This window comes from Oncorhynchus gorbuscha, linkage group LG22 (genome assembly GCF_021184085.1).
Source record: "Oncorhynchus gorbuscha isolate QuinsamMale2020 ecotype Even-year linkage group LG22, OgorEven_v1.0, whole genome shotgun sequence".
Classification (NCBI taxonomy): Eukaryota; Metazoa; Chordata; class Actinopteri; order Salmoniformes; family Salmonidae; genus Oncorhynchus; species Oncorhynchus gorbuscha.
In genome coordinates this window covers 6852250-6996428 of record NC_060194.1, presented here as the reverse complement: position 1 = coordinate 6996428, position 144179 = coordinate 6852250, and the positions used below count along the sequence as shown (strand labels likewise).

The 144179-nt window shown below is 42.4% G+C and overlaps 5 protein-coding genes and 1 pseudogene across 8 annotated transcripts; 2 read left to right on the top strand and 4 right to left on the bottom strand.

The window, feature by feature from the left end:
• Nucleotides 1-28786: 28786 nt before the first annotated feature.
• mfsd8l2 (major facilitator superfamily domain containing 8-like 2) lies at nt 28787-52254 on the bottom strand. Its single transcript, XM_046321976.1, has 10 exons — nt 52075-52254; nt 51473-51535; nt 51115-51234; nt 37575-37654; nt 36720-37032; nt 31362-31435; nt 30851-31064; nt 30292-30414; nt 29699-29829; nt 28787-29497 (listed from the first exon to the last, which is right to left on the bottom strand). The coding sequence occupies exons 2-10, from the start codon at nt 51525-51527 to the stop codon at nt 29417-29419; spliced, it is 1191 nt and encodes a 396-aa protein (XP_046177932.1). The 5' UTR covers nt 51528-51535; nt 52075-52254; the 3' UTR covers nt 28787-29416.
• LOC124009799 lies at nt 45196-48263 on the top strand (annotated as a pseudogene).
• Nucleotides 52255-66651: 14397 nt separating the features above from the next.
• Nucleotides 66652-93961, bottom strand: LOC124010062 (NACHT, LRR and PYD domains-containing protein 3-like). 4 transcript variants are annotated; one of them, XM_046322398.1, is made up of 10 exons: nt 93890-93961; nt 93557-93672; nt 84834-85117; nt 84363-84551; nt 78277-80143; nt 74860-75030; nt 74381-74554; nt 71227-71391; nt 70992-71035; nt 66652-68456 (listed from the first exon to the last, which is right to left on the bottom strand). In XM_046322398.1, the coding sequence occupies exons 3-10, from the start codon at nt 85099-85101 to the stop codon at nt 67924-67926; spliced, it is 3411 nt and encodes a 1136-aa protein (XP_046178354.1). In that variant the 5' UTR covers nt 85102-85117; nt 93557-93672; nt 93890-93961; the 3' UTR covers nt 66652-67923. The 4 variants fall into 4 exon arrangements, with proteins under 4 accessions (XP_046178354.1, XP_046178353.1, XP_046178355.1 ...); XM_046322397.1 differs by lacking the exons at nt 93557-93672; nt 93890-93961 and adding exons at nt 90976-91020; nt 91115-91319; XM_046322399.1 differs by lacking the exon at nt 93890-93961 and having other exon boundaries at nt 93557-93783.
• On the top strand, nt 93647-109157 carry kcnmb3 (potassium calcium-activated channel subfamily M regulatory beta subunit 3). The gene is made up of 4 exons (XM_046322401.1): nt 93647-94105; nt 104669-104872; nt 106674-106848; nt 108200-109157. Exons 1-4 carry the CDS (start codon nt 94020-94022, stop codon nt 108593-108595), a joined length of 861 nt encoding a protein of 286 aa, XP_046178357.1. The 5' UTR covers nt 93647-94019; the 3' UTR covers nt 108596-109157.
• An 8-nt stretch (nt 109158-109165) lies between these two features.
• LOC124010063 (phosphatidylinositol 4,5-bisphosphate 3-kinase catalytic subunit alpha isoform-like) lies at nt 109166-130004 on the bottom strand. Its single transcript, XM_046322400.1, has 21 exons — nt 129612-130004; nt 128256-128666; nt 127871-128080; nt 127367-127617; nt 125016-125261; nt 124616-124701; nt 124375-124480; nt 123710-123862; nt 123161-123295; nt 121017-121141; nt 120704-120785; nt 115810-115974; nt 115409-115512; nt 114979-115150; nt 114644-114750; nt 114351-114472; nt 114097-114175; nt 113375-113545; nt 112728-112845; nt 112318-112469; nt 109166-112034 (listed from the first exon to the last, which is right to left on the bottom strand). The coding sequence occupies exons 2-21, from the start codon at nt 128605-128607 to the stop codon at nt 111764-111766; spliced, it is 3207 nt and encodes a 1068-aa protein (XP_046178356.1). The 5' UTR covers nt 128608-128666; nt 129612-130004; the 3' UTR covers nt 109166-111763.
• Nucleotides 130005-131126: 1122 nt separating this feature from the next.
• On the bottom strand, nt 131127-135059 carry LOC124010249 (calcium-activated potassium channel subunit beta-2-like). The gene is made up of 5 exons (XM_046322699.1): nt 134967-135059; nt 134196-134317; nt 133811-133978; nt 133217-133412; nt 131127-132772 (listed from the first exon to the last, which is right to left on the bottom strand). The coding sequence occupies exons 1-5, from the start codon at nt 135057-135059 to the stop codon at nt 132488-132490; spliced, it is 864 nt and encodes a 287-aa protein (XP_046178655.1). The 3' UTR covers nt 131127-132487.
• Between the last annotated feature and the right edge of the window lie 9120 nt (nt 135060-144179).

Genomic DNA, 144179 nt, shown 5'->3' with positions numbered 1-144179 from the left:
ATATTAAATATACATATTTCAATAGCATACTTAAGATAACTTTCATGTTTGCAAAAGGCCAAGATGATTAGATGCTTTGTATTACTAGCGGGTTGAACTTGAGGAAACTAAACTATGAATGATTCAGTGCATCGTTTTCAAAGGATCCATCTGCACAGCTTCTTAGGGCTGACTGAAGACAACATGAGTTTCTCCCAGACTTCACAGAAAACAGATTTAAAAACTGACATTTCCGCTGAACTAAACCCCAATGACTTAAATCAGTTGGCATTGGACTTCTTGGAAGATGAGATTTTCTTTGCAGCTCTTGTATCTTGGTCATCAAAGTGTTTGGCATGCCACCAAACTGTGAATTCTCACTAATCAGATTTTGTCGTTAGAGCCACAATGAAGCCTTTGCGGGAGCTAGTGCAAACAAAGCCCTCGAGAGTAAAGGAGAAGCTGAGGCTGCGTCACAAATGGCACTCTACTCCCTATACAGTGGTCAAAATGAGTGCACTATGTAGGAAATAGGGTGCCATTTGGCTCGTCAGCCCGAGAGTCAGGCCAGGGAGGGGTTTGAGGCTGAGTGGCAGGTGGAGATGGATTTTTACGAGGACCCTTTATCTTAAATTCATGAACAGCGAGTCATTTGATGAGATGGGCGCTGCAGAAAGTAATGATAGATGCACATATTGTAACGTTTTTCGTCGGTATATAGAGAGGAGGACCAAAGTGCAGCGTGGTAAGTGTTCATGATGATTTTAATTAAAGAAGGCACTGAACACTGAATCAAAACAATGAACGATGACGTGAATTTACAAAACCGAAAGAGTACCGTGTGGCCCAAACACTCACACGGAAACAAACACCCACAAACCAAAAGTGAAACCCAGGCTACCTAAGTATGATTCTCAATCAGAGACAACTAACGACACCTGCCTCTGATTGAGAACCATACTAGGCCGAACACACAGAAACCAACAGAGAAAAACAAACAGACTGCCCACCCCAACTCACGCCCTGACCATACTAACACAAAGAATAAAATAACAAAACTATGGTCAGAACGTGACACATATGGTTTAACTGTAAAAAAGAAGACTGACTGTGTTTACTATGGTAACTTAATCTTAACTTTGATGAATCTTTGATACTGGGCTCCCGAGTGGCACAGCGGTCTAAGGCATTGCATCTCAGTGATACAGACCCTGGTTCGATTCCTGTATCCCAAACGGCTGTGATTGAGAGTCCCGTAGGGCGGCGCACAATTTGCCCAGCGTCGTTAGGGTTTGGCCGAGGTAGGCTGTCATTGTAAATGAGGATTTCTTCTTTACTGACTTGCCTATTTAAATAAAGGTTCAATAAAAATGAATAAATAAAAGGTCTATTCACTGCTTTTAACCACGTAAGTTATCATTACTAGATGGAGCTAGATGAATGATTAACTGACACATTGAGGCCACTCAGAAAAGGTAGCAAAGAGAGTTTTACATTGCTTCCTCTTTTTTTCCCTCTCGTTCTCATTCATACTGGCAATACTGCTTTAGTAGGTGAATGAATACAATGGTATTAGTTTCTTGGTAATGCTGCACCTTTTTTAGTATTTTGATTTTAAATTGCATTGCTATTATGTAAAGTAGCACCCTCATAAGAAATACTCCTGCACATTTGTCTTCTTAAAAATCTAAAACCCTGACATTTTTAAGTGAAGAAATTGCTGACCTTTGCAGCCAGTATAACACATAACCACGTGATTTTTGCCCCAATTAATCTAATGTCAAGATTTTATCATCCTTTAAATGCATAAATAACTAGGACAGTGCAAAATAGTGTCATTGACTTCTTCTTCTAAGCCTTTTTTATAGTGTAGGTTAAGCTAAGTCAAGTACCCAGCAGCAGACAACTTCTATAACTTACATTATTGTAAATTAGCCTTCTGAGGGGAGGAGTCAATATGTTGTTCAAGGTTATAAACTCGGGACCGTCTGTGTTTACCCCCCCCCCCCCTGCAGAAACTGTTTTCAAAATAGGAGTAGTGTGCTTTCCAGTAGCCCTTTCCTGCAGTCAATGACCAAAAGTGCCTTGTTGGCCTCATAGGTGGAATGTTGTTAATATTTTGCATAATTTCATAATTTTTAAATTTATTTTAATAATAATAACCTGGCAAATCTGGCCTTTCTATGTCAAACAGTTTTGTTTTATTTCAGTCTTCTGTGATGTTTATAAGTGTAATATTGGAATATTAGGATGCAAACTCAAAATCGAATACATTTCAACTCTATATCTGACAAATCCCCTAACCATGTATGTGAGGTGTTTACTTTTGTTTCAAAGTCTATTTGTTTAAGACTACCAAGAAACACTCTGTGTAACCCTGATTTAGCCCACTGCAGTAAAAGGTTAAAGGGAAAATCCACTCAAAAACAACTGTATCCAAAATGTTTTGCATATCAGCAGTCAAGTTTTCAAGTGAATGGACTTTCATGATGATGTTCCTAGTGACACTTTGCTTCTTGAAATTGCAATATCTTGATAACATGACTGCTGTCATGTAAAACATTTTGGGACTGTATCAACAGTGGACTAAGGAAAACAAAATATACAGTGCCTTGCGAAAGTATTCGGCCCCCTTGAACTTTGCGACCTTTTGCCACATTTCAGGCTTCAAACATAAAGATATAAAACTGTATTTTTTTGTGAAGAATCAACAACAAGTGAGACACAATCATGAAATGGAACGACATTTATTGGATATTTCAAACTTTTTTAACAAATGAAAAACTGAAAAATTGGGCGTGCAAAATTATTCAGCCCCCTTAAGTTAATACTTTGTAGCGCCACCTTTTGCTGCGATTACAGCTGTAAGTCGCTTGGGGTATGTCTCTATCAGTTTTGCACATCGAGAGACTGAAATTTTTTCCCATTCCTCCTTGCAAAACAGCTCGAGCTCTGCTGACAGTGGGGATGGTGTGTTCAGGGTGATGAGCTGTGTTGCTTTTACGCCAAACATAACGTTTTGCATTGTTGCCAAAAAGTTGAATTTTGGTTTCATCTGACCAGAGCACCTTCTTACACATGTTTGGTGTGTCTCCCAGGTGGCTTGTGGCAAACTTTAAACGACACTTTTTATTGATGTCTTTAAGAAATGGCTTTCTTCTTGCCACTCTTCCATAAAGGCCAGATTTGTGCAATATACGACTGATTGTTATCCTATGGACAGAGTCTCCCACCTCAGCTGTAGATCTCTGCAGTTCATCCAGAGTGATCATGGGCCTCTTGGCTGCATCTCTGATCAGTCTTCTCCTTGTATGAGCTGAAAGTTTAGAGGGACAGCCAGGTCTTGGTAGATTTTCAGTGGTCTGATACTCCTTCCATTTCAATATTATCGCTTGCACAGTGCTCCTTGGGATGTTTAAAGCTTGGGAAATCTTTTTGTATCCAAATCTGGCTTTAAACTTCTTCACAACAGTATCTCGGACCTGCCTGGTGTGTTCCTTGTTCTTCATGATGCTCTCTGCGCTTTTAACGGACCTCTGAGACTATCACAGTGCAGGTGCATTTACACGGAGACTTGATTATACACAGGTGGATTGTATTTATCATCATTAGTCATTTAGGTCAACATTGGATCATTCAGAGATCCTCACTGAACTTCTGGAGAGAGTTTGCTGCACTGAAAGTAAAGGGGCTGAATAATTTAGCACGCCCAACTTTTCAGTTTTTTTTTGTTAAAAAAGTTTGAAATATCCAATAAATGTCGTTCCACTTCATGATTGTGTCCCACTTGTTGTTGATTCTTCACAAAACAATACAGTTTTATATCTTTATGTTTGAAGCCTGAAATGTGGCAAAAGGTCGCAAAGTTCAAGGGGGCCGAATACTTTCGCAAGGCACTGTATATAAAAAGTTTTTTAGTGGATTTTCCTTTAAGGCGGTTAACCAGCTGATGGATACTGTAAGGCCTGGGATTTAATTTCATTCCGGCATTCTCATTTCAGGGTTTATTTTTCAAACCTCAGCCAAGTCACAGCGCTGTGTCCATTAGCGGACAACGCTGAGCATTCAATGAGCAAACATGAAAATTGAGTTACTTCGGAATTGAGTTGCTTGGGAATTCAATATACATTCCTAATTTCAACATATTACAAAGCTACAGTCCTCAGTTATCAGAGGGATAACATGTTAATAAACTTCATGGAATATCATACGTGTAAACAGTTTTTCATTCATACAACAACATAGTGTATCAGCAAGGCCATCTTGAACACATTTGTAAATAGATGTTAAACATTGGAATTATGTTTGCAATGAATATACCATGAGCTATATGCCTCCAGCCCAAAAGGCAAAGAAACATAAAAGCATTTACTTTGGGCTGATAATATACTACCATTTCAACATCTCTGTCTCCAATTACCTGAGCTCACATGGCCCTCCTAGTAGGTCCACGATAGCAAACGCTGTTTATCTCAAAGTAATGAAAGAATTTATAATCAGGTACTACGGGTAGGAGTTAAAGTAAGGACAAGTTTAGTATGCTATTTTAAATATGTGCAACATACATGCTTTTGAAAACAATTGCTTCCAAGTTACAAGTTCATTAAGAGTTTAAACGAGATTACAATCAACGCACGTCTCAGAATTTCTTCTCTTTGAAGTGCTAGCCTAGCTAGGTACCACCCTGCTTTGACTTGTCCTTTTATGGCTTTGTTAAATGCAGACACAGTGAAGCACCAAATGGAACAGTTCCCCCTCTCTCTCTCTCTCTCTTCTCTCTCTTCTCTCTCTCTTCTCTCTCTCTTCTCTCTCTCTCTCTCTCTCTCTCACTTCTCTCTCTCTCTCTCACTTCTCTCTCTCTCTCTCTCTCTCTCTCTCTCTCTCTCTCTCTCTCTCTCTCTCTCTCTCTCTCTCTCTCTCTCTCTCTCTCTCTCTCTCTCTCTCTCTCTCTCTCTCTCTCTCTCTCTCTCTCTCTCTCTCTCTCTCACTTCTCTCTCTCTCTTTCTCTCTCTTTCTCTCTCTTCTCTCTCTCCCTTCTCTCTCACTTCTCTCTCACTTCTCTCTCACTTCTCTCTCACTTCTCTCTCTCACTTCTCTCTCTCTCTTTCTCTCTCTTTCTCTCTCTTCTCTCTCTCCCTTCTCTCTCACTTCTCTCTCACTTCTCTCTCTCTCTCTCTCTCTCTCTCTCTCTCTCTCTCTCTCTCTCTCTCTCTCTCTCTCTCTCTCTCTCTCTCTCTCTCTCTCTCTCTCTCTCTCTCTCTCTCTCTCTCTCTTCTCTCTCTCCATTGCCTAAACAAAAGTGAAATAAAAAGTGAACAGTAAATATGATACTCCCACAAGTTCCAAAATAATACATTTCTCTCGCTCTCTCTTAATTAAATTTCAATTTAAGGGGCTTTATTGGCATGGGAAACACATGTAAACATTGCCAAAGCAAGTGAAGTAGATAATAAACAAAAGTGAAATAAACAATAAAAATTAACAATTAAATGTTACATTCACAAAATTTCAAATAGTTAATGTACAAAAGGGAAAATAAATCAACCTAAATATGGGTTGTATTTACAATGGTGTTTGGGTCTTCACTGGTTGCCCTTTTTTTTTAATAGGTCACAAATCTTGCTGCTGTAATGGCACACTGTGGTATTTCACCCAGTAGATATGAGAGTTTATCAAAATTGTGTTTGTTTTCAAATTCTTTGTGGATCTGTGTAGTCTGAGGGAAATATGTGTCTCTAATATGGTCATACATTTAGCAGGAGGTTAGGAAGTCCAGCTCAGTTTCCCCTCACTTTGTGGGCAGTGTCTGCCTACTGCAGCCTTTCTCAATAGCAAGGCTATGCTCAGTCTGTACATAGTCAAAGTGTTCATTAAGTTTAGGTCAGTCATAGTGGTCAGGTATTCTGCCACTGTGCACTCTCTGTTTAGAGCCAAAAAGCATTCTAGTTTGCTCAGTTTCTTTGTTAATTATCTTTTGTTATCTCATGATTTGGTTGGGTCTAATTGTGTTGCTGTCCTGGGGCTCTGTGGCGTCTGTTTGTGTTTGTGAACAGAGCTCCAGGACCAGCTTGCTTAGGAGACTCTTCTCCAGGTTAATATCTCTGTAGGTTATGGCTTTGTTATAGAAGGTTTGGGAATCACTTCCTTTTATGTGGTTGTATAACAGTGGAGGAAGGAGAGGACCATCCTCCTCAGTGAATTTCATGAAAACAAAGATGGTAAAACATTGAAAAACATATCCTTTTTAGATAAAACTATTCTAAATATATTCACGTCACCAGATAATTGATTAAAACACACTGTTTAGCAATGAAGGTCTACAGTAGCCTCAACAGCACTCTGTAGGGTAGCATCATGGTGTAGCCGTAAAACAGCTAGCTTCCCCATCCTCCTCATGCTACATTGACTTCAACACAAAACCTAGGAGGCTCTCGGTTCTCACCCCCCTCCATAGACGTATATAGTAATTGGGACAACATCTGGAGGACGGCCTCCAACCTATCAGAGCTCTTGCAGCATGAACTGACATGTTGTCCACCTAATCAAAGGATCAGAGAATAAATCTAGTACTGAAAACATAAGCTAAAGCTAGCTAGCTAGCACTGCAGTGCATAAAATGTGGTGGGTAGTTGACTCAAAGAGAGAGAAAGACAACAAATTAATTTCTTCAAAAATGAAGGAGAAGCAAGAGAGAGGGAGATTATTATTATTATTTTTACTCCCAAATTTTGTGGTATCCAATTGTGAGTAGCTACTATCTTGTCTCATCGCTACAACTCCCGTACGGGCTCGGGAAAGACGAAGGTCAAAAGTCATGCGTCCTCTGATACACAACCCAGCACTGCTTCTTAACACAGAGCGCATCCAACCCGGAAGCCAGCCACACCAATGTGTCGGAGGAAACACCATGCACCTTAGCATGCACTGCACCCGGCCCACCACAGGAGTCGCAATGAGACAAGGATATCCCTACCAGCCAAGCCCTCCCTAATCCAGACGACGCTAGGCCAATTGTGCGTCGCCCCACAGACCTCCCGTCTGTGGGGCAACGGCCAGTTACAACAGAGCCTGGGCGCGAACCCAGAGTCTCTGGTGGCACAGCTGGCGCCCTTAACCACTGCGCCACACAGGAGGCCAAGAGAGGGAGATTTTGTCATTTCTTTTATCTTTCTGTTTCACATTTTCAGCTAGAAAATGCAGATGGCTAGTTTAGTTACTCAAACACCCTGCTCAAACATAGGGATGCTATGTTAGCTATCTGGCTATGACTATCAACATTGGAACTCTTCCAAGTCAAGTTAAGCTTTTGGTTTTATTAAGTTATTACCACCGTAGCCCGCCGGTGTAACTGCTTACTGACTATACACTGTAACGTTACTGCATGATTGTAGCGGGTTTACTAACACATTAGTTATATTAGCTATGTTGACTAGAACGTTACTTTACCTAATATGGAGACAACGATGTAGGCTGTGTGTCGCGGTTATGACATGGTTTGGCTTCGAAAGGTTTGTTCTTAATTGAAGTTCACAAACGAAGTGAAAAGGTGAGAAGAGGAGAGTGCATAGAGGCCAGAATGAAAACAACCTGGCTGCTATGATCAGGGGTGTATTCATTCCTACGATTCTGTTGAAAAAAAAAAACATTTCTTAAATGGAACCAAACGAAACAGGGATAAAAATGCCTGAATTTATAGAAACTCTTGTTTGCAGCTGTTGGACTAATGATTACACCTTAGATAAGCTAGATGCAGGCAAGAGTGTGAAAGGCGGTATTGAATCTGTCATCTCAAATTTTTCTCTCGATCTGTGTGCACCTATGTTGTAAACTTTAATCAATAGGCTAGGTTGTGGCAACCTCATGATGGGTATAGGGAAAATTTGAGTATCATAGTAGTAGCCTAAACCTATTGATGTTTCATTGAACTGGGTGAATGGAATGTGAATGACAGTCATCCAACATGCTGTAATAGAACTAAGGCCATGCTCAAGAAAAAAAAATGATCGTCCTCCCTCATCATAAACAGTGTTTTACGATGTACACAGAGGATATTTTTGCAGAGTTCTGCTTGCAGAGTCTCAATTTGGTGTTTGTCCCATTTTGTGAATTCTTGGTTGGTTGAACGTACCACTGAGCCCTCAAAACCATAAAGGGAAATGGGTTCTATAACTGATTCCCCCCCCAAAAAATCAGGTCCTAATTGGTATGTTGAATTTTATGTTCCTTTTGATGGCATAGAAGGCCCTTCTTGCCTTGTCTTTCAGCTAGTTCACAGCTTTGTGGAAGTTACCTGTGGCGCTGATGTTTAGGCCGAGGTATGTATCGTTTTCTCTCTCTCTCTTCATCCGACAACTCACCTCTAAAATGCAATGAGACATGACATCAGATCCGTGTGGGAGGGAATAAGTGTTGAAATAGTGTGGCAAAGAATGAGTGTTAAAACGGAATCCCTCCAACTGACTGGATTCATTCTTGACCGTTAAGCTCCCAGTCACCTAAAGTTAATGGCCCAGCCATTTACAGGCTGCCTCCCAGCCAAGACAAATCTTTTCACCTTCTGCCGGCATTTTAATATGCTTCAGATTCACCACAGACAGCAGTCGAGATGTGAACACTGCGATAACAGTACCAACTGAAACCAACAGTAACAATGGGATTACATGGAGCCTTCTCATGTATCCCCTGCAAAAAAAAAGTACAACCCGAATCTGAGATTTTGTGTGAGAAAAATTGAGTAGTTTTAGCGAAGTACGACTGCTATACAGTGTTTGACTCGGCGGCCTGCATAACATGATTTGTCTGGAATGTGAAGGTCCATCGGTCTGGTAATAGAGAGGTGTCTCCCTGGTACAATATCTGCACCCCAAATGGTACTTTATTCCCATATGGTTCTGCTCAAAAGTAGTGCACTACAGATGTAGGATCTTAATTTGATCACCATGTTGCAGGAGAACGCAGGAAATGCAGGAAATGTAACACTTGCAGTGTATTGAGGTTGAAAAAGGCTTCTGGAGTTTGTAATTTCCACTTTGGAATTCCAGACATTGTTTTCCGTTACTAAAAAAAAATGTATCAACCCCACATTAATTATAATCCACATAATAATTTAAATGTCCTGTTGCTGCAGCATTATTTTTCCACTGTAGCAAAATCGCTCAAATTAAGATCCTACGTCTGTGAATCGTGAGTAGGTTGCCTTTTGGGAAGCAGCCAATGTCTGCCTTGGTTGGTGAGAAACGGGAGACTAAATGCACAATGGACTAGGAGAAGAGAATGAGCTTGAGGATCTCATGATAAAGCCCACAGTCTCCATGGGGACAATAGAACCGTCATAGCATTTACTCACTTGTCATTAACAGTATTTTGAGAAGCTCTCATTAACAATGCAAAGACAATTACTGAATTACACTTTAATGTCAGATTGTATACTTAGAAAGGGCAGTATGTAAATTCAATGTAGCCCTATACTATTTAATAATGTTATAGACTGACTGGATTCTCATTGTTATTTTATGAGAGGAGGAATTCAGTGATGTGTGTGACTGTGACAAACAGGAGAGATTGAGTGCCAACATTTGCTTGTTGGGCGAACAAATGGTGACAAACGATGGCAAATTGGAGTGGAGCCCCCCCAACCCCCCGCTGAGATATAGTCTGCCAACTGGGATCACAATGGAAGAGGTACGAGGGGAACATAAACACAGGCACACACATGCACACACACATACACACAAAGCTATCCAAATGAAAGGGTGGAGTTGGGGGTGGGGGTGGGGAGGTGGGGGGGGTTCAATGCAGCATGGCATATATACAGACAGCCCTCACACACAATAGAGGATAAAGGGATAAGAGAGCATATTCATTTGAAGGGACAGAGACACACACAACACACACATCAATGCATAAACGCTCACACAGGGCCGTCTAATCCCATGTTTAAGATGACAGAGTGTGTGCTGAAGAGCATATGCCCTAAATCCTATAAATCTATAAAATAGCGACAGATGTAAACAGAGTTCCCTGTGTTTCTGCCTCTGATCTGGAATCCTGGGAAAAATCCCGTTCCCTACACCCTCTCATCCAATCCCAATCCCACCTCCCATACCATTCCACGTGGGCAAACTCAGTGAAGTTCAACAATGGGCATAGACTAGATCAGACCTCTCCAACTCTGTTCCTGGAGAGCTACCCAACTGTAGGTTTTCACGAGGTTTTCAACCCCAGTTGTAACTAACTTGATGAATTCATCTTATAAACCAGCTAATTATTACAATCAAGTGCACTAGAAAAGGGTTGGAATGAAAACCTACAGGATGGTAGCTCTCCATGAATAGGGTTTGGAGAGCCCTGGACTAGATAGATACGGTAGCCAGAACAAACCAATAAAAAACTAGATTCGGAGGAGCTGCAGCCCATTTCTGAAAAGGGGATTCAATGTCATTGTCCAGAAAAAAACAACGATTTTTAATTTCCCCAGAGATGCGCTTTGCCAACTTTGTTTGCCTGCAGAGACCCGTGTCACGGGAAGTGCCAAGTAGCTCTCCGCACATTGTTCCTCTCTATTGGCGATGCTGTATCTTCTCTCTTCAGACGCCATTAGCATTAATAATGTCTGGCTAATTAGCAAGACGTTTGGGTAACAGCCCCTAAGGAAGATTCTGAACCATTCTTTGTGTTCAAATAGTATTTTATGCCTATTTTTAATGTCTCGAAAATATGTGTGCTGCACTTGATTGAGCTCGCCTGGCAGCCTGGGACAATGGAACCAATGGAATAGTCCTAAAGGTGCAAACCCCAAACCTCACCCATCTTGCACTTAGGGCAGGCTCGTTCCAATGCTCAACACTTTCCAAAGAAAACAGATTCTATTTGAACCCAGGTCTGCTTTGTTTGTGTATCTATGCTTTATCTACAGGTAACTGCCAAAATAATTAAAACACTTTAGTAAAACATTTGGGATACAAAGTATATTGAAAGTGATTCCACACAGGTGTGGTTGCTGAGTTAATTAAGCCATTAACATCCCATCATGCTTAAGGTCAAGTATAAAAATGCTGGGCAGACCATTATTTTGGCTACCATGGCTATGCTCCCATAGGATGACAATGTCCCAATCCACAGGGCACGAAATGCTTTGATGAGCATAAAAATGATGTAAACCATACACCATGGCGGCCTCAGTCACCAGACCTCAACCCAATTATGGGAGCTTCTGGAGCGGCCCCTTTCCGCCACTATCAACAAAATCCCAAATGATGGAATTTATCGTGGAAGAATGATGTCGCATTCCTCCCATAGTGTTCCAGCCACTTGTAGAATCTATACCATGTTGCAAGACACTTTATGTTTGGTGTTCCCTTTGTTTTGGCAGTTACCTGTATATGACTATCAGGGTATCTCTGGCACACAGAGAACATCCACCAGGTGTACCTTGCTCTCCTCCCAGGCCACCAACACAGACAAGTCATTGTGTGTGGGCACAGATGAGATTTGCATGCACGTTAGACTGGATTACACACCCAGGCTCTGAGAACCGAGACCCCTGGGGTCCCGGTTCCCCTCTATTTCCCCTCGCTGGTGAGTTCAGGCCGGGCTAGAAAGACAGCCTCCCTCCCTTCAACGCAGAACTTCAAACGAACCTCAGCTTAATTGGCCCAGAAAACATATCAGATATAACATTCAATTCTCTGAGTTTGGGCTTTTTAGTTATTTTGAGCTGTCTCTGCACTTTATTGAAAGTAGCATTGAGACTTGCTCAAAATGATCATGCTATGCCAACCCTTACAGATCTATACTGATACCCATTAATTCAAGGTTTAGTGGGGAGAATGACAGTGTTGAAGGGGGTAATCCTTGAACTGATATGTATATTAACTACTTTCATCCTTGAACTGAGGATACTGTGTCTGAGAGGGTGGAGATAGGCAGGCCGACAGGGGCACGTAAAGCTCCTTAACTTAAGGGTGTCTGGGGCCTTACAGACAACATGGTGCCTGCTACTGAGTACTGTACGTAAAAAGTCCCCTATCTAGTGTAATTGAGACAGGAAATGTCAACCAGCATATCCAACTTGATTGACACATGCCACTTATGGGATAAAAAACCTGTAACATGGTTATACGGACGTTTTGGGACATCCTGCTTGAAGATTTGTGAGGAACATGTTTTTGGGTGGCTAAATTGTGCCTATTTTACAGTATGAAAAGCAAAATGTTGACTGTTGTCTCAAAGATTTAATGTAATGTGTGGGGTATTTTTGGGGACAAAAGTCGGTCTCGCTTTAAAGCCTTCATAAAGCCTTCATAAGCACTACATAAAAGTCTTATAAAGCATCTATAACCGTATGTCATGCTTTATAAAGGGTTCATAAATGTGGCATAACAGTGTGACATAATCACCAATGTCAATATTGAATATGATATAAACATGTGCTTTATAAAGGGTGACATGTTGTGCTGAAGGATGGCAAACGCTCTAAAGTGAAGTCATGTTAGTTAGTCACATTACACCTAATCTTGTTTCCAGACACGTCTACCCAAATGCGCGGAAGGTCTTATGGACCAATGCATCAAATGTGGCCTTCATTAGATAGGGTTAGGTTTAAAATTACATTTTAAGAAGATAAATGTTGGAAAGCGTTGGACTAGTAACCGAAAGGTTGCAAGTTCAAATCTCCGAGCTGACAAGGTACAAATCTGTCGTTCTGCCCCTGAACAGGCAGTTAACCCATTGTTCCTAGGACGTCATTGAAAATAAGAATTTGTTCTTAACTCACTTGCCTAGTTAAATAAAGGTCAAATTAAAATAAATAAAAAATTGCCATAATTATGACTTTGTGGCTGTGTTAAATAGTGACGACCAGGGGGGATGTTTTGGCTAACAAAGGACATAGCCTGCTGACAAATACTTACTCAGGAAGGCCTCTTCCGCTCGAGCCAACTTTGAATAGTTGATATACCAGGCTTATACAATGCATTCGGAAATGATTCAGACCCCTTCACTTTTTTCACATTTTGTTATGTCACAGCCTTATTCTAAAATGGATTAAATAAAAAATGTTCCTCAACAATCGACACACAATACCCAATAACGACAAAGTAAAAACAGGTTTTTTGACATTTTTGAAAATGTATTAAAAATAAAACAAAAAATACCTTATTTACATAAGTATTCAGATCCTTTGCTATGAGACTCGAAATTGAGGTCAGGTGCATTCAGTTTCCATTGATGATCCTTGAGATGTTTCTACAAATTGATTGGAGTCCAACTGTGGAAACTTCAATTAATTGGACATGATTTGGAAAGGCACACACCTGTTTATTGTCACAATAATGAGTGAAGAGGTGTGGAGTCAGGCGCAGAAAGCAAAGATGTGGGAAAAACAACACGCTTTAATGTCCCGAAACACAACATGTACAAAGTGAAAACACAAATGAACAGAAATATAAACGGACAGCGTGAAACCCAAAATGCAACAAAATACACTCAACCAACAAAACAGACGAACAAGCCCGCACGCAACAGAAGCGGGCTAAACAGACTATATATACCCTATCCTAACAACCAAAATAGAAACAGGTGCGACCAATTAGACAAAACTAAACGAACACAGAACAACGGATCGGCGATAGCTAGTAGACCGGCGACGACGACCGCCGAGCGCCACCCGAACAAGAAGGGGAGTCACCTTCGGTAATATTCGTGACAGTACCCCCCTCCTGACGCGCAGCTCCCGCAGCGTGCCGACGTCGGCCTCGAGGACGACCCGGAGGCCGAGGCGCTGGGCGATCCGGGCGGAGGTGATGGAATTCACTCAACATGGATGGGTTTAGAATATCCCTCGCCGGAACCCAGCACCTCTCCTCCGGACCGTACCCCTCCCAGTCGACGAGGTATTGCAAGCCTCTCACCCGGCGTCTCGAGTCCAGAATAGCTCGTATCTTGTACGCCGGGGACCCCTCGATGTCCAGAGGGGGTGGAGGAACCTCCGGTACCTCATTTTCCTGCATGGGACCAGCTACCACCGGCCTGAGAAGAGACACATGAAATGAGGGGTTAATACGATAATACGAAGGAAGTGATAATCGATAACAAACCTCATTTATTCTCCTCAGGACTTTAAATGGCCCTATACACTGCGGACCCAGCTTCCGGCAGGGCAAGCGGAGAGGCAGGTTACGGGTCGAGAGCCAGACCCAGTCCCCAGGTGCAAACACGGGGGCCTCACTGCGGTGACGGTCAGCGCTCTTCTTCTGCCTTATACTAGCTTGGCGTAATGACTCCTGGACTGCCCTCCAGGTCTCCTTAGAGCGCTGTACCCACTCCTCCACCGCAGGAGCCTCAGTCTGGCTCTGATGCCACGGTGCCAGGACCGGCTGGTACCCCAACACGCACTCAAATGGTGACATGTTGGTAGAAGAGTGGCTTAGTGAATTCTGGGCTATTTCTGCCCAGGGAATATATCTCGCCCACTCGCCTGGCCGGTCCTGGCAATACGACCGCAGAAACCTACCCACCTCCTGGTTAACTCTCTCCACCTGACCATTACTCTCTGGGTGATACCCTGAGGTAAGGCTGACCGAGACCCCCAGACGTTCCATAAATGCTCTCCAAACACGGGAGATAAATTGGGGGCCCCGATCAGAAACTATATCCTCGGGCACCCCGTAGTGCCGGAACACATGGGTGAAAAGAGCTTCCGCAGTCTGTAGGGCCATAGGGAGACCGGGCAATGGGATAAGACGGCAGGACTTAGAGAACCGATCCACAACGACCAGGATAGTAGTGTTACCCTGAGAGGGGGGAAGGTCAGTAAGAAAATCCACCGAAAGATGGGTCCACGGCCGTTGTGGAACGGGAAGAGGTTGTAATTTACCTCTTGGCAGGTGTCTAGGAGCCTTACTACTCTGGGCGCACACCGAACAGGAGGAAACATAGAATCGCACATCCCTCCTCAAAGTGGGCCACCAGTACTTCCTCTCAAGACCTCTCACTGTCCTATAAACACCTGGGTGACCCGACGAGGGTAGATAATGAGCCCATCGAATCAATTGATCACGAACAGCCAGCGGCACGTACCTACGACCCTCCGGACACTGTGGAGGCGTAGGTCCCCCCCTTAGTGCCCGCTCGATGTCCACGTCCACATCCCATACTACCGGTGCCACCAGCTTAGCTGCCGGAATGATGGGAGTAGGATCGATGGACCTGTCCTCAGTGTCATAGAGTCTTGACAGCGCGTCAGCCTTAGTGTTGAGGGAACCTGGTCTATATGAGACAGTGAAACGAAATCTGGTGAAAAACATGGCCCACCTTGCCTGACGAGGATTCAGTCTCCTAGCTGATCGGATATACTCCGGGTTACGATGGTCAGTCCAGATAAGGAAAGGGTGCTTAGCCCCCTCAAGCCAGTGTCTCCACACCTTCAGGGCCTTAACCATAGCCAACAACTCCCTATCCCCCACATCATAATTCCGCTCCGCTGGCCCGAGTTTCTTAGAAAAAAAGGCACAGGGGCGGAGCTTCAGTGGCACACCCGAACGCTGTGAGAGCACAGCTCCAACCCCAGCCTCGGATGCGTCCACCTCTACTATAAACGCCAAAGAAGGGTCCGGATGTGCCAACACCGGCGCCTTAGTAAACATCGCCTTCAACTTATGAAAAGCTCCGTTCGCCTCTGCTGACCACTGTAAACGCACCGGTCCCCCCTTCAGCAGTGAGGTAATAGGGGCAGCTACCTGACCAAAACCCCGGATAAATCTCCGGTAGTAATTGGCAAATCCCAAGAACCGCTGCACCTCCTTTACCGTGGTCGGAGTCGGCCAATTACGCACGGCCTTACCGTGGTCACCCTCCATTACCAAACCAGAGCTGGAAATACGATAACCCAGGAAGGAAACTGATTGTTTGAAAAACTCACATTTCTCCGCCTTCACATACAGGTCATGCTCCAGCAGTCGTCTAAGAACTTTACGCACAAGAGATACATGCGCAGTGCGTGTAGCGGAGTAGATCAAAATATCGTCAATATAAACCACTACACCCTGTCCGTGCAGGTCTTTGAGTATTTCATCCACGAAGGATTGAAATATAGCTGGAGCATTCTTTAAACCGTATGGCATGACGCGATACTCATAATGGCCCGACGTAGTGCTAAATGCAGTTTTCCACTCATCTCCCTTCCGAATACGCACCAAATTATAAGCACTCCTGAGATCCAGTTTAGTGAAGAACTGCGCTCCGTGAAATGATTCCACTACCGTAGCAATGAGAGGTAGTGGGTAACTAAAACCCACTGTGATGGAATTTAGACCTCTATAATCAATACACGGACACAAACCACCATCTTTTTTCTTCACAAAAAAGAAACTCGAAGAGACAGGTGACATGGAGGGCCGAATGTACCCCTGTCCCAGAGCCTCGGTGATATAATTTTCCATAGCCACCTTCGCCTCCTGAGACAAAGGATACACATGACTCCTGGGAAGTGCAGCGTTAACCTGGAGATTTATCACGCAATCCCCCTGCCTATGGGGTGGTAATTGGGTCGCTTTCTTTTTACTGAAAAACGATAGCCAAATCATCATACTCAGCTGGAATGCGCACGGTGGAAACCTGGTGTGGACTCTCCACCGTTGTAGCACCGATGGAAACCCCTACACACCTGCCTGAACACTCATTAGACCACCCCTGTAGAGTTCCCTGTTTCCACGAAATCGTAGGATTATGAATAGCCAGCCAGGGAATCCCCAGAACAACTGGAAACGCAGGTGAATCGATAAGGAACAAACTAATTCGCTCCTTGTGATTCCCCTGCGTAATCATCTCCAACGAAATTGTGGCTTTCTTCACCAGCCCTGACCCTAATGGTCGACTATCTAAAGAGTGCACAGGAAAAGGGGAGTTTACTTTTACTAACGGAATCCTCAACCTCTGAGCGAGTCCGCGATCTATAAAGTTTCCATCTGCGCCTGAATCTACCAGTGCCTTATGCTTGAGAGAAGGAGAATAATTTAGGAAACAAATTAATAGAAACATGTGACCAACAGGAAACTCTGGGAGAGTGTGGTGCTTACTCACCTGGGGTGACCGATGAGTTTTCTGCCTGCCCTCATGATTCCCAGATGAATTCCTCCAGCACCGACCAGACGTGTGCCCTCTCCGGCCACAACTGGTACAGGAGGAGCTTCCTCCTCCGATCTCCCTTGATGCGGTACCTCCTAACTCTATCGGAATAGGGGCTGGAGGATCAGGAGGTAGAACTGACAAGACCCTTTCAGAATGTCCACGAGCAGCTAGCAGATGGCCTGGATGGACTGATAGACCTGTCGATCCGGTTGGACCAAGTGTAGTATCCCAACAGGCCAGCTCCCTACGGACGTCCTCTCTCAGGCTACACCTGTAATGGTCTATCAGGGCCCTGTCCTTCCACCCTGCTCCCGCAGCCAAGGTCCGGAACTCCAGCGCGAAGTCCTGCGCGCTCCTCTTCCCCTGTCTCAGATGGAACAATCTCTCACCTGCCGCACGACCCTCTGGAGGGTGATCGAACACGGCCCTGAAACGGCGGATGAACTCTGAGTAGTTGTCTCTCGCCGAGTCGGGCCCGTTCCAGACCGCATTAGCCCACTCCAGGGCTCTACCAGACAGGCAGGTGATGAGGACCCCTACTCTCTCCTCCTCTGAGGGGGCCGGTCGAACGGTGGACAGGTAGAGGTCTAATTGCAGCAGGAATCCCTGGCACCCTGTCGCTGTTCCATCGTATTTCCTCGGAGGCGTCATGTGCAGAGCGCTGGAACCGGATCCAGATGGGGCAGATGGTAGAGTTGCTGGTGGGAGGGTCGGTGGAGTAGTAGGGAAACCATTCCTCTCCCAACGATCCATCCTCTCCATCATCCGTTCCATCGCTGATCCTAGGCGATGGAGGATGGATGTGTGATTTTGGACTCTCTCCTCCATAGTGGGAAGAGGAGTGGTCGCTGCTACTGCTGACTCCATATCGTGGTGCGGGCTTCTGTCACAATAATGAGTGAAGAGGTGTGGAGTCAGGCGCAGAGAGCAAAGATGTGGGAAAAACAACACGCTTTAATGTCCCGAAACACAACATGTACAAAGTGAAAACACAAATGAACAGAAATATAAACGGACAGCGTGAAACCCAAAATGCAACAAAATACACTCAACCAACAAAACAGACGAACAAGCCCGCACGAAACAGAAGCGGGCTAAACAGACTATATATACCCTATCCTAACAACCAAAATCGAAACAGGTACTACCAATTAGACAAAACTAAACGAACACAGAACAACGGATCGGCGATAGCTAGTAGACCGGCGACGACGACCGCCGAGCGCCACCCGAACAAGAAGGGGAGTCACCTTCGGTAATATTCGTGATATTTATATAAGATCCAACCATTGACAGTGCATGTCAGAGCAAAAACCAAGCCATGAGGTCGAAGGAATTGTCCATAGAGCTCCGAGATAGGATTGTGTCGAGGCACAAATCTGGGGAAGAGTACCAAAAAATGTCTGCATCATCGAAGGTCCCCTAGAACACAGTGGACTCCATCATTTTTAAATGGAAGAAGTTTGGAACCACCAAGACTCTTGGAGCTAGCCAAACAGGCCAAACTGAGCAATCGGGGGAGAAGGGTCTTGGTCAGGGAGGTGACCAAGAACTTGATGGTCACTCTGACAGAGCTCCAGAGTTCCTCTGTGGAGATGGGAGAACCTTCCAGAAGGACAACCATCTCTGCAGCACTCCACCAATCAGGCCTTTGTGGTAGAGTGGCCAGACGTAAGCCAGTCTTCAGTAAAAGGCACAGCAAAAGACACCTAAAGGACTCTCAGACCATGAGAAACAAGATTCTCTGGTCTGATGAAACCAAGTTTGAACTCTTTGACCTGAATGCCAAATGTCAGTTCTGGAGGAAACCTGGCACCATCCCTACAGTGAAGCATGGTGGTGGCAGCATCATGATGTGGGGATGTTATTCAGCGGAAGGGACTGGGAGACTAGTCAAGATTGAGCGAAAGATGAACAGAGAAAAGTACAGAGAGATCCTTGATGAAAACCTGCTCCAGAGCGCTCAAAACCTCAGACTCGGGCGAAGGTTCACCTTCCAACAGGACAACGACCCTAAGCACACAGCCAAGACAATGCAGGAGTGGCTTCAGGACAAGTCTCTGAATGTCCTTGAGTGGCCCAGCCAGAGCCCGGACTTGAACCCGATCGAACGTCTCTGGAGACCTGAGAATTGTTGTGCAGCAACGCTCCACATCCAACCTGACAGAGCTTGAGAGGGTCTGCAGAGAAGAATGGGAGAACCTACCCAAATACAAATGTGCCAAGCTTTTAGCATCATACCCAAGAAAACGCAAGTCTGTAGTCGCTGCCAAAGGTGCTTCAACAAAGTACTGAGTAAAGGGTCTGTATATTTATGTAAATGTGATATTTCAGTTTCTAAAATCCTGTTTTTGTTTTGTCATTATGGGGTATTGTGTGTAGATTGAAAAAAAAATCAATCCATTTTATAATAAGGCTGTGACATAACAAAATGTGAGAAAAGTCAAGGAGTCTGAATACTTTCTGAAAGCACTGTATGTAGCCTAAAGACGATGTTACACCATGAAATACTTGATAGCCCCTAACTGAAAGTGGCTTTCAGTACACAAACACACACTCAACAATATAACAAAGCCATATCGCGTGGTGCTGGGAACCAGTCAGGTCTTTGACACATTCACCCACTCCCCCGCTGAAAGACCATTGTAACAGGTTGCAATCAAATCCTGGTCTCCAGCATGGGAACAGAAGAGCGGTAGTCTCAGGTTGGACTACTCCAAATCATCTTGGCTCTGACACACACACACACACACAAGCTTTGCGGGTCCATCAACCCAATTGAAATACCTCTCACACCCTACAGTAACCTGTGGATCATGGGAGAACCTTTGTAAATCAGCAGAACGTTGATAACCGACTTATTGACGATTGATTTAGTGTCCTGTAATACTTTGTTTGAAGTGAGCAACCTGCAGCCATTGATAACACATACAGGCTTAATAATGTAAACACAAATGTGTTAACACTTTAATTATTTATTTATTTTACCTTTATTTGTATTTTTTTTAACCTTTTAAGTCAGTTAAAATCCAATTCTTATTTACCGTGACAGCCTAGGAACAGTGGGTTAACTTCCTTGTTCAGGGGCAGAACGATAGGTTTTTTACCTTGTCAGCTCAGACCTAGCAACCTTTCAGTTACTGGCCCAATGCTCTAACCACTAGGCTACCTGCTGCCACACTTCGGGAAATAGGGAACACTTAGTGAATTATCACAGCTAAATCAAATAAACATTACAGACGTGGGGGAATGGTTCTTGCCTCTCTGCCTGCTGGAGGTACTGCATGTTGGTCCCAACCTTAAAAGTATCAACTAAGAAAGTTAGCAGGTCTGGATAAAGGCATTTCCGTGCTGTGCCAAAAATACTCTAAATGCAATAGTCGTGTTATTATATTAATTTACAAATCTCAGGACGTGACGATGAAACTTGGCTGTATCTAGGGGGATTTTAATTTAGCTGAGCCTGCTAGCTAGCTAAATTTCGTTAGCTAGCTAGCAATTGCTGTGAAGTCAACATTTTTTTTTATGATTGAGGTAGCTATGTAAATCTAACTCAAAACTGAACTACTACAAATTAATATAAATGAAAATAAATAAAGATTCATTTAATAGTTTTTCGCTGTCCAGTGGCACCACAAGTGGGAACACGTGTGCTTACTGCGCTACAGAAATACTGCTAACCATACAACAGTGCAGGGCATGCTCACTGAACTAAAGGGAAACTACACACAAAAAAAGAAAACTGAATTAGGCAAAACATTTAAACAGATTTGAAAAGGTCCTAACAACATTTTTGCTGTGCATGACTACACTTTAGAGTGTGTGTCATCCAGAAGCACAGCATTTTGGGGAAAGTCAGGTCCAATATTGGCTAAGCACCCAAGAGGGTAAGAGGTTGGGCCATCCTAGACATGTTTTAGAGTAATATAATATATGCAATTTAGCAGACACTTTTATCCAAAGCAACTTACAGTCATGCGTGCACACATTTAAGTATCGGTGAGCCCGCTAATTGAACCCACTATCCTGGTGTTGCAATGCTCCACCAAGATACATGACAAGGTTATAAATGCTTTGTGAAGCTTCATTTTAATAGAATTCATAAAGCTTCTATTAAGCAGTGCTTATGCCACCCGTTATAAAGCACAGATTTATGCCATATTTGACAAAGTGGGTTATAGCACATTTGACTTAATGCACATTTGACATCGGTGGTTATGTCACACAGTTATGCCACGTTTATGAAGCCTCTATAGAGCATGACATACGGTTATAGATGTTTATGAAGCCTTTTTAAGCTGCATGTCATTTCAAACGGGACCCAAAAGTAATATCTCCGATGGGTGAACTATACACTGACTCACTGAGTGTAGTTTTGTGTAATAGCAGTCCATTCTAGCAGTCTCACACCGTACAGTACTTGCATGACTGTATACACTTCATACCTGTGTGTATTGCATGCAAGTGTAGCCTACAGTATGGGACCAGTGTCTGTTTATCGATGTGTCTGTTGTATGTCTGTGTGTTATTGCACACAAAATATCCCACAATAAAGCACCACATCAGTATAATATATTATATTATATGTTCAAATGTATTCGTCCCTCTGAGCATAACCGTGAATAGATAAACGCAGCCTTGTTTAAACGCCAAAAGCCCCGCAGTGCATTGCAGCCCTGAGGATTATAAATGAGAGCGGGCTTATTATTGATCCCTGGGTAACCTATGAAGCGCTAATCATTTGATAATATCCTTCCACACACACTGTTATTAATGATGTTAATGCTCTACTGCGGATAGCTCTACAGAAACATCCACGACCGTGCACTTACTGTAATATCCACTGGGAATTTTGAGGGGAGCTACATTCTCAGTAAGGACTCAATCAAATGCAACATGAGGAACACCGGTCATGCCCCTTTGGATGTTTCGGCTTAATTGATTCTATTCGTATGTCCTGGGGTAAGAGGCTATCAATTTCTGCCGCTTTTGTTTTGACTTTTTTTCCATGGTTGAAATGGTCTTTTGCAGGCAATGTGTCACCTTCTGACCATAGTTCTGTTATTGTATCTTTGTTTTAGTATGGTCAGGGCGTGAGTTGGGGTGGACACTCTGTTTGTTTTTCTATGTTGGTTTTTGAGTTCGGCCTAGTAATGGTTCTCAATCAGAGGCAGGTGTCAATTGTTGTCCCTGACTCAGAATCATACTTAGATAGCCTGGGTTTCACTTTTGGGTTGTGGGTGTTTGTCTTCCGTGTTAGTACCACACGGGACTGTTTCGTTCATTTCACGTTTATTGTTTTGTATTTCGGAGTGTTCAGTTTATGTCGTAAAATAAACATTATGGACACGTACCACGCTGCAAATTGGTCCTCCGATCCTTCTCGCTTCTGCTCCTCATGAGAGGAGGACGAGATTCGTTACACAATGTTGTGAGGTGAGATGGGAGTGCCTGTTACAGGTATGGTTGTTTTTCTTATTAGATACTGTATCTCATCATTGCTGAGCAGTGGGAGGGTTGAGGTGCTGCATCCATCCACAGCGCCTTTGGCTTTTGGAATGAGGTGCTAACATTTTCCTATTTCCTATAGTTGTTCCCTATTTCATACGGCCACGAGTTGTTCCAGAACATATGACCCGGGCTGGGAATATGTTATGGAGAGAATCTCTAACTAGCGCCCAGAATATTTCCTGGTCAAGTCACACGATCAGAAAAATAGGGTTTGATTCCTCTTCTGACATGTTGTGTTACTAGATACAGTACATGCATTAGGCAGAGAGACATGAGTAAAGTTCATATTTACTGGGTGTAACGTCTCTCTTCTATCTCCTCCTCTGACGAAGATGTGGAACAAGGATCGGACCAAAATGCAGCGTGATGATGATTCATGATATTTTAATGAAGGAAAAACTATACATACAGAAACTACAAAAATAATTAAATTAAATAATGAAAACCGAAACAGCCCTATCTGGTGCAAACACAAAGACAGGAACCTAACACTCAAAGAATATGGCTGCCTAAATATGCTTCACAATCAGAGACAACGAAAATCACCTGCCTCTGATTAAGAACCGACTCAAGGCAACTATAGACTTTCCTAGACAACCCTACTCAGCCACAATCCCAATACCTACTAAAACCCCAATACAAAAACACACCACAAAATAAACCCATGTCACACCCTGGCCTGACCAAATAAATGAAGACAAACATACATACTTCGACCAGGGCGTGACACTGGGTAGAACTTGAACACGACTAAAGGTTTAACCCTTCACAGGACATTGTCATACATAATATTCTGCATCAAAATACTAGACTACATTTACTTCAGAAAATGACATCCAATCACTGTATTTCACCTCAAAAAGCAACACGACACAGATGTCCAATTCAATCCGATTCTCAATAGGTATACCTGCTAATTGGCTGAGCAAAAGGCCTGAACGGATTTCAATTGGCAATGTACTACAAGTAGCAGTATCAATGAACCAGGCGTCCAACCAAACACAGGCTATGCCCCTGGGGTATTCATTTTCACAAAGGCACAGATATGAGTGTATGTGTGTGGAGAGCTGAGCCAGAGAGTGGGTGGAGGCGATTGATTCAATATCTGAGTATGTGCCGCAGAATACAGATTCAGATTCAGATTCACGCACGCACGCACACTCACACACACACATACACACACACACACTCAAGTGGCTTATGAGTTAAGGCAAATATACATTTGGTTTGTATTCGTTGATAGTGAGCCATGAACCCTCGCTGCCTCTCTTATTTCCACATTGTAATATAATCATCTGTAGCCTATACTGCAGGGCACTGGTCAATAGAAAATAGATTCATGTGTACAGTATTCCTTCCTTATCTAAGCCCTTTAAAAGGCACTCTTGTTGCGCTGAATATAGGCTCGTGTATATATCAAGGCATATACACTGACTGTACAAATCATTGCTCTTTCCGTGACAGACTGACCAGGTGAATCCAAGTGGAAGCTATGATCACTTATTGATGTCACTTGTTAAATCCACTTCAATAAGTGTAAATTAATGGGAGGCGACAGGTTAAAGAAGGACTTCTAAGCCTTGAGATAATTAAAACATGGATTGTGTATGTGTTTCATTCAGAGGGTGAATGGGCAAGACAAAATATTTAAATGCCTTTGAATGGGGTATGGTAGTAGGTGCTGGGTTTTTCATGTTCAACAGTTTCCCGTGTGTCAAGAATGGTCCACCAACCAAAGGACATCCAGCCAACTTGACACAACTGTGGGAAGCATTGGAGTCAACATGGGCCAGCATCCCTGTAGAACGCCTTCGACACTTTGTAGAGTCCATGCCCTGACGAATTGAGGCTTTTTTGTGGGCAATATTAGGAAGGTGTTCTTAATGTTTTGTACACTCAATGTAGACATCAATGAATGGAGTAACCATCCAGGCAAGACATTTCAAAGATGTTAAATAGATAATCCTGGCTGATCATAGGTCTGCCACATAATCTCATGTTGTGACCCAACAGTTGATACAGTCACAATATGGCGGCTGGCTGACCTGATCATTACATGCTACAAGGATCCTTCTAAGATCTTTGTAAGAACCTAATAAGCTATTGTGATCTTCGATCCTGGACTTCCAACCCGGGGATCCACAGGGTGTGTTATGCATTTGTTCCAGCCCTTTACTGACACAGATGAATCAACTAATGGACAGCTTGATGATTAGCTGATTTGGTTGAATCGAGTGTGTTAGTGTTGGGCTGGAACAAAAGCCTGCAAACCATATGAAAAAAATAGGACCAGGGTTCAAGAACACTGGTTTAAGCCAACAACACCACACCATATATTCAACCAAGAGTGACGGTATGTGACTGCGAGTACTGATGTCTATTTCAAAAGCATTTAATAGACAAACCGAATCCAACCAAATCGCATGAATTCACGACAATGTATTCCTAAAGACGCAATCTATTCATCAGTGTATCTTTAAAACACATAGTTCTGTTTCTCTATAGCCAAGACTAAAATGTGAGATGGAATGAATGAAATAGCCCTGGTCTGTTTTTGTCTCTTTCATATTTCTCTTCTGACTCGTTCATCAATCATCCACGGCCCATTAGCAATCATTCTCCAAGACAAATAATATAATCAGGGAAAGGGTCCTATAGCCTACCACTGTATTTCCAAAGAGACAATTGTAATACATCAGCTGATGTCAAATTATATGCTGTTATTCTTGCGGCTCACCTACCTTTATCTTTGTCAGGTGACTAAAAGCTCATTTACCCTCAGAGCGGATTCGCTCAAGGTAGAATATTCCCGACATGCTCGTTCTAGACACGCCAACATGACTGTAAATCAGTGCTTAGAGACTGGGATAACACTATGTATTAGAAGAGATGTATTCCTGAATGTCTATGAGGAATAAATTGTGTAATTATGGTGTACTAGGTAGTAAACTGCATTTGCATTTTGGTCATTTAGCAGAAGCTTTATCCGAAAGGACTTTACAATCAGTTCCTTCAACAAATGCAGGTAAAACAATCACATTCAACCATCATTGCTAAAATGGCTCCAGAAATGTACTTAGGCCTACTCCTCTGTTACACAGTAGTCACATGGTAGTTACTGGGTCATTCTAATTATGCTGATATTAGAGTAGGTTATGTCCTGTATGACTGCAATATATGCAGCGATTATGTCATACTCTTCTGTCTTCCCTTTGTCTAGTGCCTCAAATTTTCACTTCAGCATGTAGCAGCTTCATCTGCTGTAAAAACAAATCACTTTCGGTCTGAGCCTCAAATGGCTCTTCCGTGTAGGCCCTTTAATAATTCATAACTCAAGTAACGTTGAGTCCATCAGGGTATATGTAAGATACAGGCACAAGGGCATGGACTTTCCCTTTTCAGTCGTTGTGATTTTCGTCACCTGTAGACTGTTATAGAGTCCAGGTGGAAACAACAAGAAATATTTCATCAATCGGATCACAGGATTATAGCCTACACCTATGCATCACTAATTCTTCCAGGTATTATTCAAACTTGAGCGGATTTCCCTCACATTTTTGGGAGAGGAAAGTACAATCTATCTTTAAATTTTTACTGCAGTGGGCTAAATCAGGGTCACACAGAGTGTTTCTTGGTAGTCTTAAACAAATCTACTTTTGTTTCAAAGTATACACATCACACTCGTGGTTATGGGCTTAGAAAATAAGAAGATGCCTCTACCATGTCAGGTATAGAGTTGAAGTGTACTACATGTTGAGTTTACGTCCCAATATTACACTTTTATGTACATCACAGAAGACTGAAATATGAGAAAACCGTTTGATGTAAAAACACTGGACGTTCAGCTGTTTTGTTTAATAATGTTTATTAACTATGAAATTATGAAAAATATGAATAACATTCCACCCATCAGGCCACTAGAGGGCGATGTGGTCATTTGACCACAGGAAAGGGCTACAAAAGTTAAATATAGTACCATATCATCTGGGTTCCTGAATTATTTCTGGATTAACTGGATCTGTTTAAAACTAAGGCCCCAAATCTATAAAAAAAAGGAAACTACGCCGCAGGTTCACTCATAATGTTTATAATACATTTTAAAGGGATAGTTCATGTTTTGGTTTTAGCTTCGAAACAGTGAACTATCCCTTTAAGGGCAGGTATGGTTTCGCATCCATGTTCAATGATAATGTCTGAGAGTGGAACAGCTTGTTGGGTGTGTTTGTTTTTAATGCGGGTAATTACACCTCCAATCGATGATTACAGTGATTACATCCTGATGGAACCTGCAGTTTTTCCTCTACGTGCAATTGATCGAATACAGGCCTAAGTTCCACGGTAAATGCATTGATGTGACAATTACAAAACATGATGTTGTTGACAAGGCTAGCTTTTTCTAAAACCAAGAGTTTATCTTTATTCAAAGGTAAAAAAACATTGCATGTCCTGAGCAGGGCATAGATGTACTAGGCCTACAGTAAACACATGGTTGTATAATGCTTGCCTTTGTTTCCCCATTTCATGAATACCTCTCCTGACATATGCTAAACACGCCATGCTAGCAGTGTTAGAACATTGTAAAGGTTACCGAGCCTTATCTAATAGCATGGCCTAACACAGTGGAAATGGGAGAACATGGGCATTTGTGTACAGCAGGATCTACAGATTCTTGATGGTGCTCCAAGCGTTCTGCAGAGCACACAGTGCTCCCTAGTGGCACATTTTGAACAGCTTATGATTAAAGGGATATTTTTCGGGATTTTGGCAATAATCTATTTCTCCAGAGTCAGATGAACTCATGAATACCATTTTTATGTACCGTATCTGCATCCAGTATGAAGGAAGTTAGGAGTAGTTCAGCGAGACAATGCTAACTAGCATTAGCGCAACGACTGGAAGTCTATAGTATCTACTAGCTTGCTCGCAGTTACCATAGACGTCAAGTCATTGCGCTAACGCTAGTTAGCAATTGCGCTAACGCTAGTGAGCAACTTCCTTCACACTGCACTCGGAGACATAAAAATGGTATCCATAAGTTCATCTGACTCTGGGGAAGTAGATAAAGGGCTTCCTTGCCAAAATCCTGACGTATCCCTTTAAACAAACTAGGTATTAGACAGTATTTCACTGCAATAGCACCCCTAATTGATGATGCTTGTTTTTAAAGTTTTTTTATTACTAAACATTTTAGAGTAAATACCAATGTATATGTAAAATTATTTCGTTTGTTGACCATTGTAAAGGTTTACAAATGTCCTTTACGAAGCACGTGTTAAAGTATCCAAAATGCAGATAGAAATATGCACTTCCTCTCTACATAGGCAACACAAATGAGTGTCTTCTGTTATGTATTCTGATCTACGGTACATCTGGGTTGCCTGATTACTAATGCTACTTGCTATTCCATTCTCTTCCTTCCTCCCTATACCCTTGGCTATCTTGAATAGCTATCTACATAAGCACTGATATGAGAGAGGTAAAAACGAGAGGTGAAAGGCACTCCTCCTGGCACAACGGGATCTATTATAAGAAAGGAAAGGAAAGATTAAAGGAAGCTAGCATGGGTACATAGTTCAGATATGGAAACACAAATGTTCTTCACCAACAAGTGCACTATAAATAGCAGTTTTGAAAACTTGATTTATTCAACATCAATTACATCATTCCAAAATATTCAAACAGAGAGCAACGGTGCCCCCTTGTGTACATCCGTAATACCATGTTATATATTTATGTATATGTCTTTTGGTAGATATGAAATATTCTATCTACTACAGAAACAATACAAGCAACAATATTTCAAAGAAGTTTGCTCAAATGTGCAAAGATTCATGTTGGGATAGGAAAATGGGATAACACTTTATTTGAATAGTCCATCTGTAGATGCTCTACATACTCAGTAACGTTTCAACTAACTATATACTAACCCTGAACCTATTTCTAACCCTAATCTTAACCATAGCCCTAACCCTAACCTTAGCCCTTATTCTAAACCTAACCCTAACAACAACCCTAGCAAGCAGTATTTATTGCCTTACCTCTCTTATCCTACCTCATATGCAGATGCTGTATATAGATTTTTCTACTGTATTATTGATTGTGTGTTTGTTTATTCCATGTGTAACTCTGTGTTGTTGTATGTGTCGAACTGCTTTGCTTAATCTTGGCCAGGTCACAGTAGCCTACCTGGTTAAATAAAGGTGAAATAAAAACATTAAAAAAGTTGCTCATCAACAGATACTTTGTTGATAGTATGACTGGACTATCCAAATAAAAACGTAAAATAGACTCCACAGAGCTTTAAAGTGGGTTGGATAAGCCTATAGGTCATTGGTTGGATCTCTTCTGCATTGCAGAGTTTAGACACACACCAGCGTAGCCTAGTGGTTAGAGCGTTGGACTAGTAACCGGAAGGTTGCTAGTTCAAACCCCCGAGCTGACAAGGTACAAATCTGTCGTTCTGCCCCTGAACAGGCAGTTAACCCACTGTTCCCAGGCCGTCATTGAAAATAAGAATTTGTTCTTAACTGACATGCCTGGTTAAATAAAATTTAAAAAAATTATTGTAATGTGCATTCATTGACCTTCTCATAGTAGTTGGGAGACATACTATATGTATCACCTCACCTTTGACCTTTATTAGGGCTTCAGTTGTCATTCAAGTTGACAGCAGGGACGTGTTCAGTAGTGCATACCTCTTGCAATATGCGTTGCAACGGGAAGCTGTGCTCTTATTGGACAAGTTCAGGTCATGCCTCCCCATTTCAAAACATTTTCTCCTACTGAACATGACTCTTGTCTATTCTCCGTTGTCTGAGCTCTGGGCGTGCTGCACTACTTTGGGTTCGACTAGGCGATCATAGGATAGTATCAGCATCACCTGGAAATAACAATCAACAGCGTTACATTGTAAAAGTGTACATGCTAGCCACAAAAAGCCTCATCGAATGTGGCTGACATGCGCCACTTGAAAAAGTAGTGAGGTGCTAAATCCTCGTGAATAAAGTTCATAGATTTAAAGAAGTTACGATCTATCACTCTATCATGGGATTGAATAGGCACAGACACTGTGACTACTCACTGTGATCATGAGGAGAAGAGCCAGCATCACTCCAAGCATCAGGTACAAGTTACCGGTCAGTCCTCCAGCCCAGAGAGGCCCCAGGATAGTAGCCAGCCCCCCAACAGAGCGCCTCACGCCTTGACTGAACCCTAGACACCACCAGGAACACACACACAAACACAAAGACAATCCCATTAATTTGAGTGATTAAGGACCTCCCCTTCCTGTAAAACAAATGGCCATTTAGTGATAGTTAATGATCATTCCCCTCATCATTCTCAGCATTGCCATGAGTCAAAGAGCCTGATTGACTAAGATTAACTCAACCTTCACACAAGTGTATTATTGGAACATTTCATTTTCAGAGGATAATGAAACAAAACCAAAGCAACAATATTTCATTATTTTATTTAAAATCAGTCTTTAATATTAATATTTGTATTCCTTCTCGAAATAACATTTCTAAATAGCATCATAAATCAGCCCTATGGTGAGTCCAGCTCAATGAACCAATACATGCACTTATCACATTCGCTGACCCAAATGGAGTGATACGCCATCAAACTGCTATGCCATGAGTCAAACGGCGGTGATGTAAGTCAGACACCCACCTTGCGTTTTCTCTGCAGTGACTTTGGAGAAGAGGGACACCTGGGACACGGCCACGAAGGGAAGCCCGAGCAGCTGCAGGAACACTCCGATGATGAACGTTGCCAACTCCCAGGAGTACCCGCCTGGACACAGGAAGAGACACAACCTCAGTCAGATGGATGCTTGTTGGTGAAGTGGTTGTAATTCTACTACTACAACTCCCTCTAGGAAAAGAGGTGTGTGTGTGTGTGTGTGTGTGTGTGTGTGTGTGTGTGTGTGTGTGTGTGTGTGTGTGTGTGTGTGTGTGTGTGTGTGTGTGTGTGTGTGTGTGTGTGTGTGTGTGTGTGTGTGTGTGTGTGTGTGTGTGTGTGTGTGTGTGTGTGTGTGTGTGTGTGTGTGTGTGTGTGTCTGCTTGCTTATATGTGTGGTCTTCATGTACCTCCGAGTGGTGGGTTTTATAAGACTTACAGATCTAGGATCAGCTTCCCTTCCCCCAATCCTAACCTTAACTTTTAGTGGGGAAAATGCTCAACTGACCCAAGATCAGCCATTAGGTTCACCCTACTCCCACCCACTCACCCTGGGGGTTGGCCAGGAAGATGAGGCACCAGACGCAGGCAACACTGCAGATGACCAGCCCCACGGCCAGCACCACACGGTCCTCCACCTGGCGACTCAGCCCACGCACCAAGAAGAAGCCCAGGATCACCTCAACGCCACACAGGCTGTACATCAGGCTGTTGGCAAGCTCTCCGAAGCCAAAGGAGCGCTGGGTCAGAGGTGTCACCATGGTCTAGAGAGGAAGGGGGACATAAGAAATTACATTACTATGTCAGGGTAGTCGCTATAGGGAGAGAGAGGAAAACAGGATATTACATCAGTATTTGTTTACCTCTTTATGGGAAAGAGTTCCCAGTTTCCACTCAATGAACAAGGTGTAACGTCAAAATTATATTGTGAAAAGGTATGAACATGAATAAGAGCTTTCAGGTCTTGAAATACGGTTAGGGTTAGGCATATGATGTGGTTACGATGCAACAACAAAAAAGATGGCGTCCTTGTTTAGGCTGTTGCCGCAGAAGCTCTTTACCTCCAGTGCTGTCTGGTTGAAGAGGGTGATGAACTGTGCAGTGAGGAGCACCACCACCTCCTCCCTCAGAAACTCTACAGAAAACAGAGAGAGAGAGAGAGAGAGAGAGGTAAGAAAATCCATAAAAAATGTTCACCACATATGCAGGCATACTTCAAACTTCCTTGAAAACTTGACGAAGCTGGAAAACCCCTGAATTTTTGTTTAAAAAAATTCACCTTTATTTAACCAGGTAGGCCAGTTGAGAACAAGTTCTCATTTACAACTGAAACCTGGCCAAGATAAAGCAAAGCAGTACGACAAAAACAACAATACAGAGTTACACATGGGATAAACAAACATACATTTTTCTATTGTGTTATTGACTATGTAAAGTGTGTGCAAATGTAGTAAGATTAGAGAGGTAAGGCAATAAATAGGCCATAGTGGCAAAATTATTACAATTTAGCATTAACACTGGAGTGATAGATGTGCAGATGATGATGTGCAAGTAGAGATGATGGGTTGCAAAAGAACAAAACATTTATAAATAACAATATGGGGATGAGGTATGTTGGGTGTGCTATTTACAGATGGGTTGTGTACAGGTACAGTGATCGGTAAGCTGCTCTGACAGCTGATGCTTTTAAAGTTAGAGAGGGAGATAATAGTCTCTAGCTTTAGTGATTTTTGCAATTCGTTCCAGTCATTAGCAGCAGAGAACTGGAAGGAAAGGCGGCCAAAGGAGGTGTTGGCTTTGGGGATGACCAGTGAAATATACCTGCTGGAGTGCGTACTACGGGTGGGTGTTGCTATGGTGACCAGTGAGTTGAGATAAGGCGAGGCTTTACCTAGCAAAGACTTATAGATGACCTGGAGCCAGTGGGTTTGGCGACGAATATGTAGTGAGTGCCAGCCAACGAGAACATACAAGTCGCAGTGGGGGGTAGTATATGGATGGGGCTTTGGTGACAAAACGGATGGCACTGTGATAGACTACATCCAATTTGCTGAGTAGAGTGTTGGAGGTTATTTTGTAAATGACATCTCCGAAGTCAAGGACAGGTAGGATAGTCAGTTTTACGAGGGTATGTTTGGTAGCATGAGTGAAGGAGGTTTTGTTGCGAAATAGGAAGCCAATTCTAGATTTAATTTTGGATTGGAGATGCTAAATGTGAGTCTGGAAGGAGAGTTTACAGTCTAACCAGACACCTAGGTATTTGTAGTTGTCCACATATTCTAAGTCAGAACCATCCAGAGCAGTGATGCTAGTCGGGCGGGCAGGTGCGGGAAGCAATCGGTTGAAGAGCATGCATTTAGTTTTACTAGTATTTAAAAGCAGTTGGAGACCATGGAAGGAGTGTTGTATGGCATTGAAGCTTGTTTGGAGGTTTGTTAACACAGTGTCCAAAGAAGGGCCAGATGTATACAGAATGGTGTCGTCTACGTAGAGATGGATCAGATAAGCTGCTCTGACAGCTGATGCTTTTAAAGTTAGAGGGAGATAATAGTCTCCAGCTTTAGTGATTTTTGCAATTTGTTCCAGTCATTAGCAGCGATATCATTGATATATACAGAGAAGAGAGTCGGCCCGAGAATTGAACCCTGTGGCACCCCCATAGAGCCTGCTAGAGGTCTGGACAACAGGCCCTCCGATTTGACACACTGAACTCTATCAGAGAAGTAGTTGGTGAACCAGGCGAGGCAGAATGCGTCGAGTCCAAAGCCTTGGCCAGGTTGATGAAGACAGCTGCACAGTACTGTCTTTTATCGATGGCGGTTATGAAATCATTTAGGACCTTGAGCATGGCTGAGGTGCACCCACGACCAGCTCGGAAACCAGATTGCGTAGCGGGATTTGAAATTGCGTGGGATTTGAAATGGTCAATGATCTGTTTGTTAACTTGGCTTTCGAAGACTTTAGAAAGGCAGGAGAGTGAATAAAACAAACTTAGGGAGGAGGCTTCTGACATACATGAAACCAAAACTTTTACGGTTACAGAAGTCAACAAATGAGAGCGCCTGGGGAATAGGTGTAGTGCTGGGGGCTACAGGGCCTGGGTGAACCTCTACATCACCAGAGGAACAGAGGAGGAGTAGGATAAGGCTACGGCTAAAGGCTATAAGATCTGGTCATCTAGTGCGTTGGGAACAGAGAATAAAAGAAGCAGATTTCTGGGTGTGGTAGAATAGATTCAGGACATAATGTGCATGCAAGGGTATGGTAGGATGTGAGTACAGTGGAGGTAAACTGGAGGCACCAGTTAAGCCAGGTGAGGTCTCCACATGTGTGGGGGGAGTGCAACAAAAGAGCTGTCTAAGGCATGTTGAGCGGGACTGGGGTCTCACTCAACATAAAACAATAATAACTAACCGAAACAGCAGTAGACAAAACATATTGACATTAGGGAGAGGCATGTGTACCCGAGTGATCATAGGGTCCAATAAGCAGCAATCGGTGAGTCAGGGAGCTGTTCGGTAGTCGCTGCTACGCTAGGCGAGCAAGAGACATGGCGTTCAGAAAGCTAGCAGGCCGGGGCAAGCAGATGGGTCTTCAGCAACAATGCAACAGAAAATCCTGTTGAAATCACATTGGACAATTACGTCGGCAGACCAGTTGTGATGGATCGGCGTGGCTCCGTGTCGGCAATGAAGGGTCCAGGCCAATTGGCAAAGAGGTATTGTAGCCCAAGAATTAGCTGGTATACCTCTACGGCTAGCCGGGAGATGGGCCTAGCTCGAGGCTAGCTGGTGCTTGCTTCGGGACAGAGGCGTTAGCCAGCAATAGCCACTCGGTTGCAGCTAGCTAGCTGCGATGATCCGGTGTAATGGTCCAGAGCTTGCGGCAGGAATCCAGTGATGTGGTAGAGAAAAGCTGTCCAATATACTCTGGGTTGATATCGCGCTGTGCAGACTGGCAGGTATTGACCGAGCTAAAGCTGGCTGGTGTCTGAGTTAACGGTGAAAGCCACTGCTAGTGGACAACTGACTACTAGCTAGTAGCGAGTTAGCTGGCTAGCTTCTGATGGTGGTTCTAGTTATAAAGTGTAAAAATAGCAGATTTGTACCACATTGGGTGAGGCGGGTTGCAGAAAAGTATATTCAGTTCGTAGACGGAAAGTGAGATTAAAATATATACTAAAATTTAAGAAACCGACTATTTACGCGGGACAAGACAAACACACGTCTGACTGCTACGCCATCTTGGAAACTAACAAACTAATGAATGAGATTATTTACCACGTACAAAGTCGATACGCTTTACATTCACAACTCTTTTTCCATCGCCCTCAAACCCACTACAGAATGGGCTACAGACAGGCAAACATCAATGATAAAGAATGTTTGCAGCATTTACAATTTAGTCTCCCTTTCGCCCACAAAACTCAACAGAGGCATAGAGTCAATTAAAGAGGAAGTCCAACACGCATACCAGCTTCTCCTTCCAACAATCTACACATACACAGAGAGAGACTCAATACGAGTGATCTGACACACACACACACACACACACACACACACACACACACACACACACACACACACACACACACACACACACACACACACACACACACACACACACACACACACACACACACACACACACACACACACACACACACACACACACGAAAGATACTTGAGAGACTGAATCAATACAACTCAACAGACAAGATGGTGAGAAACTACCAATATACACGTCTAAAGAGTAGAGAGAGAGTAGAGTATTACTTTATTAATCCCAACTTGGGAAATTGTTTCGTCACAGCATGTTTAATCAATTACATACAATAACACCCCACACAACATTGACCAACACATGATGAAAACTTTTTCAACACATTAGGACATAGTGTCCTAATTTTCTCTCCAAAACTCTTGAACGTGCCGTCCTTGGCCAGCTCTCCCGCTATCTCTCTCTGAATGACCTTCTTGATCCAAATCAGTCAGGTTTCAAGACTAGTCATTCAACTGAGACTGCTCTCCTCTGTATCACGGAGGCGCTCCGCACTGCTAAAGCTAACTCTCTCTCCTCTGCTCTCATCCTTCTAGATCTATCGGCTGCCTTCGATACTGTGAACCATCAGATTCTCCTCTCCACCCTCTCCGAGTTGGGCATCTCCGGCGCGGCCCACGCTTGGATTGCGTCCTACCTGACAGGTCGCTCCTACCAGGTGGCGTGGCGAGAATCTGTCTCCTCACCACGCGCTCTCACCACTGGTGTCCCCCAGGGCTCTGTTCTAGGCCCTCTCCTATTCTCGCTATACACCAAGTCACTTGGCTCTGTCATAACCTCACATGGTCTCTCCTATCATTGCTACGCAGACGACACACAACTAATCTTCTCCTTTCCCCCTTCTGATGACCAGGTGGCGAATCGCATCTCTGCATGTCTGGCAGACATATCAGTGTGGATGACGGATCACCACCTCAAGCTGAACCTCGGCAAGACGGAGCTGCTCTTCCTCCCGGGGAAGGACTGCCCGTTCCATGATCTCGCCATCACGGTTGACAACTCCATTGTGTCCTCCTCCCAGAGCGCTAAGAACCTTGGTGTGATCCTGGACAACACCCTGTCGTTCTCAACCAACATCAAGGCGGTGGCCCGTTCCTGTAGGTTCATGCTCTACAACATCCGCAGAGTACGACCCTGCCTCACACAGGAAGCCTCGAAGGTCCTAATCCAGGCACTTGTCATCTCCCGTCTGGATTACTGCAACTCGCTGTTGGCTGGGCTCCCTGCCTGTGCCATTAAACCCCTTCAACTCATCCAGAACGCCGCAGCCCGTCTGGTGTTCAACCTTCCCAAGTTCTCTCACGTCACCCCGCTCCTCCGTTCTCTCCACTGGCTTCCAGTTGAAGCTCGCATCCGCTACAAGACCATGGTGCTTGCCTACGGAGCTGTGAGGGGAACGGCACCTCAGTACCTCCAGGCTCTGATCAGGCCCTACACCCAAACAAGGGCACTGCGTTCATCCACCTCTGGCCTGCTCGCCTCCCTACCACTGAGGATGTACAGCTCCCGCTCAGCCCAGTCAAAACTGTTCGCTGCTCTGGCCCCCCCAATGGTGGAACAAACTCCCTCACGACGCCAGGACAGCGGAGTCAATCACCACCTTCCGGAGACACCTGAAACCCCACCTCTTTAAGGAATACCTAGGATAGGATAAGTAATCCCTCTCACCCCCCCCCCTTTAAGATTTAGATGCACTATTGTAAAGTGACTGTTCCACTGGATGTCATAAGGTGAATGCACCAATTTGTAAGTCGCTCTGGATAAGAGCGTCTGCTAAATGACTTAAATGTAAATGTAAATGTAGTATCCCTGAAATAATAGTCTGATTCTGTAGAGCTGTTTTCTATCTCTCCACTCACCTTGACTAGCACTGAAAATGGTGAGGGGGTTTGAGATAGGCGAAGGAGGGGACGAGGAAGAGGTAGAGGAAGGCGGCGAGGGAGGGCACTGTGAAGGGTCCTGGAAATGTATCTCTGAGGAAAGGGTTGTCTCTATCTGGTCGTCCCAGACAGTGCCGTAGGTCTCCAGTGTCTCCTCTGCCCTTACCAGCGGCTCCTCCTCTTCGATCTCTCCCACAGCGATACCCCCCTCTTCGGAGCTGATAGGTGGTATGTCCCAGTACAGGGCCAGCACCACAAACTGGAGCAGGATCCACATAAGACACATGAAGATCTGGAAGAGGGGGAGGAGGGCAGGAGAGGGTGTAGGGGTGCAAGATGGTTGAGATGGTAGAGTAAAATATTTTTATGCCAGCATTTTAATGTGTGTGTGTTGAGGGTGCAGTGTTTAAGAAATGTTTTATACTGTTTTCAAATGTTTCTATTGGTTTGATTAAGTATTTATAAATACAGTGCATTCGGAAAGTATTCAGACCCTTTGACTTTTTCCACATTTTGTTACGTTACCAGCCGTATTCTAAAATTGATTAAATTAATCTTGTCCTCATCAATCTACACACAATACCTAATAACGACAATGTCAAAAGAGGTTTTTAAATAATAATAACACCTTGTTTATACTTTCCGAATGCCCTGTAAGTAAGCAAGGTCAATACAATCCTAGTGTACAGGCTATAGTGTTAATGTACCCGCTAACTCTGAACAGGAGATTGAAGGTACATGCTAAACGGATGTTTTGTGGTTTAGTATTCATGAAGCATAGAGCTGTAGTGGGAGAACCGGAGAGGATAGATTGCCTGGATGCTGGGTGTTTACCCCAGGAGAGGTGTAGTTGTTCACCACAAATGGCCCCAGCTGGAAGTCGCACAGTCTCAGGAACAAATTGAATGCTGGCCCTGCAAAATGGAGGGTCGTATTCATTAGGCATCAAACGGACGAAAACAGACAAAAACAAACAGGGAGGCACTACCTAAACTTAAGATAAGACACACATGTTTTTTGTTGTCGGAGCAGTTTGGGGGGGCGTTCTGGACCATAGCCGTGGGAAGTAGGGGGTGCTGAAACCCCCTGAAAAATCGGAATATATTTTTGAATGAATAATAATAAAATATATATTTTCACAACAGTAGTGCACTGGGCCTAGTATTAGCAGTATTTTCAGCATCTCCATTTTTGCAAAAAAGGTAGTTGTATAAATAAGAACAGTATCTCGCAGGATTCAATAGTTGGAATTGTCCTCTCTCTTTCTCTTCATTGTCATTCTAATGGAATGCAGAAAGGACAAAACCCTGTCCTCAAACATTTACATCAAAAGATGCAAAGTTATGGGCAAGACAGAAAACACCCACATCAAATTAAATATTTCTCTTGATCAAATAAAATGGAAAACAACCACATTTTGTGCAGTATTACAAACCACTTAATGTAAATGTACATGACTGTATTGTACATAGGCTGGTCATTTAGGTTTTTACCTAGACGTTCACAATTCAGTAATTGAGTACATTGAGAAATCAAGTGGTTTGTGATGATGCAGCTCAGTTAGTAGCGCATGGTGCTTGCAATGCTAGAGTTGTGGGTTTGATTCCCAAGGGGGACCAGTATGAAAATGTATGCACTCACAACCGTAAGTTGCTCTGGATAAGAGTGTCTACTAAAATGGAAAAGGAATGAATCGACCATTAAAGTTTTCAACATAGAAATACATTGCATTTGCAACGTATTTAAAAAAACTGGAAAGCATATATCAAGCAAGTGTTTATTTTCCACAAGTATTATCAGATTAACTGTTTTGTACAGATAATTAACAGACTCAAATAAAAAATGCTGGTAAACACTCAAATACATTTAGTTACAATTTTTCCCACAAAACTTGTGCACTGGGCCTTTACTAGTCCTGTATTAGCAGACCAATATAGACATATTCAGTGTTGGCAAAAAATACATTAAAAAAAATAAATAAATAAAAAACCTCAGCACCCCCACCCCTAAACTACTTCCTGCAGCTATGCATTGGAACAACGATTACAACACTAAATCATTTATAATTATTGTAACGCTTTAAAAAAAGCCTTTATTACAGCAAAGACTAAAACCAGTTGCATTCATTCGTGAATGCAATTTCCGAAATGGAATGATTTAGGTCTATTTATAGTTTACGGGAGTTATACAATGGTAGCTTAGATATTTTATTTAAAAACTAAAATGCTATGCTGTGTGATGACATCAACAAAAAATGATTGATTGATACAGTAACCAATATAAGTATTGAAATATAGGCCTAAGTAATGTTCCCTCAAATTTTTTGGTGCACTGAGCAAATTTCAGATCTGCTGAGTTCAAAGTTGAAGTTGTGAAAATTCTGTGAAACTTCCAGCGTGCTTTTACTGTGAAAACTGAGGCTGTACCCGCTTTAAGTTACAGTTTTAACAGTGGCCAAGTAGGCTACTGTGGCTATTTGATCATAATGTAGACCTACCAGAGTGACCTACCCTAAAAAACAAAATCCCATAACATTTTAACATGGAAATAGCTGTTCTTTCATTCAGCCTACAGCAGCAGCCAATGTGTGGTGTTCGACGTAGGCCTAAATTCCATGAGACTTTTGAAAAAACATGCAGGCTTGACATTAACCTGTTTACCCACTTGTCCTTCAGACAAGAAGGTGACTGAAATTGTTGTATCGTTTCATGCAAGAACCCACTAAACAAAATCAAATTCATTAATATTCCCATACCATTATTACACAGAATCAGACAAATTAAGTTACCCTCTGCCTATTGGCTACTTAGTTTATTAAGGCATGTCTCAAAATATAACACTGCCCCTTTAAGACAAAAAAGCTCTTTACCTTTTCAAAGATGACTAGAGATCTACTCACCTATTGCTGACTACAAATTATCTATAACTGGGCTAATAAATCAATTACTAGCAAAGGATATGAACAAAATGTGCACAGGCGGCAACATGCAGCTCTTGCTTTGATCTCCAAATAAGTGCATCTACTCAATACCACCAGCTATAAACACAGTCCAGTTCAAAGTAAATGTTAGAAATCCATATATGGCAATGGTCTGTGTAGAGTATGGACTGAGTCGTGCACAATAGAATCAATGGTGTAAAGTTAAGTGGTCCTTCTGTAGCTCAGTTGGTAGAGCATGGCGCTTGTAACGCCAGGGTAGTGGGTTCGATCCCCGGGACCACCCATACGTAGAATGTATGCACACATGACTGTAAGTCGCTTTGGATAAAAGCGTCTGCTAAATGGCATATATTTATTATTATTATTATTATTAAGTAAAAATACTTTAAAGTACTACATTCCTGAAGAAAAGAATGCACTTTTTACTCCACACATTTTCTCTGACACCCAAAAGTACTCGTTACATTTTGAATGCTTAGCAGGACAGGAAAATGGTCTAATTCACGCACTTAAAGAGAAAATCCCTGGTCATCCCGACTGCATCTGATCTGGCGGACTCATTAATCACAAATGCTTTCTTTGTCAATTATGTCTGAGTGTTGGAGAGTGCCCCTGGCTATTCGTAAATTCAAAAAACAAGAAAATCGTGCTGTCTGGTTTGCTTAATATAAGGAATTTGAAGTGATGTATATTTATTTGCACTTTTACTTTTGATACTTAAGTATATTTTAGCAATTACATTTAATTTTGATACTTAGGTATATTTAAAACTAAATACTTTTAAACTTTTACTCAAGTAAGATTTTACTAGGTGACTTTCACTTTTTCTTGAGTCATTTTCTATTAAGGTATCTTTACTTTTACTCAAGCATGACAATTGAGTACTTTTTCCACCGCTGAATAGAATCCTACTCCGATGCGTTCTGACTACAAAATAAATATCTTGCATAGTTCTTTTTGTTTCGGTATGTAGCATTGAAAGTGGGTAATAATTGCGTTGATTTGATCACGATTGTCACAGTAGAGGCAAACTTTGATAATGTTAACTAACAGGGAAAACTAGAAAGTTGACTGAAATTCAATCTCGTGCTTCTTTCTCTCTGTTGGCTGGTAATTCTTATGGGCTGTGCGCGGCAATCCAGTGGGAACTGTGCGGCAGTCTCTGGGTTTAGGGGCGGAGCCAGAGGGGTGTACGAGGTGGCACTGGACACCCCTGACATCTGATTGGACACCCCAAAATGGAATTCGCTACTGGCAGTTTGATGCTGATTGATTTCTCAATTCACCTCTTGTTGAAAGAAGCATTTATTTTGACATTCGGAGGCACATTTTTTCAAATCGAGGACAAAGAAAAAAGAGAAAGGTCAAAGGTTCGGCCAAGTTAAAATACAGCGATTTGAAATCCATTAACTCAGTTAGATTTTCGTACTTGAACTCAAAACGAACAATCGTTATTATCAACCCGTTAACGTTACTCAAAAGATGACCACACTTTGCAGATAGCCGGTTTGCTATCGTAAAGGTGTAAGAAATTATAGCTAGCTAAGTTACTTACCGCACAGTAGGGCGAGACATGATCTAAACTAGTAATTTAGGCTGGTAGTTGTTTTAAGGTACAGTTATGAGAATGGGGATTTGTAATTAAGTAATTAGGGTTGAGATTGGACTAAAACGTGGGTCATTGGATGCTTAGATGTACCATAGACTGTCCTTATTTACATTTACATTTAAGTCATTTATTTTTGCATAGGGTCAATTACACATGAAAAGAAAGGGAGCAATATTATCTTCTGCTCCAACAGGACCCAATGGTAGGGCAGGCCTATACTTTAATCTGCACATTTTTAGTTATCAGCTGTTAGTATCTAATCTTGTGAATCCCTTTATTATGCATTTACACAGGGATATGACAAAAAAATTATGTGTATTTCAGACATTACAAGATCCAGAGAGGAGGGTCCTGTACCAGCCGTGTTTGAAAACATTTCCCAGAACTCAGTATGATACTAGGAAAAGGGCTTTCAACAGCTCCTGGTATAAGGACAATTCATAGTTTGAATATTCTGTAAGTCAAGATTCAAACTTACTGTTTCACCAGTAGGCTTTTTTCTCTGCCCATTACACTTGAATCTGCCTTCACACACAGTCAGGGTTTTGTAACTGGGGAAAAGGCTCTGTTTAAAGATTCTGGGTTTAAGCTCCATTCGAAGGCAGAGCATCATATCAATGCTATGTATGCTTGGAATCATCATAAAAGGGCTATTGACAGCAACTCATCAATGTTAGATGTCATAAATGAGGACAGGAAAAAGAAAGTGGAGGAAAACTGCACTTACATTAAAACAATTGCAGATGTGCTCTTATTAACCTGCCACTCAAAATATAGCGCAGAGAGGTCATCGAGAGTCTGGCGACTCTCACGACAAGGGTAATTTTTTGACAATCTTAGAAGAAATAGCAAAGCAGGAACCTCTCATAGAGAAAAGGAGGAATGCAGGTGGCAACGCTAAGTACACAAGCCACCAAATCCAGAAGGAAGTTGTTAAGGGCTTAGCCGAGATGGTACAAAGTGAAATAACAAGATAAGTAAAAGAAAGTGAAGTTTTTTAGTGTAATTGCAGATGAAACCAACGATTTAAAGTAAAAATTAACAAATAAATGTCTTTAGTTGTGAGGTACTATTACAACGGGGCCATCCACAAAAGATTGTTACACTTTCAGTCAGCTGAAAGCTTAGATGCAGCAGGTCTCACAAAAATTATCATTGATTGCCTTGGAAAACATGTTCTGGACTCTTGAGGGACAGGCTTCCATCAGTTCTTAGAGTGCTACAGGATATCATACTTGATAATAGTGGTGGTAGATCAGTGGAGGCAAGGGGCCTTCTTTCTCAGATAGATTTACATTTCATAGGGCTTTTGGTTACCTTTTAAAAGTTTTGGTAATGCCAAATGTCTTTTTGATAAGCTCCAATCAAGCTCTCTTGACCTAGCAAGGGCTGTGGCCCGAGTAGGTGCCCTTAGACACCTTACAGGACTACAGAAGTGAGGGTTATTTTGGAGAACTATGGAAGGAGGTTGAAGAGATTGCAGAGCATGCAAAATAAGTGTACAAACTGTGTGTAAAAGACAGCCTTAAACAAGCTTAAGATTTAACGACTCATTGATGATGAGCACTGTAGGACAGAAAAATAGTGACCAAAGTGATGGTGAAAGTTATCTTTTAACAGGTGGTTGACAGTCTGAGCTACAGAGACGTTTTCAAAGAAGAATTGCAAGATAATGCAAGGGGTCCAGTCTCTCAACCCAAAGAGTACAACATTCTTGAATGATGAGCCTCTGTTTGTCTTTGCTCAGACCTTTGAGTCAGATTTAGAGGACCTCAAACATGAGGTTCATCAAACCAAGCTGCTTCTTGACAGGAGAGAGAAAAGTGGAAGGGACAGACGGTCTACTCTCCTTGACTTTGTTGTGTTTCTAAAACCTTATAAAGAGGTCTTGCATGATCTATTTCGACTTTGTAAGATTTCTGTTACACCAGTCAGCAGTGCTTCTTGCGAGAGAAGCTTCTCAGCTTTAAAACTGATTGAAGCCCACCTTAGGACAACAATGGTTAATAGGTTAAGTTAAGAATTCTCAGTGTTGAGTCAAGGAGGGTATGGATGGATGAGTTTGTGAAACGTTTTGCCAATTCTCACCAGAACCGCAGAATTATCCTGTTTTAAATCTACCTAGGATAATTTGGCACTTAGACGGTCCCTCTGGTCATGACTAAAACCTGCACTCTGTACTAACTAGTACACTGAGATTCTAAAATGATAAATCCAAAGGGTATCATGTCACACAGATTTAATTTGGACTTGATTAGGCCAATTCCAAAACGTTTCTTTGCTATTAGTTAACATAATATATATGAGCATAAATATGATACTGTAAATTTGTGATATTGATGGGCATTTTTGCTTGATACCTGTTATGTCAAATTGCAGTGTGTTTTTTTGTAAATTGACTTTTTTTCTGTAAATAAACTATGCAATTTATGTAACACACAAATGCTATCTTATCTCTTTGGTGCTTGAGCTTTATATTCTGAAAATATTTTGGGTCTTCAACACTTATAGACCCAGATTATATATTCATGAAAACAGAGGAACCCAAGTCTCTCCTGTGTGTGAGTGTGTGAAAGAGAGAGGCACTGACTATTCATAGTATGTTAAAGAATTCTAGTGAACAGACCCTTTTGGATCACACTATCTACCACAATGAAGAACTCCGGGTTAAGTGAATTATCACTTCTACCTCTAATCAGCAATTATCAGATTCATTCATCCTCCTTGGATGCCAGGTTAGGGTTACACACTCATTTTCTGTCATGGTCTATGGACCCCCTGAAGTAGCCTTGGCCACCCCATGTATAAAACTCTAGTTCCGCCACTGTCTGGACTACTGCATGGAACTCTCCAGGCTACTACACGTCTGTGCGCAGTTTAGAGGGAACGTTGCAGTTTAGAGGGAATGTTGGGCCTAAGTAAATGACGGTATTAAGACTAAACAGGATGCGCTCTTAAGGCCTACAGTATAACAGGTGGTTATACTGGGTTGAATTCAGTTGAAGTGAAACGTTCAGATATGGAATGCTGAAAATAGAAATGTAGCATAGAGTTGAACAGATTCCATATTCTACATGATAGACAATAATATATTCCCATCTGAGCGGTCTGTAATGTTTCACACTCCTGAACAGCCCGCTGATTCGTTGCTGGGAATTATATTGCGGCCGTACAGTAGGACGCAACGTTTTGGAATGTTCAGATATAAATAAGCTATGTAGAACACGGATCACGTCGGATGTATTCATGGCATTTCTATCTGCAACGTTTGACAACATTTGGCTAATTTACGTTACACTTTTATTACCAAGTGATACAGTAGCCTACTATCGTTCCATTTGGTTTTAGTGTATGATTTACCACCCATGCTTTTGAACAACATTTGGATCTGTCAATTTTTATACAAATACTTATCTACCTATTTTATTGCTGATAAAATAAAGCAAAGAGTGACAATGCTTGTTCTGTTCAATATAATGTGTGACTTACAGGATTGTAGGGGACAATGTGTCACGCCCTGACCTTAGTTATCTCTGTTTTCTTTATTATTTTGGTTAGGTCAGGGTGTGACAAGGGAGGGTGGGAATGTTTTTCTTGTCTAAGGTTTTTGTATATCTAGTTTTTTTTAAAGTCTAGGTATATGTATGTCTATGGTGGCCTGAATTGGTTCCCAATTAGAGGCAGCTGTTTATCGTTGTCTCTGATTGGGGATCCTATTTAGGTTGCCATTTTCCCTTTTGGTTTCGTCTATGTGTAGTTGCCTGTCAGCACTCGTTTTTGTATAGCGTCACGTTCGTGGTGTTATTTTGTTCAGTGTTCTTTCTTCATTAAAAGAAGAATGTATGCATATCGCGCTGCGTCTTGGTCTCCAAGACGTCAAATGACGTGTGTAAATAGTAGTACATTTAAAAATATATATTTTAAAAGTTACATTTGCCTATATAAAAAAAGAACAGTAAAATATATACTAATAATTAATTGTTTAAATAAATTCAAAATGAAATTAAAACACTTTTTGTCAAATGTAATGGGAATTGGGTTATTCTGTTTATGATGGAGTGTGTTGATGGACCTCCCCTTGGCCTATGACGTGATACGGTGCGATGAAGAGAAGATAGTCAGAGAAGAGAAAATAGGCAACATGTAATAAAATACACGTATCTTAATCTCACCAAACCAAGTGTAAATTGCCGTTTTGGCATAAAAAATGCCGAAAACCGTTGGCGATACATTAATTGGTGTCCTTAATGATTTGGGAATGACTAAACTGAAGTGGTTCAGACATAAACTCCGTGAACGCAAGCAGGGGCAATGTTGAAAAATTGGACCCAATAGACTTGGCAGACCTTCTGACCCGTACTTTCACTGAAGACGGGGCTTTGGATGTGGCTATAGAGGTATTGAGGGCAATTGACTGCCATGACGGCGCAAAGGAACTGACGGATTTCAAGAAAGGTAAATCAAACATAGTAGGAGGCACGTCCATTGGACATTTTAATATATATTTAAAAAATGTAATTTCGTATCTTTGAAGGGTTTAAAAAACACTTCAGTTAACCCAAAAGTATTCTAGAATAAAACTTTATTAAATAAATAATACACGTGTATTTAAATTGCATTAAAATGTCTGTATGTAAAACTAAGGAACTTGACCGTACTACTTTAACTTATGAGCACATTCTATTTGTTCATATTTGTATTCAATTGGTGGTGTCTCATGAAGCTTATTTTACAGCTCAAGAATCTTGGGTAATGTCGGGTGCTGCTAAGGGAAGTGCGCTTGGACCAAATAACATGATCAAAGGTAAGCACTAAAGCGGGTGTTATATAGCCTAATGTTTCAAATACGTTATTAAAATGTATGTTTTACTGTAATTGGTAAAGGTGTATGTAGGGACAAATTCAACTTGTAAAGTTTTCTACCTTGATGAACAATCACAAAAGTCCTTCCTTTTCATTTCTTAATTAAATTGGTCAGTGAAACTTGCTGCCCTCTTCTAAATCTTTAACAGCATTTTCACTCCTCATATTTAATGCTGTCTGAATTACAAAAAGTGCATCATCACGCCTATCCTCCAATTTGCGCACCCTACACGCACACGCAAACACGCACCATTAAAGGAGAAGTGTAGAGATATAGGCCCCTATCAAATACATTAGGTATGCTTTGCAGTCCATCACCTTTAATATTCCTAAACCATGTCCTATCTCTACCTCAGACAAACACTTTGTGGACCATCACCGGACGGCCCTGATCGACAGAGTGAGCCAGGTGGCACCCATCTTGGATAGGCTCCTGGAGAGGGGAGTCATCACCTCAAATGCCTACAGTGACGTGAGGGCTGAAAAAACCAAACAGAACAGGATGAGGGAGCTCATAGATGTCCCTCTGAAAGCATCTGGGACCAAAGGCAAAGATGTGTTCTTAGATATCCTTATGGAACTGGAGCCATACCTAATCAGTGAACTGAAGGGGGAGTAATGGGGATAGGGGCCACTTGATTTTTTTTTAGTGCAAGGGACAAACATTTGATGATAATAATGCACTCTGTTTTACAGTATCTTCTTAAATCGGGAAAATTAATTCTCTCCAAAGTCTGCAAAAAATGTAAAACAAATTATATTGACCGCTGTTTTTTTTAAATTTTCATGAGCAAATACTGTGTCGTGAATTCTAATCATCGAGCTGTTTGGAACTCAACAATAGAAAACATACATGTAGTAACATTGTGTTATGTAGCCTATACAAATGAGTGCTTTGGCTACGTTAGTTTCTTCATCCAAAACAAGCATACGACCATTTGAATGTAAATGTCTGCTTAACATAAGAGATCCATTGATAGCCTGGTCTCAGATCTGTTTGTCTTGTCAATCAATTAATAGTCATTGCCGGCATGACAAGGAGCGTCAAGGACTGGCTTGATGGCACAAACAGACTGATAACCAAGAGTGTATAGTTTAGTTGCATTAGAGTTTCCATTGGACACATTCAGGTATGTCCCACCATTTTGTTCCGTCTGCTTTTGTTTGCATCAGTTTCTTCTGTTTGGTTTCGTTTGGTTCCTAGTTAGTGAATACATGCGACCATCTATATATGGCTGTCTATAGAAGTAGGTGGGACAATCATCTATCTTGCAAATGCCGCGTTCACGTGCTGATCGGAACTAGGAAACTTGACATTTACGACTAGCTAACTGGTTGTAGTTATTCACATTCTGCATTCAACCAGTTCGTAAGTTGGAAATGTCAGTTTCCTAGTTTTGACTAGCATGTGAACGTGACATTAGCCTGTTTTTAAATGTTCCAAAGTATTCTTCCTTTCACAACATGCTATTTTAGTTTGCTTGGGTGCCAATGCTATGTTTGAACAAAACAAATTAACATAGAGTACCACAGTATGAGTCATAATACCCATAAAACCTAATGGTCAAACAGGGAAATGGTTCCAATTGTTTTTCCACTATTCACTTTTCCCATAGGGGATTTTAGTAGCACTTAAAATAAGGGGTGTATTTCATGTAGGCTTACTCTGGCGTGACGTTTTGATAACCGTGTAAATCTCTCTAGGACAAGATGACTTTAATCAATATAGTCTCCTGGATTTACCCCCACAAAATAAAATGCTAATTAGCTGCTAATATGGCTATCATAAAGAACTGCAAATGCCATGACGATCTGAACAAGACTGCTGAATCGAGGCAATGGGAAGAATGTTAGCTGAATGTAGTAATGAATAAATTGGCAAAAATTCTTTAAATTAACAATTCTGTGAACTGTCTTGTGCAAGTTTTAAATTGACACAGTACCTGTTAGCAATGGTGTCAGCTAGATTTGACGTGCAGGAGCTGGCAGGGATTTGTAGTCTTGCATTGTCACGCCCTGGTCGTAATATATTGTGTTTGTCTTCATTTATTTGGTCAGGCCAGGGTGTGACATGGGTTTATTGTGGTGTGTTTTGTCTTGGGGTTTTGTGGGGTGTTGGGTGTGTGGCTTAGTGGGGTTATCTAGCAAAGTCTATGTCTGTCTGGAGTGGTTCTCAATCAGAGGCAGGTGTGTATCGTTGTCTCTGATTGGGAACCATAGTTAGGCAGCCATATTCTTTGAGTGTTTTGTGGGTGATTGTTCCTGTCTTTGTGTTTGCACCAGATAGGGCTGTTTCGGTTTTTCGCATTTCATTATTTTGTAGTTTCTTCATGCATAGTTTTTTCCTTCATTAAAATATCACGAATCGTCATCATGCTGCATTTTGGTCCGACTCTCCTTCTCCACGAGAAAGCCGTTACATGCATGATGTCTACTTTGATGCGAATTAGCATTTCCAAAACTGAGAGTATATAGAGCCAAACATAGCCGTGGGCAGTAGTGGTCCTTAGGGTGCTCAAGCACCCCCTAGAAAATAAATAATGATAATAAGAAGAAATATATACAGTACCAGTCAAAAGTTTGGACACACCTTCTCATTCAAGGGTTTTTCTTTATTTTTTACTTTATTTCTACATTGCAGAATAATAGGAAAGACAAACTATGAAATAACACATATGGAATCATGTACAGCTTTGCACACTCTTGGCAGTCACCTGGAATGCATTTCAATTAAAAGGTGTGCCTTGTTAAAAGTTAATTTGTGGAATTTCTTTCCTTTTGAGCCAATCAGTTGTGGTGTGACAAGGGAGGAGTGGTATACAGAAGATACAGAAGATATCCCTATTTAGTAAAAGACCAAGTCCATATTATGGAAAGAACAGCTCAAATAAGCAAAGAGAAATGACAGTCTATCATTACTTTTAAGACATCAAGTGCTGTCGCAAAAACCATCAAGCGCTATGATGAAACTGGCTCTCATGAGGACCTCCACAGGAAAGAAGTTACCTCTGCTGCAGAGGATGAGTTCATTAGAGTTACCAGCCTCTAGAAATTGCAGCCCAAATAAATGCTTCACAGAATTCAAGTAACAGACACATCTCAACATCAACTGTTCAGAGGAGACTATGTGAATCAGGCCTTCATGGTAGAATTTCTGCAAAGAAACCACTACTAAAGGACATCAATAAGAAGAAGAGACTTGCTTGTGCCAAGAAACACGAGCGATGGACATTAGAGCAGTGGAAATTTGTCCTTTGGTTTGATGAGTCCAAATTTGAGATTTTTTGGTTTACAACCACTGTGTCTTTGTCAGAGTAGGTAGACGGAGGATCTCTGCTTGTGTGGTTCCGACCATGAAGCATAGAGGAGGAGGTGTTATGGTGTGGGGGTGCTTTTCTGGTGACACTGTCGTAATTTATTTACAATTCAAGCCACACTTAACCAGCATGGCTTCCACAGGATTCTGCAGCGATACGCCATACCATCTGGTTTGTGCTTAGTGGGATAATCATTTGTTTTTCAACAGGACAATGACCAAACACACCTCCAGGCTGTGTAAGGGCTATTTGACCAAGAAGGGGAGTGATGGAGTGCTGCATCCAATGACCTGGCCTCCACAATCACCCGACCTCAACCCAATTGTGATGGTTTGGGAGGAGTTGGACCGCAGAGTGAAGGAAAAGCAGCCAACAAGTGCTCAGCATATGTGGGAACTACTTCAAGACTGTTGGAAAAGCATTCCAGGTGAAGCTGGTTGAGAGAATGCCACGAGTATGCAAAGCTGTCATCAAGGCAAAGGGTGGCTACTTTGAAGAATATATAATATATTTGATTTGTTTAACACTTTTTTGGTTACGACATGATTCCATGTGTTATTTCATAGTTTGATGTCTTCACTATTATTCTACAATGTAGAAAATAGTTTAAAAAGAATGAGTAGGAGTGTCCAAACTTTTGACTGGTACTGTATATATTTTTGGAAAACATTTATTTTTTACAAAAGCAGTTCACTGGGCCTTTACTAATATTAGCGGACCGATATAGACTTCTGTAGTATAGAGAATGACCAAATAAATTCAGCATCTCAGCTTTGGCAGAACAGGTAGTTGTATAGTTTAGACCGCTCCTGAGTGGCGCAGCACTGCATCTCAGCGCTAGAGGCCATTACAGACCCTGGTTCAATTCCAGGCTGTATCCCAACTGGCTGTGATTGGGAGTCCCATAGGGTGGTGCATAATTGACCCAGTGTCGTCCGGGTTAGGGTTTGGCCTGGGTAGGCAGTCATTGTAAATAAGAATTTGTTCTTAACTGACTTTCCTAGTTATATAAAATACATCAATAGTAAGAGTTGTTGCCCTGTCCCTTTCTCTGCAATTGTCATTCTAATGGAACATTTACGTCGAAAGGTGCAAAGTTATGGGCAAAGACACAAAACATCCACATCAAATTAAACATTTTCCTTGATCAAATAACATGGAACCACAACCACTTTTTGTGCAGTTTGCATTTTCCATCGTTACAAATGACTTAATGTAAATGTACATTACTGTAGACTGGCCATCCAGGTTTGTACCTACAGACTTTCCAGCACCGTGAAGAAAAGCAATGCACAATACATTAATCATCAAGTGGTTGTGATGATGTGGCTCAGTTGGTAGTACAGAACCCCCAACCTCAAACTACTTCCTGTGGCTATGGGCTGGACAAATCTTTCTGCCTGCACTGGCACCGCAGACAGATATATCTGCTAATAAAGGACTATTAAAGGCACAGTGCATACTTATCATTTTTTTGTATTATTCTAAAAAAAAATATTCCCCATTTTTCTGAATCAGCACTCTTCCCACGGCTTAGTGTAGTACAGGAAGGTACTTTGACTGAGATTCACATCTGGTCAAAACAGCGGTGCGCCATAGTACTAATAAGATCATGATGACATATTAGGAAAAAAACTGACTGACCAATCAGGAGGCCAGCTTGGCGACATGCCATGATGGCAGCGAAAACACCAGCGCGTTCCTCTGGCCGGGTGCTCCGTGTGAGGAAGCCAAAGATGGAGGAGCCTGCTCCTGCACCAATACCTGGAAGGCATCAACACGTGTATTAAATAGGTCTAGATTGTGTGACCAAATCAAAGGCTGTATAATATCAGGACCGTAACATTGGGATGCCATTCATCTCTCTCTCTATCACTTTCTCACACACACAAACACACACAGACAATTGTAAATAATTCACTTAGCATTTAAATGAGTGGGTATAGGCCTACAGCACAACAACAGAAAACCATAAACACTCCAGAATTTGTATTTGTCTCACCTGCTACAAGTCGACTGCACAACAGCAGCCATTTTGAGTATCCCATAAAATACATGAAGCTACCTAGGGGATAAAATATGTCATTTCACCATTAGTTGTATCATCTGTGGCTTGCACTTAGGACTCTTTTAGTTGGTCTTAGGAATGAATTGCCTACTGATGTTGCCATGAGTGTAAGGTTTTGCACATTCATATTTACTTTATCACAACTTTGCTGCAGTAGGAGGTTGGATAGATTTTTTCATAAACACCACGAAATCTGGAAGCAAGTCTGCCCATATTACTGTAACATTTCCATTTCTAAGGACTGCCATTTCCCCACTCCCCCTGCAACATCACATCAGCAGGCTAGCTGGGAGGGTTGAATGGAATCTGTTTTTCTTTATGACTCAAGTCAATCATTCCTGTTTCAGTTAAATAAATCATGTGGTTCTTTGTTTGCATCCCAAATGGCCAGTATTCCCTATATGGTGCGCTACGTGCACTACTGGTCAAAGTAGTGCACTATGTAGGGAATAGGGTGCCACTTGGGATGCCGACTTCATGTGCCTTGCAACAGCCGGTTCCTGAGCCTGGAAACAATTTGAAGCTGTGAAGCTTACCAACAATCTCAAAAACGTTGGAGTATAGGATGATGGTCTTTGTAGTTCGGGTCCGGTCGGACCAGAGGCCGAACAGTGGGCCCGTCAGCAGCCCACTCAGACTGAACGCAGACAAGCCCAGACCCAGGAAGTATGGAGGTGCCTCCAAAATCTGGAGATACCTCCATATTGTAGGGAGGATGACAGAGAGAGAGAGAGAGAGAGAGAGAGAGAGAGAGAGAGAGAGAGAGAGAGAGAGAGAGAGAGAGAGAGAGATGCATTAGACATGTCTCATTTACCATACAAGCCCATTTGAAAAAGCAATATTTTAGTGTTTTTATTATGCATTTTTTAGATTTGAACGTGACAAAAACATACAAATCCTATGACAGTCAGTCAGACATGTTTCGTTTCATTGTCGAAATATGTGTACATTTAGGCAGCCGAAACCAACTCACCGTACTCAATGCCACTTAACAGAAATATCAATCCAATAGTGAAAAGAGTACAATTCTTCTTCTGACGATAATCCATCACATAAAATGACTTCTCTGGCTATCGCACATCAACGTTTGCCTCCTCATATCGTTCAGGGACAAATTTATCAAATTAGATTAAGCAAACAAGAGGATGATGACTCCAATCAAGCCTATTTCCCCTTGGTAAACATTGGAATGTGCTCCACTGTATTTTCGGGAATAAAGTTGCATTTGGTCGCTTCGAAACTCTCATTTGCCCCACAGGTAGTTGCCCCCACAGGTAGGTACTACAGCATCCTCGACAGCTGGTAAAAACCCGATAGGCCTTATCAGCATATCCCCCAGAGTCTTTCGTCCTCCATGAACCACTATAATCCCATTAGTAAATATCCCAGACGAGCGTCATTACTTCAAATGCCTGAAGGAGAATTCAGTTTGTTTCCAGTCATTGGCAGGAGGTTGACCAATAATATTGGAGACTGTAGATCACTGCCTAAAGCCTGAGCTCTGCATATGCCACTGCAGGTATAGCCAATGTTCTTCTTCTGCTGTTTTGTGTTACAAGGTGAGGTAAAGCACACAGGACATGATATCTATTATTCATTATAGACAGCTCTCATTTCATTGTGAACACTAGGATCGCGCGCCACTCCAGACCAAAATGCATATACACAAGCAATGCTTTAAAATAACCATCCAGGTTAAGTAAGTGCTACCCTAACCCTAGGCTACTAGCTACAGTATACATAGAAAACTGCCCTCTTAGTAATGGTTTATGGGTGTAGCGTACAGTATTAGCAGCGATGGCCCCTGCACTGCATGCAACCTCTCCACAAATATACCAGCACAGAAATATGGAATTTACGTTTTAGAATGTATACTAAAGTATCTGGGCCCTCATTTGTCAATGTTGCGTAGAAAAGCTTCTAAATTAAATTAAATTCTAAATTAAATTAAATTCTAAGAAAATGTAGAATGTTCGCAAGTACAAAAAGTTGGTATTTATCAAATGCTCGTATGCTTGGTTTACACACACCTGTAAGTATTTTGCCTTGATAAATCAGACACGTTCTTAAACACTGTGCTAGTGCACGTGGAGTCTCATTTACATAGAGAACCGCCCTAAATGACCATTTATGGTCACAAACCGTCCCTTTAAACCTGAAAGAAATGTCACTGATTTCTGTCCACCAACATGAAGGAATCAAAGAAGACAAAGAAAAACAACTTTTAGGATGCAGAAATATAACTTTTGATCACTGAAGTGGAAGCAAAATAAGCCATACTTTTTGGTGCCCTCAGCAATGGTTTGACAAATAAGGTAAAAATATTGCTTGGGAGCAGGTTAGAGCTGTGGTAAGTTCTGCCTCATCTGAGTGCAGAACATTTAATGAAATTAAAAATAAATGGTTTGACTTGAAAACATATACAAAAAAATAATCATTTGGATCCACAAAAGGGATAAGTGCAGGAGGGCAGAGAGACTCTTCACTGTCTGCTATGGACCAGCGCATTGGTAGCATAATTGTAGAGACCTCAGTGTCTGACATAATTTGTTATGTTGATACTGAGGACCGTCTCCTAGACCCTGAAGAAATACCAAGCACACCAACTGACGGTAAATCAAGCTTTATTTTTGCCACCCATATTCAGACATGGAACACATCTAAATATTTTTTTCCTAGACAATAGACATTATAACATGTAACATATATGTATACAGGTAACATATAACATTATAAATGTAACAAAAATTAATATTACAAAAATAACAAAACATGAAATCTTCACAGATGTGGGTGATTTGCCTGACCCCCCTCATCCCCAGGCCTACAAGAAGGGTGTCCTCTTTGGTGAGCGCTTCAGCTGTGCCACATGACACAATCCTGAAACAACATGAAGAGATCAACACATCAAGTCTTGGACTCAAACAGCAACTGGAGGATGTAAGGGAGAGCGAGGTATGTTGTTACACTTTTCAAGCTGTCTAACATTTACTGGGCACAATGCATCACAATGGTATAAATGTCATACCAAATGAAAGACGGAAGTCTTGGGCACATATTTTGTTTTCGTTACATCTTCATATCTCATTTCAGTATGGAGTTGTAGACCGTTAAAGAGTGTGCCCTTGTGACAAATTGCCCCATCAGCCGGTAAATTGTCATTACATTTACATTACATTTAAGTCATTTAGCAGACGCTCTTATCCAGAGCGACTTACAAATTGGTGCATTCACCTTATGACATCCATTGGAACAGTCACTTTACAATAGTGCATCTAAATCTTAAAGGGGGGGGGTGAGAGGGATTACTTATCCTATCCTAGATATTCCTTAAAGAGGTGGGGTTTCAGGTGTCTCCGGAAGGTGGTGATTGACTCCGCTGTCCTGGCGTCGTGAGGGAGTTTGTTCCACCATTGGGGGGCCAGAGCAGCGAACAGTTTTGACTGGGCTGAGCGGGAGCTGTACTTCCTCAGTGGTAGGGAGGCGAGCAGGTCAGAGGTGGATGAACGCAGTGCCCTTGTTTGGGTGTAGGGCCTGATCAGAGCCTGGAGGTACTGAGGTGCCGTTCCCCTCACAGCTCCGTAGGCAAGCACCATGGTCTTGTAACGGATGCGAGCTTCAACTGGAAGCCAGTGGAGAGAGTGGAGGAGAGGGGTGACGTGAGAGAACTTGGGAAGGTTGAACACCAGACGGGCTGCGGCGTTCTGGATGAGTTGTAGGGGTTTAATGGCACAGGCAGGGAGCCCAGCCATCAGCGAGTTGCAGTAATCCAGACGGGAGATGACAAGTGCCTGGATTAGGACCTGCGCCGCTTCCTGTGTGAGGCAGGGTCGTACTCTGCGGATGTTGTAGAGCATGAACCTACAGGAACGGGCCACCGCCTTGATGTTAGTTGAGAACGACAGGGTGTTGTCCAGGATCACACCAAGGTTCTTAGCGCTCTGGGAGGAGGACACAATGGAGTTGTCAACCGTGATGGCGAGATCATGGAACGGGCAGTCCTTCCCCGGGAGGAAGAGCAGCTCCGTCTTGCCGAGGTTCAGCTTGAGGTGGTGATCCGTCATCCACACTGATATGTCTGCCAGACATGCAGAGATGCGATTCGCCACCTGGTCATCAGAAGGGGGAAAGGAGAAGATTAATTGTGTGTCGTCTGCATAGCAATGATAGGAGAGACCATGTGAGGTTATGACAGAGCCAAGTGACTTGGTGTATAGCGAGAATAGGAAAGGGCCTAGAACAGAGCCCTGGGGGACACCAGTGGTGAGCGCGTGGTGAGGAGACAGATTCTCGCCACGCCACCTGGTAGGAGCGACCTGTCAGGTAGGACGCAATCCAAGCGTGGGCCGCGCCGGAGATGCCCAACTCGGAGAGGGTGGAGAGGAGGATCTGATGGTTCACAGTATCGAAGGCAGCCGATAGATCTAGAAGGATGAGAGCAGAGGAGAGAGAGTTAGCTTTAGCAGTGCGGAGCGCCTCCGTGATACAGAGGACAGCAGTCTCAGTTGAATGACTAGTCTTGAAACCTGACTGATTTGGATCAAGAAGGTCATTCAGAGAGAGATAGCGGGAGAGCTGGCCAAGGACGGCACGTTCAAGAGTTTTGGAGAGAAAAGAAAAAAGGGATACTGGTCTGTAGTTGTTGACATCGGAGGGATCGAGTGTAGGTTTTTTCAGAAGGGTGCAACTCTCGCTCTCTTGAAGACGGAAGGGACGTAGCCAGCGGTCAGGGATGAGTTGATGAGTGAGGTGAGGTAAGGGAGAAGGTCTCCGGAAATGGTCTGGAGAAGAGAGGATGGGATAGGGTCAAGCGGGCAGGTTGTTCGGCGGCCGGCCGTCACAAGACGCGAGATTTCATCTGGAGAGAGAGGGGAGAAAGAGGTCAGAGCACAGGGTAGGGCAGTGTGAGCAGAACCAGCGGTGTCGTTTGACTTAGCAAACAAGGATCGGATGTCGTCGACCTTCTTTTCAAAATGGTTGACGAAGTCATCTGCAGAGAGGGAGGAGGGGGGGGGGGGAGGAGGATTCAGGAGGGAGGAGAAGGTGACAAAGAGCTTCCTAGGGTTAGAGGCAGATGCTTGGAATTTAGAGTGGTAGAAAGTGGCTTTAGCAGCAGAGACAGAGGAGGAAAATGTAGAGAGGAGGGAGTGAAAGGATGCCAGGTCCGCAGGGAGGCGAGTTTTCCTCCATTTCCGCTCGGCTGCCCGGAGCCCTGTTCTGTGAGTTCGCAATGAGTCATCGAGCCACGGAACGGGAGGGGAGGACCGAGCCGGCCTGGAGGATAGGGGACATAGAGAGTCAAAGGATGCAGAGAGGGAGGAGAGGAGTGTTGAGGAGGCAGAATCAGGAGATAGGTTGGAGAAGGTTTGAGCAGAGGGAAGAGATGATAGGATGGAAGAGGAGAGAGTAGCGGGGGAGAGAGAGCGAAGGTTGGGACGGCGCGATACCATCCGAGTAGGGGCAGTGTGGGAGGTGTTGGATGAGAACGAGAGGGAAAAGGATACAAGGTAGTGGTCGGAGACTTGGAGGGGAGTTTCAATGAGGTTAGTGGAAGAACAGCATCTAGTAAAGATGAGGTCGAGCGTATTGCCTGCCTTGTGAGTAGGGGGGGAAGGTGAGAGGGTGAGGTCAAAAGAGGAGAGGAGTGGAAAGAAGGAGGCAGAGAGGAATGAGTCAAAGGTAGACGTGGGGAGGTTAAAGTCGCCCAGAACTGTGAGAGGTGAGCCGTCCTCAGGAAAGGAGCTTATCAAGGCATCAAGCTCATTGATGAACTCTCCGAGGGAACCTGGAGGGCGATAAATGATAAGGATGTTAAGCTTGAAAGGGCTGGTAACTGTGACAGCATGGAATTCAAATGAGGCGATAGACAGATGGGTAAGGGGAGAAAGAGAGAATGACCACTTGGGAGAGATGAGGATACCGGTGCCACCACCCCGCTGACCAGAAGCTCTCGGGTGTGCGAGAACACGTGGGCGGACGAAGAGAGAGCAGTAGGAGTAGCAGTGTTGTCTGTGGTGATCCATGTTTCCGTCAGTGCCAAGAAGTCGAGGGACTGGAGGGAGGCATAGGCTGAGATGAACTCTGCCTTGTTGGCCGCAGATCGGCAGTTCCAGAGGCTACCGGAGACCTGGAACTCCACGTGGGTCGTGCGCGCTGGGACCACCAGATTAGGGTGGCCGCGGCCACGCGGTGTGGAGCGTTTGTATGGTCTGTGCAGAGAGGAGAGAATAGGGATAGACAGACACATAGTTGACAGGCTACAGATGAGGCTACGCTAATGCAAAGGAGATTGGAATGACAAGTGGACTACACGTCTCGAATGTTCAGAAAGTTAAGCTTACGTAGCAAGAATCTTATTGACTAAAATGATTAAAATGATACAGTACTGCTGAAGTAGGCTAGCTGGCAGTGGGTGCGTTGTTGACACTACACTAATCAAGTCGTTCCGTTGAGTGTAATAGTTTCGACAGTGCTGCTATTCGGGGGCTAGCTTGCTAGCTAGCAGTGTTGATTACGTTACGTTGCGTTTAAAGAACGACAATAGCTGGCTAGCTAACCTAGAAAATCGCTCTAGACTACACAATTATCTTTGATACAAAGACGGCTATGTAGCTAGCTATGTAGCTAGCTACGATCAAACCGTTGTACTGTAATGAAATGAAATTAAATGAAAATGTGATACTACCTGTGAATGCGACCGGGTTGTTGAGTTCTATTCAGAAGACGTTGGCTAGCTGTTGGCTAGCTGTTGGCTAGCTAGCAGAGTCTCCTCCGTTAAGGACGACAAATAGCTGGCTAGCTAACCTCGGTAAATTAAGATAATCACTCTAAGACTACACACTCTAAACTACACAATTATCATGGAACGAAAACAGCAAAGACAGCTATGTAGCTAGCTAACACTACACTAATCAAGTCGTTCAGTTGAGTGTAATAGTTTCTACAGTGCAGCTAATCGGTGGACGTTAGCTAGCTGGCTAGCTGGCTAGCTGCTGGGCAGAGCAGTGAAGACTACGTTAGGACGGCGAAATACGATAATTACGCAATTATCTTTGATACAAAGACGGCTATGTAGCTAGCTAAGAAGAAATTGCTAAGATTAGACAAATCAAACCGTTGTGCTATAATGAAATGTAATGAAATGTAATGAAAAAGTTGTCACACTATGTCGGGTAAGTTGTCACATTGGATTATCAACAAATAAGAACACAACTTATTAATTGTGAATATTGAACCAAATTCAACTTAATTTAAAGAACTCAAAATAAAAACAATCATGCCTAGAGAATCTGGCAAGTCATGCCTTTCAATCATAGCAATAATGCTGGCAAAGCACACTAAGTGGCATGTCCACTTTACTTTGAAATCGAACGTTCTCTGGCGTGCACATACAGTGCATTGCAAAAGCATTCACCCCCCTTGGCATTTTCCTATTTTTTTCATTATAACCTGTAATTTAAATGGATTTTAATTTGGATTTCATGTAATGGACATACACAAAATAGTCCAAATTGGTGAAGTGAAGTAAAAAAAATCACTTGTTCCAAACAAAAAAAGAAGGAAAGTGTGGCATACATAATCCCCCCTTTGCTGTGAAGCCCAAAATAAGATCTGGTGCAACCAATTACCTTCAGAAGTCACATAATTAGTTCAAGTCCACCTGTATGCATAATACGTGTCACATGATCTCAGTATACCTGTTCTGAAAGGCCCCAGAGTCTGCAACACCTCTAAGCAAGGGGCACCATGAAGCAAGCGACACAATGAAGACCAAGGAGCTCTCCAAACAGGTCAGGGACAAAGTTGTGGAAAGGTACAGATCAGGGTTGGGTTATAAAAAAAATATCAGAACCTTTGAACATCCCACAGAGCACCATTTAAATCCATTATTAAAAATGGAAAGAATATGGTACCACAACAAACCTGCCAAGAGAGGACTGCCCACCAAAACTCACAGACCAGGCAAGGAGGGCATTAATCAGAGAGGCAACAAAGAGACCAAAGATAACTCTGAAGGAGCTGCAAAGCTCACAGCGGAGATTGGAGTATCTGTCCATAGGACCACTTTAAGCCATACACTTCACAGAGCTGGGCTTTACAGAAGAGTGGCCAGAAAAGCCATTGCTTAAAGAAAAAATAAGAAAACATGTTTGGTGTTCGCCAAAAGGCATGTGGAAGACTCTCCAAACATATGGAAGAAGGTACTCTGGTCAGATGAGACTAAAACTGAGCTTTTTGGCCATCAAGGAAAATGCTGTCTGGTGCAAACCCAACACCTCTCATCCCCCTGAGAACACCATCCCCACAGTGAAGCATGGTGGTGGCAGCATCATGCTGTGGGGATGTTTTTCATTGACAGGGAATGGGAAACTGGTCAGAATTGAAGGAATGATGGATGGCGCTAAATACAGGGAAATTCTTGAGGGAAACCTGTTTCAGTCTTCCAGAGATTTGAGACTGGGAAGGAGTTTCACCTTTCAGCAGTACAATGACCCTACGCATACTGCTAAAGCAACACTCGAGTGGTTTAAGGGGGAACATTTTAAATGACTTGGATTGGCCTACAGGAGTCACAGCCCAGACCTCAATTTAATTAACAATCTGTGGTATAACTCAAAGGTTGCTGTACACCAGCGAAACCCATCCAACTTGAAGGAGCTGGAGCAGTTTTGCCTTGAAGAATGGGCAAAAATCCCAATGGCTAGATGTGCCAAGCTTATAGAGACATACCCCAAGAGACTTGCAGCTGTAATTGCTGCAAAAGGTGGCTCTACAAAGTTTTTGACTTTGGGGGAGTGAATAGGTACGTACACAAGTTCTGTTTTTTTGTTGTCTTATTTCTTGTTTGTTTCACAGTAAATATTTTTCATTCTCTCAAAGTGGTAGGCATGTTGTGTAAATCAAATAATTACAAACCCTCAAACTCACATTTTAATTCCAGGTTGTAAGGCAACAAAATAGAAAAAAATGCCAAGGGAGTGAATACCTTCGCAAGCCACTGTAGATCCACGGTAATTGTTGGAATGGGATGTAACGCTGCAGACAACTTGCTTAAATGTTTAAAGTCCTAACAAAACAGATGTGTCAACACACTAATGCACAGTTTTGTAACAGCCTATACGACGTATCCATATCTGACTAATCAGACTCATCTTTGGAGTCACAGTTCTGGCACACATATTGCCTGGCCTGGGGCACACTTCACCTCGCACACTTCCCCTCGCACACTTCCCCCAAGTCTCCTTTGGACGGCTGTTTGAAAAATGGCTCCACACAGACAAGGCTGAAGCACTCCTCTTCGTCTGATGACTCTTATACGATTCATTTTTTTAACTACCGCCGTGTTCTTTGCAGATCCAGATTTAGCTTCCGTTCCCGTTTCTTCGGAAACACCCTTCTTCTACATCGTGCCTTGTTCTTTTCCATTTCTAGTGCCTGCTTCACTGGTGTGTTGGTTAGAATTCCTGTTTTGCGCCGTTTTCTTCCTTTGTCAGCTGGTTTTTCAGGGGCTAGCTTTTGGATATGGCCATTTGTCCTCTGGAGATGGTAGTCCAATGGCATGGTGCTAGCATAAGAACTGGGCAGGTCTGTGTCTGAGCTCATGCTAGGCAGGGCTGCTGGAATAGGGTTTGGGCCTGGCAGGTTGTTGCTGGGGCCTAGTAGGGTTGGGTTCTGAATAGGGCGATCTGTAACATAGGATGGGGAAAACTCGGTTTCCAGAAATACAACCCTGTTGTAATGCTGTACCCCAGCCACCCTGAATGTTCAAGGGGGTTGCAGCCAGACAATTGGCGATTGCCACAATAAATTGCCCTAACCCTAAATTGACATTGTCTTCCTGGGATTGTTCCTCATCCAGGCATCACACGAGGTGTTGATGTGCCTCTTTAGTGGCCCGTAGACAGACCTGTCTAAGGGTTGAAGCCAATGAGAATAATGGGGTGGGAATGACAGCATAATTATGCCATTTTCTTTGGTATAATTGAGTCCATCAACGGACAGATGAGACTTGTGGTTTTGTCCAAAAGGAGTAAACAGGGCTTCTCCTTTGAGCACTTCGTATCCTCAACTAAATGTTTCAGGAAGTCAACAAAGTGCACATCTTTCATCCACCCAGAGGGATTTGCCCCCCCATTGCTGCCAGGTGGCCCGTGGATCAGGAAATGATTGCGGAAGTTGATACGGGAATATAAAATATGGAGGTATACTATTCCCTGTGACTGAGACGGCACAGACCAGTGTGACAAGGGTTCCCCTTTCAGCGGAGGTCAGTGACCCTACTTGTTTGAATCCACGTCTGCCCACCACTTTGTCAGGTTTATGTACAGTGGTCACCCCAGTTTCATCAACATTCCTGGTCCAAATTAATATCTCTGTAGCATTTCTGCTACATTTTCAAAGAAAGCATTAACACTTTCTCTGAAGCTACTTGCCCTGGCAAGGCTAGTTGCCTCTGGCTTTCTCAGCGTCAGCGTAGGGTGCCACTTTTTTAAGAAGCCTGTCAACTACTCCGAGCTGGCCTTTTCTTATTCTGCCCATGTTGGCGCGAACTTCAGCTGGTGAGCCACAGCAAACCGGTAGGCAAGTCTTTTGACCTCACTTGGCGACAGACCAAAATTAATGTCAGCTGACCTTGTAATATACTGAACAAGCTGCATCTCCGAATCCGGTGAGAAAACCTGCCATGGCTTTGAATAGACAACCACTGTTGTTGGCATGACTGTCTGACTTCCAACTTCTTCTCTGGTAACCTTTTGACAATACCGAGGCAGAGTACGGTAATCTATGTCAAAATCCTTCGCCGTACTCCTGATTGATTTGTTCTGCAACTTCACCTGCCTCACTGCCTTTAACATTAATGCCAGGTGGTGTGCTGCCATTCTCTGTCTTTTTATCATTTCTAACCTTTCTTTCCTTCCTTCCTTCAAAAACACATTTCCTCATTGCAATTACATTCATTACAGGCTTATTACGCCCACCTCAATGACTACTATCCTTGTTGCCACAATGCAATTCAGAACAGCACACTAAATGAATGTGTGTGTGTGTGTGTGTGTGTGTGTGTGTGGTGTGTGTGTGTGTGTGTGTGTGTGTGTGTGTATATACTGTCTCATACAGTAGGCATGTAGTGTTAGTAGATACACACACACACACACCAGAGCCTGTCTTGTGTAGTCCAGGGATATGTCTGCTGCTCTAAACTATACGTGTATATATACTAATCCATTTACAGTAACATTTTAATACTATTATCAGAGCTGATTACACTTTCGCAATGTTTTTGAGCATGTTCTATGTGTCTATGTATAACATGGCAAGTTGTCACATGTGAAGACTTGCCCCAAGGACATTGAGACAACTTGCCCCAAACTCACATGTGTGCTAATGTTGGCTAAATCTCTCAAGGTTAGCTCAGCATAGGACTGCAGCTAAAGTATCAAAAGACACATTATTGTCTCAGTGCAAAATTATAATGTTGAACATTCATACAACGTTTTATTGCATAAAATGTAAAGGGACAATTGTTTTACTTTTGAAGGGGAAAAATTTGAAACTTGTGCTCACCTCAGATTAGAGTGACCTTGACCACAAGTGAACAGGAAGTTGAGCATAGAATGTGTAGTCATGCAAAGTAGCTATTTGATTTTGAGATAGCGCCTCTAGTGTTGGAGGTATGAACAGTTTGTATGAACAACTTACCTCGCTCTCCCATACGCAACGGCCTGAGACATAAATCAATCATTGAAAGAACTTGTTGATTGTGTCAAAAATGTGAAACAAATTCTGGTGCAATGTAAATGTGTTTTCCTTGTCAATTTGATTCCAATATTGGAAGAACAGATACACTGCCGATTTTGCAGGTTTTCCTACTTACAAAGCATGTAGAGGTCTGTAATTTGTTATCGTAGGTACACTTCAACTGTGAGACGGAATCTTTAAAAAAAATCCAGAAAATCACATTGTATGATTTTTAAGTAATTAATTTGCATTTTATTGCATAAGTATTTGATCACCTACCAACCAGTAAGAATTCCGGCTGTCACAGACCTGTTCGTTTTTCTTTAAGAAGCCCTCCTGTTCTCCACTCATTACCTGTATTAACTGCACCGGTTTGAACTCGTTACCGGTATAAAAGACATCTGTCCACACACTCAATCAAACAGACTCCAAACTCTCCACAATGGCCAAGACCAGAGAGGGTGTAAGGACATCAGGGATAAAATTGTAGACCTGCACAAGGCTGGGATGGGCTACAGGACAATAGGCAAGCAGCTTGGTGAGAAGGCAACAACTGTTGGCGCAATTATTAGAAAATGGAAGAAGTTCAAGATGACGGTCAATCACCCTCGGTCTGTGGCTCCATGCAAGATCTCACCTCGTGGGGCATCAATGATCATGAGGAAGGTTGGATCAGCCCAGAACTACACGGCAGGACCTGGTCAATGACCTGAAGAGAGCTGGGACCACAGTCTCAAAGAAAACCAGTAGTAACACACTATGCCGTCATGGATTAAAATCCTGCAGTGCACGCAAGGTCCCCCTGCTCAAGCCAGCGCATGTCCAGGCCCGTCTGAAGTTTGCCATTGACCATCTGAATGATCCAGAGGAGGAATGGGAGAAGGCCATGTGGTCTGATGAGACAAAAATAGAGCTTTTTTGTCTAAACTCCACTCGCTGTGTTTGGAGGATGAAGAAGGATGAGTATAACCCCAAGAACACCATCCCAACCGTGAAGCATGGAGGTGGAAACATCATTCTTTGGGGATGCTTTTCTGCAAAGGGGACAGGACGACTGCACCGTATTGAGGGGAGGATGGATGGGGCCATATATCACGAGATCTTGGCCAACAACCTCCTTCCCTCAGTAAGAGCATTGAAGATGGGTCGTGGCTGGGTCTTCCAGCATGACGACGACCCAAAACACACAGCCAGGGCAACTAAGGAGTCCGTAAGAAGCATCTTAAGGTCCTGGAGTGGGACAGGAGGCAGACCTTTCTCCAGACCTGAACCCAGTAGAAAATCTTTGGAGGGAGCTGAAAGTGCATATTGCCCAGCAACAGCCCCGAAACCTGAAGGATCTGGAGAAGGTCTGTATGGAGGAGTGGGCCAAAATCTCTGCTGCAGTGTGTGCAAACCTGGTCAAGAACTACAGGAAATGTATGATCTCTGTAATTGCAAACAAAGGTTTCTGTACCAAATATTAAGTTCTGCTTTTCTGATGTATAAAATACTTATGTCATGCATTAACATGCAAATTAATTACTTAAATCATACAATGTGATTTTCTGGATTTTTGTTTTAGATTCCGTCTCTCACAGTTGAAGTGTACCTATGATAAAAATGACAGACCTCTACATGCTTTGTAAGTAGGAAACACTACCAATTTTGCAGGTTATCAAATACTTGTTCTCCCCACTGTACCTATAATCTTTGTATGATATTGACTCTTGTCCTCAGTGCCAGAGCTATGGGCCGTGGGAAACACTCCCTGTCAGGCATGGGCTCATCAGGTCTGGGTGGATCATTCAGTGGAATGCCATTTTTGATTGCAATGTTGTGGAGCACACTGCAAGCCTGGACAATGTAGCAAACCTAAAAAGGAATTTGCACGCTGTATTTCATTCAAGTAATGGCATGTGAAGGAATGTCACTTCAGAGGCAAACCTTGCTAGGCTGGTATTGCAGTGTGCCTCCTGTCCCAGACAAGCACAGACAACATCCTTTCGGCAGACCTATGGTGCTCTCCACTGTTCTTGTACGTGGGCTTGCTTGTACCTTGCCTCTTGTTGGTTTGAGGGGTTTGTGTGGAGTCATCCGCCATGTTTTCAATGGGTAGCCCCGGTCTCCTGCAGTTATAAACACAACATTCCGATATTGTTTCCCAGTAGATGTCTAACATGGCAAATAAAACATGTCACTTACCAATAAGCTGTCTATCCTCAACAGCTCCTTCCTGGAGGTTAAGGCCGACTGAACTGTTCCGCACAATGAATGAATCATGTGTCCCACCTGGCCATTACCTTCAACAAAACCAATCACAGATGACCTGCACGTTGACGAAGTTGAATTTGTTCAATGATGGTGTTTTATTGTGACGTGGGTGCAGTCAATTGCTCCAATGACATTGGGAAATTCAGCTACAGTATGGAAATCCCTTTTCACTCTGGCCTGTTGCACAGCAGTATACGGAAACTGTATGTATTGTGGGGGTCAATGAAATAATGCCATGAAGGATTGCAGGCAATACTCGGCTCATGATTGGTTGTGAAATGACAGACCGATCCGCAATCTCCCGTTGGAATGTTCCTTGGAATGTTCGGTGGCCAGAAATCCCAGGGTGGAGAGGACTTGGCTATGCACTGGGGTGTCATTGATGCATTTCTTCTCCCTTTCTAATATTGGAGAGAGTTGGTTGCAGAGATACAATAAAATATGCCTTGGAAAACAAAAATCGACTAATACGCCAAGCATCGCTCTCAGCAAAAAACATCTGCATGTTCATTGAGAACCGGCTCCTTGCGTAATGCAGCTTGTGCCAGATCCTCCAGCAATGCAAGATTTGCCATTTTGGACAAGTCACAATGCATCAGTGTTGCCTTTTTTATATTTATGTATTATATAACTAAATTGCCTCCAACCTTACATTCCACACTCTTTCTAATTGACTTTATTATTCAATTAGCTTTAAATGGATTCCATGTTTATGAATTCAATAGCACCCCTGAGAACTATTAGTAGCTTAAGTGTCTATAAAATAAATACATTTATAAACTATTCATGTATTATATTCTTCCTTTCATAGTTGATGATTTGGTCCAGTATGCCAAGCCTTTCTCCATTTGGTGGATGCTAATTTCATTAGCAGTTTGACTTTTCTACCACAAGGTGCTGTGCGTACGCATGGCCAAGAGTGCGCGTCAACATTAAGCACACTTGAGAAGTGTAAGTACAACTTGATCAATCCCACACTTTGATTCGAAAAACGACCGCACGCGTGGTTTACCAACATTTCTGTTCGGACGCAACATTGATAAATGAAGGCCCAGGTACCTTCTCCAGGATATATAAATATAGTTAACATAAGAGTCAAAAACACTTCACATGGTGGTCAAACATGTCATAACATACATTTTTTAATTCACATGATGGTCAAACATTTTTTGTAATACAAATACTCCAATATCAAACTATAGGTTTTACTCTTCCATCATGCTCAGTTCACTATTGGACATAGGCCTACTGTAGGCTAATATGTTATTGGGTTGACGATGTGTTAAATATCACAAGTCATTTAGCAGAGGTTCTTCTCCAGAGCTACTTACAGTAGTGCGGTCACACATTTTTCATACTGGTCCCCTGTGGAAGTCAAACCCACAACCCTGGCATTGCCAGTGCCAGGCTGTACCAACTGAACCAACGCGGGATACTTTCACAAGCTAGCGTGGGCCGATGCCCTGGGGTTGTTGGATAAAACAAACATCATTTAAACAGATGTTCATATGTTTCCCTTTTCACATAATCAACATGGAATGAATAAGATACATTTTTTAGTATAGGAAAATCACAAAAAATGAATTGCTAAAAGGTATGCTTACGAAACTCCTGATGTTGCGGTCATATAAACTGTGGTGAGACAGTTGCCATTTTCATTTGAGACCGTTTGCTACAGCAGGAAAAGAATCCTGCAGCAACAGGAAATGTGAATTGGGAAAGGTGAATTGAACATTTTTGTAGGGGTTGATGAAATGTCCAATTCCAGACTTTAAGAAGCCTCTTTAAAACTCACTACAAGTTCGCATTTTCTGCTGGTGCAGTAAAATTCTCAGCAACAAGTGATCAAATTAAGATCCTACACCTGTACATCTTTTCAGTTTATTTCAAGTGTGACATCTTCAAATAACATAATAGTATAATCCCAGTGATCCCAGTGTATATACAGCGGCAACTGTTAGAATGACAGAATAAACAATACACTCTTACACAACAGTTAATATCAATAAATACTGAAATAATATCTCCAAGGGTCTCCAAAGTCTTTCAGATATAGTTTTTTGTTCGTCACTAGTGTTCTGAGTGTAACCAGTAGCACTACTTAAGAGTTGTAGCAGTCTGTCTGTGTATTTGTCTTACCAGTAACCGGTTGACTTTACTCTGTAGTTGGGTTGCAACCCTGGTGTCTGTAATATACTGTATCTCCAGTGTCATGTTGAATTTGTGATAATCGTTGACACAGATACCAAGTCCATGGCAAAATACGTACCATGAATATTCCATTCAGTGTAATTGAGTTCAAACAGAATCAGAGTTTCACAAAACACTCTACTAATAACATTATTTACAAACGCCAATAATAACAAGACTGCCGCTGTCCTAAAGCAAAGTTTTTACCTCAGAGTTACTGAGGAGCCACTCCCAACATAAAACCCTGGGTAGAGGGGCTCCGTGAATTTGGTGTGGAATGTGTGCAGGTGTGTCCGTATGTTAGAGGAGACTCTGCAGAAGGACAGAATGCCGGCCTGCCAGTCCAGATACACTCCTACTCTGTAGTAAGGGGAGGATTGGACAGGAAACTCAGTGCAGTTATTATTGTGCCAGGTGGTGTTGCTGTGATTAGAGGACTCCAAACTCCAAGACTTACGATTGTATCCAAGCACACAGTCTTTACGCCCTCCTGTCCTGCTGATTCCTTTATATGCCATTCCTATAACAGCCCATTCCCCATTCCAATCTGCCTCCCAGTAACAGGGCCCGGGCCCAGATAGACCCTCTCTACACAGCACCTGTTCGCAGTTCCCAAATCTCTCTGGGTGATCAGGATACCGCTGCTTCTCATCCACCCATGTCACCTTTCTGTTCCCCTCAGACAGAGAGAGGCGTCTGTGTGCTGTGTTTGGGTCCAGTGTGAGATCACGTGCATCTGAATGGGGAGATGAAGACATAACTGATCACATTTCAAATTATCCAACAATTGGGGGGGAGCAACTAAGAAAAAAACTCCACAAAGCTTAAATGTTGGCTGGACTTAAAATGTAGAAAAATATTGAGATGACATGAAATACTCCATTAACTCAATTTTTTTTTTTTTGCTAAATGTTGGTTGAATTAAACAATTGTTGTCTGAACTTAAATATCGAACATTTTCGTTCTAACAGTAATGGCGAGTTAAGTTTGCTGAGACCCCAACTTAAAATATTGTGTTGTCCTAAAATACATATTTCCTAGTGTGAATTTCAGCAAGTTACATTTTAATTTTATTACGTGTCAGGGACCGGTTTACAATTAAAGCATACATTTCAGAGGCTGAAATTATGCATTAAAACCAGATATAGCTAAAAAAAAAAATGGATTTTTTTATTTTTGTTTATACCTGTTTTATCTGGTCTGTGCTTCATATAAGCCAAATGAACTCACTGTCTGGTCCATCAACTGGATCATGACTGAAACTAGGAAGGAGTCCAAGTGGAACATTCCAACAGTCTCATGAGTAAATCAATTGAACTTTTCCCCAACTATCCACAATGTTTTGGTCAACCTAAAATATGAATTTCATAAAATACAAAAAAATTGGGTAAATCAAAAAGGTTGTGGTACTAGTTACAAAATCTTTTTGAGTTGGGCCAACTCAGTTATTTTTGTTTTTTTTACAGTGTATGATTATCTATCATGCCCAGTGGTGTAGTGGAGGTTGAAACGCACATAAACACCGCTAACCCACCTTTTTACTCACCCGAACGCCGATCATCGTTGACCTACTTATTGTTTTGCCACTACATCCCTGATCCTACCTCCATTATCAAAGTTTGAATTTGTGGGACATTTTTACGCTGGGAGAAATTTTACAGCATATCACGTCACAATCAGAACGATTGGGAACTATTCCACGCCGGGAAGATTTTTTACATGGGACAGGGTGTCATGTAAAAATCTTCCGTGCATGAAGTAGTTCCCAATTGTTCTGATTGTGACGTCATGCTGTAAGATTTTCTCCCAGCGTGAAAATGTTCCCAGTTCAATAGCTGCACGGTCACCTCTATGTGGATGGCTGAGCTCGTGAGGATATTTCCATCACACCCTCCCTCGATCTCGAAAAAGTGTTTTGCGGGCACGAAGCATTCGCTTCACACATCTGATTATTGACTCTACAGTTATTATGCAATTACTGATTGCCATTAGGCTACAATGGTTTGTTGAGCAATTACGAAAACCATTGCCATCAGAATCTATCCTATTTTTAAGTCACGTTGATATTTCCTATAGTAAAACATTCCATACAAAATAGCATAAGAAAACACTTGGAATACATAATACAAACACTTAAATCCATTAATGGGCTACAGAACACTTCTACTCTAGATGGGAAAACTGTATTGTGCAAAAAAAAGTAATATGACTTTGAATAGCCATTAAATAATTTAAGCACACCCTCTCCCTCCCCTACCAGAGGACCTGAGCCCTGGGACCATGCCTCAGGACTACCTGGCCTGATGACTCCTTGCTGTCCCCGGGCCAACTGGTCGTGCTGCTGCTCCAGTTTCAACGGTTCTGCCTGCGGCTATGAAATCCTGACCTGTTCACTGGATGTGCTATCTTGTCCCACCCAGACTTGCTGTTTTCGACTCTCTCTCTCTACCGCACCTGCTGTCTCTAACTCTGAACGCTCGGCTATGAAAAGCCAACTGACATTTACTCCTGAGGTGCTGACCTGTTGCACCCTCTACAACCACTGTGATTTATTATTATTTGACCATGCTGGTCATCTATGAACATCTTGGCCATGTACTGTTGTAATCTCAACCCGGCACAGCCAGAAGAGGACTGGCCACCCCTCAGAGCCTGGTTCCTCTCTAGGTTTCTTCCTAGGTTCCTGCCTTTCAAAGGAGATTTTCCTAGCCACTGTGCTTCTACATCTGCATTGCTTGCTGTTTTGGGTTTTAGGCTGAGTTTCTGTATGGCACTGACATTGGCTGATGTAAAAAGGGCTTTATAAATACATTTTATTGATACTGTGAGCTATTTAGCCTATATTCTGGAATAACTTTCAGCACTGGACAGCTCCTGTGATGACAGTTACGTTTCACTTTGTAGCGAGTGCACTGCATGGTGTTTTGGGAAACGGGTATGACATCGTCGGACGTTATTGTTTTTACAATGCATCGTTTAAAACACTCGTGAGACTAATTTCAATCTTTATCGGGAAACCAGCCCTGATCATTTGAACATGTCTTTTCATGGCTTTGAGGGGAAATGTATATATTTATATATCTCTTGTGTCCAGGAAAAAAAATTTAGTAGGTCTACAACATAGCTGGTTGTCTTTCACTTTGACCAGTTAAAATGTTTTATTCAGATGTGTCCATCAGCTCAGAAAACAAGTGTACAAAATAAAATTATACACTTCTGTTATGGACATGAATGGGATAAAAGTTTATTCATCCCAGCAATCAACACTCACATTTAATTTGACCTGGTTGGGTTTTGAAATCTCCAGATCCCATGCTGTAGGAAAAACAAAACAAATGAATAACATGCGCGCACACACACACACACACACACACACAAATTAATGCAAGCATGTGCATTATGGACAACACTGCAACAAAGAGCTTTAAACACAACTTTACTGGTCTGTTCCCACACTGGTTACTGGATGTTTGGCTAACAATAAATGAGAAAATGGTACAACATACTTGAGTTTCTCCAGTTTACAGCAGGGATCCTCTAATATAGCAGAGAGCAGATTCACTCCTGAGTGATTGTAGCTCAAGTCCAGCTCTCTCAGGTGTGAGGGGTTTGATCGCAGAGCTGAGGCCAGAGAAGCACAGCCTTTCTTTGCGACTCCACAGAATGACAACCTGCAAGAGTTTATCATGAGTTTACATCCTCTAGTGGAGAAAATGGTAGCTGTGTTTTGTCTTCCTCAATCACTTAAAATGTGACATTTAAAAAATAAATGGTCAAAAATATAACTAATAAATCCTTTTGTGACTCCCAAACCCGCATGGGGGAGCGTAATTTTTTATTTTACCTTTATTTTACTAGGCAAGTCAGTTAAGAACAAATTCTTATTTTCAATGACGGCCTAGGAACAGTGGGTTAACTGCCTGTTCAGGGGCAGAACGACAGATTTGTACTTTGTCAGCTCGGGGATTCAAACTTTTGTTAATCACCCTGTCATCTCAGATTTTCAAAATATGCTTTACAGCCAAAGCTAGACAAGCATTTGTGTAAGTTTATCGATAGCCTAGCATAGCATTATGCCTTGCTAGCAGCAGGCAACCTTGTCACGGAAATCAGAAAAGCTATCAAATTAAATCGTTTACCTTTGATGAACTTCGGATGTTTTCACTCACGAGACTCCCAAGTGGATAGCCAAAGTTCATTTTTTCCCAAAAGATTATTTTTGTAGGCGAAATAGCTCCATTTGTTCTTCACGTTTGGCTGAGAAATCGCCCGGAAATTGCGGTCACCACAACACCGAAAAATATTCCAAATTAGCTCCATAATATCGACAGAAACATGGCAAACGTTGTTTATAATCAATCCTCAAGGTGTTTTTCTAATATCTATTTGATAATATATCTGTCGGGACAATTCGTTTTTCAGTAGGACCGATTGGAGTAATGGCTACCTAATGGCTATTTTACACAAGAATCTCTCTCGGAGCCACCATGTGACCACTTACGCAATGTGGCCGCCTACGGCTATTCTTCAACAGAAATGCGTAAAACTACGTCACAATGCTGTAGACACCTTGGGGAATACGTAGAAAGCATAAGCTCGTTGATGGCACATTCGCAGCTGAATAGGGACTCATTGGAACGCAGCGCTTTCAAAACCTGGGGCACTTCCGGATTGGATTTTTCTCAGGCTTTCGCCTGCAACATCAGTTCTGTTATACTCACAGACAATATGTTTACAGTTTTGGAAACGTTAGTGTTTTCTATCCAAAGCTGTCAATTATATGCATATTCTAGCATCTTGTCCTGACAAAATATCCCGTTTAAAACGGGAACATTTTTTTCTTCCAAAAATGAAAATACTGCCCCCTAGTACCAACAGGTTTTAAATACATTAGAATTTAATAAATATTAAATATTCATTTATGACAATCTTCTTTATGCAATTCGGTACATGGCATTTGGAAAGTATTCAAACCCCTTCCCCTTTTCCACATTTTGTTACGTTACAGCCTTATTCTAAAATTGATTAAATAAGTTTCTCAATCTACATACAATACCCCATAAGTTTTTTCATGTGTGCAGGTTTACTACAAATAAAAAACAGATACCTTATTTACATAAGTATTCAGACCCTTTGCTATGAGACTTGAAATTGAGCTCCGGTGCATTCTGTTTCCATTGAGCATCCTTGATGTTTCTACAACTTGATTGGAGTCCACATGTGGTAAATTCAATTGTTTGAACATGATTTGGAAAGGCATACACCTGTCTATATAAGCTCCCACAGCTGATAGTGCATGTCAGAGCAAAAACCAAGCCATGAGGTCGAAGGAATTGTTTGTAGAGCTCTGAGCCAGGATTGTGTCGAGGGACAGATATGGGGACGGGTAACAGCATTTCTGCAGCATTAAAGGTCCCCAAGAACACTGTGGCCTCCATCACTCTTTAAATGGAAGAAGTTTGGAACCACCAAAACTCTTCCTAGAGCTGGCCGCTCGGCCAAACTGAGAAATTGGGGGAGAAGGGCCTTGGTTAGGGAGGTGATCAAGAACCCGATGATCCCTCTGACAAAGCTCCAGAGTTCCTCTGTGGAGATGGAAGAACCTTCCAGAAGTATAACCATCTCTGCAGCACTCCACCTATCAGGCCTTTTTTTATTTATTCATTTATTTATTTTATTTTACCTTTATTTAACCAGGCAAGTCAGTTAAGAACATATTCTTATTTTCAATGACGGCCTGGGAACAGTGGGTTAACTGCCTGTTCAGGGGCAAAACAACAGATTTGTACCTTGTCAGCTCGGGGGTTTGAACTCGCAACCTCAGTAAAAAGGCACATGACAGCCCGCTTGGAGTTCGCCAAAAGGCACCTAAAGAACTCTAAGACCATGAAAAACAAGATTATCTGGACTGATGATACCAAGATTGAACTCTTTGGCCTGAATGCTAAGCGCCATGTCTGGAAGAAACCTGGCACCATCCCTACTGTGAAACATGGTGGTGGAAACATCATGCTGTGGGGATGTTTTTCAGCGGCAGGGACTAAAAGACTAGTCAGGATCGAGGGAAAGATGAACGGAGCAAAGTACAGAGAGATCCTTGATGAAAACCTGCTCCAGAGCGCTCAGGACCTCAGACTCGGGCAAATGTTCACCTTCCAACAGGGCAACAACCCTAAGCACATGTCCAAGACAAAGCAGGAGTGACTTTGGGACAAGCTGTGCAGCGATGCCCCCCCCCCCCCCATCCATCCTGACTCAACCAGCTTGAGAGGATCTACAGAGAAAAATGGGAGAAACTCCCCAAATACAGGTGTGTCAAGATTGTAGCATCATACCAAAGAAGACTTGAGGCTGTAAATGCTGCCAAAAGTGCTTCAACAAAGTACTGAGTAAAGGGTCTGAATACTTATGTAAATGTGATATTTCCATTTTTTTTTAAACTACATTTGGTAACATTTCAAAACCTGTTTTTGCTTTGTTATTATGGGGTATTGTGTGTAGATTGATTAGGGAAAAATACTATATAATCAATTTTAGAATAAGGCTGATACGTAACAAAATGTAGAAAAAGATTAAATTCAGCTGACCTATTAGTCCGATATTGTCCTATACATATGGTTGATAATATAAGGACTAGTTAACTAATGCAGGAATACTGACCTCAGTGTCTCAAGTTTACAGTGTGGATTCTCCAGTCCAGCTGAGAGCAGTTCTGCTCCTGAATTCCGCAGGTCATTGTCACTCAGGTCCAGCTCTCTCAGGTTTGAAGAGTTTGACATTAGAACTGAGGCCAGATAAGCACAGCCTTTCGCTGTGACTCCACAAAATGACAACCTGCAGAGTGTATCATGAGTTTAAATTGTTTAGTAGTGAAAGTGGGAAATGGAAGCTTTGTATGTCTTCCTCAATCTCTTAAAATATGATAATTATTGATCACATTATTACATATAAGTATTGCATCTTGAAAGTACTTTTTTAAAAATACAATTGTATACAGTACAATAGATTTGAAATCAATCTTTCTCTTATGTAGTTAGGCTACTTAACTATGACATTTAAATTAGTCTGATATTGTTGAAAGGGGAATAAATGTGGATTTGATGAACTATCCAAATGTGAACTAATACAGGAAAACTAACCTCAGTGTTTCAAGTTTACAGTGCGAATTCTCCAGTCCAACAGCGAGCAGCTTCACTCCTGAATCTGTCAGCAGGTTGTTGTCACTCAGGTCCAGCTCTCTCAGGTGGGAGAAGTTGAGAGCTGAGGCTAAAGCTTCACAGCATCTCTCTGTGAGGTTACATCCATTCAGCCTATGAAAGGTAAAAATACTAATTTATCACAGTTACACAAATCTAGTGAACAAGTAGCTTATATTTTGATAAAATTGGGAAAATAGTGAACATTGGACAGTTTAATTCCAAAATGCTATATATCCATTTGATTTTTAGATTTGATTTTATTGTTTAAAGAAATTATGAGAGTGTTGTTTTTTTTCCCACTATCTAATCATGGCATGGTGTTGTTCAATGACAGACATGTATTTGTTTAAACTCTATCAGATAGACAAATCATGTTTTTTTTGGCAAAATGCAACAGAAATGGCTTCAGAAAGTATTCACACCCCTGGACTTTTTCCACATTTTGTTGTGTAGATTTTTTTTGGTCACTGGCCCACACACACACACACACACACACACACACACACACACACACACACACACACACACACACACACACACACACACACACACACACACACACACACACACACACACACACACACACACACACACACACACACACACACACACACACACACACACACACACTACCCCATGATGTCGAAGTGGAATTAGGTTTTTAGAAAGTTTAACAAATTAATAAATGAAAAGCTGAAATGTCTTGAGTCAATAAGTATTCAACCATTTGGTTATGGCAAACCTAAATAAGTTCAGGAGTAAAAAAAAAGAAGCTTAACAAGTCACAAGTTGCATGGACTCACTCTGTCTGCAATAATATTGTTTAGCATTATTTTTGAATGACTACCTCATCTCTGTACCCCACACATACAATTATCTGTAAGGTCCCTCAGTCGAGCACTGAATTTCAAACGGATTCAACCACAACAACCAGGGAGGTTTTCCAACGCCTTGCAAAAAACGGCACCAATTGGTTGATGAGTAAAAAGAAAACATTGGAGAGAAAAAAGCAGACATTGAATATCCCTTTGAGCATGGTGAAGTTATACATTACACTTTGGATGGTGTATCAATACACCCAGTCACTACAAAGATACATGCGTTCTTCCTAACTCAGTTGCCGGAGAGGGAGGAAACTGAGGCCAAAGGTGACTTTAAAACAGTTACAGAGTTTAATGGTTGTGATAGGAGAAAACTGAGGATGGATCAACAACATTGTAGTTACTCCACAATACTAACCTAATTGACAGTGAGAAGAAGGAAGCCTGTACAGAATAAAAAATATTACAAGCTTAGTGGTGGCAGCATTATGGTATGGGTTTTGCGGACAGGGAAGTTTTGCAGGATAAAACATAAACGGAATGAAGCTAAGCACAGGCTAAATCCGAGAGGAAAAGCTGGTTGTCTGCTTTCCACTAGACACTGAGATCAATTCACCTTTCAACAGGACAATAACCTAAAACATAAGGCCAAATCTATACGGGGGTTGCTTATCAAGAAAACCGTGAGTGTTCCTTGAGTGGCTGAGTATTTTTTAAACTTTTTTTTAACTTAAATCTACTTGAAAGAGCTTGAAGAATTTAGAAAATAATAAATGGGCAAATGTTGCACAATCCAGGTTTGGAAAAGTCTTACCCAGAAAGACTCACAAGCTGTAATTGCTGCCAAAGGTGCTTTTACAAACTATTGACTTAGGGGTGTGAATACTTATATAAATACTTAAATTCTTAATAAATGTGCACAGGCTAAATCTGCTAGGATTTAGCATGTGCTTAGCTCTATTCCGTTTCTTTCCGTTGTAGACCCCAGGAAGAGTAGCTGAGTAGAAAATGGGGATATTAATAAATACCAACAAAATAAATACCAACAAAATACCAACAAAATATTTCAAAAAGCATGTTTTCACTTTGTCATCATAGGGTATTGCATGTAGGTGGGTGACAAAAAAAAAGTTATTCATTGGTTAATTTCGAATTTAGGCTGTAACACAACAATATGTGGTCAAGGGGTATGAATACTTTCTGAAGGCACTGTATATATTCGCTTCAGGGAAATAATTAGTACTGCTAGATTTTGCAGAGCCAAATGTAACAAATAACTACATTTTTAATAAAGACATTTACAAACGATACATTTGTGAGATATACATACACACACACACGCTACCGTTCAAAAGTTTGGGGTCATTTAGAAATGTCCTTGTTTTTTAAAGAAAATTTTAAATATTGTCCATTAAAATAACATCAAATTGATCAGAAATACAGTGTAGACGTTTGTTGTAAATGACTATTGTAGCTGGAAACGGTAGATTAAAAAATAAGAAAAGAAAAAAAAAATAGCCAGAAACAAAGACCTTTCCCACTCCTTCTATTCTGGTTAGAGCCCATTTGCGCTGTTCTGTGAAGGGAGTAGTACACAGAGTTGTACGAGATTTTCAGTTTCTTGTCAATTTCTCGCATGGAATAGCCTTCATTACGCAGAACACGAATAGACTGACACGTTTCAGAAGAAAGGTATTTGTTTCTGGACATTTTGAGCCTGTAATCGAACCTACAAATGCTGATGCTCCAGATACTCAACTAGTCTCAAGAAGGCCAATTTTATTGCTTCTTTAATCAAAACAACAGTTTTCAGCTGTGCTAACATAATTACAAAAGGGTTTTCTCTTGATCAATTAGCCTATTTGAAAGGATAAACTTGGATTAGCTAACACAACGTGCCATTGGAGCACAGGAGTGATGGTTGCTGATAATGGGCCTCTACGCCTATACAGATATTCCATTTTAAAAAATCTGCTTTTTCCAGCTACAATAGTCATTTACAACATTAACAATGTCTACACTGTATTTCTGATCAATTTGATATTATTTTAAATGGACATTTTCTTTTATTTTCTTTTAAAAAACAAGGACATTTCTAAGTGACCCCAAACTTTTGAATGGTGGTGTGAGTTATAAAAAATCAATACAGTAATATAAGATCTGTAAAACATTTAAATTTGACATTTTAGTCATTTAGCAGATGCTCTTATTCAGGGTGACTTGCAATAAGTGCATTCATCTTAAGACCACATGGAATGGAATGTTTGTATCCTGTATGATTAACTATACAGTCAAACATACAGGTCACGAACATTCCATTCCATCTAAACAATGGATATCTAAAATCTACGAATGAAAAATGTGAGAACAGTAATATTTTCCACACACATTAAGGTACCCATAAGCAATCATTTCTGATGTCAAAAACACACGTGAAATTGGTGGATATAGCATTTTGGAAATAAACTCTTCACATGTATAATATAATTGCATTTTGACTGACCATTTATAATAATATAGTATGTTTTCAACTCACAGAGATGTTCTGGAGGCTTTGATGACTGGCAACAGTCTCAGAAGCCCCTTTTCTGATCTGGAGTATTTCTTCAGATCAAACACAACCAGCTCCTCTTCTGAAGTCAACAACACAAAGACCAGAGCTGACCACTGTGCAGGTGAGAGTTCTTCTCTGGAGACATTTCCTGAGCTCAGGTAGTTTTGGATCTCCTTCACCATTGAATGGTCATTTAGTTCATTTAGACAGTGGAACAGATTGATGCACTTCTCTGGAGAGTGATTTTTTCTGATCTTCCTCTTTATGTACTTGACTGTTTGCTCATGGCACTGAGAGCTGCTTCTCGTGCTCCTTGCCGGTGTCAGTAGGCCGTGTAAGTGAGACTGATTGGACTCTAGTGAGAGGCCCAGAAGGAAGCGGAGGAACAGGTCCAGGTGTCCATTCTTACCCCGTAAGGCGCTATCCACAGCACTCTTGTGAAAGGTGAAGGCAGATTTTAATGTAAACTTCCTAAGAATGTTTCTGATGGTGGAAAGTCTTTTGTTCATTAGGTTTACATTGTTGTTGTTGTATGATAAAAAGACATACAACGCAGCCAGAAACTCCTGGATGCTCAGATGCACAAAGCAGTACACCTTCTCCTGGAATGGCCCATAATCCTCTCTGAAGAGCTGTGTGAACACTCCCAAGCGTTCCGAAGATTCTCGGGCACTAATGCCACACTCTTGCAGATCTGACTCGTAGAAAATTAGGTTGCCATTTTTTAGCTGTTGAAAAGCCAGTTTTCCAAGTGCCATAATGCTCTCTTTATCCCAGTGTGGCTCTCCCTCGCCTTTCTCATTATATTTCTCGTTCATCTGTTTAGCATGAAACACCAGTAAACCAAGGAATAATTGAGTCAGAGTCTTTGGTATTTCTCCATTCGTATCTGTGCTCAATATGCGCTCCAGAACTGTAGCTGCGATCCAACAGAAGACTGGTATGTGGCACATGATGTGGAGACTCCTCGATGTCTTAATGTGTGAGATGATTCTGTTTGCCAGATTCTCATCACTGAACCTCTTCCTGAAGTACTCCTCCTTCTGTGGGTCATTGAACCCTCGTACTTCTGTCACCTGGTCAACACACCCAGAAGGAATCTGATTGGATGCTGCAGGTCTGGAGGTTATCCAGAGGCGAGCAGAGGGAAGCAGATTCCCATTGATGAGGGATTTCAGAAGCACATCCACTAAGGTTGGCTCTGTAGCTTTATCCCAGCTATCATTCTTCTTGTAGTCTAGAGGCAATCGACACTCATCTAGACCATCAAGGACAAATAGAACTTTGTACTTGCTCTCATTGTAGTTTGGGTTTCCTGAGTCTTGTAATTTTGTGAAAACCTGATAGAGAAATTCCTTCTCAATCACTTTTGCCTCTCTGATGCATTCATGAACAAGATCCACTAAACTCAGCATTTTCTTCCGCACCAAATTTAGCTCTCGAAAAGGCAGTGAAAATATGAACTGGATATCTTGATTTGCTTTTCCTTCAGCCCAGTCCAAAATGAACTTAAGTACAGAGAACGTTTTTCCAATGCCAGCGACTCCCTTCGTCAGCACAGTTCTGGTAGGTTTGTCTTGTCCAGTTACAAATGTAAAGATGTTATTGCATTCGATCAACCTTTCTTCTGTCGCTGCTGGTGTGATGGATGCGATCTCAATCTGTCTTACCTCGTGTTCATTATTGACCTCTTCACTTCCGCCCTCTGTGATGTAGAGTTCTGTGTAGATCTTATTGAGAAGTGTTTTCTTTCCCTGTTTTGGCACCCCCTCAAATACATGCTGAATCTTCTCCTTCAGTTTGTATTGGAATTTACGTCGGTACTTCTCAACGTCTTCATACGAAGGACCTGACAATGGATATACAATTACAGTTAAAGATGAGGTATAATCAAGGTTTGATTGTGATTAGCGATTCAAATATCAGTCCCTCCGCGATTTTGCAAAGCCAAAGAGGTGTTTTCATTTTAATAAAGTTATTGTTTAAGTGAATAATTGAACAGTGCACAACGGGTACTTGCGACTGTGATTCCTGAAATGCAGCGCTTGTTGGAGTATTTTTTTAAATGTATTCTAAAATTATACTTCTGTTGCATTGTTTGCTAGCTGGTTGGCCACAATTGGAAAATGTTACTAACGCTAGCTAGCAAGTTAATATAACTTATTCTCTCGATGTATGTTAGCCAGCTAAGTTTGTTGTATCTGAATATAACTCTCAACTGCTGTCAACATCAGAATAAGATTTGCAAGCACTAGTTAGGTCCAGAAGTGGTTAACAGCTTTGCTGATAGTGCATTCAGAGCCATCCAGTGGCTAGCCAAACTACAGAATTGTGTGTTGTAACGTAACTAAAGTTCGGGAGGAAAGACCACACATGAAACAATTTACATTTCCTCCCCTTTTGACAATCAAACAATTTAGAACTCCTTGTCAGGACTGGACTACCCCATTTGGGGCCCCGGGACACAGATCTCCAGGGGGCCCCCACTTTTTAGGAAAACATATACAGTGGGGCAAAAAAGTATTTAGTCAGCCACCAATTGTGAAAGTTCTCCCACTTAAAAAGATGAGAGAGGCCTGTAATTTTCATCATAGGTACACTTCAACTATGACAGACAAAATTTGAAAAAAATCCAGAAAATCACATTGTAGGATTTTTAAAGGAATTTATTTGCAAATTATGGTGGAAAACTTTTGTTATTGACCAAATACTTATTTATCTCAATACTTTGTTATATACCCTTTGTTGGCAATGACAGAAGTCAAACGTTTTCTGTAAGTCTTCACAAGCTTTTCACACACTGTTGCTGGTATTTTGGCCCATTCCTCCATGCAGTTCTCCTCTAGAGCAGTGATGTTTTGGGGCGGTTGCTGGGCAGCACGGACTTTCAACTCCCTCCAAAGATTTTCTATGGGGTTGAGATCTGGAGACTGGCTAGGCCACTCCAGGACCTTGAAATGCTTCTTATGAATCCACTCCTTCGTTGCCTGAGCGGTGTGTTTGGGATCATTGTCATGCTGAAAGACCGAGCCAGGTTCATCTTCAATGCCCTTGCTGATGGAAGGAGGTTTTCACTCAAAATCTCACGATACATGGCCCCATTCATTCTTTCCTTTACACGGATCAGTCGTCCTGGTCCCTTTGCAGAAAAACAGCCCCAAAGCATGATGTTTCCACCCCCATGCTTCACAGTAGGTATGGTGTTCTTTGGATGCAACTCAGGATTCTTTGTCCTCCAAACATGACGAGATTCGTTTTTCCCAAAAAGTTATATTTTGGTTTCATCTGACCATATGACATTCTCCCAATCTTCTTCTGTATCATCCAAATGCTCTCTAGCAAACTTCAGACGGGCCTGAACATGTACTGGCTTAAGCAGGGGGACACGTCTGGCACTGCAGGATTTGAGTCCCTGGCGGCGTAGTGTGTTACTGATGGTAGGCTTTGTTACTTTGGTCCCAGCTCTCTGCAGGTCATTCACTAGGTCCCCCCGTGTGGTTCTGGGATTTTTGCTCACCGTTCTTGTGATCATTTTGACCCCACTGGGTGAGATCCCCAGATCGAGGGAGATTATCAGTGGTCTTGTATGTCTTCCATTTCCTAATAATTGCTCCCACAGTTGATTTCTTCAAACCAAGCTGCTTACCTATTGCAGATTCAGTCTTCCCAGCCTGGTGCAGGTCTACAATTTTGTTTCTGGTGTCCTTTGACAGCTCTTTGGTCTTGGCCATAGTAGAGTTTGGAGTGTGACTGTTTGAAGTTGTGGACAGGTGTCTTTTATACTGATAACAAGTTCAAACAGGTGCCATTAATACAGGTAATGAGTGGAGGACAGAGAAGCCTCTTAAAGAAGTTGTTACAGGTCTGTGAGAGCCAGAAATCTTGCTTGTTTGTAGGTGACCACATACTTACTTTCCACCATAATTTGCAAATAAATTCATTAACAATCCTACAATGTGATTTTCTGGATTTTTTTCCCAAATGTTGTCTGTCATATTTGAAGTGTATCTATGATGAAAATTACAGGCCTCTCATCTTTTTAAGCAGGAGAACTTGCACAATTGGTGGCTGACTAAATACTTTTTTGCCCCACTGTATTTATTTGGAAAACAACTAACTTCCTTCATTTCAACATATTTTGCAAAAATGTGCAGTTTATAATAATAATAATAATAATAATATTTATAAAGTTATTCTACACATTTTGTAATGAGGCTAAGATTTTATTTGCAGTTTTAAAGCTATTGTGTTTTATAGCTCATCTCATTCTATTGTTCATGTTTTGCCAAAGGCCTGAGAGACATTTTTGCATCTGGCACGTCCGCGGCTCCTTTTCAAGAGTGCACCAGCATGCTCTCCCGAGCGCATTTCTCTACTATTCACGGCCCTTCCCCGAACGCACCAGCACATCTCCCGGGCACACGCAAGCCGCATGCCCTGCTCCTCGGTGGACCAGAGAGGCCAGGCCGCCTACCATTGCAGCGGAGTCTCGGCCATTCATCCATCGTTGGTCAAGTAAATCATCTTGATGCAGAATCTAATCTGTTCTAAGAATTTCTCTCCACAATCCCGTATTCTCTTTCATATTAAGAGTCATGTTTGATAAAAGCTCTGCTGTTTTGCACATTTCATTATGCCATTCATTTAAGTATTGTCCAGGGTCACATTTACAACAGCCCACATGAGGACAGCCACATATTGTTGGATTATGCTAATTTCAACCAACCATATATTGTCCACTATACTATTTAGACTCAGACTGGCATTCTGCCATCATTTTGTCCTGCCATTGTTTTTCTCTCTCTTGCTATCTTGCCCTCTCCCTCCATTTTCTTCCACTAAACTACTTCTCCCTCTTTCCCATTGGTTTACTACAGCTGCCCTTCCTCCCTGGTGCTACAACTACATCCACCTCCCTGCATGTTGCCCACCAACCTGGGAGACACCATGCTCCCGAGGTCCACAGTGATGTCATTCCCTGCCACCTCCACTGCCATAGTCATTCCACAACCACCAACACAGCCCAAACCAGCTCCGGACATGGTTTCTCACTCCACAGATTACAACCTGTCATCCAACACAGACTTCACGTCCCTGCAGCTTCCCGACGCCCCAGCAGTACGACTCTCCCTGAACCCAACCTCCCGCCAAGCCACCGTACAACACAGCAACTTCCTCTGCCCCACTGTCCCAACCATCTCCTTTCTTGGCTGCAGTCCACCAGCAAATCATGCAGCAAAACCTCCACGTCCCAAAGCTTCCCTGATCTTTCGGCCATTGTCGGGATTCCTACCGGGATTCCCTTGCATGACACAGTCACCATTCATACCCAAGCCCACGGTTCCGCCACAACCAGATGCTATCGCAGGCCGACAATCACACACGATCATACTGACGTCCTCCTTTGCTGAAGCCTGTTCATCTGGTTCACGTCGGATTAGCCATGACGCGTTTCTCCATTCAAATCGTTTGCTCAATCTACACGTCTCCAAACTCATTCCTCTGACAGTGCAAATTGGACACCAAAAATTGCAAATTGCCTTGCAAAATGTCAGAATTGTCGCAGCAGAGTAAATCATTTTTGCCCGCAAATGTATATAAAAAAATGCTGGGAAATCCTGGAGGGACTGATTTATTATTAGGGACAGAATACAAACTTCAAATGCGTGGGGCCAAAAGAAACTGTAATCCATGGTTTGGTTTTCTATAACAGCCACTACAAACTTCAGCTAACTTTAGCCACCGCTAGTTATACATCAATGGAAGTGATTTGGCCATGAAATTAATAACAGGCACTGCATACCCCTATCACTCCCATAGATATTGTCGTAGCAGTGGTGAAAGTTAGCTGAAGTTTGTAGTGGCTGTTTAAAGAGAATTGAACCATACATTTTTTTTTTAAATCCTAGCCCATAGTTCCTCACCCTGAAAGCAGTCTATCTAATATTAAGTTGTAAAATACAACCTTTTAATGCGACATTCTGGGAATACAATTTCTTTTTTTTAAATGAGAAGACATATAGTTGTATTGAATGCCTCTCTCCATAGTGAGATTTTATGTTATTTACCATCATCTGTAGAGTGAACAGAAGTGAGTTTATGTTCCTTAACATGGTCTCCAGGCTCAGTGTGGTTGGAGAGATCTGCAGAAGCATCCTGAACATCCTGAACTGGTACAGTGCTTGTGTTCAGGTTGGGCCTGGTTGGTATGGCTGATACTCCTGCTGTGGCTCGGTGTTCTGTCGCTGACATTGGAACTAGATAAAACAAAAAATGTATATACATTGATGTATTGATCAGTCAAGGAGGTCTGCATTTGTTTTATTTTGGAGGAACTAAATAATGTGTGATAAAGTGGTCCTCCAAAGAAAGGGGTAGTGGGGGTGCAATTAAAGAAAATATATTCCCCTCCTTAAATAACTCTTTCCCTCCTAGTCGGCAAACACGTCTGGTTTCAATCAAATGTGCATTTTAGAATGATTACAGTCTCAAGCATACAGTATGAATCCTGAGCTATTTTTAGTCTGTCTTTAACTTACCAGCTAAATCATTCCGTTTAATCTTTTGCAGAATATGGTGTGTCATCTCCAGAGCACCAGCTTCCCTATAGGTATGCACCATCTGATCCACTGTGTCCTCTCTTTTAGCATTTTCCAGCCTGCTAACTGGGATGGGAGATGAGCCACCCGAAACAGGCTGCTTCAGGTACCACTGAAACGACTTCAACTCCTCACTGGTCAGTTGTTGTAGAATAGCTAGCAACCGCTCTGGGACAGGTGTGGGTGGAGCAGGTGATGAGGTGTCCATTTTAGATCACTTGACACTATTAAACAACAGAACAAGTCAAATGTGTGTATAACTTTCACACGAACCTAGGCCCCTGTCAATTGTGTCAATCTGCTGTTGATATGGCATTATTGGAGGATTGAATAGTTTGGGGGAGCATGTCTTTGGCAATTGAATGAGGGGCGCTATTTAAAAATGGGGATGGATAGCCAACTTGAACAAGCTAAAATTAAGTATGCAGCGATGGCGGTTGGTGCCATTTTTTTTTTTTTGATCATGGCCTTATTTCTATTACAGCATATTGGATGACTATCATTTACTGTATATTCCATTCACCCAGCTCAATGTAACATTAATAGGTTTAGGCTAGCTACTACACGATGCTCATTTTCCCTATACCCATCATGAATGAGGTTGCTACAACCTACGAATGAAAGTTTACAATGTAGGTGCACAGGTCGAGTGCAAAATGCCAAACCTTCATACCATAACTGCTAACTGCTACACACAGCCTATATCGTTGTCACCATATTAACTAGCGTCATAGTCAACATAGCTACTAGAACTAACACATTAGTAAACCAGCTACAATCATGCAGTACAGTGTACAGCAAGCAGTTTAGCAGTTACACCGGTGGGCCCCGGTGGCAATACATTTTATAAAACCAAAAACTTACCTTGACTTGGAAGAGTTAGTGTTGGATAGCCATAGCCAGATAGCTAACATAGCATCTCCGCTTGAGCAGGGTGTTTGACTATGCTAAACTAGCTAGCTGCATTCCCTAGCTAAGAAAGTGAAAGTGAATAAATAATAGCTAGCTCTCTCGTCCTCTCAATTGCTTCTCCTTCATTTTTGAATAAATACATTTGTTCAAAACTGTTCAACTAGTCATTCTCTCTGTCAACTACTCACCATATTTTATGCACTGCAGTGCTATCTAGCTGTAGCTTGTGCTTTCAGTACTAGATTCTTTCTATGATCCTTTGATTGGGTGGTCAACATGTCAGTTCATGCACAAAGAGCTCTGATAGGTTGGAGAATGTCCTCCAGAAGTTGTCAAACTTACTGTGTAAGTCTATAGAATGGGGTGAAAACAATGAGCTTCCTAGGTTTCGTATTGAAGTCAATGTACAATGAAGTCAGTGCATTCGGAAAGTATTCAGACCCCTTCACTTTTTCCACATTTTGTTACGTTACAGCCTTATTCTAAAATTGATTACATAAAACAAAATCCTCAATCTACACACAATATAATGACAAAGTGTAAACATGTTTTTAGAAATGTTAGCAAATGTTTTTATTTTGTCACATATATTTACATAAATATTCAGACCCTTTGCTATGCGACTCAAAATTGAGCTCAGGTGCATCCTGTTTCCAATGATCATCCTTGAGACATTTCTACAACTTGGAGTCCACATGTGGTACATTCAATTGATTGGACATGCTTTGGAAAGGCGCACACCTTTCTATATAAGCTCCCACAGTGGACCGTGCATGTCAGAGCAAAAACCAAGCCATTAGGTTGAAGGAATTGTCGCGAGAGCTCTAAGACAGGATTGTGACAAGGCACAGATCTGGGGAAGGGTACCAAAATAATTATGTAGCATTGGTCCCCAAGAACACGGTGGCCTCCATCATTCTTAAATGGAAGAAGTTTGGAACCACCAAGACTCTTCCTAGAGCTGGCCGCCCGGCCAAACTGAGCAATCGGGGGAGAAGGGCGTTGGTCAGGGAGGTGACCAAGAACCCGATGGTCACTCTGACAGAGCTCTAGAGTTCCTCTGTGGAGATGGTTGTCCTTCAGGAAGATTCTCCCATCTCTGCAGCACTCCACCTATCAGGCCTTTATGGTAGAGTGGCCAGACGGAAGCCACTCTTCAGTAAAAGGCACATGACAGTCCGCTTGGAGTTTGCCAAAAGACACCTCAAGGACTCTCAGACCATGAGAAACAAGATTCTCTGGTCTGATGATACCAAGATTGAACTCATTAGCCTGAATGCCAAGCGTCACGTCTGGAGGAAACCTGGCACCATTCCTACTGTGAAGCATGGTGGTGGCAGCATCATGCTGTGGGAATGATTTTCAGCGGCAGGGACTGGGAGACTAGTCAGGATTGAGGGAAAGATGAACGGAGCAAAGTACAGAGAGATCCTTGATGAAAACCTGCTCCAGAGCAGTGTCACCTTCCACCTGGACAACGGCCCTAAGCACACAGCCAAGACAACACAGGAGTGGCTTTGGGACAAGCCTATGAATGTCCTTGAGTTGCCCAGCCAGAGCCCGGATTTGAACCCGATCTAACATCTCTGGAGAGACCTGAAAATAGCTGTGCAGCGACGCTCACCATCGAACCTGACAGAGCTTGAGAGGATCTGCAGAGATGCATCAGAGAAACTGCCCACATACAGGTGTGCCAAACTTGAAGCGTCATACCGAAGAAGACTCAAGGCTGTCATCTCTGCTAAAGATGCTTCAACAAAGTACTGAGTAAAGTGTCTGAATACTTTTTGTTTTACATTTGCAAGTGTTTAGATTTGATTAATAAATCTTCATCATCCCCTGGGAATGCACAGTACCCAGAGGATGACAGAAACTAGCTGTCCTCCGGCTACACCATGGTGCTACCCCAGAGAGTGCTGTTGGGACTACTGTAAACCTTCATTGCAAAACAGTATGTTTTAATCAATTATTTGAGGATGTGAATATATACTTAAAGTGTTATAATAACCATGTATATCTCTCTCGGACAAGGGGACTTTTATCAAAATATTTGGCTATATACACTAACGGTCAAAAGTTGACACCTACTCATTCAAAGGTTTTTCTTTATTTTGACTATTTTCTACATTGTAGAATAATAGTGAAGACATCACAACTATGAAATAACACATATGGAATCATGTAGTAACCAAAAAAGTGTTAGAACATTTGTTTATTTTAGATTCTTCAAAGTAGCCACCCTTTGCCTTGAAGACAGCTTTGCACACTCTTGGTATTCTCTCAACCAGCTTCACCTGGAATGCTTTTCCAACCGTCTTGAAGGAGTTCCCACATATGCTGAGCACTTGTTGGCTGCTTTTCCTTCACTCTGAGGTCAGACTCATCCCAAACCATCTCAACTTGGTTGAGATCGGGGGATTGTGGAGGCCAGGTCATCTGATACAGCACTCCATCACTCTCCTTCTTGGTAAAATAGCCCTTGCACAGCCTGGAGGTGTGTTGTGTCATTGTCCTGTTGGGAAAAAAAAGATAGTCCCACTAAGCGCAAACCAGGTGGGATGGTGTTTCGCTGCAGAATGCTGCGGTATCCATGCTGGTTAAGGGTGCCTTGAATTCTAAATAAATCACAAACAATGTCACCAGCAAAGTACCCACCATAACACCTCCTCCTCCATGCTTTACGGTGGAAAATACACATGCGGAGATCATCCGTTCACCCACACTGCGTCTCACAAAGACACGCCGGTTGGAACCAAAAATCTCCAATTTGGACTCCAGACCAGGACACATTTCCACCAGTCTAATGTCCATTGCTTGTGTTTCTTAGCCCAAGCAAGTCTCTTCTTCTTGTTGGTGTCCTTTAGTGGTGGTTTCTTTCAACCATGAAGCCTGATTCACAGTCTCTTCTGAACAGTTGACGTTGAGATGTGTTACTTGAACTCTGTGAAGCATTTATTTGGGCTGCAATTTGAGGCTGGTAACTCTAATGAACTTATCCTTTGCAGCAGAGGTAACTCTGGGTCTTCCATTCCTGTTGCAGTCCTCACGATAGCCAGTTTCATCATAGCGCTTGATGGGTTTTGCGACTGCACTTGCAGAAACGTTCAAAGTTCTTGAAATTTTCCGTATTGACTGACCTTCATGTCTTAAAAGTAATAATGGACTGTCGTTTCTCTTTGCTTATTTGAGCTGTTCTTGCCATAATATGGACCAGCCCTATTTTGGTAAAAGACCATCTTATAATATATATGCCATTTAGCGGACGCTTTTATCCAAAGCGACTTACAGTCATGTGTGCATACATTCTACGTATGGGTGGTCCCGGGAATCGAACCCACTACCCTGGCGTTACAAGCGCCATGCTCTACCAACTGAGCTATCTTCTGTATACCCCCCTACCTTGTCACAACACAAGTGATTGGCTCAAACACATTAAGAAGGAAAGAGTTTCCACAAATTAACTTAAGGCACACCTGTTCATTTCAATGCATTCCAGGTGACTACCTCATGAAAGCTGGTTGAGAAAATGCCAAGAGTATGCAAAGCTGTAATCAAGGCAAAGGGTGGCTATTGATTTGTTTAACACTTTTTTTGGTTACTACATGATTCCATATGTGTTATTTCATAGTTTGTCTTCACTATTATTCTCCAATGTAGAAAATAGTAAAAATAGAGAAAATCCTTGAAAGAGTAGGTGTTCTAAAACCTTTGACCGGTAGTTTATATAGCCGAATATATTGATAAAAGTCCCCTTGTCCGAGAGAGACTTACATGGTTATTAAAAAACACTAAGTATATATTCACGGCGCCAAATAATTGATTAAAACACACTGTTTTGCAATGAAGGTTTACAGTAGCCTCAACCGCACTCTCTTGGGTAGCACCATGGTATAGCCGGAGGACAGCTAGTTTCCGTCACCCTCTGGGTACCGTGCATTTGGAAGGTATTCAGACCCCTTGACTTTTTCCACATTTTGTTTTACGTTACAGCCTTATCCTAAAATGGACCAACAAAATGTTCATCAATCTACACACAATACACAATAAATTAAAAACATTTTTGCAAATGTAAAAAATAATATATTAACTTTACATAGGTATTCAGACACTTTACTCAGTACTTTGTTGAAGCATCTTTGGCAGAGATTACAGCCAAGAGTCTTCTTGGATATGACGCTACAAGCTTGGCACACCTGTATGTGGGGAGTTTCTCTGATGCAGATCCTCTCAAGTTCTGTCAGGTTGGATGGAGAGCGTCGCTGCACAGCTATTTTCAGGTCTCTCCAGAGAAGTTCTATCGAGTTCAAATGAGGGCTCTGTCTGGGCAACTCAAGGACATTCAGAGACTTGTCATAGTTTTTATGTTTTCACTATTATTCTACAGTGTAGAAAATAGTTACAAATAAAATTTAAAAAACCTTGAATGAGTGGTGTTCTAAAACTTTTGAAAGGTAGTGTAGGTCAGACACTTCAGAACAAACTTCCTTTAGAATTTTTTTTGTGGGGGGGGGGGGGGGGGGGGGACTATCTGTTGTTCCATGTAGTGAATCTGTTAAATGCGTTTGTATGGGCTAAAAGCATTAATGCCCCCCCCAATTATTTATTTTTTTATATATAAACAATGTATACCACCCCCACCCGGCTTAGACAAAGCTTGGACTGTAATGGTTAACAGTTTAAGGAACAAAGAGGAACAAAGAGTAAGATGGTAAAAACCAGCTCTCACTTTAATAAGCAGTACTACTCACCCTGAAATGGAACTCAACTACTGACAAACACTTGAATCGTATCATAGCGGAAACATACCAGTCTTAGCTTTCAGGAATGGGGTCATATAGCTAATAGCCCAAACCGTTCAAATGCTAAAACTGGCTGAGAGGAAATCAAGGGGGTTTGTGGGATTTGTCCGCAATTTCGGGGCCATGGGGTGACGAACAAATAACATATATGTAAAGCTCTGACTTTGACTTCTGATTGACTTACATGTAAAGTTAAAAATGTTCCATTCAGTAGTGGTTCACTTTCTTGTCAGGTAATATTGAGTAACCTTTTATTAAATCGGGGAAATGTGAGCAGGGTTCCACAATATTAATCAATAATATGTACAAATAAATATTTAAGTATTAGCTCTGTTTGCTCTGTTAAAATAGTCAAATTCAAGTTTACTTACTTCATTCTCTCTTCTCTTTAAAGCAGCATATTCTGCCTCGGTTCTCTAAAATAACCACACGGACAGGAAACTACTATAATCAGGAAGCTTTAAAGTTGCCTTGTCATGAGTTTTAGGGTGTTCTCACACTCACACTTACCTCTATTCATCCACTTTTTGTGAACGTTATTAAGAGTATTTCAAATTTTCTTGATTTCTTGTCAGCCCATATGTAGGAGAGTTACAAGGGTTATTCCATCAATCTTCAAATGATTAGAATAGTACACAACACAGAACAGAACGACCAGGTTGAGAGTCAGTGGCCCAAACCTGCGAACAGGAATATTCCAAGTTCAGACAGAAGGGTGGAGTCAGATCGCTATGATCACCAGGAACTTTACTTTTGGTTTCTCATTTCAATTGTTGCGCAACTAGTGCTGCCTGTTGATGTTAAATAGGCAGCTACAATAACTGGATGATATTAACATCTTCGGTTTTTATTTCATTAAATGTATGTTATTTCATCTGGGTGCTTACGTCACCTACTAACACTCTGGTACTACCCGTAGCTCCCGTTCTCATCAGAAAGGTGTGTTGCAGATTACTCCTGTGTAGAAGTCCATAGCGTGAAATAAATCAAGCATTCCAGGGTTAATGCTATAGGTACTGTTATAAGGGGGTGTGAGACTATTGAAACATGTAACTTTCATCGTTGTTATTGATATAGTTTTACAGTGCTAAAAAGTATTGTTATTGCTAGCTAGCACGCCTTTCTGTGTGTGGTGCAGATGGTTAGCAGAGCTGCCGAGTTATGCTAGCGTTGTATTGTGGGAGGTGCAGTTTTGCCCTCTAGGCCTAGGAACATGTGGGTTAACTGCCTTGTTCAGGGGCAGAACAACATATTTTTTTTACCTTGTCAGCTCTGGGATTCGATTTAGCGACCTTTCAGTTACTAACTCAACACTAACCACTAGGCTACCTGCCGCAACTTGCCAGATGGTGCATTGGAGACTGATGTGTTCCTGTCCTGTCTTTTCATAATACTATTGCAGGTATGGTTCTATTGTCTAAGAATTAATATTATACTTTCTTTGTATTAAGGATTGTTTATTTTATTCTATACGTTATGGCTTTATGTATGAATGTGATAGTTTTCTCGGACTTGCACACTGACAGAGAAAGAACAACTTGTCAGATTGTACATTGGAGACTGATGTGTTCCTGTCCTGTCTTTTCATAATACGACTGTAGAGAAAGATCTACATAAAAGCCCCCAAAAAGACAGCCGTGGTGTCGCTCTTCATTTCTTGGTTTTTCTGTGGTACATCTGAAGATCCCCGGGACCACCCATACGTAGAATGTATGCACACATGACTGTAAGTCGCTTTGGATAAAAGCGTCTGCTAAATGGCATATATCATTATATCATATCACATAAATACATATGGAATAAGTCACTGGTGAGTTGTTTTGTTTCCCATGGGTGAAAGAGTAGATCATATGAATATCCCCGGACGGAGCATACAAAACATTTTTTTTAAAACCTGGTCTTTCCATGACATGGGACTGACCAGGTGAAAGCTGGGATCCCTTTATAGATGTTAAACCCACTTCAATCAGTGTCGATGATGAAAGGGTGGTGACCGGTGAAAGAAGGATTTTTAAGCCTTGAGACAATTAAGACATGGATTGAATATGTGTGCCATTCAGAGGGTGAACGGGCAAAACTAAAAATGTAAGTGCCATTGAACGGGGTATAATAGTAGGTGCCAGGTGCACTGATTTGTGTCAAGAACTGCAACAATGCTGGGTATTTACGCTCAACAGCGTGAACAGAGTCCATGCCCCGACAAATCAACAAATCGAGGCTGTTCTGAGGGCAAGGGGGGTAGCAACACAATATTAGGAAGGTGTCCTAAAAATTGTCAAAGATCCCAGCCACCCCAGTCATAGACTGTTCTCTCTACTACCGCATGGCAAGCGGTTCCGGAGTGCCAAGTCTAGGACAAAAAGGCTTCTCAACAGTTTTTACCCCCAAGCCATAAGACTCCTGCACAGGTAATCAAATGGCTACCCGGACTATTTGCATTGTGTCACACACACCACCTGCCAACCCCTCTTTTACGCTACTGCTACTCTGTTCATCATATACTGTATGCATTGCCACTTTAACCGTATGTACATACTACCTCAATCAGCCTGACTAACCGGTGTCTCTATGTAGCCTCACTACTTTTATAGCCTCGCTACTGTATGTAGCCGGTCTTTTTACTGTTGTTTTATTTCTTTACCTACCTATTGTTCACCTAATACCTTTTTTGCACTATTGGTTAGCATTTCACTGTACGGTCTACACCTGTTGTATTCGGCGCACGTGACAAATAAACTTGGATTTGATTTGATTCCTAATGTTTGGTATACTCAGTGTATATATTTAGATTGTCATTGGATCAGGTTTTCTGTGACAAACACAATAGCACCAGCTACATGTAATACTGAACCAAATTAACGTATACCTCTTTCCATAACAATGAGCTTATCATGGACAACAAGGTGTGGTGCTGCTAGCTTTGGGTCCAATGGGAGATCATTAGCATCTTACCTGGCTGTTTCTATAGAAACTCCTGGGAGCAGGTGGAGAGGCGAGGGGAGGATGTTTTACGCTCACCTTCTAGCCTTGGCGAACGGCAAACACAGGGAATTCCCTCCCGTATATCTCTGTCAGTACATAGAGCCATCATCATACAGTCATCATGCTGCTTCATTAAAGAGTAGAGCTGAGGAGACGATATGAGGATACGCTGTAGGACCATTGGAAAAACTACTAGAGTGTTTTCTCAAACTTTTTTAGTGCCAAGTACCGGCAAGCTAGATTGTTTCCTCCTTTGGGGAAAACGTTCATTTAAACTAGCACAAAAAAAGAAGACAAAATCACCGTCAGCTAGCTGAACATCTCAGGGACTGCTGAGCATCATCCCAGGGACCGGAGCTGGTACTTGGGCAGAGGTTGACAAACACTGGGCAACCAGACTACAGGAAGTTGTCGGAGTGTTTGAAAAGCAGGAATGTTCTTGAACACAGCCTCACCTCGGAAGTCTTTTAGCGTCCCCATTAGCATCAACCTACAGGGTGCACGGAAGCGACAGACACGGTAAGCCACAGGTTAGGTTAGCTAGACTGATCCCAGATCTGTTGGTGCTGTCTTGCCAATGACCCTAAGAGTTTTCAAGACAGCACGAAGAGATATATAAGTAATCCCTAGCTTGGTCCCAGATAGGTTAGGGATGACCTAAATAATGTTTTTGAATTTAATTGAAGAATCAATGGGTGGGGATTTCTGAAACTGGAAGGTGGGTGAGCAAAACTGTACATCAAAGCTTCCTTTCTGCAAGTGAGACTTCCTATTACAGGGAAAACAAATCAAATTCCTAGAAAGTGTTTCGAGTGGTGGTTCTGTCTATCCTAATGTGCTCAAGCGATTATTTACACTCTACTTTACATCCCACAAGTTACAAGGTAATGTAAAGGAACACAGAGTACATCAAACATCTCTCGCAGTAGTTGATAAGATTAGAGCAGAGGTTCCCAAACTTTATTGCGTCGAGGACCCCCTTTGTGATTGCAAATTCATCAGGGACCCCCCTCATATGAGAACAATAGATAAAAGATAAAGATGAAAATACCATCCACAGTTTTACCATGACTTCTGCATTGCATGGCCGGACTAATCAAGTATTTTCTTGCAGTTTTAGTTCATTATGTTCCAAACATAATTATGGGGAATTTAGTGTGTGTCTATGGGTACAGAAGCTCTAGAAGCCCAAGGCAAAAAATATATAAAATAAAAGTAGACTCTTTGAGTCTATCCCAAACAATTCTGCCACTTTTCAACCTTTTCAACCTGATCGTCAGGTTGAAGCTGATCATCCTCGCAGTGGCAGACCACGTGTAACAACACCTGCACAGGATCGGTACATCCGAACATCACACCTGCTGGACAGGTACAGGATGGCAACAACAACTGCCTGAGTTACACCAGGAACGCACAATCCCTCCATCAGTGCTCAGACTGTTCGCAATAGGCTGAGAGAGGCTGGACTGAGGGCTTGTAGGCCTGTTGTAAGGCAGGTCCTCACCAGACATCACCAGCAACAAAGTCACCTATGGGCACAAACCCACCGTCACTGGACCAGACAGGACTGGCAAAAACTGCTCTTCACTGACAAGTTGTGGTTTTGTATCACCAGGGGTTATGGCGGATTCGCATTTATCGTCGAAGGAATGAGCATTACACCGAGGCCTGTACTCTGAGGCGGGATCGAGGTGGAGGGTCCGTCATGGTCTGGGGCGGTGTGTCACAGCATCATCGGACTGAGCTTGTTGTCATTGCCTGCAATCTCAACACTGCGTTACAGGGAAGACATCCTCCTCCCTCACGTAGTACCCTTCCTGCAGGCTCATCCTGACATGAACCTCCAGCATGACAATGCCACCAGCCATACTGCTCGTTCTGTGTGTGATTTCCTGCAAGACGGGAATGTCAGTGTTCTGCCATGGCCAGCGAAGAGCCCGGATCAAAAACCCATTGAGCACGTCTGGGACCTGTTGGATCAGAGGGTGAGGGCTAGGGCCATGCAGCTGGTGACCACACCATATACTGACTGTTACTTTTTATTTTGACCCCCCCATTTGTTCAGGGACACATTATTCCATTTCTGTTAGTCACATGTCTGTGGAACATGTTCAGTTTATGTCTCAGTTGTTGAATCTTGTTATGTTCACACAAATATTTACACATGTTACATTTGCTGAAAATAAACGCAGTTGACAGTGAGAGGACATTTATTTTTTTGCTGAGTTTATGTGAAAACGGTGCATTTCTACGTTTTGTAGTTCAAAAGTTCTACCCGATGACATCATCAAAAGTTATTTTTTTATTAAACAGTGATTTTTATACACTGAGAATCAAGGTGTTGTAGGGAGCAAGAAAATACTCTTCCTTTGGCTAGAAACGTGTACTTTTAATCCTACCCTGGGATGTCACAGAGAAGCATTTTTAAAAAATGTAAGCATTTTTATCTATTTAACCACAGATCATAAAAACACGCCCGTTCTCACATACAGTGCATTCGGAAAGTATTCAGACCCCTTGACCTTTTCCACACTTTTCCACGTTATAGAGTTATTCAAAATAAATTGCTCATCAATCAATTTTTTCTACCAGGTGAGTTGACTGAGAACACATTCTCATTTGCAGCAATGACCTGGGGAATAGTTACAGGGGAGAGGAATGAATGAGCCAATTGTAAACTGGGGATTATTAGTTGACTGTGATGGTTTGAGGGCCAGATTGGGAATTTAGCCAGGACACCAGGGTTAACACCCCTACTCTTACAATAAGTGCCATGGGATCTTTAATGACCTCAGAGAGTCAGGACACCCGTTTAACATCCCATCCAAGAGACAGCACCTTACACAGGGCACTGGGATATTTTTTTTAGACCAGAGGAAAGAGTGCCTCCTACTGGCCCTCCAACACCAATTCCAGCAGCATCTGGTCTCCCATTCAGGGACTGACCAGGGCCAACCCTGCTTAGCTTCAGAAGCAAACCAGCAGTGGAATGCAGGGTGGTATGCTGCTGGCAATATCTAGACACAATAACCCATTATTTTTAGACATGTTTGCAAATGTATACAAAATTTAAGACTGAAATATCACACTTACATAAGTATTCAGACCCTTTACTCTGTACTTTGTAGAAGCACCTTTGGCAGTGATTACAGCCTCGAGTCTTCTTGTGTACGACGCTACAAGCTTGGCACACCTGTATTTGGGGAGTTTCTTCTCTCCAGATCCTCTCAAGCTCTGTCAGGTTGGATGGGGAGCGACGCTGCACAGCTATTCTCAGGTCTCTCCGGAGATGTTTGATCGGGTTCAAGCCCGGGCTCTGGCTGAGCCACACTAGGACATTCAGAGACTTGTCCTGATGCCACTCCTGTGTTGTCTTGGCTGTGTGCTTAGGGTCGTTGTCCTGTTGGAAGGTGAACCTTTGCCCCAGTCTGAGGTCCTGAGCGCTCTGGAGCAGGTTTTCATCAAGGATCTCTCTGTACCTTTATCCATTCACCTTTCCCTCAACCCTGACTAGTCTCCCAGTTCCTTCCTCTGAAAAGCAATCACACCGCATGATGCTGCCAACATTATACTTCACCGTAGGGATGGTGGCAGGTTTCCTCCAGATGTGACGCTTGGCATTCAGGCCAAATAGTTCAATCTTGGTTTCAACCCAGGCCCTGCATGTCCCCAGGCACCCTCATTTGTTGACTTCTGTGATCGAAAAAGCCTTGGTTTCATGCATGTCAACATCAGAAGCCTCCTCCCTAAGTTTGTTTTACTCACTGCTTTAGCACACTCTGCCAACCCTGATGTCCTTGCCGTGTCTGAATCCTGGTTTAGGAAGGCCACCAAAAATTCTGAGATTTCCATTACCCAACTATAACATTTTCCGTCAAGATAGAACTGCCAAAGGGGGAGGAGTTGCAGTCTACTGCAGAGATAGCCTGCAAAGTAATGTCATACTTTCCAGGTCCATTCCCAAACAGTTCGAACTACTAATTTAAAAATTTCTCTCTCCAGAAATAAGTCTCTCACTGTTGCCGCCTGCTACCGACCCCCTCAGCTCCCAGCTGTGCCCTAGACACCATTTGTGAATTGATCGCCCCCCATCTAGCTTCAGAGTTTGTTCTGTTAGGTGACCTAAACTGGGATATGCTTAACACCCCGGCAGTCCTACAATCTAAGCTAGATGCCCTCAATCTCACACAAATCATCAAGGAACCCACCAGGTACAACCCTAAATCTGTAAACAAGGGCACCCTCATAGACGTTATCCTGACCAACTGGCCCTCCAAATACACCTCTGCTGTCTTCAACCAGGATCTCAGCGATCACTGCCTCATTGCCTGTATCTGCTACGGATCCGCAGTCAAACAACCACCCCTCATCACTGCCAAACGCTCCCTAAAACACTTCTGCGTGCAGGCCTTTCTAATCGACCTGGCCCGGGTATCCTGGAAGGATATTGACCTCATCCCATCAGTTGAGGATGCCTGGTCATTCTTTAAAAGTAACTTCCTCACCATCTTAGATAAGTATGCTCTGTTCAAAAAATGCAGAACTAAGAACAGATATAGCCCTTGGTTCACTTCAGACTTGACTGCCCTTGACCAGCACAAAAACATCCTGTGGCGGACTGCAATAGCATCGAAAAGTCCCCGCGATATGCAACTGTTCAGGGAAGTCAGTCAGTCAGGAAAGCAAAGGCCAGCTTCTTCAAGCAGAAATTTACATCCTGTAGCTCTAACTCCAAAATGTTCTGGGACAATGTAAAGTCCATGGAGAACAAGAGCACCTCCTCCCAGCTGCCCACTGCACTGAGGCTAGGTAACACGGTCACCACCGATAAAGCCATGATTATCGAAAATTTCAACAAGCATTTCTCAACGGCTGGCCATGCCTTCCTCCTGGCTACTCCAACCACGCCCCCCCCCCCCGCAGCTACTAGCCCAAGCCTCCCCAGCTTCTCCTTTACCCAAATCCAGCAAGCAGATGTTCTGAAAGAGCTGCAAAACCTGGACCCATACAAATCAGCTGGGCTTGACAATCTGGACCCTTTATTTCTGAAACTATCCGCCACCATTGTCGCAACTCCTATTACCAGCCTGTTCAACCTCTCTTTCATATCGTCTGAGATCCCCAAGGATTGGAAAGCTGCCACAGTCATCGGGTGCACCTCAGCCACGCTCAAGGTACTAAATAACCTCCATCGATAAAACACAGTACTGTGCAGCCATCTTCATCGACCTGGCCAAGGCTTTTGACTCTGTCAATCACCATATTCTTATCGGCAGACTCAGTAGCCTCGGTTTTTCTAATGACTGCCTTGCCTGGTTCACCAACCACTTTGCAGACAGAGTTCAGTGTGTCAAATCGGAGGGCATGTTGTCTGGTCCTCTGGCAGTCTCTATGGGGGTGCCACAGGGTTCAATTCTCGGGCCGACTCTTTTCTCTGTATATATCAATCAAATTTCAAATCAAATCAAATTGATTTATATAGCCCTTCGTACATCATCTGATATCTCAAAGTGCTGTACAGAAACCCAGCCTAAAACCCCAAACAGCAAGCAATGCAGGTGTAGAAGCATGGTGGCTAGGAAAAACTCCCTAGAAAGGCCAAAACCTAGGAGGAAACCTAGAGAGGAACCAGGCTATGTGGGGTGGCCAGTCCTCTTCTGGCTGTGCCGGGTGGAGATTATAACAGAACATGGCCAAGATGTTCAAATGTTCATAAATGACCAGCATGGTCGAATAATAATAAGGCAGAACAGTTGAAACTGGAGCAGCAGCACAGTCAGGTGGACTGGGGACAGCAAGGAGTCATCATGTCAGGTAGTCCTGGGGCATGGTCCTAGGGCTCAGGTCCTCCGAGAGAGAGAAAGAAAGAGAGAAGGAGAGAATTAGAGAACGCACACTTAGATTCACACAGGACACCGAATAGGACAGGAGAAGTACTCCAGATATAACAAACTGACCCTAGCCCCCCAACACATAAACTACTACTAGCATAAATACTGGAGGGGTCAGGAGACACTGTGGCCCCATCCGAGGACACCCCCGGACAGGGCCAAACAGGAAGGGTCAATGATGTTGCTCTTGCTGCGGGCGATTCCCTGATCCACCTCTACGCAGACAACACCATTCTGTATACTTCTGGCCCTTCCTTGGACACTGTGCTATCTAACCTCCAAACGAGCTTCAATGCCATACAACACTCCTTCCGTGGCCTCCAACTGCTCTTAAACGCTAGTGAAACCAAATGCATGCTTTTCAACCGTTCGCTGCCTGCACCTGAACACCCAACTAACATCACCACCCTGGATGGTTCCGACCTAGAATATGTGGACATCTATAAGTACCTAGGTGTCTGGCTAGACTGTAAACTCTCCTTCCAGACTCATATCAAACATCTCCAATCTAAAAATCAAATCTAGAGTCGGCTTTCTATTCCGCAACAAAGCATCCTTCACTCACGCCGCCAAACTTACCCTAGTAAAGCTGACTATCCTACCGATCCTCGACTTCGGCGATGTCATCTACAAAATAGCTTCCAATACTCTACTCAGCAAACTGGATGCAGTTTATCACAGTGCCATCCGTTTTGTTACTAAAGCACATTATACCACCCACCACTGCGACCTGTATCCTCTAGTCGGCTGGCCCTCGCTACATATTATTTGCCAGACCCACTGGCTCCAGGTCATCTACAAGTCCATGCTAGGTAAAGCTCCGCCTTATCTAAGTTCACTGGTCACGATGGCCACACCCACCCATAGCAAGCGCTCCAGCAGGTGTATCTCACTGATCATCTCTAAAGCCAACACCTCCTTTGGCCGCCTTTCCTTCCAGTTCTCTGCTGCCTGTGAATGGAACGACTTGCAAAAATTGCTGAAGTTGCAGACTTTTATCTCCCTCACCATACTTCAAACATCTGCTATCTGAGCAGCTAACCGATCGCTGCAGCGGTACATAGTCCATCGGTAAATAGCCCACCCAATTTACCTACCTCATCCCCATACTGTTTATATTAATTTACTTTTCTTCTCTTTTGCACACCAGTATCTCTACCTGCACATGACCATCTGATCATTTATCACTCCAGTGTTAATCTGCAAAATTGTAATTATCCGCCTACCTCCTCATACCTTTTGCACACAATGTATATAGACTCTTTTTTATTTTTCTACTTGTTTATTGTTAACTCCATGTGTAACTCTGTGTTGTTGTCTGTTCACACTGCTATGCTTTATCTTGGCCAGTTCGCAGCCTACCTGGTTAAATAAAGGTGAAATATTTTTTTTTTTAAATCAGACCAGAGAATCTTGTTTCTCATGGTCTGATAGTCCTTTAGGTGCCTTTTGGCAAGCGGGCTGTCATGTGCCTTTTTACTGAGGAGTGGCTTCCGTCTGGCCATTCCACCAGAAAGGCCTGATTGGTGGAGTGCTGCAGAGAAGGTTGTCCTTCTGGAAGGTTCTCCCATCTCCACAGAGGCACTATAGAGCTCTGTCAGAGTGACCATCGGGTTGTTGGTTACCTCTCTGACCAAGGCCCTTCTCCTCCGATTGCTCAGTTTGTTAAGGCAGGGCTCTAGGAAAAGTTTTGGTGGTTAGAAACTTCTTCCATTTAAGATTGATGGAGGCCACTGTGTTCTCGGGAACCTTCAATGCTGCAGAAATCCTTTGGTCTCCTTCTCCAGATCTGTTCCTTGACACGGAGCTCTATGGACAATTCCTTCAACGTCATGGCTTGGTTTTTGCTCTGACATGCACTGTCAACTGTGGGACCTTGTATAGACTGATGTGTGCCTTTCCAATCAATTGAATTTACCACAGGTGGACTCCAATCAACAAACATCTCAAGGATGATCAATGGAAACAGGATGCACCGGAGATCAATTTTAAGTCTCAGAGCAAAGGGTCTTAATACTTATGTAAATAAGGTATTTCTGTTATTTATTTTTTAATACATTTGCAAAGATTTGTAAAAACCTGTTTTCGCTTTGTCATTATGGGATATTGTGTGTAGATTGATGAGGGGAAAAAACATGTAATACATTTTAGCATAAGGCTGTAACTTAACAAAATGTGGAAAAAGTCAAGGGGTCTGAATACTTTCTGAATGCGCTGTATGTAGACACTTCGCGGAGTAGATCAAAATATCGTCAATATAAACCACTACACCCTGTCCGTGCAGGTCTCTGAGTATTTCATCCATGAAGGATTCTTTAAACCGTATGGCATGACGCGATACTCATAATGGCCCGACGTAGTGCTAAATGCAGTTTTCCACTCATCTCCCCTTCCTAATACGCACCAAATTATAAGCACTCCTGAGATCCAGTTTAGTGAAGAACTGCGCTCCGTGAAATGATTCCACTACCGTAGCAATGAGAGGTAGTGGGTAACTAAAACCCACTGTGATGGAATTTAGACCTCTATAATCAATACACGGACGCAAACCACCATCTTTTTTCTTCACAAAAAAAGAAACTCGAAGAGACAGGTGACATGGAGGGCCGAATGTACCCCTGTCCCAGAGCCTCGGTGATATAATTTTCCATAGCCACCTTCTCCTCCTGAGACAAAGGATACACATGACTCCTGGGAAGTGCAGCGTTAACCTGGAGATTTATCACGCAATCCCCCTGCCTATGGGGTGATAATTGGGTCGCTTTCTTTTTACTGAAAACGATAGCCAAATCATCATACTCAGCTGGAATGCACACGGTGGAAACCTGGTCTGGACTCTCCACCGTTGTAGCACCGATGGAAACCCCTACACACCTGCCTGAACACTCATCAGACCACCCCTGTAGAGTTCCCTGTTTCCACGAAATCGTAGGATTATGAATAGCCAACCAGGGAATCCCCAGAACAACTGGAAACGCAGGTGAATCGATAAGGAACAAACTAATTCGCTCCTTGTGATTCCCCTGCGTAATCATCTCCAATGAAATTGTGGCTTTCTTCACCAGCCCTGACCCTAATGGTCGACTATCTAAAGAGTGCACGGGAAAAGGGGGGTTTACTTTAACTAACGGAATCCTCAACCTCTGAGCGAGTCCGCGATCTATAAAGTTTCCAGCTGCGCCTGAATCTACCAGTGCCTTATGCTGGAGAGAAGGAGAATAATTAAGGAAACAAATTAATAGGAACATGTGACCAACAGGAAACTCTGGGAGAGTGTGGTGCTTACTCACCTGGGGTGACCGATGAGTATTCTGCATGCGTTCATGATTCCCAGATGAATTCCTCCAGCACCGACCAGACGTGTGCCCTCTCCGGCCACAACTGGTACAGGAGGAGCTTCCTCCTCCGATCTCCCTTGATGCGGTACCTCCTAACTCCATCGGAATAGGGGCAGGAGGATCAGGAGGTAGAACTGACAAGACCCTTTCAGAACGTCCACGAGCAGCTAGCAGATGGTCCAACCGGATCGACAGGTCTATCAGTCCATCCAGGCCAAGTGTAGTATCCCGACAGGCCAGCTCCCTACGGACGTCCTCTCTCAGGCTACACATGTAATGGTCTATCAGGGCCCTGTCGTTCCACCCTGCTCCTGTAGCCAAGGTCCGGAACTCCAGCGCGAAGTCCTGCGCGCTCCTCTTCCCCTGTCTCAGATGGAACAATCTCTCACCTGCCGCACGACCCTCTGGAGGGTGATCGAACACGGCCCTGAAACGGCGGATGAACTCTGAGTAGTTGTCTCTTGCCGAGTCGGGCCCGTTCCAGACCGCATTAGCCCACTCCAGGGCTCTACCAGACAGGCAGGTGATGAGGACCCCTACTCTCTCCTCCTCTGAGGGGGCCGGTCGAACAGTGGACAGGTAGAGGTCTAATTGCAGCAGGAATCCATGGCACCCTGTCGCTGTTCCATCGTATTTCCTCGGAGGCGTCATGTGCAGAGCGCTGGAACCGGATCCAGATGGGGCAGATGGTAGAGTTGCTGGTGGGAGGGTCGGTGGAGTAGTAGGGAAACCATTCCTCTCCCAACGATCCATCCTCTCCATCATCCGTTCCATCGCTGATCCTAGGCGATGGAGGATGGATGTGTGATGTTGGACTCTCCTCCATAGTGGGAAGAGGAGTGGTCGCTGCTCCTGCTGACTCCATATCGTGGTGCGGGCTTCTGTCACAATTATGAGTGAAGAGGTGTGGAGTCAGGCGCAGAGAGCAAAGATGTGGGAAAAACAACACGCTTTAATGTCCCGAAACACAACATGTACAAAGTGAAAACACAAATGAACAGAAATAAAACCGGACAGCGTGTAACCCAAAATACACTCAACCAACAAAACAGACGAACAAGCCCGCACGAAACAGAAGCGGGCTAAACAGACTATATATACCCTATCCTAACAACCAAACTAGAAACAGGTGCTACCAATTAGACAAAACTAAACGAACACAGAACAACGGATCGGCGATAGCTAGTAGACCGGCGACGACGACCGCCGAGCGCCACCCGAACAAGAAGGGGAGTCACCTTCGGTAATATTCGTGACAGACACGGGTTTGGTGCTGGAGATAATGAATATTTTATTTTACCTTTATTTAACTAGACAAGTCAGTTAAGAACAAATTCTTATTTTCAATGACGGCCTAGGAACAGTGGGTTAACTGCCTTGTTCAAATATGAAGTTGACAAGTGGCAGAATTGCCCTTTTAAGCCTTAAATCAAAGTGTATTGGTTGTGTATATAGATTTGTAGATATCCAATAGTTCAGTACCATCTAGCAATACAATAACAATACACGCATAATCCAAATAGTTGACCAATATTAGAACGAGCAATGTCAAAGTCCGGAATATATACACTGAGTGTACAAAACATTAAGAACACCTGCTTTTCCCATGACATAGACTGACCAGGTGAAAGCTATGATCCCTTATTGTTGCAAATGAATTCATAAAAAATCTTACAATGTGATTTTCTGGATTTTTTTCCCTTAATGATCTTTTTAAGTGGGAGAACTTGCACAATTGGTGGCTGACTAAATACTTTTTTGCCCCACTGTATGTGTGTTCATTCATGAGCGTGTGTGTTCATTTGCGTGTGTGCATTCATTCATGTGCATGTATGTGTGTGCCTATGACAAAGGGAGATCCTCCACCCTTTGGCGGCGAGGGAGCAGGTGTGGCGGACAGGAGGGTACGGGCGCGGAGGGGAGAGGGCCAAGGCTCAGGTGATGGCCTCCAGTGTGGGGGAGGACAGAGCCATGCTCATGGGCTTCAGCATGATGGCCTTCTCTGTGCTCATGTACTTTCTGATCGGGATCACTCTGGTTAAACCCCACCTAAACAGGTAAGGTAGGCCTCTGTCAATAAGACGTTTATATATGGAGCAGAATCACTATCTGGTGAGTGGACACAGGTGGTTTTGTACACTTTACAATAGGTTATATTTCTAAAGAATCAATCATATGATTCTAAGAATCAAAATCATCTGGGCTGAATTCGTAGGAGATGACTGTACTGTACCTTATGATCATCTTCAAAGTGAAGAATTTGAGTTAATACAAGATGACCAATAGTGTCAGACCTTTAGTAACACCACTGTAGCTGTCCTTGTGCATGCATTCATAACACCTTTGTAACAGCTATAGAAAACACAACATGTGTCATACGTTGTCAGGAATTGTTGTAACTAGTTATGAGAATCCCCACATGATGTTATAAAATAGTTATAATTGGTTTTATAGGTGATATTTCATACTGTTGTCATGCTCTAAGGGAAACTGTTAATAACAACTGCTATTACATAGTCTGCATGAAAACGTATGTCATATGTTATTACATGCTACTCATAGTCTACATACAAGGTATTATATCAGGTTATTAATTCATTTATAACCATGTCATATACCCTTGTAAAGTGTGCACAGACACTAAGTAAATTGACATTCATTTAAGGTGTTATAAAGCCGTTATGAATTTGCTTATACCATAGGATGAGTTGAGAGTATCACAAAACATAACCATTTAAAGAATCTCTAAGACATATGGGCAAAGGGGAGTATAGATGTACTTATGATTTGTATTTATTTTGACAACGAGACAACCACCAGTATGACAACAGTATGAACAGTCGCGAATAAACCAATTATAACTTGTTTTATAAAATAATGTGGAGTTCCTCATAACTAGTTATGACAACTTATAACAGCTTATGACAAATGTTGTGTTATATAGCTGTTATAAAGGTGTTGTGAATGCATGCATAAGGACAGCTACAGTGTTACCATAACTTCTCATCAGTGGTGGAAAAAGAACCCAATTGTCATACTTGAGTAAAAGTAAAGTTACCTTAACAGAAGATGACTCAAGTAAAAGTAAACACCACCCAGTAAAATACTACTTGAGTAAAAGTATTTGGTCTGAAATGTAATTAAGTGTCAAAAGTAAAAGTATAAATAATTTCAAATTCCTTATATTAAGCAAACCTGAAGGAACAATTTTGTTGTTTGTAAAATGTATGGATAGCTGGGGCGCACTCAGATGCCATTTACAAATAAAGCGTTTGTGTTTAGTGAGTCCTCCAGATCAGAGGCAGTAGGGATGACCAGGGATGTTCTCTGTTTAGTGTGTCCTCCAGATCAGAGGCAGTAGGGATGACCAGGGATGTTCTCTGTTTAGTGAGTCCTCCAGATCAGAGGCAGTAGGGATGACCAGGGATGTTCTCTGTTTAGTGAGTCCTCCAGATCAGAGGCAGTAGGGATGACCAGGGATGTTCTCTGTTTAGTGAGTCCTCCAGATCAGAGGCAGTAGGGATGACCAGGGATGTTCTCTGTTTAGTGAGTCATCCAGATCAGAGGCAGTAGGGATGACCAGGGATGTTCTTTTAATACTGTAAGTGTGTGAATTGGGCCATTTTCCTGTCCTGCTAAGCAGTCAAAATTGAACTAGTAGTTTTGGGTGTCAGGTAAAATTTATGGAGTAAAAAGTACATTTTCTTTCGGAATGTAGTGAAGTAAAATTAAAAGTAGTAAAAAATATAAATAGTAGAGTACATATACTTATAAAAAACTACTTAAGCAGTACTTTTTAAAGTATTTTTACTTAAGTACTTTACACAACTGCTTCTCATCAACTGCTGATGGTTTCAGTGACTGGCATGAGGAGGCCAGCTGCTTGCTGGTCCAGGTTGATGTTCTGGATGAGTGGGCCGACTGCAGAGGGGTCAGCACTGCCCCATGCCTGAGGGTTCTGGTCAACCTCAGTACCTCTGGACAGAAGGCTCGCCTACACTACGATGAAGAGTCTATACTCCTCAACCCTGAGGTACAGTTGAAGTCGGAAGTTTACATACACCAAATACATTTAAACTCAGTTTTTCACAAATCCTGACAGTTAATCCCAGTAAAAATTCCCTGTCGTAGGTCAGTTAGGATCACCACTTTATTTTAAGATTGTGAAATGTCAGAATAATATTAGAGAGAATGCTTTATTTCAGCTTTTATTTCTTTCATCACATTTCCAGTGGGTCAGAAGTTTACATACATTCAATTAGTATTTAGTAGCATTGCCTTTAAATGGTTTAACTTGGGTCAAACCTTCCACAAGCTTCCCACAATAAGTTGGGTGAATTTTGTACCATTCCTCCTGACATAGTCAGGTTTGTAGGCCTTCTTGCTCGCACACACTTTTTCAGTTCTGCCAACAAATGTTCTATGGGATTGAGGTCAGGGCTTTGTGATGGCCACTCCAATACATTGTTGTCCTTAAGCCATTTTGCCACAACTTTGGAAGTATGCTTGGGGTCATTGTCCATTTGGAAGACCCATTTGTGACCAAGCTTTAACTTCCTGACTGATGTCTTGAGATGTTGCTTCACTATATCCACATAATTTTCCATCTTCATGATGCCATCTATTTTGTGAAGTGCACCAGTCCCTTCTGCAGTAAAGCTCCCCCACAACATGATCCTGCCATCCCTGTGCTTCACGGTTGAGATGGTGTTCTTTGGCTTGCAAGCATCCCCCTTTTTCCTCCAAACATAATGATGGTCATTATGGCCAAAAAGTTATATTTCTGTTTCATCAGACCAGAGGACATGGCCCGATGTGCAGTTTTAAACCGTAGTCTGGCTTTTTTTATGGCGGTTTTGGAGCAGTGGCTTCTTCCCTGCTGAGCGGCATTTCAGATTATGTCGATATAGTACTAATTTTAATGTGGATATAGATACTTTTGTATCTGTTTCCATTACATCACTTTCTGGAATTTTACAAGCATTTTAAAGGCACAGACAACTTAGTGTATGTAAACTTCAGACCCACTGGAATTGTGATACAGTGAATTATAAGATAAATAATCTGGAAACAACAAGTAGATGACCTAACTGACTTGCCAAAACTATAGTTTGTCAACAAGAAATTTGTGGTGGTTGATAAATGAGTTTTAATGACTCCAACCTAAGTGTATGCAAACTTCCAACATCAACTGTAGAATAAAGGCCACCAGTGACTGAATGTTGCTAATATGAGAAATTTGCTTCAGTCATTAAGGAGAAGCTTCCATCCGGAGTGACTGGTGTCTAGCTTATGTGCATTAGTCATGCGTGCAAGTCATGATATATATCGGACTTAGATAAGATAAACAAAATATGTATACTATTTTTCCCTTATCATTGCAGTGTTTCTACATACCCAAATGTCAAGTAGACAGGAAAGTCCTTGTGGGCGAAGTGCAGAAAATCCAAAACACTTTGGAGGAGACACAAGGCAGGGAGTTGCGTTGTCTTTCCGACCCCAGAAAATACCCAGAGGACACCATTTTGAAGAGGAAGTACACGTTAGGCCTTGCCCTGTGGTCTCTGCTGTGGCCCAGCTTGATGCTGGGTGGGGGAGCTCTACTGGTGGGCCTGGTGAAGCTCAACCAGAGACTGGCACACCTCTGTACGGAGCTGGGTAATGAGGTAACAGGGAGTAGGTTGACAACGATGACAAATACCCAAGGCAAACTCTATCAGCTCCTTAGGTGGTCTGGCTCTGGACAGCACTCACCTATGCAGGATGACTCAGTGAAGTGATAGCTGACAGTGGCTGTGTTCCAATATGCAATAAGTGTACTACAATGTGTATTGAATATATCCAGTGAAAGGACATGGAGATAACATACTGTGTAGGTGATCCCCACTGTAAGGAAGGGAGTCTATGTATGGGTTGATGTAGTAGGAAATGGAAATAATTACGTTATCCATCTTGTCCTGGATTTTTTATTTATAGATATGTACAAGGGCTGCAGGGAATCCCACTGTATGACTGAATAGTAGTGGAGGCTGGCTCATAATAAATGGCTGGAACTGAGCGAATGGAATACCATTCTAGCCATTACCACTAGCCCCTTCTCCCCAATTAAGGTGGCACCAACCACCTGTGCTGAATAAGCTGACTTGAAGGTACTTTTTCCTGGTATGGTTAGTCAAAGCAGGTACTATAATCAACTAGCCGCATTTCTCTGTCAATATATGGGGACGAGGTTAGACATTACTGAAACTATGTAGGATTAACTGAGTTTTTATATTGTCCTTTTTAATTATCATGGCATGGAAAATTGATAAGAAATTAAATGCATTGGTTCTCAAGATATGAGACAGGGATACAGAGAATTTTTATTTTTATTAAACAGTACAATGAGTGAATGAATACAGGGTTCTTTCCAGACATGGTAAAATGAATGAGTATGAAAGATTAATTAGTGCATACTACAGGTCAAACAATATTTACAAAGATGAATAGCTAGATAAGAATATCAGCTTTAAAAACATGCAGGATAGCTTTTCACCATTGTGCTTTTACACTGTACTCATAGTCAGAGCAGCAGACCTTCAGTGAAACTCCACTAGATACATTTTCCTCCTTCATTCATTTGTCACTCGTTTCTCATTTCAACGACAAACAAGCTGTCTACTGGGGTGTAAAAGGATGCATTAGGCATAAGTCCAATGTTTTTGGGAGGGTTAGCGATTATATTTAGAGTTTGTCTACATTTAGAATACAAAAATATATTACCTCTAGAGTTATTCAACGAAAGTGATTTGCACAAAGTAGCAGTTCTCTTCATGGTGTGCCATTGTACCTCACCAGTAACAAAAAGGGTCATTAACATGAACTTCAAGTAAACACTAGTAAGAGAAAAGGATGACATTTCCTACAGCAAAAATGAAAAGAAACATGTATGATAGCTCTTGCATAGTGTATGGTACTATGGGTATTGTAGTTGTCTCGTTTTGACTGGGTCCTGCCCAACAGTCTGTAACCTGTACAGAAACACACACAGTAAATAATTTGGTGAAGCTAGCATACAACTGACTAATAACCTAGCTCTATGCAATGAGCAAACTGCAGGATCCACACTTACAAGGGAAGTTGTCAGGGAAGGGAAAACCACATTCACATCAGTGTAAAAAAAAAAAAAACTTTACTGTATAGGGAGTTCATATGAAAAGAGAATGCTGAGGAAGTCTGGAATAGTGTCTAATCTATACATACTTGAATTTTATAAAGACAGGGTGAAGCAAATTCCAATTCAGTTGGAGAAAATGGTTTCAAACGCTTCCTAAAATGTGTGTTTAGATGTTTCACTGATAGTTTTCCGACCTGTGGGTTAGTTCTTTTCATTAGTTTCCTAAAGTGAAAGGCAGGGTACAATAGCCTTTTTTTCAGTTCTTCCAGAGTCACCCTGTTAGGGAAGAGAAGTGATACTGTCACAGTGCATAATTGTACATTTGTCTTCTGTGTACTGTCTGTACATAGTTGAGACACCCTTAATGCCGTGTATATGCACAATTCAGAGATACTCCCATCTCTTGACCCTACTTTGCCTTGACACCAGTATTACAAGTCTATAGTACAGTACATAAATATCACAATTTGCATAGTGTAACAGCACAGCATTCTATAACATTGCACATCCTTTCCGCCCCCCCTTTCCCTTTAAAAACAAAGCAACCAATAAAAACAGAACGAGGATGAATTTGAATATCTATTTCATCTGGGCGTCGCAAAAGGACTTTACAGTTCTTTTCTGTCGGTCATCCAAAACGTCTGCGTTGCAGCCAACGGTGCTGGACGGCAGCCATTTTGCACCTGAAAGCTCCACACGCGTCGTAACACTGACAAACAAATACAAATGTTAGAGATCAGTGCTACACAGAAGATACACAGGGATTGGAATAGTAGTGACTCATTCCCACGGTAAGACCGATAACTAAGCTGTCGGGTGTGTGTGTGTGTGTGTGTGTGTGAGATATATATTTTAGTACTTTGGCTCAGTAGAATATAAAGACTCAGAATAATATGTGCACAGTATGGATACGAGACCATTGGGATACTTCTGTACAAAATGTCATACTTGAGGTCTGAGGGGGACACTGTAATCGTCACTTGAGATCAAACATGGGTCAGAAAGTTCTGCTTGCTAGCCTTAAAATTGACAGCAGACGATGAACGGACATCCTCGTGTCTGTTAACCATGCACCACTGGGATTTAACAATGCTGGTGGTATTCTGGGTAGTGTTCATTGGGCTCCAAGTGGAAGATTTGTCCAATAAGAAACAAATTGTTCACTTTCTGTTGCATGCCCTAATGAACATGACCCTGGGCAGGCCTTCATGGTGTCCTGGCGTGCTAGCAGAATGTAGGCTAGAGATCCACTCTGTCCATAGTAAACTAGTGGATGGGGTACGCTATTTAGGGATGCACAAAATCGGATGACAATCTTTTTTTCTTTTTTTATCGGCCCGCATATCAGTAGACGTGATATATTGGCCGATAAAGCAATAGATCACCCTTCAAATCACTATCGACTGATAATAAAATAGAGATCAGCCGTCATCAAATTGTTTGTATTCATGATTGGTCCCCGAAATTTACAAGGAGAAAACTTTATGGCCACATTGCAATACCAATACGGGAAAAATAATGGCCCAAAAATATGATTATCGTATCAGCCCATAATTTCCCCCATCGGTGCATCCCTAATATACAGTTGACACCCTTTAATGGATAAGTTAGCGGATGATTTAGAGACCCGTTCTAGCCTTTCACTTCATCCAACAGCTTGATCCATATTCATGGGCGCTAGCCCCGTCTGCTCTGCCATCTCTGCTCATGGTCGAGCTTAGCTAGCGGATGGTGTCGAGATCCGCCCTTGTCCTCTCTGCGTTGCTGCTGCTCTCCAGGCCTATGGAACCTCTCAGTTCATGGCGTGCTGGCGGATGGTGTGGAAGATCCAGTCCATTTTGGTGGTCCAGCCGCCGTGGTGGGCATCATTCATCTGCTTCATGAAGTAGTCCAGGGCCTCCTGCTCAGTCTTGTCCAGGGCAAGGGTCTTACGGATGTAGGCGATGTCGTCGAACGACTGCAACTCGGGCATGCCGGAGCCCAGCATCATGGAGAACAGGTTGATGAAGAGGTTGGCGTGCTGCCGGATGGCCAAGTAGGCCTTGTAGCACATCTCCTGAAACCTGGGGGAGTGGGAGGACATTTGTGAACCTAGCGGAGTTAGATGTGTTTTTGTGCTAATAACTGTGCTTCAAAATGGCTCCTGAGGGGATTAATAAAGTTGTAATGTATTACCAGTAGAGCAATGATATCATTCTATATCACAATTTCATGTTCAGATCAATTAAAAGAGTTCCCCCATGTAGCCTTTTTTAAAAGCACTGCCTTGCACTTCAGAGTAGTGAATCTAATCCCTAATATTCACTGATAGGAAAGTTAACATTAACAAAAATACGGATACGGTACCTCTCAAACTCCCTGGTTTTTGTGCACTCCTGGGTTCCTTTGCTGATAACGATTAAGAAGTCCTGTGTCAAGACAAAAGGCACCCGCTCTCGCTTGTAGCCAAACTTCTTCTTCTTGTGATCCAGGAAATGGCCAAAGTCGATGTGGAATAGCTGCAAGGAGAATAGACAAAACAAAGAGCATCACAAAAACTGCCGACAGGCCTCCTATAACCAGGGAACGTCAAGAGAGAGAGAAAGAAAAAAATGTCTTTGTAGGGTTGCAAAATTCCAGTAGCTTTCCCATAGATCCTGGTGGAGGATTCCCAGATTTCCTATGTAATTCCAGAAATCTTCACATCAGGATTTCTGGAAAACTAGGTAATTTTGGGAAACATATTAGAATTTTGCAACCCTGAGTCTGTGAAGTACCTGTCCATCATCTTTGACCATGATGTTGCTGTTGTGTCGGTCACCGATCCCCAGGATGAAGGTGGCTACGCAGTATCCCGCACACGACCGTGTGAACAAGTCAATGGCCTGGTCATACCTGGACACATGTCAATGGGTATATGTCATTAGACCAAAGACATGAAACTACAACAATCCTATTGCAGCTAAAGAAAGACATAAGGCATTTTATAAGAATACAGTACATTCCACTTACAGGCAATTCGTGGATACTTTTGCCCTTTCAAGGATTAACCCCCCCCCATGTGACACTATTCCTTAATATGGTCCTTCTGTAGCTCAGTTGGTAGAGCATGGCGCTTGTAACGCCAGGGTAGTGGGTTCGATCCCCGGGACCACCCATACGTAGAATGTATGCACACATGACTGTAAGTCGCTTTGGATAAAAGCGTCTGCTAAATGGCATATATTATTATTATTATATTATTATATTATTAATATACACCCAATATTTCTAACCACATAATCTAGCATGACAAAGCGTTTAGCACCTAGCATAGCTTAGAAGAACACCATGTAGAAGAAAGTAGGAATGAAGGCCTACTGGTCATGCATTCTAAGATGTATGCTATGCTGTTGTGGCTATTGGAACGTAGCCTAGTGCTCACATCTCTCCCCTGTTCTTGTCCTTGAGCCACTGGTGCAGCGTGTGGCTGTTGAACTGCAGCGCCCCCTTCAGGCCTCCTTTACACTGGATCTGCATGATGGTGTGAGAGTTCCTCACCACCTCGATCAGGCCCACGCAGTCGCCAATGGACAGGCAGCCGTACGGCAACATCCTGGGGACAAAAACAACCAAATAGGATGACCGGTAGGTCTACCATGGCTACAGTCTTTCATCGATACATCATTCATCTACCAGTCATTCCATCTAGATACACATGCATTGATTCCTTCAGGTTCAACCAGAAGTGCATCCTGACGGTCAATCCACCAACGGAAATTGGGATGTGATCAGTGCAATATGATACAGATCTAAGAAATATTACTCCTAATCTGGAAGTAACAATTCATTTCCCTGATTCATTTAACTAGGCAAGTCAGTTAAGAAAACATTCGTATTTACAATTGACGGCCTACCTATGGAAGCTATACATTCACTCCCTTCAAAAATCAACCTACTTTCTGCCGTTTCGTATCTCATTTAGGCTACACTAGCTTCCAGTTCAGAGTTTACATTATTAGCTCCTACGGAAAGTAATGGACTCAATGTTTAACGGATCGGACGAGTCGCTCCTAATTTTAGGCTCCTGCCATCAAGGAGAACATGAAGGGTGTAATGGACTATTCATTCGTGCTGCTGCGTTATTGCGGATACAGAGACTAGTACCTGAGATCGAGCCCCTGGTTCTGCCAGATGTTCTCCATTATCCTAATGATCTGCAGAGTCAGCATGTCCTGCCTCAGATCTGAAGGAGAGGTGAGAGTGAAATAGCAGGATGAGGAGTCTGAGCTTTGATCACACTAATGCAATATGAATCGGTGCCAGGGCAAAAATGGGATTCAGTAAGCATGTTTATCGTCTAGTGTGTCCATAGTGAGTCAAGGGGGTTGGACGATTCGTTTTGCATTAGAAAAATGTACCGTCTCCATTTTTGAAGATGATCTCGTTGCTCTGGAAGAGCAGCTCTGACATCATGTCGGGATTCTCCCAGTTGAGCCACAGAGGCCGTTTGGCCGATGACATCATCCGGCACTCTTCCAAGCTGAAAGAGATGGCAAACGTATCAGACTCAGAATAACGTTATGAAAACATTTTGAACACAGTACAGTCTGTCATGAAACCGGAATTTCACAGGACACATTTCTTGGTTTCTTTCTTTAAACATTCAGAAGAATATGTGGACGTTCGTGGTTAAGTCTACTGCGAGTAGTACCGGAGGTTTCCCAGCTGGTGAGCTGGGTTGAGCGGAGAGGTGAAGCTCTGTAGGGCATCCATGTAGTCAGGCCTTTTCATCTGCTCCACCAAGAACTTCATCTGGACCTGAGGGCAGAGAGAGTGAGAGTGCACGCTTCACTTTACTGCAAGTGTAGGGAGTCCATAGTCCTGAAGACCAAGGAGGCCTTCATAGCAGTTCCACACTCCTTTTTGCTCAGTATCTACCGGTAGTTTGTTGTAAGAAAAACATGATCACGAAAAAAGACTGATCAATTGAGGCTTCCGTATTAGGGTGGGAAGTGGAAAGGCCTTTGATCACATCGCAAACGTTACCTTCTGGGCCTCATCCTTCTTCTCCTGCTTGAGGAGGTCTGTGAGGTTGATGAGCTTCTCCATGGCCTCCACCTGTCTGCTCAGGTGCTTCAGGTACATGCCACAGGCCCGGCAGTAGGACTCCAGCAGCAGACCAAAACGTTGGCTCACTGTCTTGTTGTGCATCTCAGACCTGGAGGCAGAGAGAACAACTTATGCGATTGTGCACCCCTGTACAAATGTACTAGCAAGTCTTTTCTCAATCAATGTAACCTCTAAGCCTTTTCTTTACGTAAACCTTAAAATGCAGAAATTAAGCATGTTCTACAAGATTTTACACCAGCAGAATGGAATTAAGGCAAATTCAAGCAATCCACAACACACACATTTGGTTTCATAAACACCATAAGGCTAGTGGACTAGTAAGGAAACAAACAGATATCAAACTCACTTGAGATGCCAAAAGAAGAAATGTCCTATCCGCTGATTGGTCAAAGCCTTCTTCAGCAGAAAGCGGGCCAGTGGGTTATCGAGGTACTGCTCGTACTTCAGAACCTGGTGGCCAGAAATACAGTATGTTCAGAACACACACCCAAATAAAAGGCATCCGATAGGATTAGAAGCCACCATGTAAAAGAAAGCAGTTAATATGACCCCTCAGGCTGAGTTCTTTATGTAGTGTCAAATAATTAAAACACTGTCAAACGTAGGTGTCAAAGCCATTCAAAAACACATCAAGCTGACAGTCAGTGACAGACATGTTGAATACAAGAATAGTATGCGAATAGAATAGACAAGCCACACCCCATCTCTTGATTCATTACAGACGAAGAGTGGTTCTTATTATTGTACCTGGACCAGCTGAATGAGGTATTGAGAGAGTCTGTCGTCCGTTAAGTATTTTTCAAGGCACTTCACAGCAAAGTCTCGGATCATGGGATCGGGGAAGTTGCAGTCCAGCAACTCCATGGCTTGTTCTGGCTTTATGGCTGGCCAGTCCTTTAAAAGGCAATACATCTGGAACAAAGATATACAATTGGAAAAGTATATAAATTGAAATCAAAGTTAGAGGAACAAACTGGAAAACAAAACGGATGACATGAGTCTTAAAAATGGCATCCAATGGCTAAATGAGAACTGTGGGTGTGTTCGTAAATTCACTCTGGCTACGCTTGTAAATTCACTCCAGCTATCTACTCCAATTTCAGAGCACTCATCTGAGTGTGTCAGAGTACAGAATAACTGATGAATTTACAAATGTGCAACACGAGTTGAAGATGGCCAGTGTCAGTAAACGTCAGCATAAAAACACAAGTCAATTGTTGCCAGCAGCACAGTGACCGTAACCAACATTCTAGATAACATGAAAACAGCCTAACAGCCTAACCAGTGCTGCTAGGGCAAGTTAAATTGTCAGAGTGAGGTGTCCTCATTTGTGTCTGGAAGTAGCTAGCAAGCCAGTCAACATTAGTTTGGGGGCTAGACTGCCGTTGTAAGGTAAGAACGCTTGGATCAACCTTACTCCGTGCTCTGAACGCTCCGAGAGTGAAAAACTCAATTTACCGACAGACAATCTGACAACTCTGAAATTACAAATGCCCAGAGTGCAATCTAAATTTACCAACACACCCTGTATTATATGAATGTACACTGAACTAAAATATAAACGCAACATGTAAAGTGTTGGTCGCATGTTTCATGAGCTGAAATAAAACATCCCAGAGAGTTTATATATGCACATTTCTCTAAAATATCACCGTTGCCAAGATAATCCATTCATCTGGCAGGTGTGGCATATCAAGAAGCTGACTAATTAAACAGCATGATCATTACACTGCTCCAACTTGTGCTGGAGACAATTTTTTATTTTAATTTGACCTTTATTTAACTAGGCAAGTCAGTTAAGAACAAATTCTTATTTTCAATGACGGCCTAGGAACAGTGGGTTAACTGCCTGAAGCTTACAAGAAATCCTGCTATGCCCTGTGACGAACCATCAAACAGGCAAAGCGTCAATACAGGGCTAAGATTGAATCATACTACACTGGCTCTGACGATCGTCTTATGTGGCAGGGCTCGCAAACTATCACAGACTACAAAGGGAAGCACAGCCACGAGCTGCCCAGTGATATGAGCCTACCAGACGAGCTAAATCACTTCTATGCTCGCGTCGAGGCAAGCAACACGGAGGCATGCATGAGAGCGTCAGCTCTTCCAGACGACTGTGTGATCAAGCTCTCCGTAGCCAACGTGAGTAAGACCTTTAAAGAGGTCAGCATATACAAGGCTGCGGGGCCAGACTGATTACCAGGACTTGTGCTCTGGGCATGTGCTGACCAACTGGCAGGTGTCTTCACTGACATTTTCAACATGTCCCTGATTGAGTCTGTAATACCAACATGCTTCAAGCAAATCACCATAGTTCCTGTGACCAAGAACACAAAGGCAACCTGCCTAAATGACTACAGTGCTTTGAAAGGATGGTAATGGCTCACATCAACACAATTATCCCAGAAACCCAAGACCCACTCCAATTTGCATACTGCCCAAACAGATCCATGCAATCTCTATTGCACTCAACACCGCCCTTTCCCACCTGGACAAAAATAACAACTATGTGAGAATGCTATTCATTTACTACAGCTCAGCGTTCAACACCATAGTACCCTCAAAGCTCATCACTAAGCTAAGGATCCTGGGACTAAACACCTCCCTCTGCAACTGGATCCTGGACTTCATGACAGGCCACCCCCAGGTGGTGAGGGTAGGTAGCAACACATCTGCCACGCTGATCCTCAACACTGGAGCTCCCCAGGGGTGCGTGCCCAGTCCCCTCCTGTACTCCCTGTTCACCCATGACTGCATGGCCAGGCACGACTCCAACACCATCATTAAGGTTGCAGACGACACAACAGTGGTAGTCCTGATCAACAAAGAGAGCCTATAAGGAGGTCCGAGACCTGGCCGGATGGTGCCAGAATAACAACCTATCCCTCAATGCAACCAAGACTAAGGAGATGATTGTGGACTACAGGAAAAGGAGGACCGAGCATGTCCCCATTCTCATTGACGGGGCTGTAGTGGAGCAGGTTGAGAGCTTCAAGTTCCTTGGTGTCCACATCAACAACAAACTATAATGGTCCAAACACACCAAGACAGACGTGAAGAGGGCACGACAAAGCCTATTACCCCTAAGGAAACTAAAAAGATTTGGCATGGGTCCTGAGATCCTCAAAAGGTTCTACAGCTGCAACATCACTGCCTGGTACGGCAATTGCTCGGCCTCTGACCGCAAGGCACTACCGAAGGTAGTGCATACGGCCCAGTACGTCACTGGGGCGAAGCTGCCGGTCATCCAGGACCTCAACACGAGGCGGTGTCAGAGGAAGGACCTAAAAATTGTCAAAGACCCCAGCCACCTCAGTCATAGGTTGTTCTCTCTACTACCGCATGGAAAGACGTACCAGAGTGCCATGTCTAGAACATGTTTTCTCAACTGTTTTTACCCCCAAGCCATAAGACTCCTGAACAGGTAATCAAATGGCTACCCAGACTATTTGCATTGTGTGCCCCCAACCCCTCTTTTTACACTGCTGCTACTCTGTTTATCATATATGCAGTCACTAACTATACATTCATGTACAGTGAGGGAAAAAATTATTTGATCCCCTGCTGAATTTGTACATTTGCCCACGGACAAAGAAATGATCAGTGTAAAATTTTAATGGTAGGTTTATTTTAACAGTGAGAGACAGAATAACAACAAAAAAATCCAGAAAAGAGCATGTCAAAAATGTTATAAATTGATTTGCATTTTAATGAGGGAAATAAGTATTTGACCCCAAGCAAAACATGAGTTAGTACTTTGTGGCAAAACCCTTGTTGGCAATCAGAGGTCAGACGTTTCTTGTAGTTGGCCACCAGGTTGCACACATCTCAGGAGGGATTTTGTCCCACTCCTCTTTGCAGATCTTCTCCAAGTCATTAAGGTTGAGGCTGATGTTTGGCAACTCGAACCTTCAGCTCCCTCCACAGATTTTCTATGGAATTAAGGTCTGGAGACTGGCTAGGCCACTCCAGGACCTTGTGCTTCTTCTTGAGCCACTCCTTTGTTGCCATGGCCGTGTGTTTTGGGTCATTGTTATGCTGGAATACCCATCCATGACCCATTTTCAATGCCCTGGCTGAGGGAAGGAGGTTCTCACCCAAGATTTGACGGTACATGGCCCCGTCCATCGTCCCTTTGATGCGGTGAATTTGTCCTGTCCCCTTAGCAGAAAAACACCCCCAAAGCATAATGTTTCCACCGCCATGTTTGATGGTGTTCTTGGGGTCATAGCCAGCATTCCTCCCCCTCCAAACATGGCGAGTTGAGTTGATGCCAAAGAGCTCCATTTTGGTCTCATCTGACCACAACACTTTCACCCAGTTGTCTTCGGACTCATTCAGATGTTCATTGGCAAACTTCGACGGGCATGTATATGTGCCTTCTTGTGCAGGGGGACCTTGCGGGCGCTGCAGGATTTCAGATCTTCACAGCATAGTGTGTTACCAATTGTTTTCTTGGTGACTATGGTCCCAGCTGCCTTGAGATCATTGACAAGATCCTCCCGCATAGTTCTGGGCTGATTCCTCACCGTTCTCATGATCATTGCAACTCCACGAGGTGAGATCTTGCATGGAGCCCCAGGCCGAGGGAGATTGACAGTTCTTTTGTGTTTCTTTCATTTGCGAATAATTGCACCAACTGTCACCTTCTCACCAAGCTGCTTGGCGATGGTCTCGTAGCCCATTCCAGCTTTGTGTAGGTCTACAATCTTGTCCCTGACATCCTTGGAGAGCTCTTTGGTCTTGGCCATGGTGGAGAGTTTAGAATCTGATTGATTGATTCTGTGGACAGGTGTCTTTTACACAGATAAAGGGAGTGCTCCGAATCTCAGTTGAAGAGTGTGCTCTTAATCTCACCTCGTTACCTGTATAAAAAGACCCCTGGGAGCCAGAAATCCTTGATTCAAATACTTACTTCCCTCATTAAAATGCAAATCCATTTATAACATTTTTGACATGCTTTTATCTGGATTTTTGTTATTCTGTCGCTCACTGTTCAAATAAACCTACCGTTAAAATTCTGGACTGATCATTTCTTTGTCAGTGGGCAAACGTACAAAATCAGCAGGGGATCAAATACTTTTCCCCCCCTCACTGTACATACTACCTCAATTGGGCCGACCAACCAGTGCTACCGCACATTGGCTAACCGGGCTATCTGTATTGTGTCCCACCCACCACCCCTCTTTTACACTACTGCTACTCTCTGTTCATCATATATGCATAGTCACTTTAACCATACAGGTGTCTGTATGTTTGCCTCGCTACTTTTATAGCCTCGCTACTGTATATAGCCTGTCTTTTTGCTGTTTTATTTATTTACTTACCCATTGTTCACATAATACCTTTTTTGCACTGTTGGTTAGAGCCTGTAAGTAAGCATTTCCTTGTAAGGTTGTTGTATTCGGCGCACGTGACAAATAAACTTTGATTTGACTGGTTTTCCACACCCCTACTTAAAGGATAGCTGTATTCCCAGTCATGTGAAATCCATAGATTAGGGCCCAATTTATTTAAATGGACCGATTTCTTTATATGAACTGTAATTGTTGTGTTTATATTTTTGTTCAGTGTATATCAAATGTCTCCTTGCCATGGTAGGCTAGAAAGACAGCAATTGAAATGAGAGACTGTTTACCTGTGCAACCTCATCCCTGGAGTTCCATTTCACTGCCAGGAGAATCTTGGGCAGTATCTCCGGGATACTGACGCAGTAATGTCTACAGTGAGAGAAAAATAGCAAATATTTGAATGTAGAAAATTGCTTTCCTCCATTAAGATCACACACTTCTCAAATCATGAGCAGCACACATATTATAACCAGTACCTTGAGCAAGCAACCAAACTATTTCAGGTGTAAGAAATGTTGGATAAATCTTACATGGGTTTTGTTTATGCTTTTTTCCTAATATAAATATATGTATTTGTTGATAAAGCGCACAGAGTAATACCTGTGCCTCCAGAGGAAGTCCTTCTCCTGCTCAGTTATTTCAGACAGTGGGTCTCTGTTACACACCAGGCGCAGCTGTTCGTTGTCGCTGTCCGTCAGAGGGTTGTCCCTTGCCAGTCTGTTACTCTGCAATAGAGAACATTATGCTGCTTATTAAAACTACAGTACTGGTGGAAAGCAGGGTCACATTCAATAATCACTCAGTTGTAAAAGGTTTCGCAATAGAAAACGAAACCCGAGTTCATATTGGACACACCGGTTCACACCTGGTTCAAAGCATTTTGTTCATGTTTTATGCCTCATGAACATGTCACCAGTGTCTCCTGGGGCATCTCTAGTACACACACAACTTGTCAACAGCATTAACCCTTTGACATGTACAATCACATTTGTGATAATTGTTGAGTGGTCCCTGCAGCATACCGTTGCAAATATGTGATTGAAACAGTAGCAACCAAACACGTCTAAACAGCATTGTTGTCTGAAAAGCATCTAAACAATGTTTTGTACTGATGGGAAATAAAAGGTCTTTACAACTTTATCCCTACATTTCACCTTTTATTAAAAAAAAATATTTTATATTTTTAAAGTGAACTTCAGCCAAATCATACAGAACACATCCACATTCATGACATAACCAGTATAAATAACAGGTTTTGCTGATTTATTTATTTATTTAAAGCCACTAACTTAACAGCTAGACTTGTTTACAATGTACCACATCTCGGGTAAGCACAAGGGAGTAATATTGTTTAGAAAAGAGATGCGTGGGAGCTAAGCTAACAGCAGCTAAATTCTTTATGATGGCAGCCATGTTGGTTTATGTTTGACAAGCGAAAACTCCCTAATCACAGAATGCCTTTGACTACAAGATGCAACTAAACAAAGTCAAAGATGGCTGCTCCCATTGCATGAAAAAGATTAACTTATTTGTAATGTTCTGAAAAGTGGCCAAACTGTTTGATGTAAAAACATTATCACCTCACAGGTCATCACTACAAATACAAGCTAGCCTAACTGTAGCGCGAAAATTAAACATTTTAGAGGGGGGTTTATGATGCAGGAAATATTACTATGAGGGATTTATCAATCAGAGGGGGGCAAACACAGAAATTCATACACTAAATAAAAATCCTGAGGTACCATATATACAATTGGATGCCACGTTCATGGGAACTCTGAACATCCGACTTTAGTGCATTGAAGACAACTGTTAACTTAGGGGGGAGCTCAGGCTGGGAAAAATGCCAACTCTGAATTGCAACTCGGGAACTCAGGGCTCTTTCTAGAGCTCAGACTTTCCGACCTGAAGATCACTCACGTCACGATTTGACCGCATATTTTTCAGAGTTCCATCAGTCAAGTGAAATATCCCATCACCCCGTAAAAAAAAAAGAAGAAGTTTTATAACATCTTTGGTCTGACAACCAGAATGCATTGTATAATGTCAACGAATATGGTGCCACACATAGCTGGCAAATAGCTTAGCGCACGCATCATAATAAGAAGAACCTTTCAAAAAAAAAATATATATTTTACACACATCATGTGTCCATTACAATCTATGCAAGAATCAGAATGCATGATTTGTCACCAGTACCTGAAAACATACAGTACCAGTCAAAAGTTGACACACCTACTCATTCAAGGGTTTCTTTATTTTCTACATTGTAGAATAATAGTGAAGACATCAAAACTATGAAATAACACATTGAATCATGTATAAAAAAAATAATTTAAAAAAGTGTTAAACAAAGCTTCAAACATAAATTGTCCGCAACAGTGAAATGGGCTACTACTTTTGTGAATTAATAAAGAGGCGGAACACACCTCAACTGTTAGAAAATTAAACCTGTCCGAAAATAATTTTTAATTGACATAGCCTATAGATAATTAGTAGGCAGCGTGCCTTGGTTTGAGGGCAGCACGGGTTAACTGTCCTGCTGTGTAACAATCACATTTTGTAACAGTGAGTACATTCAGACATCACGAGCATAACATTTTTTTTATTTGATTTTTAAATACACTTGTGCGACTGTTACACAAGATATTTGGAACTCATACGTGAAAAGGTTAAATCATTACAACAGATTAACATGCAATGTCAATATTGACTTAGACCAAACAAAAACACTTGGGACTTACCAAACCGGTGTGGCAATAGTTGAAGCCCAGCTCCCGGGATATGTTCCAGTTGGCGTGCTCCTCAATGGCCGGCATGTCGGGAAACTTCACTGGGTTACTGAAGTGGTCAAACTCCAGCTCCAGGCAAGGGGTTTCCTGTGGGCCCAGAGCAATATAATGGAAAGGTCATTTGGGGTCATCCAAAAGGGCTTATGAGAACAACAGCACCCTATTATTGTGGGATTAACTTGTGTGTCAATGAATAATTAATAAAGATGGATAAGAGGCTTAGACAGTGAGAGGGGAGATGCAGATTATTTCTAACTGTAGCTTTGTGTGTGTGTGTGTGTGTGTGTGTGTGTGTGTGTGTGTGTGTGTGTGTGTGTGTGTGTGTGTGTGTGTGTGTGTGTGTGTGTGTGTGTGTGTGTGTGTGTGTGTGTGTGAGAGAGAGAAAAAGGGCGAGGAAGATGGAGAAACAGGGTAGCAAACAGTGTAGTCTTCAGGGTGTGTGTTAGATCCAATGCATGTCTTTCCATATGCGTGTGTAGCTAGCTAGCCTACACCTCAGACCTTGTTCGGATTGGAGCCGGTGACTCCGATAGCATTGAGCAGGTCTTCCAGGCCGTGGGGCACAGGCCATAGGTTGAGGGCCATCTTTCCAGCCACCAGCGTGTGGGTGTAATCAAACAGGTTGATGTTTCCCCAGGCTAGTGGACAGTGCTCCTGCAGCAACATTAGCACAATGATGGATTGTAGTCAATGTATGGAATTGCATTGAAATTGGAATCCATGTAAAATCGAGGTTAAAAATGTGTAAAGAGGATATAGAATCCCAAGCTATAAAAGTACGAGATTGAAAGCTATTGTTGTGCAAAGAAAAACCCATGTGACACACAAGTAGGATTTGTCAAAGCCAGGAAAGTGAGTGGTGTTGTTCAGATCAATTACACTACCTAAACACCAAATTAATTTACTTTTTCCACGTCTCCATGTATTCCCCAATCATTATTAATCCACACAAGGGATCTCAAACTGACTGGCGGCCCGGAGGCCACATCAGGCCCAAAAGCTGTTTCCCTCCAGCCTCCATGACAACAGTAACACCGACATTAACTCAAAATACCTGGGGGCCAAAGACCTGATTTACACTATTGATACTTTGGTCAAACCAAAGTAACTATTTTCTGTCAGAAACAACAAATTCCTGAAACCGGTGGGCAGGAGGGAGAGCTCACCTCTTTGGCCCCCTTCCTCCCTTTCACAGAACAGATTGACAGACAGAGTCGGGCAGCGCGGGGGATGTCTGGAATGTACATGTCGTAGTTCAGCCACTCGTTCCACCTTGGATGTACAACAAAAACATTCTCTCAAACAGACATCCCTATGAAGCTAACATTAAGTAGGCTACACTACAGTATGTGATTTAGCAAGTAGTTAATTAAGAAAGTAATTTATTATGGATGCAGGATGGCATACCTGGGGTTTGAGCATGGCACGCGCTGAGTGTTCACGTTGTCACACAGCTGCTCCCCACCGTGGTAAATCCCAGTCCGGACGTAGATCTAGATCAATAGCAGAGACACACATTAATAATTTACATAGATGTCTTTGACAGAAAACCTTTATTGCACTACTAAAAAACAACAATGACATCAAGAACATTTGGGCCCCAAACGTGATCTAAAATGTAGTTCCCCTTCTCCACGAGGACCTGCACTGAACAGAACTGACAACCGGGATCAGTGAGGATTTTTTTGAGGGAAACAGGGAGGTTCTACTTGAACTTGTTTAATAAGAACATGGGTTTTTGTTTTCCATTGCAAAACATTCTGATACGCCCTAGTGAACACCACCCAAAGGTCCTCAAGTACAGTACCTTGTCAATGTCCCTGATGTTGACATTGACGTAGGTGGCACACAGTATCCTTATCCTCAGAGTGCCGTTGATGGTCCACAGAGACTTGGTGGCCGTCTCGCCGTTCATGTAGGGAGTGGCCGTGGAGATGCGGCGGGCATACGAGGGCATGGTAAAGGTGTCGATGGGCAGCTGTGAGTACAGGCTGTCCTTGGCCATTAGCATGAGGTTGGGCATGCGCCCCAGCATGATGCAACTCCTTACGTACTGGGAAGGAAAGGCAATAGACATTAGAACATTAGACGCTACACCAAGCGAGAGGTATTAAACATTCAAGAATGGAAAACATTGTTTTGCACAGTTGCTATTACCTGTGTAACATTGCTTGCTAGTAGAGGTCGACCGATTAATCGGAATGGACGACTAATTAGGGTCGATTTCAAATTTTCCTAACAATTGGAAATCTGTATTTTTGGACACCGATTTGGCAGATTTTTTTTCTCTTTTTTTTACACAATTATTTAACTAGGCAAGTCAAAGAACACATTCTTATTTTCAATGACTGCCTAGGAACACTGGGTTAACTGCCTGTTCAGGGGCAGAACGACAGATTTTTACCTTGTCAGCTCCGGGATTCAATCTTGCAACCTTACAGTTAACTAGTCCAACGCTCTAACCACCTGCCTCACGAGGAGCCCGCCTGTTACGCGAATGCAGTAAGAAGCCAAGGTAAGTTGCTAGCAAGCATTAAACTTATCTTATAAAAACAATCAATCATAATCACTAGTTATAACTACACATGGTTGATATTACTAGTTTATCTAGCGTGTCCTGCGTTGCATATAGTCGATGGAACGCAGGGGGATGATTTAACAAAAGCGCATTTGCGAAAAAAGCAAAATCGTTGCCCTACTGTACCTAACCATAAACACCAATGCCTTTCTTAAAATCAATACACAGAAATATATATTTTTAAACCTGCATATTTAGCTAAATGAAATCCAGGTTAGTAGGCAATATTAACCAGGTGAAATTGTGTCACTTCTCTTGTGTTCATTACACGCAGAGTCATGGTATAGGCAACAGTTTGGGCAGCCTTGCTCGTTGCGAACTAATTTGCCAGAATTGTACGTAATTATGACATAACATTGAAGGTTGTGCAATGTAACAGGAATATTTAGACTTAGGGATGCCATCCGTTAGATAAAATACGGAACGGTTCCGTATTTCACTGAAATAATAAATGTTTTGTTATCGAAATGACAGTTTCAGAATTTGACCATATTAATGACCAAAGGCTCGCAAATTCTGTGTGTTACATTATAATTAAGTCTATGATTTGATAGAGCAGTCTGACTGAGCGATGGTAGGCACCAGCAGGCTTGTAAGCATTCATTCAAACAGCACTTTTGTGCGTTTTGCCAACAGCTCTTCCCTGTGCTTCAAGCATTGCGCTGTTTATGACTTCATGCCTATCAACTCCCAAAATTAGGCTGGTGTAACCGATGTGAAATGGCTAGCTAGTTAGTGGGGTGCGCGCTAATAGCGTTTCAAACGTTATTTGCTCTGAGACTTTGAGTAGTTGTTCCCCTTGCTCTGCATGGTTAACGCTGCTTCGAGGGTGGCTGTTGTCGAAGTGTTCCTGGTTCGAGCCCAGGTAGGGGCGAGGAGAGGGACAGAAGCTATACTGTTACACTGGCAATACTAAAGTGCCTATAAGAACATCCAATAGTCAAAGGTATATGAAATACAAATGGTATAGAGATAGTCTTATAAATACAACCTTAAACCTCTTACCTTGGAATATTGAAGTCTCATGTTAAAAGGAATCACCAGCTTTCATATGTTCTCATGTTCTGAGCAAGGAACTTAAACGTTAGCTTTTTTTTTTTTTTATGTTTTTTTTTAAATGGCACATATTGCACTTTTACATCTCCAACACTTTGTTTTTGCATTATTTAAAACCAAATTGAACATGTTTCATTATTTATTTGAGGCTAAATAGATTTTTATTGATGTATTATATTAAGTTAAAATAAGTGTTCATTCAGTATTGTTGTAATTGTATTGTTGTAAGGGTCCTCCAATAATCGGTACCGGTTATCCAATTATACTCTGTCGACCTCTACTAGTTAGTCATTGGACAGTCATTCAAACACGCTACAGACAGGATTCAAAGAAAGAATGTCCTCAACATTCTTTTTCAAAGACAAAGTCTCAAATCACAGACTGTCGTCAAAAAAAGCCTTTTGGGAATTTCTTCTTTCGATTCGCTTATATTCAAAAAACACACAGGCAAGAGACTAACTACAGATGTTTGAATGTATCCCTATTCAAGATATGGAGTAGGCATCAGAGCAGTGTGTGTTTACCTTGTATTGACTCAGGGGGTATTTCTCCAGCAGGTACTCGTCGCAGCCGCACACCTTGAGGATGTACTTGCCCTGATACTCCTGCACGCACATCTTGAGCTGCTCGTGGGACAGCAGCATGCTACGTGTCTTCTTGCGGATGGCCTCTGCGATCACGTGCTCCGGCACGCAGTCATGGTTGATCTTCAGCGTGTACTTCTGCTTGTCGTTGCTCGGTGACACGATGACCCATATGACCACTATGATTTGACCTGGAGGGAAAGTGGAATAAAAGTGTTATTAAAGTATCATAACGTGGTAATCCAAGTAAATGTAAGTTCAAGTCTTCCACCATCCAACCCAAGACATCACACGTCACCAAACCACCATATATTTAAAACAAGTGGATGGTGGTTCTGTCAATGCTTACAATAGGCTATTTTGATACAATTGTAGGCTGTACGTGGCTGTGCTATTTCCCTTTGCCACAGACCCCAAAACTTAATTGTGTCTCCCATGTCCTACCTTTGTCAAGCTTATTGAAGATGTGCTTGGGCAGTTCTACTGACGACTCTACATTGGGAGGGTAGACGTACAACGCTCTACTGATGGGTCCGTTAGTGTCTCGGAGGTCCACAGACTCCTTGCAGACATTTAATATGTTCCTTCTAAAGTCCTGGACCTCTGCGTCCTTGACCAGGTCAAACTCGCATATCGGCATTCCTATGGCAAAACCTGCACACACAAAAAAAAAAATTTCATGCACTTCTACAGCTACATTTTATCAAGCTTTATCCTCTCAGTATTCATGGAATTTGAGGGCTTGATTTGAAAACGGCCTGAGGTCACACCATTCTCTGTGTGCTTATGCGACGTCAGTGACTTTGTATAAAGAATACCAGAGACATACCAATTTCTCGGTTGAGTATTTTCTCCTCTCGGTTGCCTACTGGCTCTATGACTTTCAGGAAGGCCTGAAAAAGCCTTAGGTCGCACAGTCTCCTCGTCTCATCGTAGAACTCCTCTCTCTCAGCCTCTTGGGTAACGCTGACAAAGATGTAGGAGGTCTCCTCCTGTAGGAGGTGGTGGAGCGGATACTTCCTGGCCTCCTTGAAGAGTTCGTGTTTCACCGAAATGAGTGTGGCCTCACGTGTGCACTCCAATGTCAGAATCATCCCATTGGGGAGAAGGCAGTCCACCATGATGCTTGGGGGCATCAAGTGCATGCCCCATAGTTCCCCCGAAGATGGCCTGGGAGGCATGGTGGTCGGGTCGGCTGCTCCTCACTATGCTAATAATTACAATGAGTTGGGTCGACCAGCTGGAGAGAGAGAGGCAATTACATAAGATGCAGTGACCCATTTATAAAATTTCCATTCTGCATGAGATAGTTAGCTACTAAATATGTTTAATGAGAGCAGAGGCATTGAGTGCAAGTGCTCACTAATAACTATCATATTATAGCAGGCAGTTGCTTACACTAGATTATAAAATAAGTTAGATTGTTCATTGTCCAAAAAAAATGGAAATGCATGGGGACAGCTCAAGCAGGAAACTACAGTTCCTCTTGGACAGATGTTGCTCGAAGAAAATATTTTACATAACAATAGACAGTTTGATAGCTACGTGGAGAGGTTGACCGGTCACTCACTGTGTAATCTGACAAACTAACAGTGGTGAAGCAAAGTGTCACAAGTAATGGAACGGGAAGACTGTAGTTAGCTAGTTAAATGAAGTAACTACCTAGCATGCTAACTAACATTTAGCGGTTTAGAGAATTTTGTAACATCATTAATTATGTCCTATGGGTATATTAGGATGACACACGTTTGAGAACTAATCTGCAATTGTTATTTGCTCACTAGAATGCATCTATAGCTAGTGAGTGACAGGGTTAAACTTAGCTAACTAAAACACCGGTGCCGCTAGCTAGCTAACAAACCGCTACGTTAGCCATTAGCAAGCTAGTTGTTTGTGCAGACTTAGCTAGGCTAGCTGGCACAAGCTCAATGTCCAATGTCAATGCCTCATCATCTTTACAACTAGCCGTGTTGTCTCGTTAAATTATGTATTTATTAGTTGCGATTGTCTTTTGACACCATTTTCTATTTTATGACAAAATACCTGGCATTTGCAGGCAAACAGTTTGGTTATCGTCTCGCTCAAGTAACGCCCTGTTTTCAGTCATAACATGCAACTTTCTCCCGAGAACAGCTAGCAAATGAGGCAACTGTGAGCTAGCTAGCTAAACAAACCATATCCCTACCCGTTTTAGACCTCAGTCGTAGCGCTGGCTTGCTACTCCATCCAAATGTCGGGACAGTCCGGTTTCTCAACAAAGACGTCTTTCACTGTCAATATGAATGTTTTCCCAAATAATAAGTCCATTACATTCCATGTCGTGATGCCCAGCTAAATAGCGAGAAAACGGCATTTTGATTGCTCGCAAGCCGCTGGTCAGAGAGCTTAATGTTCGTTTGACAAAGCTGCCTGCCTGGCGGTTTCCACTAGCTTCTATAACCACAAAATCCAAATTGACAAAATAAAATATATACAGCTGTTTGGTCTTAATATAAGATTAGAGTTGAACATAAGGTTGGCAGTGTGGATTAGGTTTAAAATACAATTTTAAGAATATGCATTTAAGAAATGGGCGGGGTTTCGGCTATAGAAACTAGTGACGACCATGGCATCGGGCTTTTGACCTCGGAAGACATGATGCATAGAATGTTCTTTCTGTCTTCTATTCAAACAATTTATGCCATCTCACCAACAGCATTTTAAACATTTGACATACTATTTTTAAAAAGTGTTAAAACACTCAAAAATATTTGCAAGAAAACACAGTCCTGAAATAAAAGCGTTATATTCTGACAGCATTGCAACAAATCAAGTTTTTAAAAAATGCATGAGTAACATAAATATGGTGATGTAAGACAGGGATAGCCAACAGTAGTTGGTAGCCAGGGATGGTAGACAGAAGGGATGCATCTGTTTGAATGCTGGACGTGAACAAAACCCTGCTCTTACAGTCCACCAGAACAATTAGTCCTACTGGTCCCTCCTTATGACTATCGATCCAAAACTATGTGTCACGCCCTGACCTTAGAGATCCTTTTTATGTCTCTATTTTGGTTTGGTCAGGGCGTGAGTTGGGGTGGGCATTCTAGGTTTTGTGTTCTAGGTTTTCTATTTCTGTGTGTTTGGCCTGTTGTGATTCTCAATCAGAGGCAGCTGTCTATCGTTGTCTCTGATTGAGAACCATACTTAGGTAGCCTTTTCCCACCTGTGTTTTGTGGGTTGTTTTTATTTTTTTATTTGGTGTCTGCACCAGACAGAACTGTTCCGGTTATTCACGGTTTAGTGGTCAGTTTAAAAATCATGAACACGTACCGTGCTTTGGTCCACACCTTCTTCAAACAGCCGTTACACTATGCTTCTGGTCATTGTTATGAAGGGGACAGCAGAGGGGGTCAAATTCAAGGAAGCCACCTTTCTTGCTTGTAAAAGATTTACTGCTTTCTATTGCTGTCAGAGGGAGCTGGAAGTGGGCAAGTGGCACACCCCAAGAGACGCCAAGTAAACAACACGTGTGATAACAGTGAAACCGACAATGTCAAAGATGTGATGAATCCATACAAGGTCTATTTCCATCCAAAGCCAGTCCTATGCAAAGCCAGGGGCAAAGTTTGTCTCAAGCAAGGAAAGGCAGAGAAAGGCTCTGTCATGCCAAATGCCCTCAAAGGAAATCTGCCCAGTGACAGTGAGATACATTTTTTTTAAATGCAATAAAGCTTTTATTGGGATAATTTCTAAGAAATTCTGAACATGAAGGTAGAGTTTATTACAGTTGCATCATTTGTAAACAATTGCTTGATTGTAGAAATGCTTTAAATTCACTGTCAAAGTATTTATTTAATTTTGATATGCCTCACCATGAGAAGTCATAACTGCATCAATATGTTATTCTATGAGGTAATTTATTGCATACAGAGCAAAATGTGTAAAAAATAAACATGATGTATCAACTTTCCTTGGTTGTCATCAGAGAGACACAAGACAAAGAGAAACATTTTTGCATAGCACACAATTTTTGTATGACAGACTGAACAATAAAATGGTAATAACTGTAAATAATATAAGCTATGGCTGACCCCTAAAATATGTTGATGCTCTCATTTAGCAATTTCAGCATATTCTAGCTAGTTCGGGTATTTCGACAATGGTCTTTAACCCTCTTGTGCAGTTCCTGTATGTCATTTTTGCAGAAGGTTTTAACTTTGCTCAACACAGGTCATGAACAATTATCTTCAGCAAACACAGTGGACAATTTGGGAGAATGAACTCTCATTCTGTCAGCACAAATTTTGCTCGGCATTGTCGTCTGTGAGATAAAGGACACGTGCTCAACATTACTCCAAATGTAGGATTGTAAGAGAGGGTACCCAACTTTCTGTTAGAGCCCTGTGTTCAAAGTCTGCAAATCATTTACTAAGTATTTCTTATTGTGGTCGCATTGTTGAGCGGGAACCTGCAAGTAAGCATTTCATTGTACTGTGTATCCTGTACATATGACAAATAGACTTGACAAGGTAGATAAAAAAAACATTAAAATAGCCTGTTCATTTCTGTGAAAAGGTTGCATATTCTGACATGTATGCATAGCTGTGGGAAGCAGGGTTCCTGAGGGTGCTGCAGCACCCCCTGAAAAATCTGAATTAAAAATAAAAATGAAAAATAAAAATTTAAATCACAAAAGTAGTGCACTGGGCCTTTAATTGTCCTGTATTAGCAGACCGATATAGCCATCTGCAGCATTAGCATGGGCTAAAGGTTTGTCCCCACCCCCAAACTACTTCCCACTACTATGCATGCATGCATGTTGCTTTTCAGTCAACAGAGGTCATGCATTAATTTAGCTGCTTAGATGTCCATTTCAGAACATTCCTTTCGCATTCAATTTGCAACAGTCCGTAAGTAGGACAGAAGCAAATCAAGCCACCAGTTCCAAATGTCTCAGCGTTGAGAGAGCGACATTACAAGAGATCACAGGGCCATTAGGTTAAAACAATCCCTTTCATGTCATTATTTGTCTAGACTTGAGACCATGTTTGTCGCTCTCAGTTACTGCGCTAGCAAGCTTCACCTCTTGATCTTGACTACCTGCTCACACATAATGGAGAGGTACTGGGTGAGTTTGACCATGAAGATTATGGCAGTGCCCCCCGTGAGCATGCAGGAGGGCCAGAAGAGCGAGTAGAAGACGGCGCTGTGGTCGTACAGTCGGGTCAAGAGGGCGCTCTCCTGCTGGTCACTGGGGTCGTAATAGCAGGGCACCTGCTGGTGCGGCTTCAGGCGTTCTGAGATGTTCACGATCATGTGGTGCATGGCTGCAGTGTCCTTGTGACACTTTGGTACGTAGAAACACTGGAAAGAGAAAAGTTGGTGGCAATGATGTTAGTTCAGGTCCCTTAATTTATTTTATTTGACCTTTATTTAACTAGGCACGTCAGTTAAGAACAAATTCTTATTTTCAATGACGGCCTAGGAACAGTGGGTTAACTGTCTGTTCAGGGGCAGAACGACAGATTTGTACCTTGTCAACTCGAGGGTTTGAACTTGCAACCCTCCGGTTGCGTGCCTTTGTAAGCATCCCCAGATACCCAACGTGAATATTTATTCGTGCAAATAAACTTGTGTTCCTGTTGACTTAAACATGGAAATAGAGCATCATGAGTCATGCAAAGCTCTAGGAGTTTTCCTGACCACGTGACCAGGAAGAAAAAGCCCACATGACCCTGGCTTATGCCAACAGCAATAGATTTCAAACCATTCAGTCATTCACAGCCTCCATTCTGACCCTCGGTTCACCTCAAAGTTGGAGTCCCAGCTCTCCTCATTGTGAGATAAGCGGCTGAGCCTGCCCGTGGTGTTGACACTGACGTAGACCTGCAGACAGGGGTACTTAGAGCCTCTCCAGCAGTCCGAGCCACAGCTGTAGGAGCAGTTCACGTCTGCCATGATGGTGGAGTTGACCACAAAACAGACACTTTCCTCTGTCCACACACTATATGGAGAGATGAGGGGAAGAATTCAAAGGTATTGTAGGATTTTACACAGCGGCAGGTAAACATATATTTATCTCTGTGGTCAAATAATATTGCAGAATGATTTTGGGGTATAAAAATACAGAGTAGACACCCCTCGGAGGTAGATGCGTAATTTTCACATTCCAATTTAGCGTTTAAACATTGCATTTGCACTGATAACTGATAACTCTCCATAATACTGTGGCATGCTGTGCTATAGTGTTCACACAACAAATACTGACAAACAAACATACTGCATAAACACTACAAAGGCAGGTTAATTGAATTGCAGTCTATGAGAATTAGCAACAGCAGAGTTCACCAAAATTACAAAATAGACAAAAAAGGATCCACTGTCAGATTGATAGTGCAATACCTGTCTGCGTAAGAGCGTAGTATGGTGATGCCCAGGACAAAGTACATCATGATCGACGCAATGACCATGGCCAGGCCCAGGAGAATAGCCCGGTCCTCTCCAGCTTTCAGAGCCGTCACCGTCTTCTTGTCCAGCAGGTCAACATCCCGGAACTTCTGGTAGATGCACCTGAGGTCGTGGTCAGACCAGGATTGGGGTCAAGTCCGTTTTAATTCATTTTACAAGAATACTTATTTTTTACTTTAATCGTTTGAAATGTTCCTCAATTTAATAATGGGGAGAACCATCGTCTGTTTCCTACTTGGGGGAACCTCCACTGCATGTCAGCATAAAATATATGTAAATGAATTATTCAATTGGAGTGATTTTCAGAGTGACACTGTACCTCGTCGCTCCTCCTCCCGATGATGCCCCTCCTGCACTTTTGACCCCTGTCACAAAGAACATCTTCCCAGACACCCCAAGACCTCTGCTCACAGAAGAAGCTGTGCGGACAGACTGCTGGAACTGCCTGCAAAAAATAACAGTCCGTTATCACTCTGAACTCTATATATAGATAGTATAGATAGACAGATCAACAGTAGATTAGACATTTTTCTCAATACTGATTTGTTAGATATTGAGGAATGAAATGGCATGAATCACACTCATAATGACAGATTATCGATTATAACATCGGATTAGATTAATGATGGTAATTCCTAGTATTTCATCATCGGAACTCTTCAGTCAGCCCGCTTATGACAGTTTCAAGACAGTTGTGTAACTCAAATATAGAGATGGAGCAAAAGAAAAAAAGTCTACCTGTGTCGCGTGATTTTGCAGTAAAATTCACTACCCTTTGTGTGAAAGCCAATTCTAAGTTGTTGGCAAAATATGAACAGGTTGATACAATTAAAAAGGAATGACAAAGTAGGCATATTTCTTCCGAGACATCAAGCATAGGTAGTAGAGATCCACCATAACCAGGATCGAGACTCAATTACTTGAATAGGACGGTAGTGTTCCTCTAATGTAGTGGACGGTTAGGTGCAGCGTCACCAGGTGAACATACATCTCATTCAACACAAAGAAACGTTAATAAGGTTGAGACAGGATAATAGATGACTATGGATGAACGGTGTTAATGTCGATCAAGTTGTCTTGAAAGACGTACCTGCTGGAGCATGAACCGTTGGGACGTAACCCCTGTCAACACAAACTCATTGGCTGGCACACCGAGTCCAGTAAAGGCATCGTCACTGAACATTCTACCCCAAAAAAACAGATCGAAACAGGGAGGGACTACCTGAAGTAGTTCAATAAGAAGCCATAATTTTCGTTGTCTGTTGAAAAGTGTTTTGCCTTCTTTTGCTACGGTGTGCACTAATGAATATTTTTACATTTAACATTTAAGTCATTTAGCAGACGCTCTTATCCAGAGCGACTTACAAATTGGTGCATTCACCTTATGACATCCAGTGGAACAGTCACTTTACAATAGTGCATCTAAATCTTAAAGGGGGGGTGAGAGGGAATACTTATCCTATCCTAGGTATTCCTTAAAGAGGTGGGGTTTCAGGTGTCTCCGGAAGGTGGTGATTGACTCCGCTGTCCTGGCGTCATGAGGGAGTTTGTTCCACCATTGGGGGGCCAGAGCAGCGAACAGTTTTGACTGGGCTGAGCGGGAGCTGTACTTCCTCAGTGGTAGGGAGGCGAGCAGGCCAGAGGTGGATGAACGCAGTGCCCTTGTTTGGGTGTAGGGCCTGATCAGAGCCTGGAGGTACTGAGGTGCCGTTCCCCTCACAGCTCCGTAGGCAAGCACCATGGTCTTGTAGCGGATGCGAGCTTCAACTGGAAGCCAGTGGAGAGAACGGAGGAGCGGGGTGACGTGAGAGAACTTGGGAAGGTTGAACACCAGACGGGCTGCGGCGTTCTGGATGAGTTGAAGGGGTTTAATGGCACAGGCAGGGAGCCCAGCCAACAGCGAGTTGCAGTATTCCAGACGGTGACAATATGACCCAGACGTTATGACTTATTTGTTTCAGGTCGTCCAGGGGTCAGTGTGTAAGGTGAGGGTCGATGCAGTCCCACTTTGGAGATTGCCAGGCCTTTATTGAAAGTATGATTTGGAACAAATACATTTCCATGACTTGATTGCAGTGGTGCAATACCAGCGTGTGCATTTGTCAATATCAATTGGGCAAAGCTCATGTCCCCTGCTATACCAATACTTGAGCCTTGAAACACGCCACACAATATTGCGAGCGTAAATCGCGCTCCTCCAACCTTGAAGATTGGCGTTGGGCATGGTAGGATAGCCCTTGCCTCTGCACATGCATCTAATTTCTCTCGTCTTAAATCGTAGATGAAAATGAAAACAGGCTGGAAATGTACATATTTGTAACTGTTTTACTCCCTTCCCACTGTGCAAAAACTGGTTGAATGTCATAAAAAAAATCTATGTGATGACCTTGAATCAATGTGGAACACTTATTGGATTTGCAAAGTCATCAATGTAAGGGAATTTCATATTTTTTTCACCAAACTTTTCAACCCAATGACATGGTGAAATATTTTGTTGATTTCGCATTGAATTAACATCAGTTGACAACTCAACCAAATGTAAATCAAAACTAGACGTTGAACTGACATCTGTGCCCAGTGGGTTGGCATATGACGACATGGTTGTCATATGCTCTAAGTCTTCCACTTGCCAACTTGACTCTATTCCTAACAAGCTGGTCAAAGTAGTTCTCCCTGTAACAGGCCTACCAATTTTGAACATTATTAACTCATATCTCTAAACAGCAAAGTGATTTTAAAAATGATAGGCCCATTTCGCCTACCTCCTCATGCCTTTTGCACACAATGTATATAGACTCTTTTTTTCTTTTTTTCTACTGTGTTAATGACTTGTTTATTCTTTACTCCATGTGTAACTCTGTGTGGTTGTCTGTTCACACTGCTATGCTTTATCTTGGCCAGGTCGCAGTTGTAAATGAGAACTTGTCCTCAACTAGCCTACCTGGTTAAATAAAGGTGAAATAAAAATATATAATTCAAAACTCTCTTTCCTTTCAAAAATTCTACAGAAGAGTGTTGCTTGTCTAAACGTTCCAAATGTTATTTGGGTGTTCCACATGGCTCTGTTCTTGGACCCTTATTAGTTGATTCATAGTTACCACTTGGAAATGTAATCTGCAGACATGCCATGCACTTTCACAGCTATGCAGATGACACTCAAAATGTAATTTTCTTTTAAATCTCACAATACTTTGCGTTGAGGCATGCATCAAGGAATTTAAACATTGGATGACAACAGATTTCAGACTAAACAGAGATGATGCTACTTGGTAATAAAACACAAAGTTTATGTTTTTTTATTGCCTTGTGTTTTTTAAATTTTTATATCTCCTTCCTTGTACTATTCGGCTGTGGTGCGATTGTACATGCAAATTAAATAAAGTTTGATTTGATCTTTGGATTATTTACAAATTAAGAAATACAAATTGTAAACAATTTCTGTAACAATTAGCAGAACAAGTAATTTCCCATAACATAAAGTGTGATGTTCTTGTCTCCATACCAACAGTAAAATAGCCCCCAAAAATAGCCCACATCAGAAAAGTTATGGGTCTATGAGTTGCTGACTGACAACATTGTAATGCAAAGACTTTGATAAACACTGCTGGATAGCACAACCTCGAATAAATTAAACAGACAATGGCATGGATATCAACATAGTTCAGCTTAAATGATTGACGGTTTAACGTTAAATGAAGTTGAATAAAGTTAAATGATTGCAAGTGCCACGTCGTAACAGCATCATTTCTTTTAAACTACATTTTGATCAATAGCTGTAATCGTTACCTCTTGAGTGCCTGAAATTGCATGCATAGCCTACCTGTATTGAATTCAACCAGGGAAATACTTACAAAGAATATGTCCCCTTTGCTCCTGCTCCTGAGTATGGATGCTGGAAATGCTTTTTAAAAGCTGCTGGTCCAAAAGATTTGTAGCTGTGCTTCATGCACCATGGAAGTTAAAATTGCACTGGCAAGTGATTTTGTCGCTAATGATACAAGGAATGGCCAGTGAAGTATGGAATGTAGCCCTGTGTTTCAGTCCAATTCAATGCCTGACCTTGCAGGGCTTCCCAACAGCTGGCCCATGAATGAAATTTAAGTCAAACATACCAATAGATATATTGAAATATACGTACAAAAGCACGTAACAATTGGGGAAAATGGATTCCAAATATGTTTCACCTCTCAGATAATAATGTTAGAGATCTTATAAGAACTATAGTATCCACATATAGGTTCCTGACAATAATACTCTCTTATAATTTACACACTGTATATGAAACTACAATATATGTATCTTACAATATATTATCCACATTTACTCTAAATATATCATGGAAAATAGCCAGTTCATTTATGTTTAGAGTGAAAATGCATTTTCCTTTTTTTTTTTTTTTTACATTTGTAAATGTATTAGTTTCAGTACTTCAGGACTTACTGGAGGAAATTGGAGGCAGTACTCAGCGAAGCATGATAGAGCCCCCCTACACATGAACATGGATAAGAACATATTGATTATAGATGGTTGCATACGATTCACAGTAACCACCATTTTGAGAGAATAATCAAGGATAACCCATATGCCCTCCATGTTATCCAATTATGTAACGGTTGCTGAGTATGCGCTATTCATCACATGAAGTAATAGGAGAGAAAATTGTCTCTGTCCGTGGCTAAAGGATGGCGATGATGCTTCAATGACCATGGTTTGTGAAAACGCTGGCTCCAGCAAGAATGTACTGTACCTCTCTACATTCCCATTATCCCTTTAATGAACCATGTCCTCCTACCGTTGCAGACCCGGCGAGACAAATGCTTTTACTACTCTCAAATTCTTTCCCAACATTGAGTCTTGTATTACAGTGAAACCGCCTCTGAATTGGTTGGATGTGTCAGTGTCGTTCTTTGTTGACGTTTTGATGTTTCGTTCAGGTCCGGTCAAATCAATAGAAAGTGTTGGAAATCTCCCGTTTTCCAACGTATACGTTTCTCTCGCTAAACGAAATGTTCAAAGAATGTTTGGAAATACACCTACATAAGTGGCCATCTTTGGCAGAGCAACCTAAGGCCTCTTGTAGGACTTTTGTACTGTATGTGTGCGTGTTTCTCTTGGATCAGACTAAATTAGTCGGAGATGACATTACATATTAATATACAAAATGTGCCATTTAGCAGACACTTTTATCCAAAGCGACTTAGTCATGCATGCATTTTACTTACAGGTGGTCCCGGGAATCGAACACATTATCTTGTCGTTATAAGCGCCAAAGCTCCATGCTCTATCCAACTGAACTACAGAGGACCATGAACCCGTTAGAAATAAGATAAATAAAAGTGAGGTGTTTATTCCATTAGATACAATCCCTCTGGGGACTCTGCTTTGATCTTCCACAGTTTAGTGTGTGCTAAATCTCACCACATGGCCTGGCATTTTTACACTCACTACAGCCACAATGCATTTCAAAGTTGGCCCATGCTAATAATCTTCCTCTGACTTCTTGGATACCAACATTTGCTTTTAGAGAATGTCTCAGGATGTATTTTCTGCCTTGTCCTTCGAGTGGTTATTGTTCTGTGGCCAGGTGTCCCAGTGGTTAGTCTATAAAAAGACACATACTCCTTTGCAATGCTCCCATCATGAAGCAGAAACTAGAGTAATTTCACAACCAAAGGAATGAAGAATGAGAATCGGAAAGTATGGAGTTATCGTGTTGACATGATGTTTGACACATCTCAAATGTCATACAATCAGTCACAGTTTATATATAACCATACAAACGACATATGAAGGTGTTGTTTTGCCCTCTGTTTTCCCCCCACTCAAAATTGGTTAGTCTTCATGTAGTGCCAAATGAGACATAAAAAAATGTAAGGGGTGACAAAATTGTTAAATTATCTTAATGTTCTCATGTTTATAATTTATTGTGTCTGTATCAATCGGTGTCATAAAACATGTAACATTGGCACCTCTGACAGTACATGATCTTGTTCACTTCCTTAATTGTAACACATCCCACAAGTTACCTATTGGTGTCTGTCTTGGTACCTTGTGCATTTGCACATGTCAGCTAACAATATATACGTGTGAAATCTGGTAGGTCTTACCTCTTGCTGGAACTCTGTTTTCATCTTCCAGGACCAGGGGAAGGGATTCAACTGTCAGTGGGGGCTCTCTCCAACTCGGCATGGACTTTCAGTGACAAGCCTGCTACTTCTTATTTAAACTGCAACCCCAGTCAACCGCATGCTTGTCATACCTGTGTGGGCAACTTGAGTGACAAGTACCATACCCCATGCTTAAAATGAGTTGGCCAAGAAGTCAAGACACATTGAATTTGAGTGCCTCAATGTTTAGCCATTTTTTCTGGCCCAATGGCTGTCTGACACTGTTATAGCATTTGCTCAGGTGTAATGGTGTGTGTGTGTGCGTGTGTGTGTGAAGGAAGAAAGTTTGATGTACAGTCCTCTGTAGTGCTGGAGTACCATTCCTTGGTAGGGTATACACTGCAACTATAGAACAGGAGATATTTTTCCTGTTTTGCCACAAGGTGTCTCTGCTGCCATAGAAACAGAAAAATGCAAAGCAGCTTCCCTGTTATTATCCTTGTGATTATCAACTAAAATATCTTTATTTCACAATTTTGAGATAACATTTCAATTGAAATAAATGGCATATTCTAATTTATTGTTTAATTCATTTATGTGAATTTTGGAATATAAAATTCACTAGATATAAAATTCTGTATATATTGTGTACAACACATTAAGAACACCTGCTCTTTCCATGACATAGACTGACCAGGTGAAAGCTATGATCCCTTATTGGTGTCACCTGATGACAAAATATTTAAGTGACTTTGAACGGGGAATGGTAGTAGGTGGCAGGCTCACTGGTTTGAGTGTGTCAAGAACTGCAACGCCGCTGGGCTTTTCACTCTCAACAGTTTCCCGTGTTTATCAAAAATGGTCCACAAACAAAGGACATCCAGCCAACTTGACACAACTGTGGAAGCATTGGAGTCAACATTTTATTTGATTTAACCTTAACATGTGCCAGCATCCCTGTGGAACACTTTTGACAGATTGTAGAGTCCATGCTCTTATGAATTGAAAATGTTCTGAGTGCAAAAGGGGGTGCAACTCAATATAAGGAAGGTGTTTGTAATGTTTTGTACACTCAGTGTATTCTATATTGTATATTTGGGTCATCATACTGTTTATTTATATTATTATTATTGACTTAAAGCAATGATTGATCCATTTTCTATTTATCCAGAGCTACATTAGAGGAAGGCATTATAAGATATCCTCCGTAGATTCTCCATGGTTCTCCATACTATAGATCTGCTTAGGGGATTCCCTTGGAAACCCCTTGTAGCCATGCAGCCATATTGGATCCTAATTGGCTCATTACTGGTCTTCCATCCATAACGATCATTCACTACCAGCCTCTGCTGGTATTTTCATCTTCTCCTCCCAAGGGACGTTCAGCCCCTGCCTAATGAGCTACTAAGCTACCTCTGTCAGCAGTGTAACGTCAACTCTGTGTTAGGAGCTTACAACCTCCCTCAGGAGCCTTAAAAAGTGGCATGAAGCTGCCTCCCTATTGGGAAACAATGTTGTTGTTTTTTTTACCATGGCCTCCGCTCTTAGGCTCAAAAAATAACCATGCCCATCACCATCATATAGTGAGAAAACAGGGAGAACTCGTGCCCAATATAGCCAAAGAGGAGGAATGACATGACACAAGTACAAAAGGAATGGCATTTGTTGTACATGTGTGGCTAAGCCTAAACATAGCTGCGGTGGAGGAAGATTCGCAGGAGAATCTGAGACTTTGTGTGTGGGCCCGATTTGGAGGTGAAGCAACAAGAGTAATGGGAGATGAAAGCCGATTCTTCCCCTTTGTTTCCCCTGGTTGGGATAAAAATAACTAGTGCTGAGCAGGCACTGGAGCCCATGCAGTAGTCTGTCTCCAGCTGGCTGCTGGGGACAGGATGAGCATGATGATGCCACACAGGCTTTCATTCATGGGGGATAAATCAGCATGCATTGATTGCACCATGTTGACGTTGTGCATGAGGAAGTGCTGTGTTCTGAATGTGCACAAAGAAAGTGACATATTATTGAGGTGATGATGTTTTTTTATCTGTATACTTAGGTTTTGAATGAACCCTTCATTTTTAGATACCATATTGTCAGTAGACCTACACTGGGCTGCATCGCTGACAAGGATTTATGATGAATTGCCAAAGTGCTCGCTCTGGTCATGTTGTCGATGTGATAATAGTGAGCGACGACGGCAATTTGACTCTTCTGTATCTGGAACAAAACAATCACAGTGGCCTATAGCAGTGTTGGAGATATTCTGCCTTGAAGGATTTGTCCTGTTTTCCCTCATTAGCCCCCCCCCCACCTCCAGCCCCCGCCTCCAACCCATACACACACTCAAAGAGAAGAAAAAAAGGAGAATGTACGCAATACTACTGTCGCCAAGGGAGCCGGCGAAAGCTTTCATTGGCGTAGCTGTATCCAAGCAATTACACAATGCCAACAGGTCCTCCGCATATTTAAACAAGTTACCGCTGTGCTTATATCCATTGCAACCCCTTCATCTAATAGTCCTGCTACAGCAACCTCCTCACAGCCACAGACCCACGCATGTACACGCACACACACACCCAAGCAGGTACACACACAACAGATAATCAGGCAGTGTTTTGATTCCTATTCAAATCCCTAACATACATCACTTCGTATCCCACATACATGCTCCGATTCCTCCCGCACAATCAGCACCTTTCAGTGTAAAATGTAGACATTATCTTTCTAATATATAACATATTGCACTCTCAGATTACATACAGTACAGCCCCGTAAGCACACAGCTATGGCAAAATAACCATAACAGATGGAGCTACTGTGCTAACCCAAATCATGCTTTACGGTTTCAACATTAGTGGTTTTAAGCACTCGTGTATGCATGTCCTGTATATGGATCAGTGGATTTATGTAAGTGGGGGAGAGAATTGGTGTTGAAGCCATGTACAGTTAGACTCTGCTGAATAATGCATTGAGTAAACCCTGGCATTGGGAAAGGGGAATGCACTCTGCATTTGATTAGAGAGGCTGCCAATGCGCCCACACACAGTGGGAGTGATGGAGCATATATTTCTGTTTTCCACAAAGGGGAGGAGGGAGAGAGGGAGGGAGCATGTGATAAAAATACCAATTATGTAGAGACGTACAGCTCTGTACTAAGCCCTCTGTTGGAGCGTTGACCTTGAGCTACATAGTAGTGAACAATGCACATTTGATTTCACAATAGTACAATACAGTACACTTTCTCTGACATTTACATTTTTTACATAACACAAATGCGTACATTTTTCTGGCTTGCTGCTGCTCAGTTAGCGATTGCATGTTCGTTATATTTTCTACACAGAAACAAATTGTTTTGGCCCAAACAGGCACATGAATCCAGAAATCCTAGTAGAAAGCAAGTGCCCATACCCCCCCCCCCTGCAGACACACCCTAGTGACCATACCCTAAAAACTGTGCTCTAAACACACCTCTTCACTGTGTGTTTAGAGCACAGTGTGTTTATCTGTGTTGTGTGCGTGCAGACTGTGGCATCGGTGTGGGGCACATTAAGAGACATTAGACTTGGAAGTCTAATGAACACTGCTGGGATGTTAACACTGAGCCAGATGACTACTGAGATAATTTGGTGGGAGGATCAAAGGGAGAGAGCTCAGAGCAGCAAAGGCAGTAGCTAGGGGAACAACATCAACGGGATACATGAAACTGTAGTACAGCGGGTACTGTAGCACCAGCACTGTAACAGCCACAGTGTCAGTCCTCCAATGTGCCAGATGCACCCAATGGGAACATGCATGCAGTATTACACTTTCAGTTGATCATCATCTGACCACCTTCAAATCACATTAAAACCAACAATAACTTGACCAACTAAACAACAACATCCTAATTTGTTGACAACATCAACAAATGCTATTCAGTTATAATGGTATTTGACACGGAGATAGGAAGCGTTGGTTATTGCTTTACTCTGTCTGTGCTGTTAGTTACCAGGGTTATTTCATGTTTCTTTTTTCACTTCATCCGTTACCGTAAGCAGCTAGCAACCATTATCACCGGGAACTGAGAAGGCCCTGCGACTAGGTGGTGGGGAATAGTGAATCAAATCATTCTTTATGGACGCAGTGTAACATGCTGTCCATTCCATCAGACACAACATGGATCACATTTCCATCTATTTGAATTTGCATCATGTGTG

What these genes read in the sequence shown, in the direction of transcription:
- mfsd8l2 (XM_046321976.1), bottom strand. Translation starts at nt 51,527, where the DNA reads ATGTATTTTATGGGATACTCAAAATGGCTGCTGTTGTGCAGTCGACTT. An exon ending in TCAACCAGACAGCACTGGAG is followed by an intron (nt 31,065 to 31,361) that starts GTAAAGAGCTTC and finishes CTTCCTCTCTAG; the next exon opens with ACCATGGTGACACCTCTGAC. An exon ending in CTCTTCTCCTCATGATCACA is followed by an intron (nt 29,498 to 29,698) that starts GTGAGTAGTCAC and finishes TGTTATTTCCAG; the next exon opens with GTGATGCTGATACTATCCTA.
- LOC124010062 (XM_046322398.1), bottom strand. Translation starts at nt 85,101, where the DNA reads ATGGACACCTCATCACCTGCTCCACCCACACCTGTCCCAGAGCGGTTG. An exon ending in TGTTCACTCTACAGATGATG is followed by an intron (nt 80,144 to 84,362) that starts GTAAATAACATA and finishes ATCCATTGTCAG; the next exon opens with GTCCTTCGTATGAAGACGTT. An exon ending in TGTAAACTGGAGAAACTCAA is followed by an intron (nt 71,036 to 71,226) that starts GTATGTTGTACC and finishes TTTTTCCTACAG; the next exon opens with CATGGGATCTGGAGATTTCA.
- kcnmb3 (XM_046322401.1), top strand. Translation starts at nt 94,020, where the DNA reads ATGTTCTTGAACACAGCCTCACCTCGGAAGTCTTTTAGCGTCCCCATT. An exon ending in GTTAAACCCCACCTAAACAG is followed by an intron (nt 104,873 to 106,673) that starts GTAAGGTAGGCC and finishes TGATGGTTTCAG; the next exon opens with TGACTGGCATGAGGAGGCCA. An exon ending in CTATACTCCTCAACCCTGAG is followed by an intron (nt 106,849 to 108,199) that starts GTACAGTTGAAG and finishes TTATCATTGCAG; the next exon opens with TGTTTCTACATACCCAAATG.
- LOC124010063 (XM_046322400.1), bottom strand. Translation starts at nt 128,607, where the DNA reads ATGCCTCCCAGGCCATCTTCGGGGGAACTATGGGGCATGCACTTGATG. An exon ending in CTTCAATAAGCTTGACAAAG is followed by an intron (nt 127,618 to 127,870) that starts GTAGGACATGGG and finishes CTTTCCCTCCAG; the next exon opens with GTCAAATCATAGTGGTCATA. An exon ending in AGAAGGATGAGGCCCAGAAG is followed by an intron (nt 114,751 to 114,978) that starts GTAACGTTTGCG and finishes CTCTGCCCTCAG; the next exon opens with GTCCAGATGAAGTTCTTGGT.
- LOC124010249 (XM_046322699.1), bottom strand. Translation starts at nt 135,059, where the DNA reads ATGTTCAGTGACGATGCCTTTACTGGACTCGGTGTGCCAGCCAATGAG. An exon ending in AACGGTTCATGCTCCAGCAG is followed by an intron (nt 134,318 to 134,966) that starts GTACGTCTTTCA and finishes TTTTGCAGGCAG; the next exon opens with TTCCAGCAGTCTGTCCGCAC. An exon ending in CTACGCTCTTACGCAGACAG is followed by an intron (nt 133,413 to 133,810) that starts GTATTGCACTAT and finishes CTCTCCATATAG; the next exon opens with TGTGTGGACAGAGGAAAGTG.